A 144,179-nucleotide genomic window follows, 5' to 3' on the forward strand; every position below is an offset into this window, starting at 1 on the left:
CTGAATGTAGCCTTGTGAATGCCCTCAGACAAGGCCACGGGAAGCAGAGGCCCACTTGGCCGCGGCTGGCCCAAATTCATGACCCACACAACCATGCGGCATCATGAAAGTTTGTTGTCTTAAGCCACCACGTGCTGTGCTAGCTTGTTCTGCAACATTGAATTGTTTTGTGGTAATTGAAACAGCCGCATATATACTCGTTTATGTTGCTCTATACACACATCCATGAGCATTCATAGATAAACATACCCCCCCACTGGCGCAGGCACTTTTGTAGTAGACACAGTTGACATCATCCCCGTTTCCCTTTATGGCAGAACTCAGCCTGGTGACTGCCTTGTGTTCCGGGAGGCGGATCCCACCCCAGGTGGACGATTCTGATTGGTCCAAGCCCACTGCAGCAGGCCAAGTCCCTTGACAGAGATTGGGTTAGCTTGGGCCATGTGACCAAGTTCTAGCCAATGAGACATAGAGGACGTTGGCTTGGGTTTCTGGGAAAATGTCCTCATTCTCAAGGAAGTCACCCCAGTAGTGAAGACTTATTTATCTGTCAGTGGAGTCCGTAGTCTCCGAATACGGGATAGTCCAAGTACGTGGGATAACTTTATTTGGTGTTTGAGTTGGGATTTTTTTTTATTTTCAACCTAAGACATCAAACTGATTTTCTCTTACATAAACACACACTCCACATGCACACAGTCACAAACCAGTATACAACAGATCCAGAGCTGTACACAGAAAGTCACAGCTGAGCACACACGTATACTGCTTTGCAGGTACATACAGGCAGGTAATCCAACTTCCATATATGCACACAGTGGTACTTATGTACCTATATGCACAGATATAAGGACATGTCTACATGATTTCTCACACATGCACATGATTCCTATGTACAACAGCACAAGCACACATGCAGTGGTACACAGAGGCACACAGGTACACGCAGTGGTCACATCAATAGCTACATGAACTCACTCATTCCTGCCCACATCGGAACAGCTATAGTGTACTTACCCACCCCTCTGAGGGACCACTTGGCTGTGTGTAAGGTGGGAAGCCACTGTCAAGAGGCAAGCAGCCTCTCACCTGGGACTGACAGAGACTTTGGAAGAGAGTTAGGGAAGTGGAACCTGCAGACCAGAAAGACAGCCAAGGAGGCAGAGGGTTAATGCCAGAGTGGCTTGGACATGCAAGGCTGCCTGCTGGTTATGGTATTAAACACAGCACTGAGCTAGGCTTCCAAAAGCTTGCTTCCATTTTTAAAGAGGAGGGTAAAGTTTCTCCCCGACTTGCCCCAGAACCTCCTTCCATATTGACCCCAAACCCAGTTTGCCCTTCAAGGAGCTCTTTATGTTTTCCATGTAGGCAAACATCGAATTAGACATTACCCAAAAGTCAATTTTTACCGTTTATGTCCCTGGACATTCTATAGAGAGGGAAAAGCATGTGTAAAGGTGAGAGGTGCAAAAATGGCGCAGTGGGTCTGGAGGATTCCAGAGATGACGGAAGAGATGGCAGCAGAGAGTGAGGGCCTGTACAACAGAAGAGAGACTGGGGAGGTGGGCAAATGTCTTAGTTTCCTAGGCTGAAGTAACAAAGTACAACGCACTAGGAGGCTTAAAACAACGGAAATTGATTGCCTCACAGTTCTGGAGGTTAGACAGCTGAAATCTAGGTTTTGGCAGGGCCCTGCTCCCTCTGGAACCTGTAGGGAAGAATCCTCCCTTGCCTCTTCCTAGCTTCTGGTGGTTTGCTAACAGTCCTCAGCTTCCCTTGGCTGGCGGCTACAGCAGTTTGATCACTGCCTCTGCCATCACTCGGTCACCTCTCCTAGTGCTTGTTTCTGTGTCCAAAATTCCCTCTTCTAAGGACACAGTCGTATTGTCTGAGGGCCCATATAATCCTGTTTGTCCTCATCTTAACCAATTACATCTTCAAAGATTTTGTTTGCAAGTAAGTTCACACACAGAACTGGGGGTTCAGACTTGAACATTCCTTTCTGGGGGACTTAACAGCAAGGGCCAGAGCAAGGCCAGGAGGCCTACCTCTAAGTGCCTGTGGTGGGGTTCACTCACCATGGCCCTCAGCGCCATGTGACTTTGCCCCTCAGCGTTTAGCTTCCATCCACTGGTGTTTATCTTCCATCTCATGCCAAACTCCCAAATCAAACTGATAAGCAAGACATTTGGGGAAACAAAGGCGTGATAAGCAAATGCCCTTTCTGGCTTCTGTGTGAGATTTATTGGGCTTTATTCTGTAATTTACCCTACTTTTACTATTTTGTAACACAGAGGAGTTACTATGAATATTCTTATTAAATTAGTTTTTATTTATTATTTGACTATATAAATTCATCTTTCAGAAATTTTATGATTCCAAGTTAAAAAAAAAGCAATTTTCAAAATAGTACAGATGGTATGATCCCAATTCTGATAATCCATTTTTATATATTTCTATGTGCATATAATAAGGTCTGGAAGGATATACCTACACACCATTAAGCAATGGATCCATCTAAGTGATGGAATTACAGATTATATTTATCTTTAAATTTTCTGAAACTTTTTTTTTCTTGGAGCAGTTGTAGGTTTACAGAAAAAATCGTGCAGAAAGTACACAGTTCCCACACACCAAACCCCTCATGCACACAGTTTTCCCTGTTATTAACATTTTGCATTAGTGAGGTACCTTTGTTACAACAGATAAAATAATATTATTATAATTATACTATTGACTATGGTGCATAGTTTACATCTTGTGATGTGCAGTTTTATGTTTGTTTGTTTTTATATTGGTAACATACATACAGCCTTAAATTTCCCATTTTATTCACTCTCAAATATAGAATACAAAAAATATATCTATATCTATATATGTATAGAATGCAGTGGTGTTTGTTAAATTCACAATTCTGCACCATCATCCCTACCATTCATTACCAAAACTCCCAAACAGAAACTCCTTACCAATTAAGCATTAGTTCCCCATTCCTCACCCACACCCAGCCTCTGCTAACCTTTATTCTAGTTTCTGACTCTGTGAATTTGCATGTTCTAATTATTCCATATACATGAGATCATACATTTGTCCTTTTTTTGTCCTTAGATTTTTCTGTCTTTTTCATAATTTTATACAACTTAACATGTTAATTCATCATTGAGAGAAAATTATTTCAAAATTAAAAAGAAGCTCCACCTGCATTTTAACCAAAAGTGTGCAGTTGGTTATAAGAAAGTGGGAATAAGGAGAAAATTTCTGGGAGAAGTAGGAAAGGAGACATGCAATCAACCAGTGAATGATGTACTCTTTTGAATGTTTCAGAGGACTGATCTGACCTTGCCAAGAAAGCTTTAGGGGCCCATCTTCTGAAATGAGGCAAGTCAAATAGTTAAGAAGGGATGGAAGTTCAAGGAAGGCCTGATCTGGCAGTCACACATGAATGAAATGAATTCCAGGCAGTAAATGAGAGGTGATGTGGAAAGATGATTGACCTGAGGGTGGGTAGAGATGGGCTCAGTTCCCAGTTCTGGCTCCCAGTGACCTTGGACAAGTCACTTGACCTCCCTGAACCTCAACCTCCTTATCTGTCGGAGGGGTTTAATTACGATATCTGGGATGAAATGATGATCAGGTAAGATAACATATCTGTGAAGGCCTTGAGAACCTTGAGGTGAGGTATAGGTCAGCTTTCAACCCGAAACAGTGCCTCAAACCGAAAGGAATCCACCCCTATGGTGGAAATTCAGAGCCAGTAGCCAACAGCAGGCAAGTGGAACAGACTATTTGAGGGCAGGGTCACCTTTGAAAGGCCCTTAAAAATTCTCCCACATAGGCTGCAGCCATTACAGAATATGAGGTCTGGGAGGGCATTTTTGCCTCCTCTTAAAGACTGCGCAGCAGTTCACCACACTAGAGCAGTGCACCCCAAGGAGAAAAAAAATAGGAGCAGCAACCCCTTGGATTTCTCAGAATGACCAATCCTCTTCATAATTTAACAACCTGATCTGGATAATTACTTTTCTCCTGCTTATGAGCTTAAAGCAATAGTAGTTCCCGATAACTACGGACTTAATCAGGCTAAATTATAATGAGTGTCCTGTGGAATTACACACCGCATTAACACCAAATGAGTTCATTAGAAATTCATTAGGAATGATTCCTGTGGCTGCCACAGGAATTAATCACGGCTAGCCAGCAGCAGGAGAATTGCACGTGGGAGCTGGATAAAGACCTTTTGACATCTGACTTTGGCCTGAAGCATTATTTTTTGAGGCTTTTAGGCTACTTGGGTCATAACTTGGAGATTAGATTGCTTGGCTGTTGTTGGACCTGCCTCCTCCCCCTCCTTCCTGCTTTTCGGCATGGCTGGCCCCATTCAGAATTAGATCTGCAGACAAGGGGGTGGGCAATGTCCTTTCCCAGTCCTGGGGAAGCGAGAAATCATAGTGGGCCTTTTTAGTTCTTCCCCGTCCAGTATTCATTTCCCCTTCTTCTGTAAGGGTACTTCCGCATTCCCTGAAGAGCTGTCCCTCCCCTGCTGTACATGGGTCTTGGTGGGACTGTCCATCAAGACCCTCTGCCCACCTTGCTGGCCTCCAGGAATGGATATATGTCCTTAGTAGAATTCTTTCTTTTTTAGATAGTTAACGTTTATTAAGCATTTGCTGTATGCTAGCCCCCTTTCTAAGTGCTTTCCATGTATCAAGTGATCCAATCCTGCCTTGGCCCCGAGAAGGAAGGTTTGGTTATTAGCCCCATTCTGCCAAGAGGAAACCCAAGCACAGAGATTAAGTGACCCATTCAATGTGATCCAGTCAGCAGTTGGCTGAACTGGGACTTTGAGAGTTGAATGGAGTTCTGTAAGGATGGAGGATGGTTGGAGGTGATTCACTGGATAGCAGTGTTCCAAGGAAGTCATCCTTCCTGCTCCCTCTTGTTACTTTAGATTGGTGGTTCAGCTTTTCCATTCTTTCTGAGATACCTTATACCCTTCCACAAAATTGCTTTTTCTTCCCCCTTATCATCCAGAGTCAGTGTCTGTTATGTCTGAAAGAGCTCTACCAATGCCTAAGGCGACCAGCGGGTACCTGCACAGCCTGCACTGCGTGCCCTGGATCAGTGACTACACAGGTCACATGGATGCATAAGGGAAGCTTCTTGCTCTCCAGCTGCTAACAATTCAGATGGATTAAAGCATTTTAATCGTGTGCCCTGTTCACGTTCTAAGTGAAAGAGAGCTAGCTGGGTTAGATAGGCAAGAGAATAAGACTTCATGGAGGGGGTGGCACAGGAGCTGGGTAGATTTTTGGGGAAAGGTCAGTGTAAGTAGACCCTTTTGAATGTCTGCCCAACCCACAGTTCCTCCTTCAAAAACTGTCCCTCTCCACTCAGAGCAGTTGGCCCTGATGGCTAGGGCGTTTCCTCCAGACCCCAGTATTGGGCCCAGGATCTGCATCCCTTCCTGTGTTTGGAGAGTTCCCTACTGCATGAGACCTGGTGGGAGGTAGGGTCCACCTCTCAGTACAAAGCTGAAAAGGCCAGACCTTCATGTTCCCTCTTGGCAATGAGGGAACCTACCATGGTTTGGGATTAGCCTTTCAGATATTCCCATTGGTACATTTCCTCTGCAGCTCGGAATGCAAAGAAGCACGGACAAGAGAATCCAATCTGGCAGTGGCGGTGGTCATATCCAGTGTCCAGGAAACTGCAAAGCCAGCAGTGTCCAGTGCCACCAGACATAGAGGTGTCAACTGTGCAGCCCAGATTTTGGTGGTACTGGCAGTAGCGTTCTCACAAGTCCATTTCTGTGATGTGATTGTGGTTGTGGTTTTAGCTGCTTGTTCTCTTGCATTGTTGCTTGTTTTCTAAGACTGAAAATTCTGTGAGCTAATCAATATCCTCCAGATATATTTCTTTTTTGCTTTAATTAGTTTCTGTGCTTGCAACTAAAAACCCTGACATAGCTCTCCCTCCCTTCTCACAGCTGATTGGAGCAGAGGCAGACACTTGACCTACAATAGAGCGATCAGATTATTTCTCCTTAGAAATTTGACTCTGTTTCTGTTGGTTGCTGTGAAAGCACATGGGTAAGCAGAGAGAGGAGAACTGCATAGAATGAAGTCAACATACAGAGGGAAGCAGAACATGATATAAGGACAGAAAGAGAGAGATTGGTTGCTGACACTTTCCAGTTCCTGGTTCCAATTCCTTACAAAGTCTGAGTATGTTTTCTGCCCTTGGGCTCCCTGAGATTCCCTGAGAAGCCTACTGCATCCTTATGATATTCGTTGAACCATACAAAGTTGTTGTTTTTACAGGTCAAAAAGGTAAAATAGCAGCAATTTTATATGATTTGTAATGAAATGCATTCAATTTCCCTTCTGACCTAAACTAGCTCATGTGAGTTTCTTTACTAGAGAGAGCTTTGGCTAAACTGAGAGAAATTCCATGAATTCAAAAGTAGGAAGGCAGGGACACAGGTCAGAAGCAGGAACCAGGGGTTTCCCTGCCTGCTGCCCTGCAGACCCGTGGCTTCGGGACTTTGCATCTCCTCTCCAGTCATTGCCTTTGGCATTACCATCCCCTGCTAGTTTATGAGCCCTGAGCATCCACAGAGCTTCAACTCCATCTCAGAAGATGCTGTTCATATTAATATGTGGTCTTGAACAATGCTGTTTTTATTTTCTGCACCCTGTGGTATTTCTTATTCACTTGTGCATTTTTTCCCTTCCTAACCTAAGTGTCCAACAATAGGGGACTGGCTACATTAAGTTCTGGTATATCCATGCAGTGGATTATTATACAGCCATTAAAAGTGATGGCTGGGGGTGGGCCCTGGTGGCTCAATGGCACAGTGCTCGCCTGCCATGCAGGAGACCTGGGTTTGATTTCCGGTGCTTGTCCATGCAAAAAAAAAAAAAAAAAAAAAAGTGATGGCCAGGGCTGGGGTGTGTGATTAAGGTGGTAGGAATGATATCAGAGACTTGCTAAGAAGGTGAAACTTTTTTCAAGTCAGTTGCCATGGGGAATGGGAGCTGCCCGGCAATGAGGTGAAGGACTGCTGAGGGAGGATACTATATTTTCAGTAGTATTGGCTTCCCATTCAGTCTTAGAAAATGATTAGCAATGGAAGAGGGTAAGTAGTTAGAACCACAGCCACAATCACTTCACAGTCTCGAGATGGGAAACAGGAAGACAAATGCTTTTTTTTTTTTTCCAAGTGTGGGAGCCTGGGAAACCAATGTGGATGTTACAGGCCTTGTAGAGATGATGTATCCACAGCTGGATAAGAAAGGAAGTGAGGCCAACAGTAGGGATGAACTGGGGAAGGGGGATGAGCTGTGAGGCTGGGAGCTCCATTCAGTGGGGACTCTTCCCTTCTGTTGCCCTTCTCCATTCCCTAACGCACGAGATGCCGTATGCCAGGCGCTTAGCACTGTCCTGGCACTTTGGGATCGCTCACAAAGTACCGCGTGAATGATAATGGAATCTGAGAGCGCGATCTCCTCTGAAGGCTGCATCCAAATCAAATTGCTGCCTTTATTTAGAGAAATGAGTGCAGGAGCTGGATTCAGGCTGCCTGGGTCTGCATCCCAGCTCCTCCGCCTACCAGCTGCACGTGACATTTGGAAGCCTGTTCCATGATGGTAGAGGATTTGAGGCCAGAGCCATAGTCCAGTTTGGGAAGTTGGGATGGCCCGGGGGTATTAGCCTCGGGGCCCTTCTTTATCTCCACTGGGGCATAGTAACTACATTGCTCCAATTACCCCATAAAACCTCACTGTAATATAGAGGCAGTTTGAGTTCATTTACCTCCCAGGGAAGGCAGGTGAGTGTCTCAACAAATAGGTGGACCCTGGGGAAGAGTGAAGGAGGCAGGGCATGGGCAGGGGAGGGCTGGAGGCTGGATTCTCTAGAGTCTAGCGAAGGAGATGGGAGCACTGCTGAGTCAGGAGTCCCCGGTGCCAATGGCGTCATTTCCCACACCCCACCACTCCCATCCTGCTGTTGACACTGACCTTGGGTGGCAGCAACTAAGGAGAAAACAGTTCTGACAGGTGCAGTAGGGAGTCAATGGGGAAGGGAGTAAAGCAGGAGCCTGGAGAGACCATTTGGACCATTCTTCCAGCTTCTAGCCCACTTGCACAGGCCCGGAGCTTCTCAACATTCCTGTACATCACGATTGCTGGGTCCCTTGTAAAAATGCAGATCCGAGGGCCCCACCCCACACTTACTTACTAAGTCAGAAAATCTGGAGGTCAGAGCCCAGGGATTTTCCACACCCTCCTTCCTCACACCCAGGGGTGTATGATGAAAATGATATTTTAAAGAACACAGCCTCAGGGGTGCAAGGGTAGTTCAGTGGTGGAACTGCCATGTCGGAGACCCAGGTTTGATTTTCGGCCCATGCGTGAAAGCAAACAAACAAACAAAAATTCAGCAAATGGTGCTGCAGTGAGAATACTAACGAGGAAAAGGTATGAAATGTGACCTCTGCCATACAGCATACAAAAAGAAAAAGAACACGGCATCACAGCCTAAGACTGATCTGATCAAATAAAACCAAATCAACACTATCCTATCAGGTATAAATACATAAGGAAGTATAAAATGTACCCTCTAGGAGTGCATGGGTGGCTCAGTGGTAGAAAGTTTGCCTTCCATGCTGGAGACCCGGGTTGGATTCCCAGACCATGCACCCCCCACCCCTCCATCCCCAAAACATGCAGCCTCTATCCTTGAAGGGATTATCATCTAGTTGGGGGATAAAAGACACAATTTTGAAGATTTAAATTAATACCGTAATATGTAATAATAATTCAAAGCAATGGGCAGATAGGCTGGACAAATTGCCAATGAATGTGAATAATAGATAGCAATCAATGAGCACCTACAAAATGCTAGATCTTGTGCTAAGCACTTTAGTTATATTCTCTCAGTCCTCATAGTAACTCTTGAATTATAAATATGTTTATCCTCATTTGATATTGAGTATGATAAGGCTTGGGCTAAGATGTCAGTTCCTCTCAGAACAGCCTTCCCTGAAGCCTAGGGGGGGCGGGCGGATTGTGTCTCTCTGGTCCTAAAATATCCTCAGGCCATGGCCTTTATCTCATCTTCACCCCAGGTTGTAATGGCCTGCTTACTACTCTGGGTATCTCACAGACTTGATGACAGAAACTTGACATTTCCAGAGTTTAGTGCACAGTGGCTGCTGAGCTGTTTGTTGAATGAATGAACATGGCGGCTGTGAAGGCTCAGAGCTGGTATATGAAGAGGTTGTGGGATTTCAAAGCCCAAGTGTTTCGTCCTGAGTCACTACAAACAGATGCTGTACATTATGAGGGTTGCTGCAAGGCTAGTCCTGTAGGTTGGAGTCATCAGAGAAGGCTTCTTGGAGAAGGTGGAGTTGGAAGGACAGTTAGAATTTGGAAAGACAGTTGAAAGTTGAGTAGCATTCCAGGTAGGCCAAAGCAGGAAAGTGGATTCTATGAAGTGCACATTTCCTGGGAGAGTAGAGACCCCAGGGGACTAAAGGAGATTGTACCCCAGCTCTTAAGCCTTTCTGGCTTACCCTGTACCTTCCATCAGACTTGCATCCCAATTTACTGCAGATAAATTCTTTTCCTCCATGGTCTCCAAGGAGATGACAAATGCCTGATTGTTTTGCAAGCCTAGAGCAGGGCAATACAAAGCATTCAATTAGTGCATCTGTCCATTTGGAAAGTCCATTTTGGTAATAAATGGGATAGTCTTCATTTTCTGTGAAAAAATAAGATTTTTAATGTCCATAATATATTGCTAAGTCAAAAAAGTGAGACACAAAACAGAATCTCTGTTTTTTTTTTTTTTGTTGTTGTTAAAAAGAACAGGAAAAAAAAAGATAAGCACAAATTTGTTTGTGTGCATGTGGAAAATTCTAAAATTTAACATCAGCTGGCTCCTGGAAAGTGAGATGGTATGGGATGCAGGGCTTTCATCTTTTACTTTACACAGTTTTGGGCCTTTATATATTTTAAATGATGAGTTTGTATAACTCCTAAACTTGAAATATAAGACCCTATAGGATTAGAGGTATCTTTTAGTTTGTTTTTCTTCCTCCCTAATTTTCTACTATGAATGTCTTTTATAATCAGGAAAAAAAAAAACTTTCCACTGCAAAGGTTGTTAAAAAGAAATATTTTCTCATGGTGGCACAATATGTGGTGTTGAGTGCAGGATGTCTGGGAAAGTACCAAAGATGTTTTAAACTCTGAATTTTGAGAGATTCAAGCATGCAAGCAAGCTGGGTATAAACCAGTTCAGTTCCATCTTGGCAAAACATCTTAAGAGCTTTAAGAATGTCCCAGACCCCTAGACCTTGTAATCCCATCCAGGGGCTCTCACTTAAGAAAATACTTAAAAAACAAAACAAAAGAAAACAACTCTACGTACAAATACTCTTACTGTGGTATGTATTATATTTAATGCAGGAAGCTGGGATCCACCTAAAAGTCCAACAGCAAACAGTCCAGATGGTTAAGGCTCCCATTGGTGTGTTATTATGCAGCCATTTCTAACAATAAACATGACAGCTTTATAGAGACATGGGACTGTGTTTACAAACTAATGCTGTGTGTAGAAACATAGAAGGCACTATTGCATTTACATGATGATTATGACTGTTATACATCTGCTATAATTGGAGTTGATGAAAAAGAAACAGAGCAGGGGTAAAAGAGAAAGAGAAACCTGAAGGCAGGAGGAAAAAAATAGAAAAATTTAAAGTTAGTTTGTTGGCTCTGGCACTGTGGGATGAACAATGCATTCTTGACCAAAAAGAGGAAGAGAAGTGTAATAAAATAAGGCATGAGTGGCCAAGAAGAATCAAATGGAGTCGAGAGACTATTCTGAAGGCTACTCTACAAGTTTCAGTTAGGTAGTGATACTTGCCTTGGTTTGCTAATTCCCAACCAACATTACTCCTGTTAACTCTTAAGAATACTAGGGCTCAAACTGAGACTCTATGAAGGTTTCATGCACTAAGTTTGCTTTCCTGGAATTTATAATTTCCAGAGGGTTCTTAGGTCAGATAAATACTGAAACCCAGAGGGACCAGCCTCTCCAAGATTACACCCCCCTGTCCTTTGGTGTAGAAGCTCTTCTCGGCATGAGGGAGTTGGGTCGACCATTGCCTAGGGATCCCTGTGGATTGGTGGTGGTAGCTGGGGAAGGGCGAGGGAGGATGGGATTTGGTGAACAGCTGTGACTGCTGACTCGCTGTGTCGAAGTTTCTTTTGGCCTTTGGTGATTTGGAGCAGCTGGAGGGAGGAATCTGAGGTAGTGGTGTAGTGACCCGTGGCAGGCTTGGAAATCTGTTCTGTGGCTGCTTGTTGGGGTGTGCTTTGAAAATTGTTGCATTTTGTTTCTTTTCTTTGTGTGGGTATTGTATTTCACAATAAAAAAAGTTTTTAAAAAAAGTTATTGTGTTGGGTGACAGAGTTGTGGAGGGTTTTTGAAAACGTCCTTACAAGATATTGAGAGTTGCTCTGGTAGTTAAATGTGAAATATATACGGGGGTTCTTTGTGAGTTTGGGCAAGTTACTTAATCTCTTTGAAACTTTGTTTTCTCTCCTGCAAAATGGGGACAGTAATGGCACTTACTTCGAAGAGTTGTTGGGAGGATTAAATGAGATAGTCTGTGTAAAAACACCTAGTGGAGTGTCCAATGCATGATAAGTACCCAATAAATGTTGGGTATTGTTGTCATTATTATTTCTTCATTATCATCAATGAGAGGAAATTCTCATATGCTACATAGATGGGAGCATAAATCACTATAGTGTTTCTGAAAGACATAGAGTAATAGATAATAACATTTTAAAAAACAAAAACCCTTTGTTCTAGGAATTTCACATCTAGCAATTTATTGTTAACAAATAATCTGACATATAGACCATGAGCTCTGAGGTGTGAACAAGAATTAAGGTTATTCCTAATAGAAAATGATTGGAAACAACCTAAGGATCTGGCATAATTAGGTAAATTATGAAACATACATACAATGGAATATTCTGGAGCTATTAAAAAGGAAAGATATATCTTTAAATAATGATACAGACATGCATATACATGTTTTTAAAAGTCTGGAAGGATACCAAACTCTCATCAGGACTAGGAGTATCACTTGCTCGGAATTATTTGAAATTTTAATATTTATAATTTTTTATTAGAAAAATTCATGTATATATATATAAACACACACATAAACTATATGTGTACATAGACTATGTAAATTTTGTATTATAAACATAAACTAACATAAGAACCCTGATTGGGGTAAGGAATCCTGAGAATGGTAAACATTGGCAAAATGTGACAAAGTTGGTTTCATCAGTTCAGAAACCACTGAGTCTCAGAGGCAATCATGGTGAATCTGCTATGGATAGAAAGATGGGGATTCATGGAGTACAGACGCTGGCAAGGGAAAGACTGGCAGAGATTTCCTTAATGAACTAATGATAGTAATGAGAGCCTTCATAGAGTGCTTTATACTTAGCATAGCAAACTGGTTTGATCCAGAGAGCGATTCTGTAGGCAGGGCAAGTGGAGAGACTAAGTCCCGGAGTGTGAAGTGGTGCTGGGGCTCTGAACCCCTAGCCCCTCCCAGCTGTGAAGCTTGGACACATTAAAATTCACCTGCATGTGGAACGTTTTTTGTGCACCTGGCAACTTCTTCTCCAAGTTGGCTCCTTGGGTCCATGGGTGGCCACGTCATTATGATTGCTTCACCTGTAGCCTTCTTGTGTCTGTTATCCTTAAAGGGCTCCTTGCTGCAGCCTAACCCAGTTTCCATTCTCCTTGTGGCCCGCTCCACCTTCATCTCACTGTTCCCTCGTGCTAAAATGTCTTCTCCTATCTCCTGAGCCTTCCTGCCTGTCTACATATCCAGATCCTATTGTTCCTTCGAGATCTGTATCAGGCATGTCACCTCTCCAAAGATATCCCAGCTCTCTGGACTAGACTGTAAGCTCCCTTAGGGAAGGATGTATATACAGCTCATTCATCTTTGTTCCCTCAGTGATGGCTCTACTGCAGCAGGTGCTCAGTGCACTTTGTGAATGAGGGGGTGAATGAATAAACAAAGGGATGAGGAGAGCATGGATGATGATGGGCTTGAATGCATGGCAGGAGGGCTGGCCTGGGAGCTGGGTGACTCAAACCTTGAGACCTGTCTCAGCGCTGGTCTTGCTAGGAAGGACAATGGGATTCCAGTCAGTGCTTCCCCAGGGCGAACAACCTCAGGGCTCTGCCCCCGTCCAGGTCCTGCCCATATCATAAAACCACATGCCCTTTCTCTTCTTCCGCGGGCAGGAAAGGTGGGGTGATTTAGGGGTTATGCCTCAGCAGCCAGGAGAGTTTATAAGCTGGGGCACGAGATTCCCGAGCACAGACGTCTTCCTCATCTCCCTTCTCTCTGGTCTCCCGCCCTCCAGCAGCATGGCCTTCAACGGCAGGTATGAGGTGGAGAGCGAGAAGAATTATGACGAGTTCATGAAGTGCCTCGGTGAGTAGGGGCTGGTTTGTCACAGTTAACTCTGGGTCAGGAACTCGAATCCCTGGAGTAGAGCAGGGCGAGATTTCATTATTTATTCATTTACTCGTATTTGTTGAGCTGACCACCTACTCTGTGCCAGGCCCTGGGGATAGTAAGAATGCACAGTCCTTGTTTTCAAAAAACGTATGGAATATTAGCCATCCATTTTACTGCTGGAAAACCTGAAGCCCAGAGAAGCTGAGTTACTAGTCTAAGGTCACACAGTGAGTAATTGGTGAAGCAGAGGCTTGATTATCTACTCATTAAAGGTTTATTGAATCTTAGGCAAGAGCTATCCCAGTGTTATCAATGGGCACTTCAGTGTGACTTGCCCACATGTGAGTCAGTGGCAGAGGTCATAGCACGTGGGACGCTATGATAAGTAGTGTCACCACATCCCATCTGGTGTTAGTATACAGACCAGGTTTGCCAAGCCATTCACTTGACAAACAAGGGCCTCTTACTATCCCAGGCCCTGGGGGCAGAGAGATCAAAGATCCCACCCCTTCCCTTACTGCTTAACTTCCAACACTTGTTGTGAGGAACCAATGAGACTGTGGGTTTGATAATCCTGTGGAAACATCAACGCGCTGTCCAAGTCTGTGGCAGTGAGACTGTTAAGATTCAGAGGACAGTCCCAGAGGGCCTGTGCCCTCCCTCCAAGTGGCCATGTCTTGCCTACCAGTTGGACCAGAGAGGCCTTGAGAGCAGGAGCCCAGCACCCCAGGCACTGGGAGAAGCCAGAGTCCTTTTGAGTCCATTATTGGGAGAGGCCCTTCTGAGAACAGTGACTTGGCTTCATCCAAACAACCCAGACCTGTGGAAATGGACGTGAGCCAACCTCAGTGGTAAACCCTGCTCTGCTGCTACCTGTGCCAGGACCCTGGGAAGCCCTTTCCTGCTCTGGGTCTCTGTAAAATAAAAGCACCAGTCATGAAGGTCCCGTTGATTCTAGAACTCTATGAGCTTAGCAAGTTTCTGTTAAATTACGTGCTATTACCATCAGTAGACTAGCTATTATTTATTGAATGCCAACGCGATGCTATCCCAGACACAATCACATTTAATCTGACCCTTGCACCACCCTATGACTTAGGCTTTATCATCCCCGTTATGTGGAGGGGAACACGGAGGCCTGCAGAAGCAGTGACTTGCCCGAGCATCACTCCCCCGCCACCCCCATCCCCTTTCCCTGCTGCCAGCTCATTGTGGAGCTCAGAACTGCACAACACACTGCCTGTGTTGGGAACTGTGCGCTCCCTCCAGGCCAGCCTAGAGCAAAGAGGAAAGCTCTTTCTCAGCACTTACATGTCTCTGCTTGTCTCTGGGCCCAGGGCTCCCCAGCGAAGCCATTGAAAAAGGCCGCAACTTCAAGATCGTCACAGAGGTACAGCAGGATGGGCAGAACTTCACCTGGTCCCAGCACTACTCCGGGGGCCACTCCATGACCAACAAGTTCACCATTGACAAGGAGAGTGACATAGAGACCATGGGGGGCAAGAAGTTCAAGGTGAGAGGCCACTGGCTGCCCCTCCCTCCTTCCCCAGCATAGAGAGGAAGAGCCCAGGTCCTGAAGTCAGACTTACCTGGATTTGAAACCGTGATTTTTCCCCCCTGGCCTTGGCCAAGTTGTTTCACTTCCACAAACGTCAGATCTCTAATATGCAAGAGGGGACCCAGAGCTCAGTGGTGAGGATGACATAAGATAATGCACGGAAAGCATGGAGTACAGTGCCTGCCGCATAGTAATTGCTAGGAAAATAAGCGCAATTTTAAATATTTTTGGTGGGTGTTCCGGTTAATTTAATGTTTCTGTCGGTTTGACAGTATGTATCAAAATTTATAATGCTGATACCCATTATGAACTGGGGTTTTTTTTTTTTTTTTTTTTGCTTGGGCAGGCACTGGGAATCGAACCCAGGTCTCCGGCATGGCAGGCGAGAACTCTGCCTGCTGAGCCACCGTGGCCCACCCCATGCTCATACCCTTTAGCTCTGAAATTTCACTTCGAGGAATTAATCTGATAGATCAAATTAGACAAGTGTAAGTTGATGTAGGTACAGGATGTTGGTTGCATCCCTGTTTATAATAGCAAAAAAATGTTAGCCATTTGGTTGTGTTTTATAGGTAATGAAACTGAGGCTCAGAGAGGCAAAGTAGTGGCCTTAAAGTCTCATAGCCAATGAGTGGTGGGATGGAGATTTGATTTACCTGGAATGGTCAGGCTGTTTCCATAGAACAGACAGGTCACCGATTAATCAAGCTTGGTAGGTCTTTCCGAAAGAAGGTTCTAGATGCCTCGATGAATCCTTGCTAGACCTTCTATGTTCCACGCAGACCTACCTTACATCACACACAGACATTTCCTTTTTGCTCAGGACAGCAACTCTTGGGCAGCAGAGAAGTGAAAGGTGGCTTCCCCACGTCACCCAGGCAGGTCCTTTAGGTCTTCCACCCATTTTGGAGTCTCTAATTAATACCATGAGTGTCCTTTGCTCATTAGGCTGCCAAGGTGAAGAGCAAATAGTCATAATATTCATATTCTGTCAGTTTGCTTTCTTTTAAAGTGTAGCAATCTCCTACTAATGTTTTTCTGTAGTAGCATGTGTTGATTTGCCTTATTCTTTTTAAATGACTGCACAGTATCCTGTAGTATGGAAATGCCATAGTTTATTTAATTGCTCCCTTCATTGGTGAAGGCTTAGGCTAGTTACGTTTTTTTAAAAATTTTATTAATAAAGCCAATCAACATACAATATGAACATTCTTTTTAAATCACATAGTTGTATATTCATCATGATCATTTGCATCAATTCAGAAAAAGAAATAAAAAGAAAACAGAAAAATAATTCATACATACCATACCCCTTACCCCTCCCTTTCATTGATCCTAGCATTTCATTCTACTGAATTTATTTTAACATTTGTTCCCCTTATTATTTGTTTATTTTTAATCCTATGTTTTACTCATCTGTCCATGAGGTAGATAAAAGAAGCATCAGACACAAACTTTTCACAATCACACAGTCACATTGTAAAAGCTGTATCATTATACAATCATCTTCAAGAAACATGGCTACTGGAGCACATTTTCAGGCAGTTTCCTCCAGCCTCTCTGTTACACCTTAACTAAAAAGGGGATATCTGTTTAATGCATAAAAATAACCTCCAGGACAACCTCTCGACTCTGTTTGGAATCTCTCAGCCATTGACACTTTATTTTGTCTCATTTCGTTCTTCCCACTTTTGGTCGAGAAGGTTTTCTCATTCCCCTGGTGCTGAGTTTCAGCTCGTTCTAGGATTTCTGTCCCACGTTGCCAGGAAAGTCCACACCCCTGGGAGTCATGTCCCACGTAGAGAGGGGAGGGTGTGAGGGTTACCTTTGATGAGCCTGGCGGGATATTCGTGTTGTTCACTATTACAAACAATACAGCAGTCAGCCCCCTGAGACCCATCACCCTCACCCTCACCATCACAATACTGCTGATGCTCCCAAAGTAACTCCATATTGGGCACTGTGGAGGGTTTGGCCTGTGCCAGGCACTGTTCTAAGCACTTTGCAGGTATCATAGTAACTCATTCAGTCCCCACGACAGTTCCATGAGGTATAATTATTGCCATTTTAGAAATGAGGAAACGGAAGCTCTCAGAGGTTAGGTGACATGCCTGACTTGCTTTACGCCTCTGTGCCTGCAAGGTAAATCCGCAGAGAGGGACTGCTGGGGCTGCAGGCAAGCTCATCATCCTTGAGACTGACTCAGGCTCCCGCTGTGCTTCCCTTCCAGGCCACCGTGCGGATGGAGGGCGGGAAGGTGGTGGTGGACTTCCCCAACTATCACCAGACCTCGGAGATTGTGGACGGCAAGCTGGTGGAGGTGAGTGTCCTGCTGGCCCCTGGGACGATGGGAATGCTCTTCTGCTCAGGGCTGTGGGCCCTCAGGAGTGGCCTTCTGGGCAGCTGGCTTGGCATAAACACCTCCCAGGAGCCAGGCTCTGTGCTAAGCAATTGACACACATTATCTTATTTGAGCCTCACAGCCACCTTAATGGGGAGTGTCTTAGTTTGCCAGAGCTGCTGTGACACATACCACAGACTGGTTGGCTTAAACCACAGGAATGTATCATCCTCCTGTTCTGGAGGCTGAAAGTCCAAAACCAAGGTATTTGCAGGAGCAGGCTTGCTCTGAAGTCTGTAGTGTTCTGGTGATGGCTAGTCTGCAATCTATAAACTCCAGTCTCTGCTTCTGTCATATGGCTGGCTGGCTACGTCTCCTCCTGTGTCTGAACTTCCTCTGCTTTTAAGCACTCCAGTTTGGCCCCATTCAAGTAGGATTTTTTAAGGTCCCTGCCCTTTGTGGGGAATGGTTCTCAATCTACCAAGGATAGGAACTTTTTTTTTTGGCGTGGACAGACTCCAGGAATCGAACCTGGGTCTCCAGCATGGCAGGCAAGAATTGTGCCACTGAGCCACTGTTGCCCGCCTGGGTAGGAACTTTTAATCTATTTCACAGGGGAGAAGGCTGAGGCACGGGGAAGCCGAGTGATTAGCTGGAGGGCACAGAGCTTTTAGGGCAGAGCTGGGATTGGACACTCAGCTGTCTGACTGACTCCAGAGCCCACACTCAGCCACCACTGAGGCACAAGTCTAGAAGCCCAAGGGACTCTTCCAAAAGAGTAAATGAAGGAGGTGGCCCGGGGGTACCCTCCAAGGGGAAGCCGCCCCTCTCACTCCATTTTCACAAGGGACTTCAGGCTCTTTCTGCCCTATCTTCCGACTTTTAAGAGAAACCAGGAAATCTGCACTTCTATGTGGAATCTCCAGACTTTTATACATTGGCACCTAATTTAACATTTAAAAAAAAATTGCTGGCCAGTCACACAAACATACCACAAACGGACTCATCCCGTACTCTCTGCTCCATAAGCACCAGCTGGGGGTATTGTCTTGGGAGGCCCTTCATGTCACTTCCATTTCTTCCCATGGGTCGCTAGAGTTTTAATGTGAAGTTGAAAGGAAAAGGAGGGCATTTCCACATTCCCCCATTGTGAGCCTGGATCGTGGGCCAGAGTCCTTTGGGGTCCAGTGTAAGCTGAGAAAGAACCATTTCCCCTCCCCAAGGTTCCTTAGACCTGCCAGAAGGGAAGGCAGCAATGAAAAAGGCAGGGAGGCTCATTCCTTGCTTCCCCTTCCTTGCTCTCTCTCTCTCTCTGTCCCTTGCTTCTTCATCTCTCTCATCTCTACCTGGTGTAGAGAAAAGGAACACATGGCCCAAGACGCTTGGTGCTCTATCATCATTCCCATTTTCCAGAGAAGCCACATGAGGCTCAGAGACAGGGTGTGACCTTCCCAAAGCCACACAGCTCATAACTGGTGGGTGGACACAGATCCTGTCACTTGCTGGCTTTTGCTTGATCTCCCCAGGCCATTGGTTTCTCCCCCTGCCCCTTTTTTTATTACTAAAATAATTTAGTTGAGGTAAAATTCATGTAATATAAAATTAACCATTGTAAAATGGACAATTTAGTGGCATTTAGTAGATTCACAATTTTACATAACTACCACTTGTATCTAGTTCCAAAATATTTCCATTACTCCAAAGTAAAACCTTCTCTTCACTAAGTAGTTCTCCCCATTCACTCCTCTAGTGGGGACCTAGACACACCTCGTATGCTTTTTGTCCATGTATTTACCTACGCTAGATATTTCACATTAAATAGTTCAGTATGATCCTTTTGTGTCTTCCTTTTATCATGTAGCATAGTTTTTTAAGTTTCATCCATAGCAAAGCATGTGTCAGTACTTCAGTCTTTTCTATATGGCTGAATAATAGGCCATTCCATGGATATAGCACATTTTCTTAATCCATTTATGTTTTGATGGAACTTTTGCTCTTTTTCCACCTTTTGGCTATTATGAACAATACTGCTATCAATTTGTGTGCACAGGTACTACTTTGATTACTATTTTCAATTATTTGACTATACTCCTAACTTTTTGAGGAAACACCGAACTGTTTTCAACAGGGGTACAACACATTACATTCTCATCAGCAAGGCGCTTGGGTTACAATTTCTTCACATCCTCGCCAATACTTGCTATTATACATTAACAAAATTATTGCAGTTGTCTTGTTGGCTACAGTCACCTCATTGTGATTTTATGGCTTTGATTTTCACTTCCCCAAAGTCTAATTATGGTGAACATCCTTTCATATGTTTATTGGCCATTTATATATTGTCTTTGGAGTAATGTCTATTCAAATTATTTCTCATATTTTCATCTTTTTGTGTGTGTGTGTGTGGGGTTGCAAGACTTTTCATACATTTTTGAATACGCCTCTTTTCAGATATATAATTTGTGATACTTTCTCCCATTTTCTGGCTTGTTTCACTTTCTTCAAAGGTGTCTATTGAAACTCAAAAGATTAAAATTTTGATGAAGTCCAATTTAGCCTCTTTTTTTAACTTTTTTTTTACTGTATAGTATAACATATATACAAAGCAAAGAAAGCAAAAAGCAATAGTTTTCAAAGCACTCTTCAAAAAGTGGGTACAGGACAGATCCCAGAGTTTGTCATGGGCTACCATATGATCCTGTCATATTTTTCCTTCTAGCTGCTCCAGAATATAGGAGGCTTAAATACTTTTTATCATCACAATCAACTTTTTTCTTTCTTTTTTTGTGAACAATAACATATATACAAAAAAGCTATAAATTTCAAAACACAGCACCACAATTAGTTGTAGAACATATTTCAGACTTGGACATGGGTTACAGTTTCACAATTTTAGGTTTTTACTTCTAGCTGCTCTAAAACACTGGAGACTAAAAGAGATATCAGTTTAATGATTCAGCATTCATATTCATTTTCAAGTCCTGTCTTCTATGTATAATTCTACCATTCCCTTTGATCTTTCCATACCTCTCTTTGGGTTTGTTTGGGCAATGGTGATTCTAAATTTTTGTTTTTGGAGGGGTCTGTCACTAATATGGGGTAGGGAGATGGAACTATCTGATGTTCTGGAGAGGCTGGGCTAGGTTTCAGGACTTATCTGGACCAGGGACCCATCTGGAGGTTGTAGGTTTCTGGAAAGTTACTCTAGTGCCTGGATCCCTTGTGGAATCTTATATATTGCCCTAGGTGTCTCCCCCTCCCCTCCTTTTAAAAATTGTTTTACAGATTAAGAAATAAATAGATGTGCAGTATTTTAAAAAATAATATAATCAATTATCCCACTTCTGAATGGAAATTGACCTCTTTGAGAATCAGATGAACTCTTTGGACATATCCCCACACTACTCTGCCTGGTTATTGATTGATTGATTGATTTCATAGTCTTATTCCCACGCCATGCAATTCATCCAGTTTAGACAAGCAATTATAGAATTTTTTTTTTGCTCCAAAAGAGAAAAGCCCCATATCCTTTAAACCCTCCTATTACTGATACTTAGCATTGATGTGGTGCCTTTTGTGACAGTTATGGGAGAATATTATACTATTACTGTTAATTATGATCCATAGTTTGCTTTAGGTGCATTTTTCCCCATATGCCACCCTATTATTAACATCTTATAATAGTGCTGTATATTTGTTCTAGTTCATGGAAGAACATTCTTATATTTGTACTATTAACCACCTTCTTGTCCCTTGTTTCACCCTCTAGCTTTCCTTCTAGTGACATACACTACCTAAAACTATCCCTTTCAACCACAATCACACACACAATTCACAGGTGTTAATTACACTCACAATAAGGTGCTGCCATTACCTATATCCATTTCCATTTACAATCAACCTTATTAAAAATTCTGCACAAATTAAGCATCAGCTACCCATTCTGTATCCTCATTCTGTCTTCTGATAACATATATCCTACATATCAACTCCATGAGTTTACTCATTATGTCTACTTTATATTAGTGAGATCCTACAATATTTGTCCTTTTGTGTCTGGCTAATTTCACTCAACATGCTATCCTCAAGGTCCATGTGTGTCGTCACATGCATCAGGACTTCATTTCTTCTCACAACTGACAATATTCTATTGTATGTATATACCACATTTTGTTTATCTACTCATCAGTTGATGGACATTTGGGTTGTTTCCATCTTTTGGCAATTGTGAATAATGCCGCTATGAACATCGCTGTGCAAATGTCTGCTCACATCCCTGCTTTCAATTCTTCTGAGTAGATACTTAGTAGTGGGATTGCCAGATCATATGGCAGTTCTGTACTTAGCTTCCCGAGGAATCGCCAAACTGTCTTCCATAGCGGCTGTGCCATTCCACATTCACATCAGCAGTGAATTAGGGTTCCTATTTATCCACATCCTTTAAACACTTGGAATTTCCTTTCTGTGTTTTAGTGGCCATTCTAGTAGGTGTGTGATGAAATCTCATTGCGGTTTTAATTTGCATTTCCCTAATACCTAGTGACGTTGAGCATCTTTTCATGTGCGTTTTAGCCATTTGTATTTCCTCTTTGGAAAAACATCTGTTCATGCCTTTTGCCCATTTTAAAATTGGGTTGTCTTTTAATTGTTGAGCTGTTGGATTTCTTTGTATATCCTGGATATTAAACCCTTTTCAGATATGTGGTTTCTAAATATTTTTTCTCATTGAATAGGCTGCCTTTTTATCTTTTGACAGTCTTTTAAAAAAATATATATATATTTAAAACTTTTATTAGAGAAGCTGTGGATTTACAGAAAAATCATGGATAACATTTTCCCATATACCACTCTGTTATTAACACCTTGCATTGGTGTGGTATGTTTGTTACAATTGGTGAGAGCACATTTTTATAATTGTGCTATTAACTATAGTCCATGGTTTAACTTACGGTTCACTGTTTGAATAGTGCAGTGTCACGGATTTGAAAATTTTTTTTATCCGATTAACCATATGGTCAATATAATATTTTCCTTTTAACCACAATCAGATATATATTTTAGTGCTGTTAATTGTGTTCACAATGCCCTGCTACCATCACCACCATCCATTACCAAAACATTTCCAAATAGGAGCGCTGTACAGTTTTTTTTTGGCTTTTGGAAAGGGGAATTTTATTAAGTTGCAAGTTTAAAGTTCTAAGGCCATGAAAATGTCTAATTTAAGGCACCAATAAGAGGTTATCTTCACTCAAGAAAGGCCGATGCTTTCCAGAACCCCTCTGTCAGCTGGGAAGACATGTGGTTGTCATCTGCTGGCCTTTGGTTTTGGACACCTCTGTTAGCTGGAAGAGCAGATGGCGACATCTGCTAACTTTCTCTCCTCATTTCATAATGCTTCCTCAGGCGTGCTTTCCTTCTGCATCCCCAAAGATCTCTGGCTTTGTGGGCTCTGTCGGCACTAAAGATTCTTCCAAAATGGATCCCCCTTTTTTTTATTTTTAAATTTAAAAAAAAAAATATAACACCAAACCAACTCAAACATTCTTAACTTTTGATCATTCTGTTCTACATATATAATCAGTAATTCACAATATCATCATATAGTTGCATATTCATCATCATGATAACTTCTTAGAACATATTGCATCAATTCAGTAAAAGAAATAAAAAGACGACAAAAAAATTCATGCATACCATGCCCCTTACCTCTCCCTTTCATTGATCACTAGCATTTCAATCTAAATTTATTTTAACATTTGTTCCTGCTATTATTTATTTTTATTCCATATGTTTTACTTGTCTGTTGATAAGGTAGGTAAAAGGAGCATCAGACACAAGATTTTCACAATCACACAGTCACATTGTGAAAGCTATATCATTATACAATCATCTTCGAGAAACATGGCTACTGGAACACAGCTCTACATTTTCAAGCAGTTCCCTCCAGCCTCTCCATTGCATCTTGACTAACAAGGTGATATCTATTTAATGCGTAAGAATAACCTCCAGGATAACCTCTCGACTCTGTTTGGAATCTCTCAGCCACTGACACTTTATTTTGTCTCATTTCTCACTTCCCCTTTTTGGTCGAGAAGGTTTTCTCAATCCCTTGATGCTGAGTCTCAGCTCATTCTAGGATTTCTGTCCCACATTGCCAGGCAGGTCCACACCCCTGGGAGTCATGTCCCACGTAGACAGGGGGAGGGCAGTGAGTTTGCTTGTTGTGTTGGCTGGAGAGAGAGGCCACATCTGAGCAACAAAGAGGTTCTCTTGAGGGTGACTCTTAGGCCTAATTTTAAGTAGGATTGACCTATCGTTTGTGGGATTAAGTTTCATATGAACAAACCCCAAGTTTGGGGGCTCAACCTATAGCTTTGGTTGTCTGCACTGCTTCTGAGAGTATCAAGAATTCAACTTGGGGAAGTTGAATTTTCCCTCTTTCTCACCATTCCCCAAAGGGGACTTTGCAAATACTTTTTTATTCACTGTTCAAATCACTCTGGGATTTATCAGGGCATCACTCTGGGCAAACCAACAAAATCTCATGCCCTACTAAAGGTTCCATGTACTTAATGGTGTTCAATTAAGCTGTCTACATAAGTTATATTAGGAAATGCACTAGTCAAAATATAAATTTTGTACCAAACAAACATTTTTTGCTTTAGTCTCACACATAAGTTAAAATTTAAAAATGTTAATTACCATCTATTTTCAACACCTTGCAGTAATAACATTCCTTTGTTCTTCCTCATGAAAAAACATTTTTTAAAATTTGTTTTTTAATAGTACATTTAATAGTACATTTAATAGTACATTTAGTTACTATCATTATACACTCTAGGCATTCCTAGATTATACCATCTCAGTCTTTATCATCTATCTTTCTTTCTGATTTCATTTGTGCCCCAGCCCTCTTCCATCATTCTCACATTCAGCTTCATTCAGTGTTCTAACATAATTGTATTACAGTTAGATAGTATTGTGCTATCCATTTCTGAGTTTTTACAATCAGTCCTGTTGCACAGTTCCTTCAGCTCCAATTACCTAATATCTTACCGTATTTCTATACAGATGGTCTCTGTTACCAATGAAATTCTCCAAGTTTATTCACCAATGTCAGTTCATATCAGTGAGACCATACAGTATTTGTCCTTTTGTTTCTGGCTAATCTCACTCAGAATAATGTCTAAGGTCCATCCATGTTGTCACATATTTCATAAGTTTATTCTGTCTTATAGCTGCATAATATTCCATCATATGTATGTACTACAGTTTGTTTAGTCACTTGTCTGTTGATGGACATTTTGGCTGTTTTCATCTCTTCGCTCTGTACACTTTTTTTAAAAGAAAATAAAAATTAAAGTAAAAAGAACACCCAAAACATCCCATCCCCCCATCCCGCTATTGTTTATTTGTTGTCTTTTTTTTCTTATTCTTCTGAGTAAGAAAGTACTTTGTGACTTTGTTAAAGTCACAAAGGTTTCACAATCACATGGACAGACCTTAAAAGCTCTATAATTATTTAATCATCTTCAAGAATCAAGGCTATTGGATTACAGGTCAGCAATTTCAGGTATTTTTTCTAGCTACTCCAATGCAGCAAACACTGAAAAGGGATATCTATGTAATGCATAAGAATAACCGCCAGCATGACCTCCACATTCTATTTGAAATCTCTCAGCCACTGAAACTTTTTGCTTCGTTTCTCTTCCCCTTTTTTTGGTTAAGAAGGCATTCTCACTCCCATGTTGCCAGGGCCAAGCTCATCCCTGGGAGTCATGTCCCACGTTGCCAGGGAGATTTACACCCCTGGGAGTCATGCCCCATGTGGGGGGGAGGGGATTGAGCTCACCTGTGGAGTTGGCTTAGAGAGAGAGGCACAGTTGAGCAACAAAAGAGGTTCTCTAGGGGTGACTCTTAGGCAAAATCATAAGTAGGCTTAGCTTCTCCTCTGCAGGAATATGGTTCATAAGGGCAAGCCCCAAGATTGTGGGCGTGGCCCACAAAATTGGCATTGACATAGTCTTTTGAAGCACAAAAGTCCTCAGTTTGGAGGAGGTTCCAATTACCTGTTTTTTCTTTTGTTACTCGTGCTTTGGATGTCAAGTCTAAGAAACTTCTGCCTACCACAAAATCTTGAAGATGCTCCCTAAAATATTCTCTGAGGAATTTTATGATCCTGGCTCTTATATTTAGGTCTTTTATAAAGTTTGAGTTAATTTTTGTTTAAGGTGTGAGATAGGGGTCGTCTTTTATTTTTTTGGATATGGATATCCAGTTCTTCCATCACCACTTGTTGAAGAGATGTTCTGTAACAGTTGAGTGGACTTGGTAGCCTTGTTAAAAATCAACTGATTGTAAATGTGCTGGTCTATTTCTGAACTCTCAATTCAATTCCATTGATCAAGATGTCTGTCTTTATGCCAGTACCATGCTGTTTTGACCACTGTAGCTTTGTAATATTCTTTAAAGATAGGCAGTGTGATTCCTCCAACTTCGTTCTTTTTTTCAAGGTTTACTGGCTATTTGGGGCCCCTTACCTTTCCAAATAAATTTCTATTTCTTCAAAGTAAACCACTGGAATTTTTATCGGGATTGTATTGAAGCTATAAATCAGTTTGGGCAGAATTAACATCTTACTGATATTTAGTCTTCTAATCTGTGAACACAGGATGTCTTTCCACTTATTTAGGTATTCTTTGATTTCTTCTAGCAATATTTTGTATATTTCTGAATATAGTCCTTGACATCTTGGTTAAGTTTATTCCTAGATATTATATTCTGATTATATTGTGAATAGCATTTTTTCTTTAATTTCTCCTCAGATTGCTCATTACAGTGTTTAGAAACAATATTGATTTTTGCATGTTGATCTTGTATGCCGCCACTTTGCTGAACTTGTTTATTAGCTCTAGTAGCTTTGTTGTAGATTTTTCAGGACTTCCTAAATATAAGATCATGTCATCTGCAAACAGTGAATGTTTTACTGCTTCCTTTCTAATTTGGATGCCTTTTATTTCTTTTACTTTGTGACTTATTGCTCTAGCTAGAACTTCTAACACGATGTTGAATAACAGTGGGCATCCTCGTCTTGATTCTAATCTTAGAGGGAAAGTTTTCATTCAGCCTTTTTTACAAAATCCCTTTATCATGTTGAGGAAGTTTCCTTCTATTCTAATCTTTGGATGTTTTTTCATCAAGAAAGTATGCGAGGTTATGTCAAGTGTTTTTTTTGCATCAATTGAGATAATCATGTGGTTTCCCCTTTGATTTGTTAATATGATGTATTACATTTATTGATTTTCTTGTGTAAATCTTTGGATTTATTTTGACATTAACTGTGGGTCAGTGGGTTCTGACTCCCTGAAGCCAAAGCTCCCTGGCCTGTGAAGTGTGCAAGGGGAACACAGAGCCAGAGAGTCAGAAGCACGTTGTGCCAAACAAGAGAATTGATCCTCCCAAGCTGAACAGACTTGGTCCCTGGTTCCTAGAGGTACCTGAGCATGGAGTCTGTGTGCTGTGAGCAGTGTCCAGAGTTCATGGTTGTCAGACATGTACATACACACATGTACACACACGTGCATATGTGCACACACACAGACTATGGCACCAGAGAGAAACTGACTTGGTTGCAAACCTTCCATCTCTGGAGGTCCAGGGTCATCCTGAATGCTCCCTCTTTCTCCCGCTTCCCCTGCCAATACAGCGTACATTCCCTGAGCATCCTGTCCCCCTGTCCCTGGCCTACCCTCAGTACGCGGTGGCATCCCTGTTCCCATCACTGTCCTCTAGGCTGAACCCCAGCCTTGCTTTCTGCCTGCTGCCTCCACTCTGCCATACATCCCCAGTGCAAATCATGCATCACCTCCCACTGCTTCCCTTTGACAAAACTACTTCCACAAACCAGTGCATCAAACCGAAACTCCAGCCTGACCTTCACAGGTCTGTTCTGTCCCATCTCTCCAGGCGCCCTTGGCATAGACTCCCTGGACCAGCTACTCTTTCTGAGCTGGTCTCACCTTCTCCCACCTCACTTTATTTGCCCATCTGGTTTCCTCTGTTTTGAATTCTGTTTTCTCCTGTTTGCTTTTCCAAATCCCACTTATTCTTCCGGATCTTGTCCAAAAGCTGCTTCCCTCTCTCCTTCTCAGAATGGTTCCCTGCCTCCTCTGGGCTTGTCCACACCTTTGGGTATGACACCCACCCTCCGCCTGCTTCCTGTGAGAATGTTGCTTTCTTCTGCTGGGTCTTCATAACCACCCAATGACATGTGCACATCCAAGGACCGCATGTTTCTGTGGGGCTTGGGGCACTGCACATAGTGGGCCGTCAATAGCAAACATCATCTTGCCTGCATCTCCCCTAAACTTTAGGCTTCCTGAGGGCAGGGGCCATATCTTCCCATCCCCAAGCACATAACAGTGTCCCATATACACTGTTTGGTGCGGTGATTGAGTAGGAGGCTTACTTGACTTCTCTAAACTTCAGTTTTCTCATCAGTAAAACAGGGACAACCTCGTAGGGTTGTTGGGAAGATTAAATGATATCATGCAAAGGAAGTGCCTGGCCTGGGTGAGTTAAAATGGACAAACAGATGGAAGGTTATCCTACTGTTCTAGTTTGCTGGCTGCCAGAATGTAATGTCTGAAATGGAATGGCTTTTAAACAGGACACATCTCCATGGAAACATCTAATCCAGAGTTACCACCCACAATTGGGTGGGTCACATCTTCATGGAAATAATGAAAAAGCTCCCATCCAGCAGTATTGAATGCGGATTAAAGGACATGGCTTTTCTGGGGTACATTCAAACCAGCACACCTACCAGGAGCCACGTTATCCCCTATCGCTGTTGGGCCATTTTACCACATTGAGGCTGCACTGTGACTCCGGTAACAGGTCAGGAAACAGGCCTAGAGAAGTGGTGCAGCTGACTCAAGGCTACTCAGGGGAGGAAGTGGAGGCCGGTTTTCCTCCACCCATGCCCCTTGGTCAGTTTGCAGACCTTGCCTGGAGGTGGGGCGCTGACATCCTCTGTTCTGATTGGCTTTTTCAGATCTCCACCATCGGAGGCGTGACCTATGAGCGCGTGAGCAAGAGGCTGGCCTGAGCTACCAGCTGGGGCCTGAGAGACCTTCACAGCCACCAATAAAGCTGTATAAGAGCAGACACTCTCCTCGCTCCAGAGCCGCTTTGCTTTTGTTTACTGGTGTCTTGGAGCAGCTTCCGACTGGGGTAGTTGGAGGTGGGAGAGGCCCGCAGGGTTATCATGGGGGCCAAACCTTGGGTCTGAGCTCCCCGTGGGCTTGTGCCTCGGAAGGGGGGGGAGGGTATGGGTGTAAGCTGTGAAAGTCCTGATCCCTGGGGCGAGGCCAAAGGTGGCGCCGGAGATGCAGGATGGGCACCCTTCTGCAGATCCCTTGCCCCACCTCGTCGCCCACTGCTGTGGGTGGAGACACTATGTTGCTTGAAGGCTCTTATAAAGAGACAGATGTCACCTGGGAGGAGTGACCCGTTGATTCTGAGATGGACCACTGGGCAGGCAGATCAGACCATGGAGGAATGGGGGTTGGGAGGCAACCCTAGGAAGGATGCCCAGGTGCCAGGCTCCAGAACTGGGCTGGCACTGGGATGGATGTACCAGGGCTTAGCCAGGGAAGACATTTCAGCTTGGCCACGGTTCTGCTAACTTGCTGTGGGATTTTAAGCAAGACTCATTTCTTTAGGCCTCAGTTAACCCACTGGTACAAAGAGGGGCTGGGAAGACCAGTGAGGGACTGAGGGGAAATGATAGTTTATAGATGGCAAAGGGACAGTGGGGGTGACAGGAGGTAAAGGGAGGGACGGGGATTAGTAGGGTCTGGGAGGAACTGAGAAAGGCTGCAGTGGCCTGGGGGTGGTGGTTGGCCACCATCAGAAAGGTCATTGGTAGCTGTCTGGAGCACTGGGTTAAGAAGGATTCTGAGGCAGCATTCGGGCTCAGCAGATGTCCTGTGACTAATGACCACGTCTGCACTGGGCATGGCAGAGGAGAAGAGTGGCAGCTTGCCCACAGGTAGATACTCCCTATTGCAAAGCACTGAGTGGAACTTTCTACTCCCCCCTCTCCTGAGGAGTTTTGCCACACACGTGTACCACCTTCACTTCTTTTTACCCAATAGTTTTCCATATGACATTTCACTTATTTTTACAATGAAAACTTTATATCATCACTCTACCTGGAAAGCCAATATCATCTTTCATAAATAGATAAAAACTAAAAATCCAAAGTTCAACGACGCTGATTTATAGCTAGATTCTGTTGGCTGCCTAAGGCCCTGGGCCTCCTTTGTGAAAGGGCAAGAGTGGTGTAAGAGACACAGTAATATCAATTAGAAACTTTCTCCTTGCCTAGTCAAAATTACTGGAAGACTACTGAAAAGAGAATGTAGTACTCAATATGAGGGTCAAATTATCCAAGGCAGGTGATATTTAAATTATATCAAAATATACATCCCATATATTAGGCATTAGAAACCAAGTTTGCCCAGCACCTTGCACAGTGTCTGGCACCCAGCAGGCAATTAATAAGTGCTACTTGACCTAAGGTCCCTCCAGCTTTGTGCAGTCTATGGCTTCTCATTCTCATGGGCTAGCCTTGGCATGGACAGATGGTCCAGCCCAGCTCCCTGGCAACTCGCTCCTTGCCTCCTCCCAAGTTCTGCCCTAAAACCTTGTTTATCTTTCCAAGAACAGCACTCAGCCTCCCCCCATCCACCCACCAAGCCAGGACCCCACAAGTTCCATCGTTTTGCCAAGACTTACTGCTAATTAAGTGAACTAGGTAAGCATTAAATTAAACTAGCAGTGCTGCTGTTTCTCCTCCAGACTGAATAATTACTCATAATGAGTTTGGATAAGTAGTCCCTAAATAACAGAGAATTAGCCATAATTAGGTTGAAAATTTAGAGAGCCAGAGTGAGAAAAACAGAGAGAGAGAGAGAAGAGGACAGAAGAGGAGAGAGGGAAGAAGAGGCAGAGATCGTTTTCACGCTTGTGATCGATTCAAAGACAAATTCAAATCGTTGGCAGGGAACAATTCTTAAGCCAAGTGTTGTTGTAGATTCATAGACTCATGAAATAGCAGGGCCTCAGAGCTCAGCTGGTTCAAACCCTGCGTTTCACAATATGGAAACTGATGATCAGAAAGGGAAGGAAATTCAGACAAGGTCACACAGTAGAGAATGAATTTCAGCTGAGAGTAACATGGGTTGGGTGTCACCAGCTGATGGCGGCCAGAGCTGCCGAGTCCAGCTTATGAGGGCAAATGGAGTAAGGTGAGCTGGGGTAAAGCTTCTATCTTGCTAGCATCTTGGCAGGGAGGCTTCCTTAACCAGTAGACAAGATAATGGTTAAGAAGTTGGACTCAATTCAACCAGGGTTCAGATACCTCTTCTACCACTCAGTAGCAGTGTCATGTTGGGGTGAGTTCATCTGCTTCTCTGAGCCTCAGATTCTTCACCTGTAAATGGATAACACCCATACTCACCTATAGAGATGTCACAGTACAAACTCACTAAATATTAGCTGCTGCTGCCACCACCATCACCTCCATAATGACCATCATTCTTGAGTTGATGTGTTTAATGGGGTAGGAGTGCCTCACTCACCGACTTGTAAGGTTCTTGGGCAAGTCACTGGACTTCTCTGAGCCTCATCTTACTCTTTTGTAAAATAGGCTAAGAAGATCTTCTCTTCCTTAGTCACAGGGGAGTTGCAAGGATAAAGAGTGAAAATCCACATTAATGGCTTCCAAAAAGAGAAGCTTCATCACTTTGCATCCTGTCCAAGATGCTGCAGGGACTCTCCACTCCATAGACTTCAATCCAGGCATCCTTTTACCCCAGGCTCTTCGTGACCTTCACCCTGACCTTTGAGAGTCATCTCGCCCCTTCTGCAGCCTCCTCATCCCTGCCACCCTCTCATCTGGTGTGGGGGACAGCTGGCCAACGTATCTTTAAAGACCACCACTAGGTGGCATCCCACCACCCCACCTGCTTCCCAGTATTGCAATGGAGATGGGAGTAGAGGTGGGGGTAGTGAAATCCTGAGTTACTGGGCCCTGGTGTGGGTGTGTGGGTGTTACCTGGGGGTGATGTGGTGTGGAAGGCCACATGGACTCCTTAGTGGGGCATGTCTAAATCCAAAACCCAGTCCCACCACCCACCTATGTTGAGACCCTGAGCTTCCATGAGCCTCAGTGTACTTATCTGAAAGATGGCTATAATACTAGTTAATGATATTGATATGTGAACAAAAGAAGAGGAAGGGAATAAAAAAACATAAGGAAAAGGGTCAATTACAGGGCCTGGAACATAGTCAGTGCCCACTACAGGGGGCTATCATTTATAAGGTCTTTCTTGGTGGTTCCACCGGTGAAAATGCGCACATACAGGCTCAGAGCCTTCAGCATAGGGAGAAGTTTCCAAATCTAGCAGTGTGCCAGCCTCTCCTGGGGTTCCCTTTCAAAGAACGGCACAGGCCCCTACCCTAGACTTGCTGAACCAGCCTCTTTAGGGAGGAAGATCTGGGAGCTGTCATTGTGCCATGCTCCTCAGTTAGGTGTGACTTTGGGAAACCATTCCATTCCTAACTCTCCCATTTTCTAAAAAAACTGAGATCTAGAGAAGGGAAGTGACCTGACCAAGTTCACACAGCTAAAGAGCAGGAGAGGACTTGAACTCTTGTAGATCTTGCCTGTTGCGTCTCTGGTAAAGGCAGGGGCCTGAAATACTGGTATAGCTGGAGCAGTAGACGCCTGATTACTTGGGTTCTTCTTCCTGTAAAGCTGGAGCTGGGCTGGAGGGAGGTGAAGTTCAGAGGCTCATCTGAGCCCCTAAGGGAAGGGCCCAATTATTGACAATATTCCTTGTAGAACTCACTGCCAAATAATAAACCATATATTCCATGCTGTCTTACCATAAATCTTAAGTGTAGCCCATCCTGATAACCTTCCCACCACAGATGAGGAGACAGAGGGTCAGAGTAGAGGTGGCTTTTCCCAGGGTCATCCAGGTAAAAGCAGATAAGCTCAGAGCCTCTCAGGCCCAATGCTCTTGTCCATGCAAGATGCTAACCCAGTCTTACAGATGTGTTTACTGGCTTTATACAATTTTTCAAATTTAATTTTTAAAATCACTAAAAATTAGTTGACTTTAAAGGAAATGCAGACTTCCAGCTTCCCTTGAAAAAAACCTGCAAGGTTTGGAGAGATGGAGCTTAAATCCCTGCAAGGTAATAATTGACTGAAACTTAGCAGAAAGCATGTCCTGTTTGGGACACGGGCTCTTCAGTTCAGCAATCCCCACCACTCACTGTCTTGGTGGCCCTGTTGGATCCATCACTCATGTTACCTGCCTGGTCCCAGTGGGCATTTAGACTGGGGACTCCTGCCACATGCTCTGTTGCCTTTTTCTTGAAACTCAAGTTAAAGGGTCTTTCTGAGGAATAAGCTTTGGTTAGTGAGGGCTGGCAATATTCTTTTCTAGGCACTGGCCCAGAAACCTGGGGTGCTGGCTACTAGCAAGGAGGAGGGCAGCTTCCAGGCTGTTTGACCAGCTGGATGGTGCCCAGAGCCTGAACTCCCCAGATGATCTGGGGAGGCCCCAAATATTCACCTTCATCAATGGGGCTGGGGGCTCGGGGAACCCCTCTCAGATCAAAGTCCACCGGGGACAGACATACAGGGCCGCCTGGCCCACAGATGGCGTGGTAAATCACGTTAGTCCGTGACAGATGAACAAGGAGCTCTGCATGTCTGCTGGTGAGCAGGCTCTGAGAGAACCCACCGCCACGTGGCAAATCAGGAGCGTGAAAGCCAGGCAATTCTTCTCTTTTATGACCCCAAGTCCATTATTCTGTCATGGTGACATCTTCCCCACCCACGTGAGTGCGACAGCCAGCTCGCACAGCCACAGGAGCCTTTCACCCATTCATTCAAAAACCCCTATTCAGGCAGCAAAGGGCCATGGTAAAGGTTCCAGCTGCTTTGAATGGTTTGAATCAAGGCTCCTTCCTTTACTACTGTTGTCCTCAGGCAGACAAAAGCTCCATGCCTGTCTTCTGATCTGTAGAACACAGCTAATAAGGTACCTACCTTGTAGGGCTCTTGGGATGATAGTAAGAAGCATATTGACAAAGTTCTTGGCATGACGCCTGATACCCAGTAAATGCTCAATAAACGCCAGCCGCAATTTTTACCACCACCACCTCCAGGAGTCATGCTCTAGTGGGGAGAGGAGGGACTTCAGGGGACAGCCATTTAAGCAAGCACAAGTAAAGAAAGTAACCAGATCATTTCAGATGGTTTTAATAGCTATGAAGAAAATAAAACGGGGTAAAGAGAGAGTGACACGGTTATCAAAGAAGCCTCTTTGAGCGATGACATGAGCTAAGGCAGAAGGTAGGATTTCTCAGTGACAAAACTACTGACATTTTGGGGTAGATAATTCTTTGCTACGGGGGACTGTCCTATGTCCTGTGGGATGTTTAGCAGCGTCCCTTGCCTTTACTCACTAGATACCGGTAGCCACACCCCACTATTAGTTTTGACCACAAGAAATGTCTTCAGACGTTGTCAGATGTTTCCTGGGGAGCAAAGCTGACCTAAAGGGTGAGGAGCAAGCCAGGCAAGAGTTAAGGGAGAAGAACATTCCAGAGTGGGAGCAAAGAGCTGTGGGCAGATGGACTTTGAACCTGAGTATGCATGGAGGAATGGGGAACCCTGGCCCTGACTCTAAACCGGATAGTCACAACAGGAAGTCTGGAAGGGAGCAGGCTCTCCTTGGGAAATGGGTCTAAGTGTTCCAACATACCACACAGCTGGGAAAAGAAATACTATTAGAACAAAGACATACTAAGTACAGAATACTAAGACCTAGAATTCAGAGAGGTCAGAAATTTGGATCGGGATGCTGTTTCCCTACTCTTTCCCTTGGAAACCAGGCCATGTACTAGATTCAATCCTTCACTGAATCATCAGAGAAACTGGGCATCTGAACCACTGCGGAGCTGGTTAAAAATGCAGATTCCTGGGCCCCACCCTTTGTGGGAAAGGCCCCAGGTCATTCTGCAGTTCACTAAGGTATGAGAATCTCTGGGTTGTGTCGGGGGATGTCAGCCTTGGAAGGGCCTTTACGGCCATCCCTGTGGTTTTTCAAACTTTCCTAATCCACTGGCCACTCTGCCCCAACCTGGGCATGGGAACTAATAAACTCCTGCAGAGAACTCCCCTATGGGCAAGAAATACAAGTGGCTCCCTCTGGTTGAAGGAAGGCAGGGGCCCAGGACTTCTGTGGTTTAGTTTCTCACTAGAGTTCAAAACTGTCAACTCAAAATCTCCAGGATAAGGGACTGGGAAACTGAGGCCCGAAGAGGGAGGGATTTACCCAATGTGAAGTGAATAATCTTGGCAAATCCAAGACTTGTCTTTGAACCCTAAAAACCCAAGAGCCTCCGGCCTAGCCTGGCCTTGCACACAGATTTGTGTCTTCAGTCCCTGGCTGTCAACACACATGGTTCCCAGACACTCATCCCATCTGGACTACAGCTTCATGCCTTGAGCACACATCTCCATCCCTCCCCACCCTAACAGAAGGCACCTGAGCTTGGTAAATGCGCTCAGCTCCGTAACGCCAGCTACCTGTGGGCGATTCTGCAGCAGGAACCTGAGTGAGTGGAGGGCAGGGTTTTCCCAGTGGGACCTCCCTTCAGGGGAGAATAAGAATTTGGCACCTTTCATAATAGCTAATGCTATAGTCTATCAATGTCAAGACACACACACGCCCACATTTTGGCATTTCTGAAATAAGAACGTGATTTATAATCAATGGTATCTTAAGTACTGTGTCACGGATTAATTGGCAGCTAATTTTTCTTATCAGTACATAAAATAATGGTGTACTTTATAGTAGACCTTGTTTGAAGGAATACAGCAATTATCTTTTTTTTCAGTCCCCATGAGAAACTCCTAAGGCAGATGTTATCACCACCCCCATTTTAACAGGTGAGAAAAGGAGGGCTTCTCTGAGCCTCTCTGGGTTTCTGGGTTGGGTCAATGCCTCCCCATGGCTAGTAAGTGGTGGAGCTGGGACGTCAAGCCTTGCCCACTCCTGTTGCCCACCTTTATCTCCAAGGAGGACCAGCTCCAACTCAGAGGGTAGGACCCCACTTTAAAAGGAGCCAGCCTTGCTGCTATCATCCCCGCCCCTATCAGCATGAGAGGAGACACCCACTGTAGCTGATGTGGGAGAGGGAGGGAGGGGCAGGCCTGAAAGGAGAAGCCCAGGAAGACAACTGAGAGATGCAAGGAACAGGTGATGTGTTTATTATGGACACAGTTCTCTGGGGCTGGGCTCGCTGGAGGCTCTTATGGGGGCTGAGGGATGGGGTTGTCCCCAGCCACCGGCCCCAGAGTATACAGATACAATAACTCAGAATCCAAACGAGCTGCACATAAATAGAATGGGGTTGGCAAAAGAAAAAGAGGAAAAACAAAACAAAACCGAACTGCAGTTTCCTATGCTAGTTCGATAGATTGACAGCACCTTATCCATGCACGGTCTCGTTTCTTGTTCGTTTCCATGTTCAGGCTTTCATCTGCTCTGAAAAACTTTATCAGGAGGCAGAGGGGACCCGTCCCACCTTTGGATCCAACTCAGCAGCACGTGCCCGCCTTCCTGATGGCCCCCTAACCACAGTCTCCTGGACAGCAAAAGAGTCAGGAAAACCAAGGCAGGTTCTTCTTTAAACAAAACAAAACAAACAAACAAAAAACACAACAAAAATGCTTTCACGGTCCTTTGCACCTCCCAGTTCTGACAGGTGAACAGTGTGTCCCCCTGATGTCCAACCAACCAAAAGAACATACAGAGCACAAGCCGCGAGTCAGAATAAAAACATATTGCACACGGTTACAAGAGTCTTCCTGAGAGCCCTCGCGCTGCAGACACCCAAATACTGGCTTTGATACAACCAATCTCTTGCATATCAAAGGTTGCGGCAGGAACCCAGGTATGCCTCCTCCCCCTAAATTCAGTTGGCATTAGGCAAATATTCCACATTATTATCTTTCACTCTTAGTCAAACTCAAAATGCAGGCTGGGCTTTAACGTCATACACCAAAGCATGTGACAAAGGCAAGGTAAGGTTTCCTGTTTTAAATCTTTGCCTATCTCCCAACAACCTTCTTCCTCTGGGTAGTAACTGAAATTCTACCGGTGAACACAGCATCCAAGACTTGATGGAACCACCTGGAACTGAGAGTCTGGAAAGTGGTCCTCCCTGACCCCCAGCTCTTCACCACAGATCGGCCACCAGACAGTTTAAAACCTCCGGCCCTTGCCTGGGACAGGCAGCGTGGTGATTGAAAACATTTTTTTTCTCCTAAGGAATTTTCAAGTATCATAAAATCCCTGATACAGATTGTAAACAAGACGTCTTACTGAACGAAAGGTTAGGTCACTTCTGGAAGAAGCAGCACGTGAAATATCTAAAAAGCTGAATAAGGTTTTTAGGTTCAGTAACAAAGGCAAGACCCCATGGAAGGCAGATGCAAGAGGATAAACACACATACACACACACACACACACACACGCAGGCCCCTCTAGAGGGAGCCAGGGAAAGAAAAGCACCCAATATGGCATTTTTTCCGGGGTCCTGAGAACCTCTGCAGCAGCCCCTGCTTTTTTCAGTGGTGTAGCTGCCATCAGCCAAGAGGGAAGAAGTCTTTGATGCTAAAAACTGGACATGCTTGTGGGCCAGGGGTATCTGCCCAGCTCCCAGTCTCCTGGCTTTGCACCAGTTCTTTCTTGACCAGCTGGGGTCCCCTGCGTGAGGGCGGATGGTCAGCAAGCCATCCCCCGCCCCCCCAGCTGCCTGCATGCAGAAGCCGTTTTTTCAGAGGAAGCCTCTTGGGTGAGGTATCCATCTCGTGTTTCACTCTTGGTCGGTTTTATTTAAAAAGAGCACAAACCCTTGTTCAAGGTCAGTGAGGCTCGGAGCAAACGGTCTGCCAGCCACCTCACTTGGATGAGCTCCGTCCCCGATGTCCTACTCCTCTGTCCGGGTCTCCAAGGCCGGCACGTGCGGCCCGGACCTGCTCTATCTGTCAAAACAGCCCGCAGGGAACGCATGGCTCCCACTGAAGTAGCTGCTTCCATAGGTGGTGGCCAGGCAGTGCCTGGGCTCGGCGGCGAGGGCCATGTGCATGCTGATGGATGCTGGCAGGGCCACGGGACACACGTCCAGGGGCTGGAGGGCAGGGTACGTGGCGTGGAGGGCTGGGCCGGTGACCCCCGAGAGTAGGGTCCCCGAACGGTGGGGCTGCAGCGAGTCCCGGGAGACCAGGCACAGGCCCTGCACGGGGCTCTGGAAGGGCGCCGGGGCGGGCAGCTGGCTGAGGGCAGGGTAGGTGGGCGGCTGGAACAGCACTTGGGTGGGGGGTGGGGGCGTGCCGGGCACCATCGCCAAGGCCTGGCTCTTGACGGCGACGGCATCCTTGAGGACGTTGTCATAGGCTCTGAAAGGAAAGGACCAGGATGAGAGGTGCAACCCACGGCCATGACATCAGGCTCCCTGGTGAGCCGCCTAGGTGCCTCGCTGGGTGGGGCGTTAGGAGGAGGTAATCGCGCATGCTCTGTAACCCGAGGACCTTGTACACTTGGTGCTTGCTGCCTGCAGTCAGAACTTCACAGCAGTGCCCTGGCTGCATGCATGCCACGGGTCTCAGCTTAGAGGCTGCCTCCTCCACCAAGTCTCTCCTGATCCCTTGAGACCAGGTAAGGCGTCCCCCCTGCTCCTGCACTTCCCATCTCAGCATTCAATGCCCCAGGTTGAGAATGTCCTGGTTGCTACCTGGGCCCCTGTGCCAGCTCTGTGAGGGAGGGAGCCTGTGCGCTGTGCTTTTGTCCACCAGCAGTGTGTCTGGCGCACAGTGGGTGCCCACAGTGCAGGAATGAGCACAAACCCAGCCTTCAAGGCGCTTCCAGGCTTGGCTCCATCCCTCACTGGGCCACTCCTTAGCTGCCAGATCCCAGGCAAGCTGGGATTTCTCCACAGAGGTTTTTTTTTCCATCACAGAAAAAGGCTTATGTAGGACACGAGGAAATGGAGGCTGTAGCAGATGTGCCAAAGGGGATATCAGAGAGTGGGACTATCTTGAGGAGTCCTGCCACAGGGAGGAGGCCAGGCTGCTGGCTTGGTTTCCTGGGCACTGGGAACCTAACTTGGGGAACCTCCTAAAAAGTTCAAATTTTAAATCAATGCTTAAGCTGCAGAGCTGGTTTTTGGTGGAACAAGACAAAAGCCATTAACAAAGGTTCCCACATAAGGAAACTGAGGGGGGGCTCTTTGGAGGGACTACAGACCTTTACTTCGACCAGCCTGAACCACTGGCCTGTCCAGCATCCAGGATATGCCACTATCTGCCGGGTGGGACAGAACAATTAGGAGCTATTCTGTCCTTTCTACACCCACCTCTGTGCAGTCACTGCTGAGCCCTGTGGCACCCAATATCAATCTCACGGTGCTAAGTCCACAATGCCTTGCAGCATCTTTCTGAAACACTTAATGTCCCTACCTGAAGATTCCCAGGGTCCCGTGCTAGGAGGCCATGGCTTCTTAAGTCAAGCCACTCCAGGCTTAGCTGGCTGAGAGATCGGCTAAGTGGCCATGTCTGAGAAAAGTAATTTAGCGTGAGAGTCCTTCAATGTGATTATAAGATTATGCTGGGACTCTCATCAAACAACCCAGACATTTAGAAGGACAGGCACACAGCCCTCTTCTCCCTGGCCCCCTGACCTTAAAAACTGAAGTCCAAAGCTATCCAGAATAGGAAGGATCCGACTCCCTATACCGTAATTAGATCAGGAGTCACCAGGGTCGATTTTACAACAGACCCTTGGGCTGGGGAACCACCATAAGTCCCAGACCTCAGGAGATCACCCATGGCCTGAGATGGAACCTCGATGCCAGGAGAGGGACTTACACCAGCAGGATTTCGATGCACGTGCTGAGATGTTCCAGCGAGTAGTTTGAGATTCTCTGCAGGTCTCTAGTCCAGTAGGGAGAAAGTTGCAGGCAAATCCTAGAGGCCCCAACACATGCTGCTGCAACCACCGAAGGCTGGAATTTGTAGAAAACATGATCTGAAAGAGGATCACAGAGGGATGTCAGCACCAAAAGCCTCCCTCAGAGACCCAGTGCCTCTCCTGTCTTGGGCCCCTCTGAGAACTGGTGGACAAACAGGCTCAAGGCTTTTCACTGCTACGCTACATATAAGACGAAAAATTAGGAACAGTGTCAAGTCTCACCTTTGACTATTAAACATCCTGACTTTTAATCTGGGATTTCTGATGTTGGCCAAGAACAGCAATTTTCAAAATATTGTTGAAGGCTCCCAGGGGGGCTGCAATGGGCCTGGTGATGGGCCATAAAATATTTGTCCTTTCTTTGGTTACTAGGGGCAGATGACATGCCATTTTAAAGGCTTCCATTTCCAAGTGTGACTACTGGTCACTTTTTACCAGTAACAAGTGCTGGGCCCACTACAGGCCAAATATATATATATATATATATCTGTCAAATGAAAGAATGAACGGCCACAAGAGTCTGATACTCCTAAACTAAAATTGGCACTTAACTGAGGTTTACTGGAGGTGCTTAATGTTCCAATAAGATGCGTGGCAACACAGCAACTGCTGGTTACCATGGACAGGCAATGGCAAACAGTTAAAATTTCCACAGTTGAAATTTGGTTATCAGAACATTGAAATATTGCCTTGTGTTACTTGGGATTTTCAATTACTTCAACTTACATCTCTTAAAGTATCAGTGGGGCAGTGTGACATAATGGTTACAGGGACAGCCAGAGTTACAGACTCCCCAGGTTCAAGTCCCTGCAAGGACCTCCCTGCCTAAGGCACTTCCCCCATTGCACATCAATTTCCTCAACTGTAAAACGGGAAAAATAGAACTAGCTTTCCTGTGGGGTTGTCATGAGGTTCAAATGAGATAATGTATGCAAGGCACTGAAGTAAAGTGCCAGTACGCAGTAAGTGCTCAGTTTATGCTCAGTGTCACCGTCATTGCTATTGGTACTCATGAAAGTTTTGCCCAATGGTGGGTTGTTGGGTGATTCTAGCCACAGTATTTCTGGCCCAGTATCTTACCTAGGAACTAAATAACTAAATTTTAAAACTTGGAGAGGATAAGATTTCAAAGAAGAGCCCCCAAACGGGTAACCTTTATTGCTAAAGCAGACACAAACACAATCCCCTTCCTCCTCTTCTCTGTAGGCTGACAGCTCTGCAGGAATCACCTGCCTGTCAATCTGTGCTACATGAATCACCTGCAACGTTCCCAGTTGCTGTAAGAAAAACTACCAGGTTATCTGTAAGCGTGTAGGGTCCTGGCGGCCTAAGGTGCATGGGGCACTGGTTCTCTTTTGTGCGTTATTGCCACTTCTTTGCTCACCTCCTCATTTTTTCTCTACTGTGAAGTGAGGGGCTGGATGGATAGGACTCAGAAATAACGCAGCCCGTCCCTGAATGGATGTGCTCCTGGATACCACCTGACCCTGGGGGTGAGGAAGGGGTGAGAGGTCCTGACCTGTGCCCCAGCCCTCCCCGCCGCCCTCACCTTGGAGGGTGACCTCTAGGAAGTAATGAGCGTATTCCTTGAGGCACTCTTTGGCTTTGCGGGGGCAGGTGGTGGGCCAGCTATGGCAGTGGTGGTCCTTCTGGCTGACGGAGGCCAAGAGGTAGTAGTCCAGGAAGTGGGCGGGCGTGGGGAGGCAGATGTTCCAGCCAAAGGCCTCCAGCAGCAGCAGCTCCGTGCTCAGCAGCTCCTTCTTGGTGAGCGTGACGTTTTGGCTACTCAGGATCCTCGTGCTGTTTATCTGCTCCAGCTTGGGCACATGATCTTCCCTGTCCTCGAACTTACCTGGGGGGACAAGCAGAAGTTACCAGAAGACACCACTTGCCTGTACCCAGGAAGCTAAAGTCCCACCATGCCTGGATGGGTACTGGCAGCGACAACCCAAAGCAGAAAGGCCAGGTGGCTGGGGGTTTCAGGACAGACAATCCACATCTGTCACCCCTGGGCCTGAAGCCCCATGCCATCACTTCCAGCTGTGTGAGCATGGCCATGTGTCTCACCCTCTCTGTGCCTCAGTTCCTTTAACTGCAAATGGATAGTAGTGGAGCCTGTACTTCAAAAGGCTTTTGTTAGATTCAGTGAAAAAACACACAGCCAATGCTCAGACCAGCACCCAGAACACAGGAGACACTCAATCACAGCATCAGCCGTGAGGGCCTGGGGAACTGGGGGGGAGGGGGGAGGAGGGGCCCTGCCTGGCCCTCACCAATTCAACCTCCAGGCCAGAGTCAGAATGACCTTGAAAATCTGAGCTTGTCCCTCTAGATGCATAAAAGCCCTTCAGTGGTTACCCATGCCTACCAGTACTGAGTTCAAACTGTGCAGATGGGGTCTTAGTGTGGATTCCCCCTGGAAGGTGAGTCCAGGAAACACCAGCAGGTCAGGGAAGTAGACAGGAAAGGGACAATAAGGGACAATAAGGGTGCCTCATCAAGCACATCACCATTATGGGCAACTGAAGTTTAATCCAACTGGGGAATTCTGAGAAACAACATAAACCTGGGGCCGTGGATTAACCCGCCCAAGGCCAAGGGAAAAGAGCTATTTATATACCAAGCCCTGGCAGTCGCCAACTGAGGACTGCTCCCAGGGGGCAATGTTTACCTGGCACTTCTGGCCTTTCCTGCAGGGGCAGAAGGGGCTCCAGGGGCCAGAGAAATGCCCTCAGTCAAAGAGACGCAGCTGACGCTGCTGGAAGTCTCGCCTGCATGCACCAAGGGTCATGGTCTAGGGCTGAGGGTGGGGTTGCTGGGGACCCCTCCAGCCTCAGTGCTCCTCACACCTGCAGTTCTCTGAAGGTACCACGTGCTCCTTATCCCAAACCTCTGTCCAGGAGGCCCCTCTGCCAGCAACTCCCTTCCCCAGCCCAGTTTCACTCAGCACACCGGCCTTGTCCTACAACTCTGAAGTCACTGCCTTGGGGAAGGCTCCCCTGAGCACAGTTTCTATGGCCTGTCTGACTCCCACTTCCGAGGCTGAGCCCCTTGAGGGCCTGGCCTTGGCCTGGTCCCCTCTGTCCTGCAAGCCTGACTTGGCTGGGGGCAGTGCAGGGGCTCAGAGGAGGCGGTGGGAAGTGAGCTCAAAGCACAGGACTGCAACGACCAAGGAACGACAAACAAAGCTTCCACACACCTGCTTGCAACTGTTAGTGCCTCCTGACCCAGTTCTCATTAGGGCCTGTGTTTTGTAGGACAGATAAGGAAGTAAACGCTACAGGCTGTCCCTACAGCAGATACAGCACATTCCTGATAAGGCCTCAGGGTATGTTGTGAAACGCGGGCTGTGTGAAGGCCAGGCCCCCCGTCTTCTCAGGCAGCCTGGCTGCAGTCCACCAAGTGGGTAAAAACAAAGTGAAACAAAGCTTTGGTTTCTGACGGTTAGGAGCTGAGTGAGAGGAAATGTACAAGACAGGAGACAGTGGGGCTACAGGCGCCCCAACCCCACCTCCCTCTGAGGCCCCATCCTGCAGGAACTCTCAGCCTGGCGTGGCATCACCTCCCAAGCACACACCTCTTTTCTTGCACACACACGTGGAACTTGGTAGGTGAACACAAGGCTAAAGCAGCGCAAGGGGAAGAGGCTCTTGCATGGCAGAAAATGCTGGGAGAGGCCTGGCTGACCAGGCCTCTGCAGCCTCAGGCCCCTGCTGTCCCCCACACAGGGCAGCACCAGCCCCCCTCCCCCCAGCTGGCCATGCTCTTCCTCTCACCCTCCTCATCTCATGTCCTTCTCAGGGCACTTTGCACACTTGGAGTATTTGTTTATTCTCCCTGGCCGGCACCTGCCTGTAAGCCCCATCAGGATGGGAACCGCGTCCACCCCACTCACTGCAGTGCCCCTGACTCCCAGCACAGGGCCTGGCACATGGTAGGTGCCTGAGAAATACTCACTGAATGCATGAACGATTATCTCTGAAGAATCATTTGAATGTTTCTTAGATGATCTCTGATAGCCTGCATTCCCTGCTTTTCCTCCGATTACCATACAATTGAAAAGGAAGACTATATATATATGTATGTATGTGTATGTATATATATCAAAATGGCCAATTGGGAGGATTTCCCTGACCCTCATGCTGAATTGAACTAAGCTTGTTTCCATGCACAAAACAGATACCAGCTCTCTTTTCTTCCTCAGAGCAGAAGGTAGCCCAGGGAAGGTCACAGTCCCAGCCGAACCGTGCCTTCCACGGCACTGCTGGCAGCCAGCAATCCATTGTGACCGACAGATGTGCTAAATCAGATTAGCTTCCTCCCTCCACTGGGTGCTTTTCAAACCTTTCAAAGCTCTGCTTTTCCCCCAGCTACAGGCCCAAGAGGATTATCCTCCAATGGAAGGGGCCAAGGATTACCGAGGAGCCTGAATTCACCTGCTCCTTGTACTCCCCAGGGACCCAACACGCTGCAGGCCGGAGCCAGGCGGTGCTGGGTCTGAATCCTCAACGCACTGGCTTTGGCCCTAACAGCACGCTCCCAGACTCCAGAGGCTGTGCGCTTGCTTACTATTTAGGAATATGCCCCATCTGGGGGATTAAAAGATCATGCAGAATGGAGAGTGTTCAGCAGGCGCCCAGCTCCTTATATTGGGCCAGGCACTGAGCTCTGTGCTGGACACGCATGGGGGCCTTGGGACCCCTTCAGGGAGGTTCCATTAGGATCCCCAGAGGCTCAGGACACAAGCTGATGACAGAACACGGCGTCCGCACGCAGGAGCTGACCTCGGAGCTCTTACTCATAACCACTGGTCAGGCCCAGCTCGGCTCAGAAGCTGAAGAAATTTTATGAGCCTCCTGGTGTTGTCCGGCTTTGGCAGACATTTCCTCCCCCTGCCTCCCGTGATGGTGAGCGGGGCAGCCCTTTGTCCCCGTGCCTCCACCAAACTGCTACTCAGCTGCCTCCAATTCAGCACGAAATTGCACAGACATCAGAGGCTGGGAAGTGCTCGGGCAGGTGCCTGGGAAGGGGCCAGCCACAGAGCGAGTCCTTCCAAGTCAGACAAGAGTCAGGCTCTCCTCGACTTTTTTCTTTCCCTTCCAACCTTTTATTTGGAAAACTTTCAAATGCACAGAAAAGATGAATGAACAGAACAAATGAACACATATGACCTTTCACCCAGATTCACCAACTGTTTCCCACACAGCCAGCTGCGCTCTGTGTGGGTGCGTGTTTATAAAGGTCTTTATTGAACCCTCTTGAATTAAGTTGCAGCCATGATACATTATCCTTAAATACTTGAGCATCCATCTCCTAAGAATAAGGACATTTTCCTACATAATCATAATTCTATTAACAATCCTAAGAACATTAAGGTAAATTCAAGAATATTTTCTAACACCCAGTCCATATCCAACTTTCCCCAATGCCATCTTGGGTTTTTTTTTTTTAAAGAATCCAAACAAGGTTCACTGTGTTTATGTCTCATGAGTCCCATTTTCCTTTGTTTTTGACACTTTGGAAGAATGTGGGCCAGCTGCCTTCTACAATGTCCCACCTTCTAGATTTGCCTGATTGTTTCCTCATGATTAGATACAGGTGAATTAGTTTAGATGAGAAAACAGGAGGTACTTCTTACCATATCACCTCAGGAGTGGCCAGGAGTGTATCCTAGTAATGGTGCTGATGGTAAGTCTGGTCCCTTGATTGAGGAGGTGACACGAGACCTTCTCTCCACTTCTTTTTTTAATGCAATTTTATTGAGGTACAATCACACAGCCCAGAAAGTTTATACAGTCACTGTCTCACAGTATCATCATATAGTTGTATATATTGCCCCATGACCAAATTCAGAACATTTTCATTACTCCAGAAAAGAAAGAAAACGAAAAAAGAAAACCCAGATCCTCCCATACTCCTTTTGCTCGCCCCCCTATTATTGATCCATATAGTACTGGTGTGGTACATCTGTTGCTATTGATGAAAGATTCAAATATTATTGTTAACTATTGTCCATAGGTTGCAATAGGAACATTTCCCCCCATATACCCCGCTATTATTAGTTCCTTGTAACAGTATGGCACATCTGCTCTAGTTGATGAAAGAACTTTTTTACATTTGTACATAATCACGGACATCGCAAGATTCACTGTATTATACTTTCCTTCTGGTGATATACATGATGCTAAACTTCCCCTTTCCACCACACTCACTCACTATTCAGCACTGTTAATTATTCTCACAAAAATGTGCTACCGTCCAAATGGTTAAGTTCACCCTAGTCAAGCATTCTGCACATATTAAGCAACCGCTCCCCCTTCTTTAGCCTCATTCTATATCCTGATAAACTATATTCTGCATTTTACGTCTCTAAGCTTACATATTATAATTAGTTCATGACAGTGAGGTCACAAAATATTTGTTCTTTTGTTTCAGACTTATTTCACTTAATATAATGTCCTGAAGGTTCATCCATGTTGTTGGATGCTTGGGGACTTCATTTCTCCTTACTCCTGATTAATATCCCACTGTATGTATATACTACATTCAGTTTATCCATTCATCAGTTGATGGATATTTGGGTTGTTTCCATCTTTTGGCAATTGTGTATAATGCTGCTGTCAACATCAGTGTGCAAATGTCTGCTCATGTCCCTGCTTTCAGATCATCTGAGCATATTTCGAGTAGAGGGATTGCCAGGTCCTCAGGCAACTCTAAGCTTTCTGGGGAACCACCAAACCATCTTCCTCAGAGGCTGCACCAGCAGCAGTGAATAACTGTTCCAATTTCTCTACATCCTCTCCAACACTTGTAGCTGTCTTTTGTTTAATAGCAGCTATTCTAGTAAGTGTGAGATGATATCTCATTGTGGCTTTCTTTTTTTAGGGGGTGCATGGGTCAGGAATCAAACCTGGATCTCACTGATGGCAGGCCAATGAGCCACCCATGCACCCTCTCACTGACGTTTTGAGTTGCATTTCCCTAACAGCTAGTGGAGTTGAGCATCTTTCCCTGTAGCCATCTGTATTTGCTCTTAGCTCTCCATTTCTCAGGTGCCATTTTCCCTTTGAAACCTGTAAGTAACTTTTGTCACGATACCTTGATACTGTGAATATTGTTTACCAACAGCCTTTAACTCAGTGGTTTGGCACCCACTGCCGATCCTTTCCTGAATAAGCTATTATACTGGGGGGGTTGAAGAAGGATTTTTAAAAAATCCTATCATTCCATCTTTGTTTTTCTTTTTTTTTTAAAGACAGAGAAGGAAGGAAGGATGGGAGGAAGAAAGGGAAACATTTTTAAACATTTTCTTGTTTTATTATATTTTGTTTGTTTGTTTGTTTGTTTTTTACATGGGCTGGGGCCGGGAATCGAACCGGGGTCCTCCGGCACGGCAGGCAAGCACTCTTGCCCGCTGAGCCACCGCGGCCCGCCCCATCTTTGTTTTTCTTTTTTGATATTTACATTGTCCCAAATTTAAGCAACAGGAGCCCCATCAACACACACACACACACACACACACACACACACACACACACACACACACACACACACACACACACACACACACACATATATATTTTAATTTTTTAATTTTTTCGCATGGGCAGACTCCGGGAACTGAACCTGGGTCTCCGCATGGCAGGCAAGAACTCTGCCACTGAGCCACGGTCACACCGCCCCCATCGACATATTTTTAAGATTAAAAAGCAATCCTAAGACAAAGTAAGCACTTCCTCTGTGGCTGGACACATGTGAGGATGGCCTTTGTGTGGCGGGTGGTGAAGAAATGTCCCCAGCTGACTCCCCCCACCCCAGGGGTTGGTGCACAGAGAAGCTGGGGGCTTCGGCCCCAGTCACAGGGCTAGTGGGTTGATGACCTTGAGTTCAGCCCAGTGGCCGAATGTTTTAACCAACGACTAAGCGTCGGTGGCAGGGCGCTGTTGACATTGTGTGACTCGGGAAGGCCACTGGCAGACTAGCGTTCCTTCTACCAATGTGAACACATCTCGGACCACCCACCATTCCAGCAAACCAGCCTTGAGGCAGCCCAAACAGAATTTCTGACTTTTCCAAATTAGTACCAAGAGAGCAATACTTTTACTTGCTTAAAAAAATTTTTTTAGAAATTTTTAAACATACAAAAAAAAATTAGACAAAACAGTATAACGAAGCACCATGAATGCATTACCCAGCTCCAACAAGCATCAACATGTACGCTGCCTTTTAAAAAATTCTTAAGTAAAAGAGAAAAAGACACAGACTGCATTCTGTAAAAAATGTTACTGCCCCCTGGGCTGGACTGGCTGCCTGCTGCCATCTCCCAGTTAATGCCCCAGTAGTCAGCATAAGGCCCATTTTATACACTCTTACGGTTTCCTGCTACCTATTAAGGTGCTAAACCGAGGCTCAGAGATAAGCCACAAAATCTCCTGGCCAAAGAGAACCAGGTTTTAAAGTCATTGCCATCCACTTTTCTTCCCTAAAGACATGCAATGCGTTGAAAAACAGGCAAAGCGACTTTTCCCTTGCCAACGGCCACGTTCAGATTCTATTTTAAAGTGTGTTTTCCTCTCTTTTCATCTGGGAAATCCAATTGGGAATTGAGACCCCTTGGCTGCCGTGCACCACCAGCGGCCCCCTGCCCTCTCTTGCTTGGTGCAGACATAAAGGAAAGGCAGGGAGGTGGGGGTCAGAGAAATAAAGAGCCTCTCGGATGTGTCCCAGCCCGGCCTTGCCCTCCAGGTGGGGCCTGACACCCTCCCAGGTGACTGTGGGAAATGCCAGCCAATAAAGGTGGTGGTGGTGGGGAGGGCAAGGGGAAGGGCGGAGCTCTGGTGGAGAGGGTTTTCCCCGAGTGCTGCAGCCCAGGCCTAGGAGAGGGGGGTGGCCTCCCAGGAGGGGAGGGACAGGCCCATTAGATGCCTGGCGAGCCAGGCTGATGGGAGACCTTTCAGATGCTAATTCCTTTTTCCTCTGAGGAGAGAGGAGGGCCACCAGAAGGGGAGGCTGGGGCCAGCTTTAGTCCCGGCCTTGTCCAGAGGATAAGTGCCCTGGAGCTTGTGAAGGGGAAATCCAGCTCCCCAGGGAGGTCCTGACCGGAAACGGGCAAGACTGCCCTCCCTGAGGGCCTTGAGTTCAGGCTCAGGTGCCAATTGCCCATCCCCTCTCCTCTGTTATAACTTGCACAACTTTGGGAAATCACTTCATAGGCCAGTGTGGAGGGCTGAGAGATACTGCAGATAATGTGGAAAGTGCCACCTAAACATCAAAGCTTCTGCTTTAACAGTTATTGAACACAGTATCCTTTGCACTCCAGATGGGGACCTTTTTTTGTTTAATTTATTTATTTATTAATTTAAAAAAATTTAACAAACGAACTAAAACATTAACATGTGATCATTCCATTCTACATATATAATCAGTAATTCACAATATCATCACTTAGTTGCACATTCATTGTTTCTTAGAACATTTGCATCAATTCAGAAAAAGAAATAAAAAGACAACAGAAAAAGAAATAAAATGAAAACAGAAAAAAAAGATTATACATACCATATCCCTTACCCCTTGCTTTCATTGATCACTAGCATTTCAAACTAAATTTATTTTAACATTTGTTTCTCCTATTATTTATTTTTATTCCATATGTTCTACTCGTCTGTTGACAAGGTAGATAAAAGGCGCATCAGACACAAGGTTTTCACTATCACATAGTCACATTGTGAAAGCTATATCATTATTCAATTATCATCAAGAAACATGGCTACTGGAACACAGCTGTACATTTTCAGGCAGTTCCCTCCAGCCTCTCCATTACATCTTGAATAACAAGGTGATGTCTACTCAATGCGTAAGAATAACCTCCAGGATAACCTCTCGACTCTGTTTGGAATCTCTCAGCCATTGACACTTTGTCTCATTTCACTCTTCCCCCTTTTGGTAGAGAAGGTTTTCTCAATCCCTTGATGCTGAGTCTCAGCTCATTCCAGGGTTTTTCTCAATCCCTTGATGCTGAGTCTCAACTCATTCTAGGATTTCTGTCCCACGTTGCCAGGAAGGTCCACACCCCTGGGAGTCATGTCCCACGTAGACAGGGGTGGTGAGATTGCTTGTTGTGTTGGCTGGAGAGAGAGGCCACATCTGAACAACAAAAGAGGCTCTCTGGGGGTGACTCTTAGGCCTAAATTTTAAGTAGGCTTGACCTATTCTTTGGGGGTAAGTTTCATATGAACAAACCCCAAGACTAGGGGCTCAGCCTATAGCTTTGGTTGTCCACACTGCTTGTGACAATATCAAGAATTCAACTTGGGGAAGTTGAATTTCTCCCCGTTCTCACCATTCCCTGAAGAAGACTTTGCAAATACTTTTCCAGTCACTCATCGAATCACTCTGGGATTTACTGGGGCATCACTCTGGACAAACCAACAAAATCTCATGTCCTACCTGAGATTCCAAGTACTTATGGTGTTCAATCAAACTATCTACATAAGTTATATTAGGAAATGCACTAGTCAAAATATAAATTTCATACCAATTAAACATTTTTTGCTTTAGTCTCACACATAAGGTGACATTTTAAAATATTAATTAGATGGGGACCTTTTTTGTAAAAGTCCTGTTATTTGGGCACAAGGGAATTGTTAAGAGTTGGTGGCTGATTCTACATTTTCTTATAAACTCTGAAAACCAGGTGGAAATAAGTCCAACAAGAGGCTCTCCCCTCCCCGCCCCAAGCCCACCGGCTGGGCACAGAGAGGAAGTGCCGAATGAAGACCCAGAATGGATACCTCAAATCTCTCCGGCCTCCTTCCCAGACTATGACCCTGAACTCTGAGCCTCCTGCTGGTGGTTTCAAGGCTCACAGCCAGGCCCAGACAGAGACCGGCCTTTCCCAGATCATCTGGCTGGTCAGGAAGAAGCAGAGAATCCCTGTGCCAGGGTGTGACGCCCAGGAGGGGGCTTCCACATTTTGTTCCCAGCTGCAGCCCTGGCCTGATGACGCACAGGAGGCCTCAAGAAACACCGCTGCCAGGGAGGGGAGAGCCTCCGCGGCTGTGTCTGCCGTCAACAAACGGTCTCCCAGTTAGGTCTAGTAACAACTCTGGGAGTTGGGGGCATTTCACACATGCAAACAGAACACAGAAAGGATAAGTGACTTGTCCTCATCACCCAGTTGGAAAGTGAAGAAGGAAAATTAAAAGGCAGCTGATCACTCCTTATGGGCAGGGATCACATTGGTTTTGTAGAATTCTGTAGATCCCTTTCACCTAGCACCACCTCTGGCATAATGTTAATACTCACTAATTGTTTTTTTAATGAATCAATTAATGCCTCCGAAGTCCTGAGCTTTCTATACCACAAGCAGGAAACCTTATAGTCACAGAGGCCCCTGCAACCCCACAAAGCCTTCACACTGAGCATATCTGTCTGGGTGCAGGAATCCCCATGGACGTGGGGGTGTGGACCACTTATAGCCCCTCCCCACCTAGCCACACTTTCTCTACATCCACACGCGGCCCAATACCCTGGTCTTTTCCCTCCCTTCTGCTTCTGCTTTATAGGAATTTAATCCCACAGCTTTTCTAATAAGGATTTGTATGATCAACAGAACTGAGCTTTTTCTTCCCAGTGACAGGATTCTAGTCAAAGGAGTAAATCTCTAACAGGATACTTTCTATAACAGAGGAGAAACACACACACACACACACACACCTCTAGCTTTTTGTAGTTATTGGAGGCAAGAAGCATGCTTCCTATTCTTCTCTGAAGTGAGCACTGTTCATGCGTCCAACAGACAGGTGTTTTTGCAAGGAACCCGGGGAGACAGATTTTGAGCAATCTGTCAGTGGGAAGCTGGGAAACTACTTCGAGGACAACACTCTCTGAGCAGGCTGTGCCACTAGGTGCTGCGGCAGGGCAGGGAAGAGCACATGCACGGGCAATGAATGATGACCTTCCGAGGTCCAATGGAGGCTGAACCATGTGCTGGCTGTGTGGTCTGGGACAGGACTCAACCTCCCAGGCCTGTGCTTCCCCATCTGCAAAATGGGAATAAGAGAAGGAGATAGGATTGTGGTGAGGATGACATGAGGGCATAAAACAATACCTGGAGCTCATTCAGCCCTGGAACTTTTCATCTTTTTAAGCCTGTGTATGATTCAGGATCAACCCCATGCCAGAGTCACAGAAATAATGAGTTTAGTTTGGGGATGGGATGTACATAACTTGGGGAAATAGCGAGTCAGGGACAGAGCAAGGAAACTCTCCAGCTATAAGACACTGTTTCTGGGGTCTTCGGCCAGTGTATGGAGTAGCTATGAAGATCCTTGGGGATCTTCAGCTGTTGTTTCTGCAGCTTAGGATCTCCAGCCTGTCTGGGGATCTGGGGGTTAGGAAATATCCAGGGGAGCGAAACCGCCAATATTAGCCACACCTGGGCTTCAGAGATGGGTTGGGATGACCTGACTTGACTGAGGAACTGGGAACCTTCCTTGATTGGACTCCAGAAGGGCCATGCTTTTTCTTAAAGGGAAGAATCTGTTCCTTGTCTTTGGTGGTGGCCAGGAATCCATGGTGTACCTTGGCTGGTGGCAGCATAACTCAATCTCTGCCTGTCACATGGCCATCTCTCTCTCTTTCTGTGTGTCCAAATTCCCTCTGTTTATAAGGACCCTAGTCATAATGGATGAAGGACCCACCCTAATCCTGTTTGGCCTCAAATCAGCTAATACGGTTTCCAAATGGGGTCACAGTCACAGGTCTGGAGGTTAAGACTTGAACATATATTTGGGGACGCAAGTCAATCCATAAACCTCTCTTAGGAAACAAAGGGGAGGTAAATCTCTTTCCAGTGCCTCACTTCTTTCTGTTCACAGCTGCATCTCCAGTCTCTAACATACAGAAGGTCTCTGTAAATACTGAATGAAAGAACGAAGCCAGCACATTTCCGACAGGTTGAATCAGTGCCTGCCTCGAACTCCGGTGAAGTTCATACTAGAGGTGAGGGTGGGAGCGGTTGTTTTCTTCGGGAGGAAATTGTAAAACTGCCTCCCGGGTGAGCCGTGGCATGCAGCCAGCTGGGTCACACGCAGCCTCTTTTCTGGCTGCAAGGACTTCCCCAGCACAGAGTGAAGCAATGGAGGCAATGACTTCCCATGGCGGCAAGTCCCTGGTTCCTCTGTGCTCTGCTTTACAAGGGAAAAAGATAATTCCACTGCCTGTGAAAGCAAGGGCTATGGGGTGGGACCATCTGTCACATACAGGGCTGGCAGGGCCGAGCCCCACAAAAGTGCTTTTTGTGGCAGAAAGAGTTCTCTCCCGAAAGGAAAGCTGGGGCATCGGGGCTCTGCAGAATGCTCCTTATGACCTCGCGAGGGGCTGCCTGAGGGCTGGGGCTGGACTGGGCTGCCGGCTGCAGCAGGAGGGGCCCCAGTCCTTCCGGGCTGATCCTCTGGGAAAGGGGAGGAAGGGAGGAGACAGAGGAAAGGTCAGGAAGGGACCCCCTCTCGACACAGACCCAGCCCTAAGGGTCCCTCTAGTTCAGAAAGCAGAGGACACCAGGATCTCTTGGCACCCTCTCTCCTCACCGGCGGGCGTGTCCCGGCACAGCCAAGGAAGGAAGCAGGACCAAGACCGCTGCAGTGTAGGGGTTGAGGGCCAGGGCTGGGCTGCAATCCGGCCACACTGCTAGGTAAGTCACCTCACTCGCCAGGCCTCAGTCCCCTGCCCCGCCAACTGGGGGATGGAATCTGCCGCCCTCACACTGTTGTTCTGTTGGTTAAATGAGTAAATCCACATAAACAGCTCAGAACGCTGCCTGGCCCGGAAGCACACAATAAGCGTTAGTTGTTCTATATCACGGAGGTTAGGATGTGTCCTCCCTCATGTGCTATGGTTTGAAATGGTGTCTCTCAAAAAGACATGGAGAAATCCTAAACCCCCGTACCTGCGCGTGTGACCTATTTGGAAACAGTGTTTGTAGATGTAATACAGTTAAGAAGAGGCCACCATGGATTTGGTAACTGGTGTCCTCATGAGAGGAAATGTGGACAGAGAAACACACACGTAGGGGAGGGGGCCGTGTGGAGACGGAGATGGAGATTGGAGCAATGGATGAGCCTACAAGCCAAGGGATGCCAAAGATTGCCTGCCGTCACCAGAAGCTCGAAGAGAAGCAGGGGACAGACCCTGCCCTGGAGCCTTCAGAGGGAGCACGGCCCTGCCGAGACTTTGACCTCAGACTCTGAGCCTCCAGAAGTGTAAGGAAATACATTTCTGTGGCTTTAAGCTATCCAACAAGTAGCACTGTGCTACAGCAGCCCTAGGAAACTTATGCAAGGCATCTATGAGTATAGAAAAGAAACTAAGGAAGATAGAGTGTGTTTTTTATTTTATTCTTTATATATTTTTTCTATTTTCTAATTCCCTACCAGGAACAGACGTGCTCTTATGTTGAGGAAAAACGTTTTAAACTCCTCCAGAAGGGAAAAATGCCACTATGGGAAGTGAGAGGCAGAACTGGCGGAGAAACTGGCAGAGAAGGTTCCAGGGTGCGGGTTCACCGCGGGTCCAAGAATATCCCAGCATTATTCATTGTAGCGCTATTTATAAGGAAAAACTGGTAGCAACACGAATATCTAGCAGGAGATGATCAGTTACATAGTCAAGGCAAAGAATATTATACCACCGTTTGAAGGTTTCCAAGCATATTAAATAACCCTGAAAGATGTTCATAATAAATTACTGAGTTTTGAAAAGCAATATCTATTCTTTACACTTTTCTGCTTTTTTCCATAGTTTTGACAATGAGGGTACATTAACAGTAAAACAAAAGTTTTATCAGATTATTTAAGTATATTACTTCCAAGTGTATCTTTTCTAACTTTTATATTTGTTTTTTTTTAAAGTGAGAACAGACTTTGAGCAAAGGAGCAATGTAGTTATATGTGTGTGCATATGTATTTTTCAATTATTTATTTTTAAAAAAATTTTAATTTTTTTTTTAAAATACCAAGAAACACCGAACAAATGCAAACATTCTTAACTTTTGATCATCCCGTTCTACATATATAATCAGTAATTCACGATATCATCACATAGTTGCATATTCATCATCATGATCATTTTTTGGAATATTTGCATCTATTCAGAGAAAAGAAATAAAAAGAAAACTGAAAAAAATTCATACATACCATACCCCTTATCCCTCCCTTTCACTGATCACTAGCATTTCCAACTAAATTTATTTTAACATTTGCTCCCCCTATTATTTATTTTTATTCCATATGTTCTATTTGTCCGTCGACAAGGTAGTTAAAAGGAACATCCGACACAAGGTTTTCACAATCACACAGTCACACTGTGAAAGCTATATCAAAAAAAATAATTTTTTTAATGATACATGCTCATAAAAAAAAAAAAAAAAGACAAGAAGAATCATCCAGATCCTACCACTTAGAAATAACGATTGTCAGTACCCACTGAACAACAACAACAGAAAGAATATTCCGGCGTGAACCTGTGCCACAGGTGTTCACAAGTCAGGCTTTCCTGGGGCCCCAGGAACCCCCACCGGCCAGCAACAAAAGAAGAGCGTTTTCCTGTCTAGACACTGACATGCCTGTCATTAAAACTAAGACTTGGGAGGTAGGGGAGGCAACCCACGGCCCTCGAGGACAGTCACGAAAACACAGGTAAGCGCACCCAAAATAAAATAATCTCTCATCTCATCACATGAGGGGTGTGGCAGGTTGGCCTATTTCCTTCACGTTTGAAACTGGTTTTAAAACCAACCAAAGCTGCCCTTGAAGTGTCCTTCAAAACTGATGAAGCGATAGGCACTCAGGGAAGGGCAGGCTGCTGAGTCCTGGGCCCAGCGCTGGCTGGACTCTCCCGTGTTCGGGCTGAGCCTCCTACGTGAGGCAAGGAGGAGCTACAGTGCAAAAAGGCCTCCGGGTTTCTTGGGGAAAGGAGGGGTCTAATGAGTACGGACGCCTCTTATCCAAAAAATGAACATAACATACTCCTGGTCTGCGTGGGTGAATAAGGTGAGATGAGGTGAGGAAGTCACTACAAAGACGGTTCAAGATGTAAATAAATAAAAGCGAAGGCCTCCCTCCCACGTGCCAGCCTTCCAGTAGTGTGCAGAGCCAGTGCTGTGTGAGCGACGCAGTCTCGGAACACTTCCCACCGTGCGGGCAGGGCTGTTCTCATGGACGGGCATTATGATTTCCTTACAAGGACAACTGCTAGTTCTTGGCAACAGCAGGCTTGCAGGCAGCTCCTTGAGGAGATGCCTCTGATGCACAGTAGGTATACATGGCGGAATGGAACAAATCTTCCATTCACTCCTGCGTTCCCCAGGTCCCACCACGGTGCCTGGCATACAGCAGAGGTCAAACGAAGGTTTTTCAAATGCTTTGATTGTGTGCAGGAACACTGCGTGTTAAACTAACGCAGGCAGTTGATGCACCTGCCCCTACCAATAAAACCGCCCACCTACCCAACCAAACGGAAAACCACCCCCTAGGGCCAAGAACTCCAGGCTCTGGGCAGACAGGACCTGGCACCAGCCTCACTAAGCCGAACTAAAGGATTTAGGAGTTTCCAGCACAGCAGGCAGTTCACACAGAATCTCTCCCCTGAAACAGCTCCAAGGCTGCAGATCTGCTGAGATCGGAATAGGAAATGGAGAATAACCATGTTCCCAGCTCACTCTGCTGTAACATTCGGATGGGCTCCGTATGGTACCCACGTGACAGACCGCCCTTTCCAGCCTGCCCCGGTGCTGCAGGACCACCCGAGACACCTTATCTTCTTGTGTCTAAAATATGGCTTTCTGGAGGAAACAATAAACACCGTCACATTACACGCATGCGTTCAAATGGCAAGACCTATCTGGACTGCTGCAAATCTTTAAATGCTGGGCATGGAAGGAAGGAAATATTTTCCTCCTGGCCACTCTAGCGTGAGGTGCAAGGAGCTGTTAAATTATCTTCTGCACAGGGGTAGCCACAAGGCCTTGCAGATTTGGGTTTAATCCTATAAATAAATCTCTCGCTTTGTCTGAAATACACCCTGAAAAAAGGCCACCTGGAAAAATCTCCCCTTTTGTATTCGCTGCCTGCAATTACAGCCCTGCAGGCAGCTCACAGGACTTCCAGCTTTGGGGAGAGCTGGTGTGCATGACTTCCTCAGGCAGGAAGAAGGCGGCTCATTAGTTCATCCCTGTCTACAAGAAGGGATTAAGAATGCTTTCAAGTTTGTGAAATGTCCAACGGGGGCCAACCCCATCCCGCCCCCTGCCCTCCTGTCAAAGAAGCTGCTTCTCAGAAGCAACAGTTGCCAAGCAATTTGAACACGGGTGTGTGTGTGGTGGGGGCAGGGCAATGGCAGTGGTTTGAGGGGGCAGTTTATTGGGAGAGAGACAGGCCTCCCCTGGAATTTCTTGAGGCACCACGTGCAAGCACCAGGCAGGCGACAGCTTTTATTGGAAACTGCCCTAAGAGATGAGGCTATTGATTTCAGCTTTAAGGAGATCTAAAAGCAATTGGTCTGGGAACTCTCACTCCTTGTCTGTGCATCCTGGATGAGCCAGATGGAAAGGCGGAATGCAAACGCACTCACTGCTGCAGGCACTGAAGAAAAGCCTCAGGTGGACACTGGTGAGGGACCAGGATGGAGAGGAGACTTGACTTTCCTTTTTCTCGTATGCTGTTTTGGTGGGGACACATTTCATTCTTTTTCCATGCATGTATTCCATTATTGCAGCACCATTTGTTGAATTTTTGTTTGTTGGTTCGTTGGTTTGTTTGGGAAGTGCATGAGCCGGGAATCGAACCCGGGTCTCCCACATGGCAGGCGAAAATTCTACCATTGAACTACCCTTGCACCCCCATAACTTCTCTTTTGACAGCTTGTTTGGGAGAAGAAGAGTGTTTCAAAAGGTTCCCACAAATTAAGTTCAACTTAAGAAAAAAAGGGATCTCATTAGCGATCACTGAATCAAACTACTACGATGCAATTTAGGGCAACCTATCAATATCTTAAATGCGATGTTGGAGTGAGATGCTTCAGGGTTCTGTTCCCCTCCGGAAGCTTTGAATAACCAGAGAGAACAGGCAGAAGCATCTTACTCAATGCCCCAGAAAAGAGTTAAAGGGCTGTAGTAACAGTGTGAGTGCCAGATCAAGAAAAAAGGGCTTCTTAAAAGTGGCAGGGTCTCATGGCACGCTGGTGGCCCCTTCCCCGCCCCTCACCAGCTGGGTGCAGTGCTGGGCCATGTTCCCAGTACAGATCCCTGGTCCTGGTTCTGGAGGAAGCAGAGAAACCCTCATGCATTTACTGAGAGCATGCATGTCTGGCCTACTCTCTCTGGTGGTGGCTCTGAGGGTCTCACCGTCCCAGCATTGGCCCTGCATTTAGAAGACCACTCCTGGAACTCTCGTACAGAATGCTGCGGGAGAAAAGCCAAGCGGTGTTGGCTGTAGGACACACAGGGCAGTGCCCAGAACCATAAGGAAACTGTTTCCTAGGGAAGTGGGAACATTTGGAACCCTCGGTGCCCGGAATCCCAAGGGCCATCCTAGGACCCCGGACAGACATGTGGGAGAGATAAGATGTAAAGAGGCAAACCGGAAAGCAGCAGGAAGGCCCCTTTCCTTTGGCCTTGAGCTATCCTCTAACTTCAGTGTATGGATAAGTTCTGAAGGAGAGAGCCTGCACAGGTCAATCTGCAAAGACTTTTCCTCCTTCTCTGTCCCCCCCCCCTTTATTTTTAGCTCCTGGCAATCAAGGAGAGCTCTGTCATAACACCCAGCGGGATACAAGCCTAAGGAACAGAGGCCTCAGAGTCTAAATTCCAGCAATATCCCATTAAAATATCAAAATGTCCATGTTTTGACAAAATGTCACAAAAGACATGAAGAAACAGGAAGTGTTGGCCTAGACAAAGGAGAAGTTTAAAGCATTAGAAACCATCAACAAAGAGACTAGACCTGGAACATACCTACAATGACTTAAAAAAAAAAAGGTACTAAATATGTTCAGAGAGCTAAAGGAAAATATGGATGAAGAATTAAAGGATATCAAGAAAACAGCATATAAACACAAAGAGGGTATCAATAGAGAGATGGAAACTATGAAAAGAAACCAAACAGAGCAGAAGATAACAGATATTAGAAATTCCCTAAAATAGTAGAATTAAAAAAAAGTGTTATCATCAATTGTAACAGATTTTCCACACCAAAGCAGGTGGTGGTGGTGGGTGGTGTCTGGGGATCCTGCATTTCATGCATGATTGGTCTGTAAACTCACAACTTCTCTAATTAAATAAATAAATAATAATAATTTTAAAAGTCAATAAAGAGCTGCCCATTTTGGAAAACAGAAAAGAAAAAGTTCCCCAGCGGGGTTGAACAGCAGATGGGAGTTGGCAGAAGAAAGAATCAGTGAACATGAAGATAAGACAATAGGGATCATTCAGTCTGAGGAGGAGAACAAAAAAGAATGAAGAAAAGTGAAGAGAGCCTGAGAAACCTGTGAGACATCAAGCATACTAATACACGCATTTTGTGAGTCCCAGAAGGAGAAGAAAGAGAGAAAGGGGCAGAGAGAATACTCAAAGAAGTAATTGCTGAAAACTTCCCTAATTTAATGAAAGACATGAATATACAGATCTAAGACACTCAACAAACTCCAAACAGGATAAAACCAAAGAGATTCACACCACAGTATATTATAATCAAACCGTCAGATGCCAAAGATAAACAATTCTGAAAGCCACACGAGAGAAACAATATGTCATATACAAGAGAACCTCAATAAGATTATGTGCCAATTTCTTATTGGAAACCACGAAGGCAAGAAGGCAGTGGGATGACATATGTAAGTGCTGAAAGCAAAAAACTGCCAACTAAGGGTTCCGTAGGTAGCAAAACTTTTCTGAAAATGAGGAAGAGATTCTGACATTCCCAGAAAAACAAAAGCTGAGACCGTTCGTCACCATTAGACCACCATTCCAAGGGTTCTGCATGTTGGAAAAAAAAGGACAATAGACAATAGATGGATGCCTCACGAAGAAAGAAAGACCTCTCATACCTGGCAGCATTAAGTATTCAAGGGGTATGATGTGTACAACCAACACAAGTTTTCAGAAAATGGATGGATAGATAGATTAGACAGATTTAAAAGATAGCTAGAATGGCAAATGTGGCAGAATGTTAAAACTGGTGGATCTGGGTATCTGGGGGGGGTGGTAGGGGTAAGCTGTAGTTCTCTGTATGGGGTTTGTGTTATTTTTGTAACTGTCCTGTAAATCTGAAAGTATGTCAAAATTAAAACAAAATAAAACAAACAATTCCACCTTGTGAATTGATCTTTCCACCATATTCCTGTAAACATACAAAGATACAGAGATAAGGATGGTTACTGTTATACTGTTTATAGCAGTGAGAAAAAACATCAGGACTTCCTGGAAGATGGCGGCTTAGTAAGATGCGCGGATCTTAGTTTCTTCTCCAGGACACCTACTAGGGGAGTAGAAACGATACAGAAAGCGCCCAAAGCCACAACAGAGATAAAAAAGACAGCGTACCCCATCCTGGAACGGCTGGCTGGCTGAGAGAAGCAGCTCGGGTGAGATCGCCGAGGCGCGCGGGCCTTACCGGGCGGGGTGGCAAGCGGCCGGAGTTACTCCCTTCCCCCTTCCCGGGCCGGCTGGGAGAATTGGAGAGGTGGTCCCCTGAAACCAAGGCGACTGGCGCCCACACCACGCGCAGCCCCCGGACCAACTGAGAGAATTGGATCGGAAACCCCCAGGCCGCGGAGAACGGTGACGGGTGGGGGAGGCCCCTTCCAAACCCGTGACTCCCGGGGAACGTGCACTCTCTCGGGCGGGCCGCTGCCGCTGGCGCCCTCCCGCCACGCTTGTTGCCCAGGGCCGACTAGGAAATTCGGACGGGCTCTTTCCCTGGCTGCAGCGACCAGCAACCCTCCCTGCGTTCGGACCGAGGGCCGGCTCAAGCCGCTTCGGCTAGCGAACCCCCAGGACGGCGAGAGTTTTCCAAAGTTTAAGGTCCCACAGCACCTTTTACTGGTGGGACCCGCAGACAAACGTGTGCCACGAGCGCCACCTACTGGGCAGGATAAGAAAAACAGAACCCAGAGATTTCACAGAAAAATATTACAACCTTGCTGGGTCCAACACCAAGAGAAATCTGAATAAATGCCCAGACACCAGCAGCAGAAGATAACTGTCCACGCTCAAAAGATTGAGAATATGGCTCAGTCAAAGGAACAAACCAATAGCTCAAATGAGACACAAGAGCTGAGACAACTAATGCTGAATATACGAACAGAAATGGAAAACCTCTTCAAAAATGAAATCGATAAATTGAGGGAGGACATGAAGAGGACATGGGCTGAACATAAAGAAGAAATAGAAAAACTGAAAAAACAAATCGCAGAACTTATGGAAGTGAAGGATAAAGTAGCAAACATAGAAAAAATAATGGATAGCTACAATGATAGATTTAAAGAGACAGAAGATAGAATTAGTGATTTGGAGGATGGAACATCTGAATTCCAAAAAGAAACAGAAACTATAGGGAAAAGAATGGAAAAATTTGAACAGGGTATCAGGGAACTCAAGGACAATATGAACCGCACAAATATACGTGTTGTGGGTGTCCCAGAAGGAGAAGAGAAGGGAAAAGGAGGAGAGAAAAAACATCATCTAAATGTCCATCGATGGAGAAACTGCTGAATAAATGACTGAGTGTCTACAAAATGGAGGGCCTGGCAGTCAATGAAAAGAATGAGGTAAATGCACATGGGCTGAGAAGGAACTTCCCTAATGTATAAGGATGAAAGCAAGCTTAGTATTAACCCATTTTGTAAATACCTATGTTTATGTATACACAGAAGATTTCTAGAAAAACACACTAGTTCTGTTGGAAGAAAACAAAAAAATCTGTTCCTAGCGGTTACCTCTAGAGGGCGGGATGGACAGCAGGAGGTTTTTATTTTATAGTCTTTTAATTAATCTTGGAATTCTTGGAATTATATTTTAAGTGAGGGTAACATTTCTAATTGAAAAAAATCTATAATAAAGAGGAGGGCCTCTGTCCAAGTAAGCACAGCCCAGCCTGACGGACTCACCTGGGTTAAGGGACACTGCCGTGTGGGAGGACGAGTCCCCAGAGAGGTCTCCTATCCTTTGCAGAAAGTCCATGTGGCCACCTGCTTCCTGGATATTTCCCTCTCCTGAGGAGGAGGAGGAGGCGCTAAGAGGAAGGCCAGTACAGGATTTGGCTTCACCTACAAAATCCGTAAGTGAGACATTTACCCCCCAAAACAGGAAGACTCGTCCTCTGGCTGTGTTTGAGGCACTGGTCCACTGCTTTTCTTTCTTTCCAAGTTTCATTTTTAATATTTTATTGTAGTAACAAGTATACAACCTAAAATTTCCCATTTTAATCACTTTCAAATACACAATTCAGGAGCATTAATTACACTCGCAGTGTTGTACCAGCACCACCATCATCCATTACTGAAACTTTTCCATCACTCCAAACAGAAACCGAACCAATTAATAAGTTTAGGGCCCCGTTCCCCACCCCCACTCCGGTAAATTACATTCTAATTTTTGATTCTATGAATTTACATATTCTAGTTATTTCATGTAAGTGAGATCATACATTGTTCATCCTTTTGTATCTGGCTTATTCCACTCACTATGTCTTCAAGGTTCATCGATGCTGTAATGTCATTCCTTTTCAGGCTGAACAGCATCCCAGTGCAGGGACATACCACATCGGCCACCCAGTCATCTCTGGATGGGGCCACTGCTTTCCACAAACCAGAAAGTCAGCAGGGCAGCGAGGTGCTCTCAGCACAGAGGAAGACAACTCAGCAATGAGCAACCTCAGCTTCCCCAGGGAGGGGAGTGGGGGGTATGGGAGCGGCAATTAATGTAAGCAGAAGTTTGCAAAAAGAAAGTATAATGGTACTGGGATCAGACAAAAAGGAGGGAAAAGGGGGGAATCGGGCCATTCTGTTTAGCAATGTAAATGATTCTATGATTCGTTTTCTCTCTCTTACTGAAAGTAGGTTTACTTTCCTAATTATGAAAATACCTAAATATGTCTAGGACAGGAAGGGTACATGCCAAACTGAGGGAAAGGGATGTGGGTTTAGAGGGAAAATGTTATCTTACACCAGGAATTCCTGTATTTTTAGATTAAAAAAAATGAAAATGTACCACATACTTCTTGTATCATATAATAAAATTTATATATTGATTGTAAAAAAATCCAAATAATACCCCCCCAAAAAGGAAAAAAAAACCACTTGAAATAACTCAAAGTAACTAATAATACACTTGGCTAAATGCTGCCCGAAGTGGGTGGATATGTCGATTTGAAAGTGTTAAGTACTCTAGAAAAGCCGTGTTTTAATCCTGATCCAATTATGTAGGTTGAAATCTTTGATTAGATTATATCCATGGAGATGCAACACACCCAATTGTGGGTATTAATTTTTTTTGTGTGTGGGTATTAACTTTTGATTAGATGGAGATGCAACGCTACTCATTCCAGATGGGTCTTGATTAGTTGGTTGGAATCCTTTAAAAGAGGAAACATTTTGGAGAAATCTCAGAAATGATGGCACTGACAGAAACAACAGAGCCCAGAGAAATGACAGAAGCCTCAGAGCCAAAAGAAACCTCAGAGCAGAGCCGACATAGATGTGGACACGTGAACGGAGACACGGCTGTTTGGAGATGCTTGGAGTCCAGCAGATGTTGCCATGAGATGTTAACCAAACCCGAACCTGGAGAGGCAGATGCCAGCCAAAGGTGTTTCTAACACATGAATTAAGGTAACCTCTTGTTGGTGCCTTAATTTGGGCATTTGCATTGCCTTAGAACTGTAAACTTGTAACATTAAACTACCCTTTTGTAAAAGCTGTTCCAGTTCTGGTACTCCACACTCTGGCAACTTGCAAACTAATTAGTTTAACAGTGGATAAGGGGAAAGAAGGGACGAGCAAAACACCAAGTCTCCAATCTCTTTTGTGCAACCCCAAACTCCAAATCTTCTTCACCAAGCCTTACAGTAGTCCATACTACCCTAGCAAAAAGGCCCATGGCTGCGGGTCACTCCCCTCTCCTTTCTACCTTCTTTCTCACCCTCCCTCTTTCATCAGGCTTTCCCAGGATTAAGAACTCAACAGCCCAGTCATCTCTGAGCAGCAATAGCTAGACAAAAATAAAAAAAGTTAATCATAGAACTACCATATGACCCCAAAATTCCATTCCTGAGTACAGACCCAAAGAAGTGAAAGCAGGGACTCAAACACACCTGCACACCAATATTCAAAGAAGCAATAATCACAATTGCCAAAAGGTAGAAGCTACCCAAGTGTCCACCCACAGGTGAATGGATAAACAAAATGTTGGAGAGGATTTGGAGACATAGAAACACTCATTCATCATTGGTGGGAATGTAAAATAGTGCAGCCACTATGAAAAACAGTTTGCCGGTTCCTCATAAAGTTTAGTGTAGAATTACCATATGACCTGGCAATCCCACTTCTAGATATATGCCCAAAAAACTGAAAGCAGGGGCTAAAACATACTTGCACACACATGTTTACAGCAGCATTGTTCACAATTGCCAAAGGATATAAGCAGCTCAAGTGCCAGTCAATAGTTGAATGGATAAATAAAATGTGGTATATCTGTCTGTACAATGAAATACTATTCAGCCATAAAAAGTGCTGAAGTACTGATACATGGATGAACCTGAAACATTACGCTAAGTGAAAGATGGCAGGCACAAAGTCAAATGCTGTATTAATCGATTTATAGGGAGTATCTAGAACAAGCAAATCTATACAGAAGAAAGCAGATTAATGGTTGCCAGGGGTTGGGGGCAGTGGCAATGGAGAATTGGTTGCTTCGTAGGTATGGGATCTCTTTTGGGGGGCAATGAAAATGTTCTGGAACTAAATGGAGGCGCTGTTTGCACAACATCATGAATGTACTCAATGCCACTGAATTTTACACTTTAAAATGGTGAATATTATATTATGAATTTCACCTACATTTTTTTAAAGACCTATACTCCAAACTTCCCGCCTTGGGGAAGTTACTCAGCTTCTCTGAACCCATGTATAAAGGGGGAGGACGACAGCACAACCAACAGGATGGTCACAGAATTTGGCGTGACGTGTGTAAAGTGCTTGGCACGGGGCTGGGCAAGGACACAGGGGGCAGAAAGGCACGAGGCTGCCACCACCATGATGACAATTATTACAGCTTACCCGGAAGCCATGGGGCTTCCAAGCAGTCAAATTATCCTTTTAACTTAATATCAACAAGACAGTTGGAGGGGTGTGTGTGATGTGTAAGATGAAAGCAGCGGGGGCTCTACTATGAGTTCATTTTAAGATTCTACCGTGTATTAAGGTAAGATAGGCAAACAATGAACTCTTTTTTTTTTTTAACAATGAACTCTTACGAGTCTACCCTGTAAGGGAGGATACGCAAGTAATTAACTCAGTAACAGAGAGGCAGAGAGGTGGCTTTCCCACACGTCCACAGTGGTATGACCTAAAAGCTTTTGCTTTTTCTGCCTCCTTCTGCAGGCCTACACACATGGGTCTTTGACTATCCTTTTTAATAGGAGTTAAAAGAGGGCTGTATATGGGGGAAAGATTTCATCCATGCCTTTTCTGGAAGCACTTCTAAAAACATGAGACCAACACATGGGGCAAGAAGAACCCACAGCTTTTTTTTATCTAGGAATAACCTGGCACCGAGTTAGAACTCGGAACTTCCCAAGGAGGCCTGGTGACCCCCGTGAGGCTGACAGTGAGCCTGGGGAACAGGCAGGGAGGGATGAATAGGATTTCAGGCTGTCATGGAAACTTTTCTTTTCTTGGGCCTCAGGAGCATATGGCAGGTGTCCTGAAAAGTCCACTCCTGCAGCCCCAGGCTGGCTGCTGCCCTCACACACGTGCGAGGGGGGGGTCTGCCTCTCCGGCTGAATGCCCCCCCATCCCGCTTCCACCATGGCGTCAGCACAAAGGAGTCTCTAGTGTGTGCCTCATGTCCCAGCTCCCCTGGGATGCTTGGGGAGAGCCTCCATGGCCCCATGGAAATATAACTCCCTGCCCCCAGCAGGCCTCGATGCAGCCCAGAGATCACAGACAGCAGCAGGCTAAAGGCCACGGAGCGGATCCCTCCTGGGCTGGCTGAAATGCGATGCCCATTTTTTCTTCAGCTGGCGGCATGTCTTGCAAGCCCTGCACCTCTTCCCAAGAGAAAAGGGAGCAAGATGTGGATTTGGGGCTTTGAAATAGCAAACAGCCTGGGCTCCTGACAAGACTGGCTTCTTTGTATAACATGTGAAACCAAGCTGGCCCATGGAAAAGAAAAATCACAAACTGGGAGGCTGTAAACTTCCCAGCCAAAGGGATTACAAACAATAGAGGGTGAAGGGGCTGATAACAAGGCAGAATTTTGAAAAAACCAAAGCTGCGTTTTCCAAGCTGGGTAATCACGACTCTGGGGGCTCATGGCAGGTGGCTGCAGGAGAGAGTGGGTACCATCTTCCCACAACATGAGCGGGTCTCAAGGGCCAGGGGGACACAAAATGAACCAGGACAAGAATGTGCTGTAGAGGAAAAGACAAAAGTTCTTCAAAGAGTTTTATTGTTTTAACTCTTATATTTAGGTCACTGATCCATTTTGAATCAATTTTTGTATAGAGTATGAAGTAGGGATCCAATTTTACTCCTTTGCTTGTGGAGTCCCAGTTTCCCCAGCACCATTTGTTGATGGAAAGTGTAAAACCTGATTAAATGTGAAGGCTAAAACTCTAGCTGTCAAAGAAATGTGATGGTAGCTAACGGCACACCTGTGAATGTAATTAATACCACTGAATTGTATAACTTAAAGTGGATAAAATGGGAAATTGCAGGTGGCATATATTTCCAGAATAAAAATTAAATTTAAAAAACCCATAGAACTATACAACACAGAGAGAACCCTAATATAACATAACACAATAAATATAATAATAATATAGGCCATAGTTAACAATATAATTATAATAACATTGTTTCATCAGTTGTAACAATGGTATCACACTACGGCAAACTGTTAATAATAGGGAAAACTGTGTGTGGTAGGAGTATATGAGATATACTATCTGCATGATGTTTCTGTAAACCTACAATTGCTATAAAAAAAATTTCCCCTAAGATCAAGAACTAGACAAAAATGCCCACTTTCACCACTGCTATTTAATACTGTACTAGAAGTTCCTGCCACAGCAACTAGGCAAGAAAAAGAAATAAAAGGCATCTAAACTGGGAGTGAAAAAGTAACACTAGCTCTACTGTGATCTTATTTATAGAAAATCCAAAGGAATTCACAAGAAAACTTTAGAGCTAATAAATGAATTCAGTAAAGTGGGAGGGTACAAATTCAACACACAAAATAATTGTGTTCCTATACACTAGTCATGAATAACCCAAAGAGGAAATTAATAAAACAGTCCCATTTACAATAGTGTCTAAAAGAATAAAACATCCAGGAATAAATTTAACCAAGGATACAAAAGGCTTATGTGTGGGTTTGAAACTTTCTACCCCAGAAAAGCCATGTTCTTTGATCCTCATTCAATATAGTTAGGTGGGATCTTTTCTGGTATTTCCATAGAAATGTGACCTACCCAATTATGGGTGGTAACTTTTTTTTTTTGAGTCAAATAATACATTTATTATTATTATTATTATTACTTTTTTAGAAATCATTCCATTCTACATATATAATCAGTAATTCTTAATATCATCACATAGTTGCATATTCATCATTTCTTAGTACATTTGCATCAATTTAGAAAAAGAAATAAAATGATAATAGAGAATAAAAAACAAACTATACGTACCATACCCCTTACCCCTCGCTTTCATTTACCACTATTACAAACTGAATTTATTTTAACATTTGTTCCCCCTAGTATTTCATTTTATTCCATATGTTTTATTCGTCTGTAGATAAGGTAGATGAAAAGAGAATCAGACACAAGGTTTTCACAATCACACAGTCACACTGTGAAAGCTCTATCATTATACAATCATCTTCAAGAAACATGGCTACTGGAACACAGCTCTAAATTTTTAGGCAGTTCCTTTCAGCCTCTCCATTACATCTTGACTAACAAGGTGATATCTATTTAATGCATAAGAATAACCTCCATGATAACCTCTCAACTTTGTTTGGAATCTCTCAGTCATTGACACTTTATTTTGTCTCAATTCACTCTTCCCCCTTTTGGACAAGAAAGTTTTCTCAATCCCTTGATGGTGAGTCTCAGCTCATTCTAGGATTTCTGTCCCAGGTTGCCAGGAAGGTTCACACCCCTGGGAGTCATGTCCCACGTAGACAGGGGGAGGGTGGTGAGTTTGCTTGCTGTGTTGGCTGGAGAGACAGGCCATATCTGAGCAACAAAATAGGTTCTCTTGGGGGTGACTCTTCGGCTTAATTTTAAGTAGGGTTGACCTATTCTTTGGGGGTTAACTTTCATATGAACAAACCCCAAGATTGAGGGCTCAGCATATAGCTTTGGTTGCCCACACTGCTTGTGAGAATATCAAGAATTCTACTTGGGGAAGTTGAATTTTCCCTCTTTCTCACCAGTCCCCAAAGGGGACTTCGCAAATACTTTTTTATTCGCTGTTCAAATCACTCTGGGATTTATCGGGGCATCACTCTGGACAAATCAACAAAATTTCATGCCCTATTCAACACTTACAGTGTTCAATTAAGCTGTCTACATAAATTATATTTGCACTAGTCAAAATATAAATTTTGTACCAAATAAACAGTTTTTGTTTTAGTCTCACACATAAGTTAAAATTTTAAAATATTAATTACCATCTATTTTCAACATCCTGCAGTAATGACATTTCTTTGTTCTTCCTTATGGAAAAATATTTTTTAAATTTGTTTTTTAATAGTACATTTAATAGCACATTTAGTCACTATCATTATACACTCTAAGTATTCCTAGATTATACCATCTCAGTCTTTATCATCTATCTTTCTTTCTGATTTCATTTGTGCCCCCAGCCCTCCTCCATCATTCTCACATTCAGTTTCATTCAGTGTTTTAACATAATTTTATTACAGTTAGGTAGTATCATGCTATCCATTTCTGAGTTTTTACATTCAGTCCTGTTGCACAATCTGTATCCCTTCAGCTCTAATTGTCCAATATCTTACCCTATTTCTATCTCCTGATGGTCTCTGTTACCAATGAAATTCTCCAAGTTTATTCACTAATGTCAGTTCATATCAGTGAGACTGTATAGTACTTGTCCTTTTGTTTCTGGCTAATCTCACTCAGCATAATGTCCTAAAGGTCCATCCATGTTATTATATACTTCATAACTTTATTCTGTCTTACAGTTGCATAATATTCCATCGTATGTATATACCACAGTTTGTTTAGCTACTCGTCTGTTGATGGACATTTTGGCTGTTTCCATCTCTTCCTAATTGAAAATAATGCTACTATAAACATTGGCATGCAAATGTCCGTTTGTGTCCTTGTCCTCATGTCCTCCGAGTAGATACTTAGCAATGGTATTGTCGGGTCATATGGCAATTCTATATTTAGCTTTTTGAGGAACTGCCAAACTGCTTTCCACAGTGGTTGTACCATTTGACATTCCCACCAACAGTGGATAAGTGTGCCTCTTTCTCCACATTCTCTCCAGCACTTGTCATTTTCTGTTTAATTGATAATGGTCATTCTGGTGGGTGTGAGATATTTCATTGTAGTTTTGATTTGCATTTCTCTAACGGCCAGGGAAGTTGAGCATCTTTTCATGTGCTTTTTGGTCATTTATATTTCCTCTTCTGAGAAGTGTCTATTCAAGTCTTTTGCCCATTTTGTAATTGGGTTGTCTATTTGTTGTTGAGTTGAACAATCTCTTTATAAATTCTGGATACTAGACCTTTATCTGATATATCGTTTCCAAATATTGTCTCCCATTGTGTAGGCTGTCTTTTTACTTTCTTGATGAAGTTCTTTGATGTGCAAAAGTGTTTAATTTTGAGTAGTTTCCATTTCTTTCTTTCTTTCTTCAATGCTCTTGCTTTGGGTGTAAGGTCTAGGAAACTGCCTCGTAGTATAAGATTTATAAGATATTTCCCTACATTTTCTTCTAACAGTAATAGTCTTAGATCTAATGTGTAGGTCTTTGATCCATTTTGAGTTAATTTTTTATAGGGTTTGAGATATGGATCCTCTTTCATTCTTTTGCATATAGATACTCAGTTCTCTAGGCACCATTTATTGAAGAGACTGTTCTGTCCCAGGTGAGTTGGCTTGACTGCCTTATCAAAGATCAATTGTCCATAGATGAGAAGGTCTATATCTGAACACTCTATTCTATTCCATTGGTCATTATATTTATCTTTATGCCAGTACCATGCTGTTTTGACCACTGTAGCTTCATAATATGCCTTAAAGTCAGGTAGCGTGAGACCTCCGATTTCATTTTTTTTCCTCAGGATACCTTTAGCTATTTGGGGCACCCTGCCCTTCCAGATAAATTTGGTCATTGGTTTTTCTATTTCTGAAAAGTAAGTTTTTGGTATTTTAATTGGTATTGCATTGAATCTATAAATCAATTTAGGTAGAACTGACATCCTAACTATATTTAGTCTTCCAATCCATGAACATAGTATGCTCTTCCATCTATTTAGGTCTTCTGTGATTTCTTTTAACAATTTCTTATAGTTTTCTTTGTATAGGTCTCTTGTCTCTTTAGTTAAATTTATTATTCCTAAATATATTATTCTTTTGGTTGCAATTGTAAATGGAATTCTTTTCTTGATTTTCTCCTCAGATTGTTCATTACTAGTGTATAGAAACATTACAGATTTTTGAGTTTTGACCTTGTAACCTGCCACTTTGCTGTACTCATTTATTAGCTCTAGTAGTGTTGCTGTGGATTTTTCAGGGTTTTTGACATACAATATCATATCATCTGCAAACAGTGAGAGTTTTACTTCTTCCTTTCCAATTCTGATGCCTTGTATTTCTTTTTCTTGTCTAATTGCTCTGGCTAGAACTTCCAACACAATGTTGAATAACAGTGGTGATAGTGGACATCCTTGTCTTGTTCCTGATCTTAGGGGGACAGTTTTCAGTTTTTCCCCACAGAGGATGAATTAGCTGTGGGTTTTCATAGATTCCCTTTATTATTTTGAGGAAGTTCCCTTCTATTCCTATCCTTTGAAGTGTTTTCAACAGGAAAGGATGTTGAATTTTGGCCAACTGATTTTTGATTACATTGATAAGTATATGCAGTGGGGAAAGCATTGTCTCTTTAACAAATAGTGTTGGGAAAACTGGAAATCCACACACAGAAGAATGAAGTTAGATCTCTACCTCATACCATACACAAAAATCAACTCAAAAATGGATCAAGGACCTAAATAAATATAAGAGCTAAAACTATAAAATTCTCAGAAGATAACAAGAGGCAAATCTTTATGATCTGGGACTTAGCAACAGATTCTTAGATATGATACCAAAGGCATGAGCAACAAAAGAAGCACTAGATAAAATTGATTTCATCCAAATTTAAAACTTGTTTATCTAAGGAGATTAACAAGAAAGTGAAAAGATAATCTACAGAATGGAAGAAAACAGTTTCAAACTGCATATGGGATAAGGGTATAATATCCAGAATTTATAAAGAACTTTTATAATGAAACAATAAAAAGATAAGCAACCCTATTAAAAAATTGGCAAAGGAGTTGAAAAGACGTTTTTCCAGAGAAGATACACAAATGGCCAATAACATGAAAAGATGCACAACTCATTAGCTATTCAGGAAATGCGTATTGAAACCACAATGAGATAACAGAAAATACTAAGTGTTGGAAAGGATATGGAGAAATTGCAACTCTAGTACATGATTAGTGTGGCCACTGTGGAAACCAGTTCCTCACAGAGTAAAATATACCATTACCCCATGACCCAGCAATCCCACATCTAGGTATATAACCAAAGAGAGTGAAAACAGGGTTGCAAACAGAAACTTGCTTCTGTTCATAGAAATGTGTATAGCTCCATTACTTACAACAGCTAAAAGCTGGAAACAAGCCAAGTGCCCATCAACAAATGAATGAATAAACAAAATGTGATATATACACACTATGGGATATTTATTTGGCCATAAGAAAAAAGAAAGTTATGAGACATGCTGCAATGTATCTTGAAAACATCAGTTAAGTGAAACTAGCAAGGCACATAAGGACAAAAATTGTATGATACCACTTATAAGAGATGGCATTCACAGAATCAGGAGCAGATCAGAGGTTACTGCAGAAGGAAGGATGGTGGAATGAGGGAGTGTCTAAAAATTTTAAAAAGAGAGAGCAAGAGATGGGATACAAGACAGGCTAATTTGGCTTTATCTAGTCTAGCTGTGTGATGACATCTGATGGTTTCAAGACCATTTTACTCATCAAGAATCAAACCTAGAGCCACATTCTTCCAATTTGGTATATATCATGGTATAAAATAATAAGACTAATGGAAAAAATGTTTGGAGAACTTTTGTTCACATCAGCGTGTTTCTTTTAAGTAGTGGGGAGGCAGGAAGGCTCGACAAGGGCATTAATTTAAACTTACTGTTTTTTTGAAAAAACTTCAAACTTACAGAAATGTTGCAAAAATAATACAAAAACAATACACAGAACTCCAAAATACCCCTCCCCCAGATATCCAGACTTAACAACGTTTAGCATTTTGTGACATTTATTATATCATTCTTTCTCTCTCTCTATTATCTAAGCATATGAGAGTAAGTGGTTCCTCTAACACAGAACTTTCAGGTACATTTCCGAAGAACAGTACAGCTATAAAGTTCAAGAAATTTATCTCTGATATAAAGCATTCAGTCAATATTCCCATATTTTTAGTTGTCTCAATAATGTCCTTTTTTTTCTGGTTTGGAAGATTTTTAAAACAATTTTAATAACATACGTACAACTAAAATTTCCCCCTTTAACCACATTCAGATATATAATTCAGTAGTTGATTACAGTCATAATATTGTGCTACCATCACCACCATCCACTGTCAAAACTTTTTCATTATCCCAAACAGACATTCTGTACCAACTAAGCTTTAAATCCCCATTTCTTATCCCCTCCCTTGACCCCTGCTAAACTGTATTCTAGTTTCTGACTCTATTTATTCTAATTATGTTGTATCAGTGAGATCATATAATATTCGTCCTTTTGTGTCTGGCTTATTTCACTCAGCCATGCCTTCAAGGTTCTTCCATATTGTCGCATGTATCCGAATTTTGTTCCAATTCACAGCTGAATAATATTCCATTGTGTATATATCTTTATCTATATCGATATAGATATACACACACCACATTCTATTTATCCATTCATTGCTTGACACTTGTGTTGCTTTCATCTTTTGGCAACTGTGAATGATGCTGCTATAACATCAGTGTGTAAATACCTTTTCGAGTCCCTGCTTTCAGTTCTTCTGAAATCCCAGCAGTGGGATTGCCAGGTCATATAATTCTACACTTAACTTTCCGAGGAACCATCAAACTGTCTTCCACAGCGGCTGCACCATTTTACATTCCTGCCAACAATCAATGGGTGGAATCAGTCTTCCTGTTTCTCCACATCCTCTCCAACACCTGTAATTTTCCTTTTTTTTTTTCTGGTGCTTGGTCTGGGAATCAACCTGGGTCTCCCTCATGGAACGCAAGCATTCTCCCACTGAACACCCATGCGTCCTCTATTTTTTTTTTTTTAATATCAGCTGTTCTAATGGGTATGAAATGGTATCTCATGGCTTTGATTTGTATTTCCCTCATGGCTAATGATGCTGAATTATCTTTACTAGCCCTTTCTGGCATCTGTCTTTTTTTTTTTTTTTTTAACATGGGCAGGCACACCAGGAATCAAACCCAGGTCTCAGGCTTGGCAGGCGAGAATTTTGCCACTGAGCTACCATCACACTGCCCAACATCTGTATATCTTATTTATTTTATTTATTTATTTATTTGTTTTTTTTTATTTTTTTACATGGGCAGGCACCGGGAATCAAACCCGGGTCCTCTGGCATTGCAGGCAAGCCTTCCTGCCTGCTGAGACACTGTGGCCCGCCCTGTATATCTTTTTTTTTTTTTTCAGAGAATTTTTGGCAAGACTTTGTCCTATTTTTTCATTTGGTTGCCTTTTTAATGAGTTGTAGGATTTCTTTATAAATTCTGGATATTGAATTCTATTCAGATGTGTGCTCTCCAAATATTTTCTCCCATTCCGTAGATTGTTTTAGTTTTATGATAAAGTCCGTTGAGGCAGAAAAGTTTTCAGTTTTGATGAGGTCCAATCTCTCTATTTTTTTTTTCATGTTGCTTGTGCAATTGGCCTCAAGTCTAAGAAACAATTGCCTCCCACAAGGTTTTGAAGATGCTTCCCGACATTTTCTTCTAGTAGTTTTATAGTCCTGATTCTTACTACTGTGATCCATTTTGAGTTCATTTTTGTACATGGTGTGAGATAGAGTCCTCTTTCATTCTTTTGTAGGTGGATATCCTGTTCTCCCAGCACCATCTGTTGAAGAGGTTATTCTGTCCCAAACTTGGCAGCCTTGTCAAAGACTCCTTTGGCAAGGAATCTCAATTTGGTTCCAACGGTCTTTACATCTGTCCTTTTGTCAGTGCTACCTGCTTAAACTTTCAAAACCACAGGTAGTCGGTATTGTAAAATTAACTATTTAAAAGTGTTCCCTCCCCAGTGGTGAGTGTCCCTTAAGATTTCCAGTCTTTCAGGAATTTCCCCACTAGGGTAAATAAAAAAAGCGCTACGGATTTTGTAAAAGGTACACATAACATCAAGACCAAAGACTTAACACAGCACAATAATAATAACATAACGTTAAATGCAAAAATTGAAAACAGCAGCCTAGAATTCTCTTTCTGGGATCAAAAATAAATAAATAAAGTTTTTAATGGTGAATGGTCTAGGTATTTGTTATGAGTAATTTACTTTTAAAGTTTTAAAAAAAGTTTCTGATGAATTATATTATAAAGTGTTTCAGTAAGTCACCAAACTGAACATGTTTATGAATTCTAACAAAAAGATTCTTTTGTTTGTTTGTTATTGTCTGCTTTTAAGTATTTTTATATACCTGTCTGGAGATCAGAAATTCTGTTATTAGAAAGAGCAATTAAACCCTGAATAGATAGCCAGGAAGATGCCTTTTTAAAAAGACCTGGAGTTACAGGCCCTAGAGAGTAAGTAGACAAGAAAAGACCGACCCCATCTCCCTGGGAGTAACTCTGGCATTGAATACTGGTTTGTCCTTTTTTAACTTTAGAAAAATTACTTATGGGAGTTCAGATATTTTTGAACTATAAAAAGTGGCTGCATTTTAAAAAATACTGTTTTAACAAATAGCATTCTAATATCAGCTTAAAAAGAAGGCAGAATAATCCTGATAGAAATAATAATACCTAATGCTTACAGGACAATACTTAGTATCTACCAGCACCGTTCTTAGTGTTTACCTACTTTAACTCATTTAACTAAATAGTTAATAGTCACAATAGACCTATGAGATAGATGCTATTATTACCCCATTTTACAGATGAGGAAACTGAGGTACAGAGCTGTTAAGGCACTGAGGCACAGAGAAGTTAAATAACTTTCTGCTTTGAAATGTATCTGTGCTGACTCACCCATAACCACCTTCTTACATGCTTCAGCCCCAAGAGGAGGGAACCTGCATTCCAGTACCCTGTTGACACAAGGCCACAGTAGGTGCCACTGTCACTGATTAGCTTTGCAGAAATTGTTTTAAACCCTGCTCCTGTCCAGTGATCTCTACTCTCAATTAAAAAAAAAAAAAAAAGAAAGAAAGAAAGAAAATAAATAGTTCAGTCTTTGTTCTAAAACCATTGGTAAACCATAGGGGGCAAATTGAAGCAGCAGATTGCATGACATCCTCTGTTTTAAGCAGATCACTCAAGTGGCTGTAATTGATACAGTCACCTGTACCGAGGCAGACAGACGACCAAAGCTGTGTGGTGTTTTCAGGAAGGTCTCTTTGCAGGATGCAAACCCTGAGAGGGCCAAGTCCAAAACGAGGAGTCCCATTTCTAAATGCTTATGACAAACGTGGTTGCTAGCTTCCCCTCTCAGCACATTTGGAGCCCCCATACCTGGCAGCCAGGTGGCATGGGGCTGAGACACAGGCTGGGGTATCAGAATGGCCTGGCTCAAATCTTGTCTGCCATTTATTAGCTGACGCCAAGCAAGTTTCTTAACCTCTCTGTGCCTCAGTAAACCAGGGATACTAAGAGCCTCTGTCTTGTAGGGTCAGTGTGTGGATTAATTAAGGTCAAGATGCTAAAAACTCAGCTCTGAGTCTGATACACTGTAGATGCTAAAAAAAAAGTTATTCAAGGTAGTTCACACTCAGCTAAGGATGAGCACAGAAGCTGTGCAAAGTCCACTAGTATGTAAAATGATGAGAGAACAAAGCTTGCTGTGGGCGAGGAGACACAGCACAGAGTAGGAACTGGGCGCCCACTTACTTGCGAGCAGGAGGCAGGAGACCGCCAGGGTGCAGAGCTGCTTGGAGGTGGTGATGTTGTAGCGATCCAGGAAGTGGTCCAGCAGGTAGACGGCCAGGTGCCGTGCCGCAGGGCAGAGCTGGCAGTGGCTGCTCAGCAGGGTCAAGATGTCGACAAAGAACCTGCGGCTCTTGAGGAGTGGGGAGTGGGCTCGGAAGGCAGGCAGCTTCAGTTCCTGGGGGACAGACAGGGCAGTAGGAGGGTCAGAGCTGCCATCCCAAAGCCTCAGATGCCTCTGGTGGTGAATTGTCGGGGCAACCAACAATTTGGTTGAGTACCGGGATGGCAGCGCCTTGTCTTCCGGAAAATCCCGGGCCATCTCTTGAAAGCCCTCTCTAAGCAAAGGCTCATAAAATGATCAGGAACCAACATGATTAGAGGCAGGGGAAGGAGAAAAGGGCCTTCAAAGGAACCAGGGACCCCCAGTGCCAGGTTTGCCATCTGAGATACCCAAGGCCCTAAAAAAACACAGGCCTTGAAGTCGGAGACCCGCATGCAAATTCTGGTCCTGTAACTCAACCGCTGCACTTCCTTCTCTACAGGTGAGGATTGAATGAAAAATGCATGCAACGCGCCTAGCACACCTCTCAAGGCTTAATTCTGTGTGCGTGGGATTGTGAGAGACAGGTTTTTGAAGAAATTCAACCAAAAGAGAATTGAAGTAATAATACAAGGACCTCCCCAATACCCTTCACCTGGACTCCTCATTGCCGACACCACCCTCTCTCTACATGTACACACTTTCCTTTGGAAGTAGGTTAGAGACATCATGATACCTCTTCCCATGAGAGTACTTTCACTTTCTAATTTATGCACAGCCATGTAATCCGAATGTATTTGTCTAACATGAGAAAAATCACCACCAAGAAAATTAAATAAAGATTTTTATGATGGGAAAAATTTTCTTAAATATCTATCATATTGACAACGTAATGAAAGTAGACCAGACACCATTTGTTTAGGAAAAGTCCTAGGCACATTTTGTCAAGTAGGGAAATGAAAAGAGAAGAAAATTGAGAGAAAAGGGGAAAGCAGAAGTTGGCAGAAAAGGAATTGTGAAGATGGCATGTTCCTTGGTGGATGAGATTGAAACAAATCAGAGCCCCTTCTCTTTATAATGCCTCTCTCTCTTAACCCAGGACTTTACTTCCCTAACAACACATCTGGGACTAGAAAAAGATGTCTGTTCATCCATCCATTCAAGACATATTCATGCAGTTCACTCCAGTTTCAAGGACATCCTATATGCGATGCATTGTTCTAGATGCTGGCAATACCACACTGAATAGGAGAGGCCCTCCTACACGTAGGAGTTAACAACTGCAAAACTCTTAGGAGAAAGAGGAGTAAATCTTTGTGACCTTGGGTGAAACAACAGTTTCTTAAATATGGACCAAATGTAGACATGACAAAAGAAAAAAACTAAACTCATCAAAATTTAAAACTTTTCTGCATCAGAGGGCATCATCAAGAAAGTGAAACAATAGTCCACAGCATGGGGGCAAATGCTGAGAAGTCACATGTCTGATAAGAGACTAGCATCCAGAGTAAATTAAATACTCTCACAACTCTGTAATAAAGAAAATAGCTAAGTTAAAAGCCGGACAAAGGACTGAATAGACATCTCTCAAAAAAAGGGTATGCAACTCCATAAGTGGCCAGCAAGCACATGAAAAGATGCTTAGAATCATGAGTCACGAGGGAAATGCAAATCAAAACCACAATGAGATACCACTTCAGACCCACCAGGATGGCCAAAATAAAAGAAAAAACAGACATTAACAATTGTTGGTGAGCATGTTTGCTGGTGGGAATGCAAAATGGCACAGATATTATGGAAAACGGTTTGGTAGTTTCTCAAAAAAATTACAGTTACCATATACCCCAGAGCAGTTTCACTCCTAGGTACATGCCCAAGAGAAATGAAAAAACATATCCAAATAAAACATGTCCAATGCAAAAACTCGTACATGAACATTTATGGCAGCATTATTCAGGAAAGACAAAAGGTGAAAACAACCCAAATGTCCCATCAACAGATGAGGGTAAACAAAATGTGGTATCTCCACACATGAGAATATTATTCAGCCATAAAAAAGGAATGAAGTACTGATACATGCTACCACATGGATAAACCCTGAAGACATGATGCTAAGTGTAAGAAGCCAGACACAAAAACCCACAAATCGTATGATTCCATTTACATGAAATGTTCAGAATAGGCAAATCTCTAAAAATAGAAAATAGACTCAAGGTGAGCAGGCGCTGTGGGAGGGGTGAATAGGGAGGATCTGCTAATGGTTATGGGGTTTCTTTTTGGGGTGACACCATGTTCTGAAATTAGAGTGGTGATGGTTACACAACTCTGTGAATAAACCAAAAAACACTGAATTATACACTGTAAAACAGTGACATTTATAAAATGTGAATTATATAGCTCAATAAAGCTATTATAAATCAAAAAGTAGACACATCCCTACCCTCATGGAATTAATTGCCCAGTAAGACAACAATGGCAATCAAATAAAACTGTGTCAAACAATGAAGGAAAGCTATGTGTCTTGTGAAAGACCCCATCTTGTCTGGGGGAAGGGAGACCTCTCCTGTGGAAGGAAACCTGAAGGGGAGATTCTGCTTGCGTGCTGGTTTGAAAGGATTTATGTACCCTAGAAAAGCCATGTTTTAACCCTAGTCAATCTTGTGAGAGCAACTGTTTCTTTTAATCCCTAGTCAATAATGTAGGTTGGAAACTTGATTAGATTATCTCCATAGAGATATGACTCACCCCTTTGTCAAGTAGGGAAATGAAAAGAGAAGAAAATTAAGAGAAAATGGGAAAGCAGAAGTTAGCAGAAAAGGAATTGTGAAGGCTCACTAATATGGCATGTTGTGGGTATTAACCTTTCATTAGAGGGAGATGTGACTCCACCCATTTCAGGGGGGTCTTGATTAGTTTACTGGAATCCTTTAAAAGAGGAAGCATTTTGGAAAGAACGTGAGAACAAGGAGAGAGCCACAGAACCACAGCGGAGCCATGAGGTCAAGAGTCCACCAGCCAGAAACCTTCAGAGACCAAGGAAAATGCCACCAGGGGAACCTCATGAAGCAAGAGGCCTGGTGAGAAGCTAGCAGACATCGCCATGTTTGCCACGTGCCTTTCCAGTTGAGAGAGACATTGAACCTCATCGGCCTTCCAGAACCAAGGTATCTTTCCCTGGATGCCTTAGCTTGGCCATTTCTATGGCCTTGCTTTAATTTTGACATTTTCACAGCTTTAGAACTGTAAATGTGCAATTCATTAAATTCCCCCTTTTAAAAGCCATTCCGTCTCTGGTTTATTGCATTCTGGCAGCTAGCAAACTAGAACAGCCTGGGAGATCCCTTTGCTCTGGTCTGTTTCCCGAGGGTCGCATGGGTGGCACTCAGTGATGTAGGCAGCCCCAGGGCCTTGCTCATGGAAGGTGCTCAAAGGATGAATAAATTATTTTATCTCCTTTAGGTTTACATATGAAGAGTGTGAGTCTGCATAAGTCCCCTCACCTCAGGGGCTTTACTTAACTAGCAACAGATCTGGGACTAGAAATGCTTTCAAGTATCTCTTTTGTCTACATTTTAAACTTAAATTATGGAGAAGATTTTTTATCCTCAGCTTAAATTCTTTAAGGAAACATCCAATTTCTTTGCATATTCTTCCTTTTCATTTGATGAATTTATGTGGCTACCACAGAACTTTAAATTCCTTGAGGGTAAGAGTCTGGATCTGATTTTGCTCATCACTCTTTCCCTGGCACCTGGTGTGACTAGAACTTAGCTGCCCAATAACTAGCTGTTGAAGGAATTAAGAAAGGGAGGGAAGGAGGGAAGAAGGAATGAATTGCAGGGTGGTTCCGGACTGCCTTGGACCACTGGAAGGTGTGACCAACTCTATATAATAGCAGGTCGGTGAGGACTTCAAAGAGAGGAGATAGGGGCCAAGTTTGAAAGACATATCTAGGAATGTACCTGATGGAAGATGCAGAAAGGGAAGAACACTCAGCAGGAGAAACAGCAAATGCACCCAGTGGTCCCATAAGGCAAACCTGGGGCACTATCAGGTTTAGGTAGGATGGACAAAGCAGGCTGGAGAAATGGGCAGGGTCCCAGCTGTGTGCCTTGTTAAGATGTCTGGCTTGGTCTGAGGGCAATGGGGAGCCAGGGAAGGGTTTAGAATAGAGCATGGCTTCAACTTGGTCAGAACAGCTGTCTATGAAGATCTCTAGGCCAGCTCTCTCCAGGTCTGTGGTCTGACAGCCAGCAGCAACAGCCAAACATCTGGCTGCAGATCTTCCATCAGTGTCCCTTTTCTCCTGACAGCATCACAAGCTTGCACGTTGCTTGAGTATTTCCTCTAAGCACAGAGCTCTAAGTTCAGGCTCTTGACAAGAGGATGACCACAACCACAGATCCTCGCTGTTCCGCAGCCAGGAGTTGCTGGAAATGAGCCATGCCCTCATGGATACAGCTCAAAGTCCCAAAATACAAGAGGTCAGATATGCGAAGTCCTGACTTCCCACCCCGCTCAACTCAGCCAAGCTCAACTCCTGGATTTTCCCTTGTGCCAAGTGGGAGAAAACACCTCGAAGCACCACACTGAACATCCGTCCTCAGTGCATTTTCCTGAGAAAAGACTCCATAGCCTTAAGCAGTCTCAAAGGAAGTCACAGTGCATAAAAGAAAAAAGTTCAGGCCATTAGAAGGGGCAGCGATACGTGTCAAGGAGTAATGCTTCCTGCAGAAGGCTTGTCCCAAGGGGGGTGGGGCAGGATTTTGAAAGCTAGAACAGTTGCCTGGAATTCTTCATTCCTATTTGTGTTTGTCCCTCAGCTATTGGCTTAAATGTCACTTCCTAAGGAAGGCCTTCCCTGACTCCCTCATTTCCTACCAGGTTCCCCTTGTTCTCTCTCCTAGCACACTCTATTCATGGCAAAATGTTTACTGATGTAGGCAACTCTTCCTACTAAACTCTAAGCTCTAGAGAGCAGGGGCTGTGGCTATTTTGTCCATACCATTTGTCCGGTGATCGGTATCACGCTTGACACAGAGGCAGGGGCTCAAAAAAATATGTGTATGAGTAAGAAAAACTCAATCCAAGGACAACACTTCCTGCCCAACATACCCTCCTCCCGCAAATGGGGGAGCAGCTTGGCATTGGGCGGTGAAGCCAGCAGTTCTGGGTTGGAATCTCGGCTCCACTGTTTATTAACACTGGGCATGTTAATTCTGAAACTCACTATTTCTCTTGAAAAATGAGTGTTATGTCATGTAAGTGTAAAGTACCTGGCATGTCAAAGGAGCGTAACATGTGTGGGGGGGTGCCTTTTCCCTCAAGCTGGTAACAAATCTCAGAGCTATGTTGGCTTTATGTGACTCTGACAAAGGCTCTGGGCTGCCCTGGACCTGTGTCGAGCACCAGGGAATAAAGCTTTCAGCTGACGGTTTACAACTGGGGCCCGGGTTCCTTTGCAGCAAAGGAAACCTGCCTATTGGTGCCCTCCACAGAGCACCCCAAACCAAACGGAATTAGTAGCCCTGAGCCTCAGTTTCTTCCCATCACTCACGGAAGGGCCAGTCTTTGGCAAACAGACAGCCATGTGGGGCTTAGGCATGCCTGTCCTGTCTAGCTTGAGAGCCCACTTAGGGGAGGAAAGGGACTCAATACAAGGACTTTGCTCTAAGGAGCCACATTCTTCCCCAGCTGGCAGGCCACCGTCGCCCGAGGAGTTGGAAGCCAGCCCTTCTGCTGAGCAGCCGGGATTCCAGAAACAAAAGAGCAGCCAGCATGAGCTGGCTTGTGAAATTCTCCTCAGACTGGGCAGGCACTCGGCAGACACTCAGCAGCCAGGGCAGGTGGGCAAGAGGCAGGTGACGGCCTGAGGGCTGGACAGCATCAGTGGGGCCAGCGGAAAGGCTGGGGGTGGTGGGGAGAGGCTTCCCGACAACTCTGCCTCTATCTTCTCACCCGAGCCAGAGAGGAAAGCACCTCTACCGCAGACACATCTAGAAGTGAGCTGATGAGCAGGTGTGGCACGGGAGCAGATGGCTGTGACGGAGTTTAGAAAAAAAAATCCATTTTACAAAAAACTGCCTTTGTTCTTACAGTCAGTTTATCTTTTAAAATAATAACTAGGAAAAAAACTAGGAGATATACACCAAAATGTTAACAGTGGTTACCTCAGAGGGTTGGGATCATGTGTGATTTTTTTTTTACTTTTGCTCTTTCTACAGTCTGGATTTTGTTTAAACGTTCAGTGTTACTGCTTCATTATTTCAATTATTGTATTTCCAGTTTGGGAAAAAAAAATAGAGAGGAGGTAGATACCCATGGGTGTCAGGGCCCAGCTCAATTTTTTTCCCTTGAGGAAAGTCTCACACCATCCCTTTCATAAAATTAGCCCAGTGGCAACAACATTAAGCCTGTCACTGCACTGAGTATTCCACTTTATCCTCACAACCCTGGAAGATGTCCCGCCACTAAGATGTAAGCCCCAAGGCCTCACCTAGAAGTCATTTTTCTTTTCCTTTTTTTTACTGCCTATAAATTATGCGTTGTCGGTGAATTTTAAAAAGTAGAAAAGAATAATAAATATCACTTATAATCCCTCCTTTAGAGATAAGTACTATTCAGCTTTACATGGATTCCCTGTGCAAACTTTCATAAAATGGACTTGCGATTTACAACAGCTCTCCACTCCTCCTGCGGTGACTGTCGTAACGCCATTTTTCATGGCTACACAGCGTTCCACTCTAAGGTTGTGCCATGCCCTCTCCAAGCCCCCAATGTGGATATCTGGGCTGCTTCTCTCCATTCAGGGCTCTGATGAGGCTACTCCTCAGGGAGGACTTCCCTGACCCCCATCCTACAGCACCCTATGCATTCCCTTCACTGGGCTTAGCACAATCCCAATTGCTGTTTATTGATGTGCACATTTGTTTATTAACTGTCCCCCCACCCCCACCCCAAAACACGCACAGAATGTGATCTCTACAAGAGAAGGAGCCCCATCTCTCTCCTGGTCTTATCTGTACCCCAATACCTGGCACAAGGTAAGGGTTGATGACTATCTGCTGAATGAATGAATGCAGTGTTTTGGTGTGATGAACACAGGGGTGATCAGAGCAAAGACCAGCTGGGGGACCCCTTTCCCCACCTGTGGTGTTCTATGCCCTTCTTTCTCCCAGGTCTCCTCTCCTACCCCTGCATCCTTCCATGGGGTTAGAAAAGGGTTAATTGCCCTTCTGTGTGGGAACCCCCACTGCGATGCCTCAGGGGGAGCCAGCATTTCTGAGCCTAGAGGAGTCATTCTGGGGGATGAGGTATCAAGACAGGATGGACCCCTTAGGAAAGTGAAACTGCTCTACTTGCTGTGCAACAAAACAGCTTTGGCTGGGGCTTCGAAAGTAGAAAACATGATCTGAAAGAGGGGGCACTCTAAGGAAGGTCATACAAAGCCGCTGCGCAGTGTGGACAGGTTTCCAGGTGGAGGGTGGGAGGGAGTGCGAATCACCACCAAACTCACACGGGTGCCAGCCTTGAGGCAGTTGGAGAGCACTTGCCACACTTGTGCTGGGAGCAGGGGTGAGGCGAGCCCGAAGTGCAGCTAAACAGACCCTGAGACCACAGGCAGAGGTGCTGGGCAATGACTGCCAGAGGGACCCCAACCCTCTGCCGCTGCAGGACAGGTGGGGAGAAACTGGGCTCTAATGGCATGTTTAGGATAACCTCAAAGGCATCTGAATGTCACATGTATTGTGAAAGTTCTAGCTTTTAGCGTGTTCTGAATGGCCGCTGCCACTGGTTTCTCACATTAAGGGAGAAAGAGTCCTTGTTTTTAACACTTGATGTCCTACACTGTGTCATTTTCTAATTGTCTCACTGTTTTGCTTCTATTGTTAACCCACTCTTCTTTCAGATCTCAACTTAAAAACTCATTTTCTGAGAAGACTAGTTCCTTGGTCATGCCCCTGTCAGATATTCCCCAAACACTCAAGACTTTTCATTCATTCATTCATTCATTCACTTTTATTGTCCTTTTCCTCCACTAGGCTGTAAATGTCATGAGACCAGGGACCGGATTTGTCTTGTTTAGTTCTGTGGCCCCATACCTGACATAAAAAGAACACTTAATAATTATCCAAGCCTCCAAATCGGGAGAACAGCAAATATCCGGATTGAAAAAGTGAGGAAAAAGTGGTTTGATCCTGATCTACAGTTGCATAGAACTACTCAACATAATGGGCAATTCCACATCATAAAGACGGAAATTCAGCATGGGAAAGTGAATTCCAGGGGAAAGGGAAAGCTCAGTTCTTGCCTTAGGTTGGCATGTGCCTCAGTCCACCCAACGATCAGAGGGTTTCTAAGGAGGAGCCTGGCCAGTGTTCATGGAGGGCTGGGAGCTACAAGAATTATACAATGCAACTGTCAGTCATTTTGAGGACAATGCTTCCCAAGGTGTGTTCCACGGCACACCAGTCCCAAGACATGGTCCCTGAAGAAAGGGTTCTGCGGGCCATTAGTTTGAGAAACACTGCATACCACAACTTCCCCTTCCTAAAAGGAACTAAATATTAACCTATGAGAGGCTCTGAAACATTTCGTTAGCAAAATGCGTATTAAGTTTGGGCAACTCTAGGTTAAATCTGTTTATCTACAGAACAGCCCCCGCTTTTGGGGGAAGGTAGGCAGAATAATAACATACCCCACAGCATACTCAGTGCAATGGCGCTTTAGGGTGCTGGCCCCTGGGCATGGGCACTTTGGGGAGAATTAACCTCCAGCACATCTGCAAGGAAGGCCCTAGTGAAAATCTCTGGCTCAACTCTGAATAATATGATGATTGTAACCCGAGAGATTTACTGAAAAGCTTGCTGAGGTTAAGACCCACAGCTTCCACCTGCAGATGTGCCCTGGTAAGAATTTCCACGTGGCCACAGCATTAGGAGGTTAAAGAAGCTGCCTGACGCCTGGCTCACAGAAGCTCCAGCCGCTGCGCTGGTGCCTTGATTTGGGAGGTGCAAGGACGGGGGCCCAGGGTAAAACCCCAATCCCTGGCCCAATTCTATAAAAAACAGAAACAAAAACAGCTCTCTCTCCCCATACATATATAGGAAACAATGTGAAATCTTATCATTTGCCAGACTCTATGCTGAACATTTTCCATGTGTTTCATCCTCTACTTCTCTTAATAGGGCCCCGAGCAAGTCTGATACAGCATCCCAGTATTCCAGACAAAGACAGCTCAGAGAGGCTAAGCAACATGCTTAAGGTCACACAGTCAATACGTGATAGATGTGAACCTGGGTTTTCTGACTTTAAACACAGGTAGGATAAGACATGAGGCCTCCGCAGTAGGTTTGGTTATTTTCCTCCCAAATTAATGCTTAGTTAGCTGATTATAAAATATCTGATCACTATTTTAGAAGCTACAAATGCATATAAAGAAGATTAAAATCCCCGGCAACCCCACCAGCACGAGTGAACTGTGGTTACGCCGGCGTGCGGGTGCCTGTTTCCAGCCTTGTTCCTGTACACACACCCATGTCCCCACTTCTGTCCCTCCTGAGGCTGTCTCCTCCTTAGAAATGTAACGCAATTCAGGTTCAATATGTGCATTAGCTCCACCCTGACACCCACCCTCTTGAGGTGGGTCCAAGCAGAGATCTAAAGAACCCAGGAACCAGGCCCATGGGTGCACCTGCACAAGGTCACACATTGCAGGCCAGTGGCGAGCCCTGACTCAGGCATCAACGGAACTGCCTGGGCCCCGGGGTGTGACACCACTCTGAGTGTGACAACCCTTCATCAAGGGCCCGCGTGCGGTGCAGGGGCAGACAGATGCTCTGAACCCCAGCTGCTGGGAGAAAACCACCCCGGGTGCCCAGCTCAGAGCTTCCCACAGCGCTCATCCCACTGCTGCCTCCCCAGAGGGTCTGCGCCAGCTGCTTGCGAAACAGCCAGAGGGGCCAGGTCTGCCTGAGCACAAAGACCAGCGAGAGCTGAAGAAACACCATGTGCAACTGAGGTGACCAACGGGAAGTGGAAACTTGCAACTTTAAAGGGAAAGAGAAAGGGGTGGGGGTGGGGTGTAGTTTGGTTCTTCAGAGGCCTCAGGAGTACACAGCACCAACCCAGGAGGCCCGACAAGGCCGAGAGGTCCCCTCCTTCCCCTCTCCGCCCTGACTGCTTCAGAAAGCTCAAGGAGGCACTTTCAGTGAAGAACTGACACCTCCATGGAGATTTCAAAACCACTGAGACAGTGGCCCCTGGCACTGCAAGAGAACAATGCGAGGCCCACTCCCTTGGCTGAGGCACGGCTGGAGCTTCCTCTCAGCAGGGGAAAGAGCAGGCTGGGCCACCTGCTGTTTCCCCACAACTGCTCCCACAACTCTGCACGGCACAGGGGCAGCTCTGGACACACCCCCTCACTCCCAGGCTTGCAGTGGCGGGCTCATCCAGCAGGGACAGGGACAACGCAAGCCACTGGGCCCTCCAAACCCCCCCAACATCACGCACAGCCTCTGTAAAATGCTCCTCAACTTCTTCACGTTACCTAGCTTTCTGATACCACCACATCCCTTACACTGTCTCAATTAGGGGGGTGCCCCGCATTCTCCTATGTCCTCCATTATCTAGGGGCATGCCCCCCACTCCTTAGTAGGCATCATGATGTGCCCTCAAACATTTTTTTTTTTAACAACTTAGGTCCACATATTTTTTTTCCCCCCGGAGGGCGGGGGGGGGGGGCAGTGCACGGGCTGGGAATTGAACCTGGATCTCCTGCATGGCAGGCACGTGAGCTATCACTGAGCCACCCGTGCCCACTCTCCACTCGCTCCCGCTTCACCGCCACTTCCAGTGGCCCACATCCCTCTGGTGGATGTTCCTGGGTACCTGAACCCTAAAGTGCAGCCCAAAGCAGGCTGGTAGGGTAACCACTCTCCTGCCCAGTCACATCCAGCAGGGAGCCCATACCCCCCCAGAGCCACAGATGAGCGTTTCTCAAACTGTAGTCAGTTGACCACATGCATCATAATTTCCTTTCCAGCCTTTTAAACTTGACTTACTGAATCAGAATCCCTGGCATTGGGGCGCAGGCACCTACCTATGTTTAACAACTGCTTCATTTGAATCCAATGATGAACTAGAAGCTCTGCTAAGGTAGAGAACTTTGTTTTTTCTACCAGTCAGATCCCAATGGCTAGGACAGTGTACGGCATGCCGTCAGCTGCCAAAAAATGTGTTGAAAGAGTGAATGCTCACGTGGTACGGGGTAGTCCTGGCACGGCCTGTGGCCTTTCCCTGGGACCCACAAATACATCCTGTGTTCAGGATGAGGTGAGATGGCTTGGTGGGATAAAAAACGATCCCCTAGATAAGGGGACTTCTGGAACATTCCTTCCTCCATTGTCCTGAGCATATGTACATATTCACTGGAGAAAGTCCGGTTTTGGGGGGCATATTTTATGACATCTGGGTGTATCTGTCCCTGGAAGGGAGGGAGCAGGGCTCCTCCGCCTGTGCGCACAAACATGAGAGGGGTGCTGCACGCAGGCCATCTCCTGGCACTGCCTACAGAATGAGATCCACTGGCTGTGGGAAGCAACTCCCACTAGCAAAGTGGCCTTGCTCTGTCTCTTCTCTAGGTGAGTAAATCCTCTTTGCACCACTGTCTGTGTGAATCGTGCTTTTGCTGGTGATCCTGACACCCGTATTGGATCAGGCTGCCATCTTTGTACTGGATTGGTTTTGTCGGTCCTGCTTGACACCCACCAATGTTCAAAAACTACCACCTTGGTGAGAACATTTAACTGGTCTTTTTTTTTTTTAAGCAAGCAACTTTAATAATCAAATAAGATAAAATATTTAACAGTGTTAGCACATTGTAGGTGCACAATAAACACCAACACCCTTCATTGAGTGGGCAGTGGGGAGCCCTTAAAGATTACACAGACACCAATCACTTCCAGAAGGAGCTCTCCCAGTCCAATGCTCACTGTGAAAAAGGCCGACTGGGCTCAGCAACGGGAAGCTGTTTTGTTCCACAAGTAAGAAGCTTGAAATCCTTCACTTCTTTTTTGCCTTATCATCTTCCTGTCCTGGTTCAAGCACCTCCTGCCTGGGTCACTTTTTTTTTTTTTTAAATGAAAAATACCATATATACCAAAAAGCAACAAATCTTAAAGCACATTGCAAATTAGCTATACAATGGATTTCAGAGCTTGGTATAAGTTACAGCTCCACAATTTTAGGTTTTTCCTTCTAGCTGCTCCAAGACACTGGAGACTAAAAGACATATCAATATAATGATTTGGCAATCATACTTATTTGTTAAACCCTACCTTCTCTGTATAACCCTTTCTCCTTTGATCTTTCTCCCAATCTTTAGGCATATTTGGGCTATGCCCATTCCAACTTTTTCATGTTGGAAAGCGTCATCGATAATATGGGATAGGGAAATGAAATTAGCTGATGTTCTGGAGAGATTGGCCCTCTGAGTTTCAGGACTTATCTGGCCTGGGAACCCATCTGCAGGTTGTAGGTTTATGGAAAGTGATCATAGTACAAGAAACTGTTGTAGAATCTCAGATAGAGCCCTAGGTGTTCTTTAGGGCTGGCAGGAATGTTTTTGGTTGGGGTTTGGCAAAGTGTGGTAATGAGCAATATGCAGCTGAAGCTTGCATAATAAGCGTAGCCTCCAGAATAGCATCTCGACTCTATCTGAACTCTCTCTCAGCCACTGATACCTTATTTGTTACACTTCTTTTTCCCCTTTTGGTCAGGAAGGCATAGTTGATCCCACGGTGCCAGGGCCAGGCTTGTTCCTGGGAGTCATGTCCCACATTGCCAGGGAGACTGGGCCACTCTTAACACCCATTACGAGTCTCCAAGGCCAGGCTCCAATTTCCACTGTGATACCTCACTCTCCTCCTTACAGCCTTCTTACAGCTAGCTCTCCAGGTGCTCTCGGGATGAAGCACAAACTTCTGGGGAGACCCCCATTCCCAATGTCGACATTCCTGCTCTCATGCCCCTCTTCCCCTGCTCACCAGATCACCATGCCCATGACAATCACACACTGGCCTGTGCCTAGGAGGTCAGCTTTCTTTGCACCTTTCTCTGCTTGCCAAATATCTACTCATCCTCGGTACCCAGCTCAATCAGCACCTCCTCTTGGAAGCTCTTCACAACCCAATGGTACATGGCTAAGGGGTGAGTCTGGCAGCCACTACTAGCTGTGTTGGGTAAGTTGCTTAACTTCTCTAAGCTTTAGGACATCTTAAGTGCACAGGGGTGCTGTGAGGAGTTAGATATGGAAAGTAGTGTCTGTAAAGCTCTTAGCATCTGTTAAGCACCCCTTAAATGTGGGCTACTTTACTAATAAACCCACTATTATGGTCCCTAGCACAGAGCTGTAATGGATTTTACAGGACTAGGTCCTCCTGGCTAAGACCTCCAGGGCCAGGGTTGGGTGGTGGCTGTGCTCCAAGCAGAGCCTCCCAAGGGGCCCCATAACACCTGGGAAAGTGGCCCTAGTGTTTTGACAAAATTCCCCCAGAAACCTCTTCATGGCCAATCTTAAAAAAAAAAAACACCAAAAAACAAAAAACAAACAAACAAAAAAGAAATAAATGCCTGGTTAAATCCCAGAATATATTAAAGAAATAATTAAAAAAAGTACTGGCAAAGTCCCTTAAGGAATGGGAGAAAAATTATGGAACTATTAAACTTTACCACCAGGGAAACCCCTCATACTGTGTCAAACACTAGGGACACACAAATCAATAGGCCAAGCCCTTGAACTTGAGGCTTACTCTTGTGAAGCTTATGCATGTAGCAGAGAAGCTTAGCCTACCTATAGGTATGCCTAAGAATTACTTCTGGAGGACCTCTTTTGTTGCTCAGATGTGGCCTCTCTCTCTCTAAGCCCAATTCTGCAAGTGAAATCATTGCCCTCCCCCCTATGTGGGACATGGCATCCAGGGGCGAAAGTCCCCCTGGTGGCATAGAAGATGATTCCCAGGGATGAGCCTGGCCCTGGCGCCATAGGATCAACAATGCCATCCTGACCAAAAGGGGGGAAAGAAGTGTAACAAATAAGGTATCAGTGGCTGAAAGAGTTCAAATAGAGCCGAGAGGCTACTCTGGAGGTCACTCTTCCACAAGCTTCAGTTAAACATTGCTACCTATCATAGTTTACCAAACTCCAACCAAAACCATTCCTGCCAATCCTAAAGAATACCTAGGGTATTATATAAGATTCTACAAAGGTTCCATGCACTGGGGTAACTTTCCAGAAACCTACAACCACCAGTTGGGTCCCTAGACCAGATAAGTCCTGAAATGCAGAGGGACCAGCCCTTCCAGAACATCAACTAGTTCCATCCCCCTAGCCCATATTTTTGACAGCCCCTTCCAATACGAGAAAGCTAGAATGGCCATAGCCAAATACCCCTCAAGAGTGGGAGAAAGCTCAAAGGTGATGGTGGAGTTATACAAAGAAGGTAGGGTTTAACATATGAATATGAATGCTGAATCATTAAATTGATATTTCTTTTAGTCTCCAGTATCTTAGAGCAGCTAGAAGTAAAAACCTAAAATTGTGGAATTGTACCCCTTACCAAACTCTGAAATCTGTTCTACAACTAATTGTTGCGATATGCTTTGACATTTATTGCTTTTCTATATATACGTTATTTCTCAGAAAAAAAGAAAAAGTCGATCATGATGATAAATGCACAGTTATACAATGATAACATGAACCGATTCTACACTTTGGATGATTACATGGCATGGGAAATATATAGTATATATTATTTAAAAGAAAGTAACATGAGATACAATACATAATTTTTGAAAGGTCATACAAAGTAAACAAACAAAAGTAACCATGAGAAATGAACCCTGAGATATTAGGAGATAAGAGAACATTATGCCTGCAACTTGGTTCAGAGAAAGATAAATATAAATATAGCAAAAGAGACTAAGGCACAAGTAGTAAAATGTTAATGACTATGTACTATACTTGCAACTTCTCTCTAAATTTGAAATAATTTCAGAACAGAAAGTTAGCACAAAAGGAGAAACTACAGAGAGATTTCAACAGAGCTAAATTGTATTTGCACCTCTTTGTGCCTCTAGTCCCGTGCTTTCCTGTGCACCCACCCTCCTCTCAACCTCACTCCTAGGCTGCCCAGGTGTCTACTTTGCTTGGTGGGTGGGTGGGTGGGGAGTTTATGTTACATCATCACCAACTTCAAGGCTGCATGGAAATTCCTCTGCTTTTTGGGTGTGTCTTGTCTTAGGTAAGATTCTGCAAAGAAGGTTGCAAGGTTTTAAGGCCCCAATTCTCCCACTTAAGAGGGGAATCCTGGACAAGCTGCTCAGGCTCTAGGAGGCCATTTCTCTACCAGTGCGATGGAATTATTGGCAGCTATGTCACCCACCCCACAGTCAAGTCCAGGAAGGACAATTTGTGGGCTGTAGGGTACCAACCTCAGATCAGGGGGCAGCAATGAGTGCTTCTTAGGCAACAGCTACTCTGCTCAGAACTGGGGAGACACAGCCCCTGCCCTCATGGGCCTATCATCTAGTGAGGGAGGCAGCTCTAAATCAAACAGTGGCATAAATAAATGAATAGTTGGAAATTGTGCAGTCACGGGTGGTCTGAGAACATATAATAAGGGATCCAGTCTTGCTTTGCCTAGGAGTCAGAGGAGACTTCTCTGAGGATTGACGTTTGAGCTGAAAGCCAGAGAACAAGTAGGTTGTAGCATATTATAATCCTACAACAGTAGGGAAGTACATGAATCAAATTGTTAATAGTGGTTAGCTCAAGTTCAACGTCACCATGAGGAAGCAATCAGCCAGATGAAGAATACGGGATGTTCATCAGGACAAACCTGGTTTTCCAACAAATCAATGGCATGGAAAAAAAAAAAAGTAAAGGGGATGGGGGAAAGGAGAGCTTTAAAAAATTAAAGACTTAAGACTTTCATTAAACAAAATGTTAATGGCTGGACGTTCTCTGGATGATGATTTGAACAAACCAACTCTAAAAAGCCATTTTTGAGACAACTGGGGAAAACTGAATATGGACTGGGCAAAAGAAGATACTGGGGAATTATTGTTTATTTCGTTAGGTGTGCTAATGGCATAGTTAAGTTTGTTTTTTAAAAGCCATTATCTGTTAATGGATATTTATGGGTGAAATAACATGACACTGGAAGCAGATGAAACACAAAACTGAAGCTGGGTGGTGGTACATGGGTTTCATTCTATCCTTCTCTCTACTTTTGTGCATCTTTTTTTTAGTATTGTTGTTTTTTGTAGAAAACGCAAACACCACCTTTATTGTTAGTATTTACATTCAGTTTTGTAAACAAAGTTGGCAAAAACTTCTAAGAATTTGCATACATATTTATAAAAATTTCAAGAATATGATCCTTATCACTTCCGAAAAGTATAAAGTGTTTAAAGACTAAAAGTCAGTAAATGTAGAAATGGAAGGGGAAGAGAAAAACATTGCCAACAGCTCATTTGAATTTTCTTCTCCCCAAATATCTCTAACATTGCACGTGCCACTGTTTTCAGTATAGCTTGTAAAGCCCCCAAATTCTGATTTTTCTTCACTAGTCTGAAATACGTTCAGTAAAGATTGCACTGGTGAGCTATAAATTCTGTTTTCTTCTTGTGGAGTAAGAAACTCCTTTTTTCTTAACTGATTCTACATTTAGTTCCAGATTTTCTCTTTTATTTCTTCCTAATAATATTTTCACTTTCCGATGGATTTTACCAGAAGGTAAACAATCTATATTCTTTTTTTTTTTTTTCGGGTCCTCTGGCATGGCAGGCAAGCATCCTTGCCTGCTGAGCCACCGTGGCCCACTCACAATCCATACTGATGGCATCACAATCATTTGGTTCCATGAGAGGGTTATGGGATGGGGTATTTGCCTGAACTGTTAGGTGTCTGTGCATCTTTAAACATTTCTATAATAAAGTTAAGAAAAATGCAGAGGTTAGCTCGGAAGTCAGAAGTTCTCAGAATCTTTTTTTTTTACAATGATCAGAAACATCAATTGACATTAAGCACACAGCCACCTATCACATCACATCTCACACTCCAGGGCACTGTAGGGTACAGATCAATCACAAGGTGGCCCACTCCTCACCGATCGGTACATGTAATGTACCCAACATTTCCTTACCATCACTGAATCCACTGAATTCCCAACTCTTCTCTTCTGTGCAACATTCTCCCTTCTCTACTCATCTCCTCTTAACTCACCCGCCCAAGTCGTGGGATAACTGCTGCAGGTCTAAGGAGCTGGTGATGAGGACATGACGTGTCTTTAGCAAAGAATGTTCAGGTTCTGGCACCACGTGCTCCAGCAAACTGCCAGAGACCCAGGGCATTCACATTTGGCCTTGGAAGGATTCATCTACCAACTAACTGCAGAGATGGGCTAAGAGAACATGGAGCATTTTCTACCCAGGGCCTAGGGTCACCCAAGCATACACACAGCCTTAACGTAATCTCAGGCTGGGACTGTCTATGGGGCTCCACCCAGCCTGGAAAGCACTGAGAGAGTTCCCTACTCCTTCCATCTTCTAGTGGTTTTCCCTATCTGGTTCCTGCTCCTTTGAAACACAGCCACATTTAAAACAAGACATCATTTTGCCCTATCCAATTGGCACTGCTTTTTTCCTGAAGGATAATATCCAAAGTCAGTAAAGCTGCTGGGAAGCAGGCAGTCTCCCTCACCATGGGTGGAAGTGTAAATCGGTGTAACCTTTTCGGAATCTATTAACTGGCAATATGCAAAATTCTTAAAATCATATCCTTTAATCAGCAGTTCTACTTGAGGACTTTATCATCACGAGGACACACACAGACATTAGACAAGGATCATCAATAGGAGCTACGTAAAACTAAACAGGGCCCCAGAACCAAACCCAAAGACCATCAATAGGGGATGGATGACCAAACGGTGTCACATGCGCACAACGGAACACTACTGTTGGGGGTTGAATCACATCCCCCACAGAAGGCACGTTCAGGCCTCCTGGTCCTGTGGACATGAACCCATCTGTAAATGGAACCTTTGAGGATATTAATTAGGTTGGGTTCAAACTGACTGATCCAAAATGGCTGAAGTTCCTATCAGCAAAAGAAATTGGACACAGAAGAGAAGCCCAGGGAACAGCCAGAAGCTGGAATTTAACGGAACCTAGAAGAGAAAGGAGAAGATGCCACCATTTGCCTTGATATGTGATGGAAAAGCTAAAGAATCCCAAAGATTGCCAGCCAACCAGAAGATACCCCTCCCCAAAGGAAGCAAGCCTTCTAGCCTGAAAACCCTAGGCCAGTAAATTCCTATCATTAAGCTAATCCCTGGTGCAGAATTTGTTTTGGCAGCAGAGAAACTAAAACAACTAAAGCAATAAAAAGGAAAAACTCCTAACAGATGCAAAATGTGGATCTCAAAAGTGTTTTGTTAAATTAAAAGGCAGACACAAAAGAGTACATATTATTTAATTCCATTTATATGAAACTCCAGAAAAACAAATCTAATCTATAACTACCAAAAGCAGATCAGTGATTGCCTAAGGTGGAGGGTAGAAGACGGGTAGGTTAACTGAAAAGGGCAGAAAGGAACTTTCTAAGCAGATGGCAGTGCTCTATATTTTGATTATGGTGGTAGTTATTAATGTAGACACTTGTCAAAACTCACGGAACTATATATGCACTTAAGATCTATACACCATATTGTAGGTAAATTATGTGTAAAATTAAAAAAAAATGAATAGCCAGCACCACCTAAAGACCCAACAATAGGATCAGTTAGTCACATCATGGTTTTATCCACATGATAAAACGTTATGCATGATATTGTAGAAGAATGACACAGAAAATCACTTAGTATTTACAGTTGAGAAAAAAATCAAGTTTATGGAACTGTAATATACTGTGATCACATTTTAATAAAATAAAATGTATATAGTTGGATAGAAAATAACCCAAAGGAAACATTCCATTCCCTCATTCACACCTGTTTATTGAGAACTTAATATGTACCGTTATTGTTGCAATGAGAAAAAACTAAATCCTTTCTGTTATGGAGCTTCTGTTGGGTGGTTTTTTTTTTTTTTTTTTTTTTTGGTGCATGGTCAGGGAAGCGAACCCAGGTCTCCCACATGGAAGGCAGGCATTCTAACCACTGAACCACTCGTGCACCCCTGTTGGGTGGTCTTTTTTTTTTTTTTTTTTTTATGTGGGCAGGCACCGGGAATCGAACCCAGGTCCTCGGGCATGGCAGGCAAGCATTCTTACCTGCTGAGCCACCGTGGCCCGCCCTGTTGGGTGGTTTTTATTTAAAAAATTTTTAGCTATCAAAAAAACACACATTAAAAAATGAAATGGTACAGACAGTGGGTAAATTCTACTACCACTGGTGTTAAAACATACTCACATATATACTGATGTTTGTTTATGCACAGAATAACTCTAGAAAGAGTCATGAGAAATCGGGATCAGTGGTACCTTTTGGGGTCTAGGGGAGATGGTGAAAGGAAGCCTTCTCACTATCTACCCTTTCATACAGCTTGACTTTTCTTTTTTTAAACCATGTCCCTACATTATCTATTCTAAATAAATAAAAGAGCTTGTTTCTAATTGGGGGGTAATATCTACTAAGTAGGATTGGGTGGAGAAATGGGTGGAGAAGAATGATATGGAAAGATGCACATGGTATACTACAAAATGAACAAAGTGTTTGGAAATATTTCCTATTTTTTACTAAAATTTCAAAAATGTATTGTGATAAGCATACAAGAGAACAGAAGAACAAACACTAAAATGTCAACAGACATGATTTCCAAGTGGTGGGATCATGGCAGGGAAATGTACTTTCTTCTGCTTGCTTGCATTTATTTTTGCAGTTTCCTAAGCAAAAGAATAAAACTGTGTGCGTGCATGCGCGCGTGTGGACTAGCAGTTAAAAAGAAAGAAAACAGCAGACCCACATGTCACCTCTTTCTGTCAGAGGCTCAGACACACCAGAGAATCGCCGGCTGCACTCCCTTTACCCAAGAGGCTGTGGGATTTAAGAAGACAAAGAACAAGTAAAGGACAAGGGCACAGGGCCAGCTCAAAGCCTGAGATGTCACACCCTCACTCAGAGGCCCCGGTGTCCACAGTCAACCAGGACGCCAGCCAAGCCCCCTTCTTCACCCAACCCAGAGGCCCCAGAGGCTGACAGCGCACCCTCATACCCTCCTTCTCCCTGGAGCACCCAGGAGGCAGACGGGGCCGGGATCGCTGGCCCAATTAGCTTCTTCCACAGATGAGATGCCCCAAGACCATGTCAGGACCGTGCTGCAGGCACACTGAGCATTCTGATATTCTCAGACCTGAAGTACTCAAGGGAAAAGGCCAAGTTCTAAATCAGCCTTTTTTTTTGGCTTTTATAAAGGGAATTTGTTAAGTTACAAGTTACAATTCTAAGGCTGTGAAAATGTCCAAATTAAGGCACCAAGGAAAGGATAGCTTTAGTCTAGAAAGGCCGATCAAATGGGCTAAGTCCTTGATTTTGGGGTTTGCCCCTATGAAACTTATTCCTGCAAAGGATAGGTTAAACCTTTTTAATATCAGGCCTAAGAGTCATCCCCAGAGAACCTTTTTTGTTGCTCAGATGCGGCCTCTCTCTAAGCCAACACGGCAAGTGAACTCACTGCCCTCCCCACCACGTGGGACATGACTCAAAGGGGTGTAAATCTTCCCAGCAAGGTGGCACCTGACTCCTGGGGATGAGTCAGGACCTGGCATCAAAGGATTGAGAAAGCTTTCTTGACCAAAAGGGAGAAGACAGAAATGAGACAAAATAAAGTTTCAGTGACTGAGAGATTCCAAACAGAGTTGAGAGGTTATCCTGGAGGTTATTTTTATGCATTATATAGATATCCCTTTTTAGTTTATGGTATATTGGAGTGGGTGGAGGGAAGTACACCTACAACTGTTGAGCTGTGTTCCAGCAGCCTTGATTCTTGAACACAATTGTATAAAGATGTAACTTTTACAATGTGACTGTGTGATTGTGAAAACATTGTGCCTGATGCTTCTTTTATCCAAGGTATGGACAGAAGAGTAAAAAAACATGGATAAAAAATAAATAATAGGGGGTTAAGGGGTAAAATAAATTGGGTAGATGGAAATACTAGTGGTCAATGAGAGGGAAGGGTAAGGGATAAAAAACAAATATGAAAGGCTGATCAAGTCTGGGGTTTCTCTGTTACATGGGAAGGCACATGGTGACGTCTGCTGTCCTCTCCAGGCTTCTGGGTTCAAATGGCTCTCTCAGCATCTCCAAGCATCTGCGGGTCCTGTCTTAGCTTCTCCAGGGCAAACTCTGGATTTCATTTCCTAGCTTAGCATTTCCAGATGTCTGTGTCTGGTTTCATCTCTCTGCTCTCTGTGCTGGCTCTGTGCTCTCTTTATGTTCTCTGCTTTTTATTCTCTTCATGCAGGGCTCCAGTAAAAGGATTAAGACCCACCTTGAACAGGGCAGTCACATCTCCATCTAATCAAAAGGCCCCACCCACAGTTAGGTGGGTTGCACCTGATTCAGCTTTATCACCAGCTTTTCTACAGAATACAGGTGAGGCACCAGAGAGAATCTGGAAGATAGAAAAATCTTGAACATCATCTCCTCCAGCCTTAGCTCCATTTACTCTTTTTTTTTTTGAGTCCAAACCCTTTATTTATCATTACATTTTATGCATTTGCCTTTTGGATTCTGTAGGAAGTAAAAAGTGGAGTTATAAATTAAAAAAAAAATTCAATTCCATTTACTCTTATTAGTCCTTCTTAATTCACCTCCCACCTTCTGTCTGCATATATCTCTTGGGACAGCCCCAAATGTCTTTGCAGGTTGGAATGCAGAAAACTCTTCCTTATACTAGGAGCCTCAGTATCCTCACCACTGGGAAGGACCATCAGGACCAACTGCTCAGGGTCTCACTTGAAGACCACACTATAAAGCAGCCCTGTCAGTGGGTAAGTGCTTGTCAAAACCAGCATTTGGGTTTGAAAGACCTGAATCACACATTTCTGGAACTAAGCTGGGCAAGACATGTCCCACTGCCAGTGTCTGGAACACTTTATTATTGGTAAATCTGGATGAATCTTGTGATTTGGGGGGAGCCCTGTCCTCTGGAGGCGCAGAAACCCAAAAAGGATGGGAGGGGGATGGAAAAAGTCAGTTGGGAGATGGCCTGGTCAACTTGTCAAGCCATTCCCTGACCCTGGCCCTGAGTGACCACTTTCTATAAGAAGACATGTTTTCAGCCTCGCAGCAGGAAAATTCAAGGAATTTAGGGGGGAGGGGTCAGAAGTAAAAATATTGATGTTAGAAGAGAGAAATAACAGGACGTACATGCTTTAGCAGTTACTAGAAAGGTGATGAAGTTACTTTTTTTTCTGCATAGGCAGGCTCAGGGAAGTGAACCCGGGTCCCAGTACAGCAGGCGAGAATTCTACCTGCTGAGCCACCGTGGCCCGCCCAGTGATGCAATTTTAACATAAGGGTCCAGGGTGAAAATGGGATGAGATTCTGCCACCATCCAGCTATCAAAATTCAGGCCAGAATTTTGGACAGATGTCCCATGGTGTCTATCCATGGACAGGTCATGGAAGAGACCTAATCAACTCAAGGTGAGAAGCACCACACACAGGTGAGACCGCAGGCACAGCCAGCCACCAGGACCAAGTAAGGCAGATCCTGCCCTGCAATCAACCCATCCCAACGCCCAGAGCAAGGCTGTACCCTAGGCTTTTCAGGGGGGTTTAGGAAGAACCCAGCTCTTGGAGAATGAGTATAAAACAAACTAAAGCACAAGGGCCCACAATGTTACGTAGGGCGGAGCCTCTAGGTTTCCCTTCCTGGTTCTTCCATTCTTTGTTAAAATAGAGTCTTTTCAAATATACAGTGGCCACGGTTGCGCAAACTTTGAAATCTGATGGCCTTAATTTACAACCAAGCGCTGATAGACACAATCAACTGCTTGATCTCAAGACTCAACCTCTCTGACACTTGCAGCTCCCCCATCTGTAAAATGGGGTGAATCCCCGCATTAGGGCTGACGTGAGGATTCAATGAGAGAATACATAGGGCATACTCGGCACAGTGCCTGAGACACAGTTAAGTGCGCAAATAACGGTAGCCACTGACATTATTATAATTAAATAAATCTGTTGCTGCTGTGATTTTTTTGGAAGATCTATGTATACATTCAGTCACAAATCAGTACAAATGTCCTTTAGCATCCACTGGTACAAGAAACATGGTTTCCCACAGCTAAAGTCCCCTGAGTATGTCATGTGGCAGGCCTCTGCAAGGAGAAAAGGTGCATTAGGTGGCTGGTTGTTCTGAGGATCTCAAATCTGGGGCAAATACCCCGAAGGTACCACGTGACTCTGACGTGGGAGGAGGAGGAGGGAACCTCTGGCATGCAGGCTCCCCAGAGCCCAGGAAGATAAAGCTAGGGGTTCAAGCTCCAGCTCTTGTCAAGTAGGGACTGTCACGGTGGGGCTGGGAAGAAGGGATACTCTATTCGGACAACCCTCCATACACTCAACAGGTCCTAAAACACAGCAGTGAGGGCTCCTCACGTTTTCTTTGACTAACATAATCATTTCCTCCTAACTGGAGGGTGAAAATAAAACGGACAAAGGAGACAACACTGAGTTCAATTAACTTTACTGCTCATTAGGAGATAAAATTCAGGAAGAAAAATGGAACCTCCTGGCAGAAGTATGGGAGGGACTGTCAAGATTTCTGTTATCCGGGCTCAGCCTGTAGTTATTTCCCTAAAACCTTTAAGCGGCGCTTTGGCTCAGGCCAGTCAATCTGTTTTCTGGGTAATGATTATTTTTCTAATCCCACCCACCGGCCCGGAGCACTGTCAGAGAGAACGCACAAGTCTCAGGCAGCAGGGGGAGCATTCTCCAGGGGGTCCTGTGCCTGGCACGCAGGTGGCTTTGTGCCCGGCCCTGACAGATGCCAAGGACCTGACTTAGGTAAAAGCCACGAGGATCCCCGGGACGCGTTTCTGCACAACCGTCTGAGGCATCCTGGGGAGTCCGTCTGGGCCTGGCCTCCCCTCCTGTGCGCGCACACTGCCCGTGCCCACACCACGAGGTGGGGACGCCAGGAGGCCCTTCTCCACACCAGGCAGAGGTCTAGGATGCTGAGACACGAGGCACATCTCTTGCCTGCAAGGAGCTCACTGTCTAATGGTAGCACAAGGACACAGAGTCACCATGCAGGATGACAAGTACCGTGACAAGAGAAGTGACCACGAGGCCGGACCCACAACACATGGCAGAGGTGAAAGAAGCCTGCAGGACTAGGAAAGTGGTCCTCAGGCTCAGTCCCACTGCATGCCCTAATTCTATCAGGTGTCCCCCACAACCTGCCAAAACCTGTTAGTTGTTGGATTTTAAGGCCCCATTAATTTTAAACTTAGGGGGACACATCTGGCAGTTAAAAAAAAAACAACTCGGGCGGACCACGGTGGCTCAGCAGGTAAGAGTGCTTGCCTGCCATGCCTGAGGACCCGGGTTCACTTCCCGGTGCCTGCCCATGTTAAAAAAAAAAAAAAAAAAAAAAACAACTCTCAATCTAATTAATCTGAGTATTCTAATTAATCTGAACACTCATAGTGGCACAGAATCGGTCAACAGAAAAATATTCCTCTCAGCCTCACTGTCTCCACTGGCCTGGTGATGGGCCGTGTCTCCACCATGTTCAGTGAAGAGGTGTGAGGGGCACAAGTGTGGTATCAGGTAAGAACGTGGCTCCTTGCACTGCCTGGCACCACATGCCACCGGCAGAAAAGTCGAAAGGAGATGGCCAGAGCGAGGTTCTAGTTTGCTTGAGCAGAAGCAAGAGGGCCAGAAAGGACTTGTATCAAAGGAGGAATTTGAGGGCTGAGTCCAGGATAAAGGTGGTTGCCAGAGTAGAGAGGGATGAAAGGGAGAGAGCTTTCTCCAGAGCCTTTTGGGCAGGGGGGAGGCTGGCACTATACTGACTGGTTGGAAGTTCTTATAATGGGGTCTTGCTCCAAGGTCCTAAGCCTCAGCTGGAAATTTGGGCAAACTGCTGGCTCTCTCGGCCTCAACCCCATCACCCCTCCCATGGGATAACAATGCTTTTCTTGTAAGGTTGAGCTATTGTATTTGTGAACCCTTTGAAGGGTGGTCACACACCCCAGGCCTTGACCTGAGCACACACCGCATGCACGGACTGCTACTTTCAAGTTCAGCAGTCCTACAAGGGAGAAAACAACCCTCTCGCGTACTACCATGTGTCCCGCACAGTTCTCATAGTCTCTCCCTTAATCCGAATATTCATATAAAACATCTCCTCCCGGTTTACACAAGAGGAAGCTACCAAAGACTGATTTCTTCTTTCTTCTCCCTAATCCACACCTACCAGGGAAGCTCTGTTCTAGACAGCGAGACCTCAGTACTGAATAAGACAAACAGCTCTATTCTCATGGAACATACATTCTAGTGTGGGAGAAAGATTATAAATGAACCAAAAATAATTTCAGACACTGGTAAATGCTATAAAGCAAACAAAGCAGGGTGATTTAATAGTGACAACCACGGAGGGGCAATCATGCAAGAAACTGTGAAACGTAGATTTCAAATAGAGGGACCAGCCAATGCAAAGGCCGAGATACAAAGGGACTTGATGTGTTCAGGAACAGAAAGGAAGTTAGCGTGGTTTGAGAATAATGAGGGTCGCAGGAGGGGACAGGAGTCAAGGTCCGAGAGCAGGCAAGGGTCAGACTATATGGGGTATTCCACACAGAGCTAAGGAGTAGGATATTATTCTAAGCGCAAGAGGGTTTTAAGCAGGGAAGTGACAATCTAATTTCAGGCTGTTGTGGGAAGAATGGACAAGGGAGGCCAGCTTCAGAGGTCAAGGTCCTACCACCACCACTAGTTTGCAAACGGCACCCAGACTTGTTCTTTCTGCTGAGTCACATTTTATATATTGTAGTAGGATGCTTACTGGAATCTCAAATTTGACAAAATGGGGCTCTCATGATCTCTACAACATTAGCCAAACCTCAACTTCTCAGGCCCTCCCCTTCTGCACCAGTCAAATGAGGGTAACTGCTCAGGAGTCTATAATGACAATTAAATGAGAACACGTATATACACATACTTTGTGTTCTTCTGGCAACCGTCGATGAAGAGTGAGGGTCTGCTGTGTGCCAGGCACTCATAAAGTTGTCCTACAGTGTTAGGAATTTATGATTAGAGTAAACGTTTGATTAAAATTTACCCTGTTTGACAAAAACTAAGGGCCAGCCCTCATTCCTCATGGAAGGTGAGGGTAGAATGAACACTGGGTTCCTAGTCTTCAATCTTCACTGCTCCCTGCAAACTGTCCATGAGGCCAAATATTCTTGAGAAGCATCTTCTCTGAAGAGGGAGGGAACATAAAGGTAAGGAAAAAAAAAGAATGAACACTTTACTGGGGAGGTATGACATTGAGCCAAAGGATGTTGGGATTTGCCCTACTCAAAGAGCTTCAAGTCAAGAGCCCATCACCCCAGAGTCAGTTTTCTATCTACCTGTAAAACCAGGAAATACCTATCTTCCCTCAGAGGAGACACCCAACAGTCAACTAATGAGGCACGGGGAAAGCACAATTAATGGGAAGGTTTCTTCCCTGCTCCTTTGAGAGTGTGGAGGAGAGTTGAAAGTTCCTTGCCTATATGTAAAAGGTTGGGGATTCTCAACGAAAGTGGTTGAGTTTATACAGCTCTTGGAAATCCATCCCACTAGAAAGGGGCAAATCAGGCCAGTCATTCCTCCCAAGCTCTAAGCAGACATGACAACTGCTAGCACCTAAGATAAACAAGGAAGCCCAATTTCTAGTTTCCATGACAGCCCTCACTAACTCCTTTCAGCTACCACCCCCCGAAAAGGACCAAGACATGCCAGGTCTATCACACTGCCAGGCTATCACCCCCACAACCCCACTGTCCCCAATCTTTAACAGAACAACCAAGACCTGGGTTTCTGTTACAGATACCTAGAATGAGTGTGTTGCACCTGGGCCATTCTGCTTTGGGAGAAGAACAAAGGAAGCAGAGAGAAGCCACAGCCTGGATAGGCACCACTAGACAGGATAAGAGAAAAAAAGCACTGATTTGGTTGGAAGACAGTCAGTCTCTAATGAAGGAAAAATCTCTGAGTACCTGGTTGCTTTTTCAACAGAGCACCCATAAACAACTGGTACAAATGGGCTCGATGTGGGACCTGTGTAGGGACCGAGGCACGCCCATCCCCTACTTCACATCTGGTCCCCAAACCACCCTTCCCAGCCTCAGCCCAGGGGCAGGAAGGGCAATGCACAGGCGTGGCTTCCAACCCACCTGGACTTTTCCATATTGCCAATGCCCACCAGCACTTCTGTTTCCCAGGGGAGGGGGATGCAGGGATCACATTTCAGCTACCCCCACCTTCTGCCACAGGAGGCAAACTGGCAGGGGAATTTTTGTTTTCTCCATTCAGTCTCCCAATTTTGTAGCCTCTCTTTCAATTAGGCTGGTGTTTCTTAAACTACAATTATTCAGTCTCAACTTATATATATATATATTTAACACAATTGTATTCCCTGTGCTACTATTTACGTAATATTTCTTTATAATGAGTCATTAATTTTACTTACATTTATTTTAAAGGGAAACACTGTGGCATTAGGGTAAACGGAAAATCTGCATCACTATCCCACGCAGAACTTGCTAGATATATATACTCTAATTGTACATTAAAATACATAACTGTTTTGATTTTTTTTGGGGGGGGATGTGCATGGTCCGAGAATCGAATCTGGGTCTCCCGCACGGTGATCGTTTTTTTTAAAGTCCATTCATGTACCGTTTAAAATAATCTCGGGGGACAATACAATGGGAATTCCTGCCTTAGCGGTGCAGTGGCTTTCTCCCTTTAGCTGTCCGGGAGCTCTGGGCGCCTAAACAGAAAAACCAACTCCAAGCTCTCTGATCTCCAGTTTCTCCCCCAGGTTGGCAGCGTCCACACTGTCTCCTAGGTACTTCGAGAGAAGGCAAGGGCAGGAGAAAAGAAAGGCGCGCAGTTCCCAGTTCCCATGCGAGGCGACGTGAGGGCACAGAGTCGAGGGTGAAAGGAACTGTAAATACCCAGTCTAGTGAAAGACATGGGCGGGGAGGGACTGACCTTCTCGCGCAGGGTGCAGTGGACATCCGAGGCGACGCGTCCTTCCCACCACGGCTCATCCATCATCGCGGACGCAGCGCCGCGGTCCGGGGCTACCGGGATCTCAGGGTGCACCCTGCATAGACACCAGCAACTTCAGTGGCCCGAGCGCGACCCCCGGCTCCGACCCCCAGCATCCCCATCCTCGCTCGCCGGGTACCGGGGACCCGGACGGGCGCCCCCTCCTGCCTGGCTCGGAGGAGCTGGCGGTCGCCTCCCGTCCCGGGAAGGCTGAGGTGCCCCCTCCCTCTGCTCGCTGGACCCGAGGCGATCTGGACTTTTGCAACAACTTGCAGAATTTTGATTTTTCCCTTTTGCAAAAGTTGCAGGGAAAGTTGCCGACTCTGCCAGCTCGCCCTAGGCTAGGGCTCCTCCCCCGCCGCCTAGCCTTTGTCCTGCTCCCACATCCTGCCCTCGAGCGGGGGTCGAAACTCACACATCCCTCTCCCGGCGTGGGGGGCTGCGGGCGCCAGGGCCCTCCCAGGACTGAGCCGGCTGTGCTCCCGGGCGCCTGCACGCGGCTGGGCCCCCGACCCGGGCGCTCCACACTCTAGCTGCCGCCTCCGCAGCCCGGCTGGCCCCGGCAGACGCCGCGCCCCGGCGTGCGCTCGACTCCCGCCGCGGCTCGCAGCCTCCCGGCCGCCCGGGGCCTCCCTCCCGCGCTGGGGGAATTGGGGGCCGGGCTTCGCGCATGCGTCGCCGGTGCCCCGCGCCCCGAGGGGCGGGGGGCTGGGAATTAGAGTGTGTCTTTCGCCAGCGCTGGCTCGGCTTCCTGCCCGCCTCCCACCCTCGCCTGGGTGGAAAGCTTCCTCGCACCTTCACCCAGACGCCCGGTGGCCTCCTGGACAGCCCCACGCCGGGCTTCGCAAGGCGTCACCTGCGCGCACCACGCGAGAAACGCGCGAGCAGGTCCACCCAGAAAGTTCTGCCCCCGCGTGCAGCGCCCTAGCCAACCTTCCGTCGGCTTCACCTGTTTTTCTCTAACCGTTTTTTTAAGGAAAACACCCTGTCCCAAGAAAGGGAGATAGATTAACAAACGGACCATTCTCAAGAAAGTCCCAGAAAAGTCACTTTTGATTATCCACGAGTCCGTAATTCTAAGGGATGCCCACTACTAGTTAACTGGTATTTATTGTGCTCCTGTTCCACGCTAAAACTGGAGGAAGCCCACTTCTTTTTGGAGAATCCGGCGGATGGAAAGCATTGTCTTTTTTATTCAGTTTATTGATTTCGAAAAGGGACTCTCTTCTGGAGCCGATTTGATGGCACAGCATGGTCGGTCCTCTTGGCTGACTTGAGTGTGTGTGTGTGTGTGTGTGTGTGTGTGTGTGTGTGTGTGTGTGTGTGTGTGTGTGTGTTTGATACTTTTGGAAATTCACAGACTTGGGACCAAATCCAACTTTTCCCACCTACCAGTTGGGGAATTTTGACAAGTTCCTCAAATCTGAGCCTAGAATTGTTCATTTATAAAATGGGAATAAGAATTGCACCAACTTACTGGAGGTATTGTACTTTTGAGATAAATAGGTTTAAAGGGATTATCGTCATGCCAGGTTATGTAATGAGCACTCAGTGAAACAGCTGTTCACGAAAGAGTTTTTAGTTCTGACGCTTTCCTGCAAGGAAAGACCCAGCGGGGGGGCGGTGGGGATATTATATATTATATATATGTATATATATCAGCTGTGATGAAGTTCACCTGGAGCTTGAAAACAAGTCAGTGTAAAAAGGCATGGACGTTTGTAAAGTGTAACCTAGAAATGAACTTAATAAATTAGTACAGGCTCTAAATGAAGAAATTATCAAGTTTGAAATATAATAGACTTGAAGACCTGAAGAAATAGAAGAGGATAAACATACCAACTTTACCCAATTTATTCTATTTAATAAAATTCTAATGCTAAATGGAGGAAGGGACAGTTGACAATTTTTCTAACATTCATATGGAGAATAACTGTGAGAAGCTAAAAAATTTATATTTTAAAAATGTGATAGACCTATATTACCAAATCTTAAAACATTGCAAAGCTATGATAGTTAATACACTGTGGTGTTGACACAAGAATGATGGACAAGTATCAGTGGGATAGTTGAAAGTCTAGAAACATACACACATATTTAAAAATTGACCATATGATAAAGATGGCATTTCATTTTGGTGGGGAAAAGGATAAATCCTTCACTAAATTAGGCTGAGAAATTAGTTAATTTGGGGGGAAAACAGCAAAACTAGGGTTTATTTACAATCACAAAATAAATGTAAGAACCCAAAGAGCTACAAAATTGATCAGAAGAGAATTAGAAGAAAACTTAGGTGACTTATTTCAGAGGGAAAGGCCCAAGTACTAAGGCATTGGAGAAACCAAAGGCAAAGATTGGTAGATACATTTTAATAAGTATGTGAGATTCTGATATATCAAAAATCATCACCAAAATAGGCAGAAATGACAAATTGAAGAAAGCATTTACAACAAATATGACAAAAGATTGGTCTTACTATATAGACCTCTTGTAAGTCAATAAATAAAACACTAACACCCTAAATGCAGAAATGGATAGAGGACAAGAACAGGCATGGTGTGATAGAAGAAATTCAAATGTATAAATACAATTTTTAAAATGCTCACACTCATTAATAAAAACATTAAAAGTTTAAAAAACAGTGAAATGCATCTTTGTCAAAGATTCTTAAAAATATAGTATACAGGTAGGGTTGACAAATATACAGCGTCGTTTGGGCATATAAATTAATGTCATCTTTCTGAAAGGCAGTATGAATCCTAAAGTTTAAAACGTATCATGTGATCCAACTTTTCCATCTCTGGAAATTTATTCTATAAAATTAAGCAGATGAGCACAGGAATTTATTTATAGGGGGTTTCATCACAATGCTTCCTTAATTAGAGAGAACTATTAGAACAGGAAGCTGGTTAAATAACTATTTAGCACTTTAAAAAACTTTTTTAAAGAGTGTTTAATGACTTGGGAAAATACTTATGATATATTAAGTGAAAAAAGAGATTAAAGTATTATGCCGGTTATACTCACATTAATTCACACACATACGTACATAGGAAGGAAACTGAAAAATGTACATGAAAATATTAATTATATTATGGGAAATTTTCATTTTTTTAATTCTAGTATGTCTGTATTTTCTATAAAAAACATGCATTACTTTCATCTTGATGATGTCACTCCTCATGCATTATTTTCACAACCAGAAAATAAAAGGAGAGAATGTTATTTTAAAATAATCACATAATGTACTTAATAGGTGTGGTTTTCCATTGAACAACTCACAATGTTGTTGTATGCAGAGAACACTGGAAAAAGGAAGAGCTGCATTATTCTCTCATTTGGACTCCCCTTTACCTAAACTTCAGCTTTCAGTTATCAGGAGAAAGGGAAGCAGAAACTTTGGGCTTTCCTCCAGGGGCTACTTTAAGAGCATTCTAAACACATGCACACCTGCACTCCTCTGTATTTTATTCTCAGGAATCTGTTATTTTCGCAGGAGCTCTGAAGAGTAAGAATCTATTTCACCAATAAATTGATGGTTTTGGTCGTGAGTTTGTTTACAGGTAGAAATGGTGTCTGTGCCCTTAGGAGAGGGTGGCTCCTGGTGCTGGAGATCAGGGAACACTGCAACTAAAGTTACTGTTCCCACCCACTCCATCTTCAAGGAGCCAAGGAGCCAGCCAGCCTGCCTTCCTGCCTTCCTTCCTCCCTCCCTTCCTTCTTCCTTCTTTCCATTTTCCTTTCCACCCTCTTTATCAAGTACTTGCTATGAGCCAATTAACCCTTCTCCCTACTCTCACAACCTCTGAGGCACCCAGTTGGGAAACACAGACTCAGACCAAGCACGTCCTACTACCTGCAACTGTCCCTGAGAAAAACGAGGAAAAGAAATTCTCTGCCCTGTCTAATCTTCCTGAGTACAAATTGGCCAACTCTCTCCACCATCATATTATTTTATTGAGTTCTCACTTTGCACCCAACTTTCCTTGCTCTCTTTATCCCTTCATATGCCATAGACTCTCCCATTTCTGCACATATGCCCACGTTCTCAGGCCTCCTTCTCCCTACACTGTCTCTAGGCAGAGAGGTGATCTGCGCATTTACCACTATAGACAGTCATGCCTTTTTTTTTCTTTTACAGAAATGGTAGCATACTAGGCCCACTTTTCCACACCTTGTTTATTTGCAGTTGGGAGATTCTGCAGTTTGTTTAAGGTCAGGACAAACAGGGCTGGCTCACAATATACCGTAGTCCTGTGGTGTGGATCCATCATGATACATTAAAAGAATATTTAGGTGGTTTCCAGCCCTTTGCTGCCTAACCATGCTGCAGTGAATATCTTGCAGTTGTATCAGTGACATAAATTCCTTGATCTCTCAGCTTTCCAGGGGAAGTAAAGGTGTCTACTTAGAGTAGTTTCCTTAGGGTTGTGATGGTTTGTGATGGCTTGCTTTGTAGTTCATTTAGGAACCAAAGCAGGAAGACTGGCTAAGTTTAAAGGGACAGATGGGAGATATCTGGGCCACGAACTTAGAGCTATAAACCTTGCACTACTTTGGTATTTAACCAAAACCCACACCAGCCCCTTTAAACCTCTCTAAGAGCGCACTCTTCATAGTCCTGAGGAGTCACCAAATGCTTTATGATCCTTGACTAGAAATCCCTGTGATACAATTTCTATACACTAGGTCTGAAATTCAGGCAGGAAGAATGAAAGAGCAGCATTTCATACAGAACTCAAAACCTGGACATATTACTTTTTTATTAATTAAAAATGTATACAATTTTTTAAAAATGCAAAAGGAATAAGTGAAAAAAATAAATTTTCCTCCCACCCAAGACTTGCTCCAAGGAATGTGTGATCCATGTAGTCACACAGGTCCCCGTATTCAGGAGAGCTCGGTGCTTGGTTTAAGGCTCTGCTTTTGCCATCTTGACATTCTTAATGATTTTTGTCTTTGATTTTGTGTTTTGTAAGTGAAGTCTGATGGACAGTGGAACATGCACATGCACAGAGGAGATAACCACGATACATGTCCACCATTCCTTGTTGTTAAGCCAACCTATTGTATGGTGTGATAGTTAGGTTCATTGTCTCAATTTGGCCAAGTGATGGTGCCCAGTTGTCTGGTCAAGCAAGCACTGATCTAACCATTACTGTAAGGACATTTTGTGGCTGGTTAATGAACCAGTAGGCTAGTTTATTAAATCATCAGCATGTTGACTGCATCCGTGGTTAACTACATCTGCAGTTGGCCAAGGGGAGTGTCTTCTGCAATTAGTGATGCTTGATCTAACCAGTTGAAGGCCTTAAAGGAGAATGCAGAAGAGAGAATCTTTCTCTTAGCTTCAGCCTGCCAGCCTCTCCCTAGGCATTCACTGAAGCCCTTCAATCAGAGCTGTTAGCTTGTAGCCTGCCCTATGGAATTTGGACTTGTGCCTCGCTACAGTTGCATGAGACACTTTTATAAAGTCTCATATTTGCAGATATCTCTTGTTGGTTCTGTTTTCCTAGAACCCTGACTAACATAGCCTGTTACATTAACAACTTAGGGGTGTTGACCTTGAGAGGCCATGCTTTCCATTTAAACCAGAACTTGCTCTGAATGCAGAAAAAAGGCAACAGCATTTTAAGAAACACAACGACCAATTAATTCTTATCATATCTTCTCTTACTGGTGTTATTTCCCTGTATTAACCAACCACGTATTATGGCACAGAAGGAAAGGGAAAGATGGAGCAATCCGTAGTTCCTTTTCCCTTCAGCCCTTCTTTCCTTGTATCAAGAGGTGAAATAAAAACAGTTGAGTCTGTATGCAGGTTCAATCTATTGGTTTGATTTTCACATGTCTATGCTAGAATCTGTATTTCATATAATTTATTTATTTTGAATTTGTGTGGTAAATTTGCAACTCTGAATTTTTATTTTGCAATAAATAAACCACTAGGCTTTGGAAAAAAAACAGTTTGAGTCTGTTTGGTGCATTTCCACTGTTATGATAAGAAATAAATAGAGTTGATTCTTGGTATTTGTGGTACATATATTCTATTACGTCACCACGAACACTGAATTAGTAAATACAGAACCACTGCTCTGAGACGAAATGTAGGGTAGGTCCTCGTGAGCCTTTGGTCACAACATTTTTGTCAACTGATCAATACATAACCTTTTTAAACATGGATTTCTGTTGAAAGACACCTTAATAGATATCATTGTTTCATTTAACTCTTGCTTAAATGGAGATTCTCTAACTCATGTATTTTCTGCCTAAGTCATGTCACAGCCTTCAGTACTATGCTTGGGGCCCATTTTAAGTAGTGAAATCACCAACAAAAAGCACAAAAATGTGAAAAATGTGTCACTGAATATACTGCGAAAAGAACACGTGTTTACAGTAGGAGAAGTGAAGCAAGAAGGCAGAGAGTTGCCTCTTTAGACTTCAGCTGGGAATGTTTGTATTGCATGACTCAATTTTTTGCTACTCTGTGCATGCCCATGAATGACTGTGAATGAGCCACAAGGATTGCTTTTCTTCTTGAATATGTAATCCATTTGTGGGTATAGAAGGAACAACAAAGATGAGAATTTCATAATATACATTAGACATTTATGCAAAAGCTGTTTTATTTTTCAAAGAAGTTTCTCCTATTTCCCCATCTTTTCTATCTTCCTCAGAGCAAGAAATAGTAATTACTATTCTCATAAACAAACTGCTCCGTTGTGTTGGAAAGTAATTATAATCTTTGTGTTTACAGTCATTATCATCTCCAAAAACTCTACTTTTCATTTCACTGCACAGTCTCACTGCACTGTTTCACAGTAACGTTGTAACCCTCAAAGTAGAAGCGCCCAAAGAAATTAGAGCAAATAGCAGTTGTATCAGTGTGAAAGAATGTTAGAGGCCCAAGGATTTCTAAGCACTGATTTAATAATAATAATAGAGATTGCTACTGGCACAGACCTATTTACTCCTATTATTCAGATTGCAATAATAGAAGTGCAAGGAAGAAAAGAAAGTCAGGAATGAAGTCAGTAAATATTACTAAAGACATTTTAAATATAAACACCATGTATTTCTTGATTAATACCAGGTAGATATCTAAACTATCTATCCCAAATTCTGGCCTCAGAGAAAAAGATTAGAGACAGTTAATAAGAAGAGACTTCATATTATCAGGTCCATTTTTAAAACAACGAGATCATTTAGGATAATCACTTTAGGCTTTTTTTTTTTTTTTAACTTTTTTATGTATAATATAAAATATATGCAAAGCAAAGAAAGAAAAAAGCAATAGTTTTCAAAGCACTCTTCAACAAGTAGGTACAGGACAGATCCCAGAGTTTGTCATGGGCTACCATACCATCATCTCAGATTTCTCCTTCTAGCTGATTCAGAATATAGGAGGCGAGAAGGAATAAATACTTTTTTATCATCACAGTTGACTTTTTTTTCACAATTGACTTTTTCTTTTTTGTGTGAAATATATATATATATATATATATATATATATATATAAAGCAATAAATTTCAAAGCACTAGTTGTAGAACAGATTTCAAAGTTTGGTATGGGTTACAATTCCACAATTTTAGGATTTTATTTCTAGCTACTCTAAGATACTGAAAACTAAAACGAATAACAGTTTAATGATTCAGCAATCATATTTGTTTGTTAAACCCTACCTTCTCTGTGTAACTCCACCATCACCTTTGATCTTTCTATCCCACTCTTTAGGGGTATTTGGGCTATGGCCATTCTAATTTTTTCATGTTGGAAGCGGGTGTCAATAATATGGGGTAGGGAGATGAAACTATCTGATGTTCTGGAGAGGCTGGGCCCTCTAGGTTTCAGGACTTGTCTGATCCAGGGATTCATCTGGAGGTTGTAGATTTCTGGAAAGTTACCCTAGTGCATGGAACTAGTCTTTCTTTTTATTTTAATATTTTTATTGAAATATCTTCATGCACATACAGTCCGTTCAAAGTATACAATCAATGGCTCACAATATCATCACACAGTTGTGTATTCATCACCGTGGTCATTTTTAGAACATTTGCATTACTCCAGAAAAAGTAAAAAAAAAAAAAGACAAAAGAAAAAATTCATGTATCTCATACCCTTACCCCTCCCTCTTATTAACCACTAGATTTCAATCTATCCGATTTTATTTAGGCTTTCTTTTCATCAGCGATTTTCATTGGTCCTTTTATTGGTAATTCATTTATGTCTGTTCTCTTATATTCTACTTTCCTTTTATTTTCTGGGCCATATATGACCAAAGGGGAGATGAGAGGGTAAATGGATGACTCCAGGAATTTCTTTAAATTCAGAGCAGACGTGGAATGACAATATAAGAATGCACAATGCTGTACCTAAATGTGAGAGCACAGGCAGCCCACAGGTACAGAAGTGGACAGAAATGAGGACAGCACACCAGGCACTAGAGGCGCACCTGGAAAGTGCCAGAAGGAGTGCCAGTCTGAGCCCCTCTCCACACAGAGACTTGGTCAGAAAACTAGGCGTTCTGGTTTTGGGGTTACCAAATAAATTTTAGTAAGCGGGTGAATTCACAAATATGGAATTTTTTCATATGAATTTCATATGTGGAAAATATGGAATTTTCATCAACAGGACATGTGAATGAGTTGCAAATTGGGTAATTTCAGTGATTCTGCATTTGAGTTAAGTGCTCTTATTTTTGCCTTTAAAACTGGTATTGTACAATATAAAGATGAATGGTAAAACTCATGCTGGTACTTTAAAATCTTAATTTTTCTTTACCTAGAGCGTCATTAAATAGCAAATTAAAAACACCGTGATGGGTGGTAGAACAGTGGCTCAGTGGCAGAATTCTCGCTTGCCTCACTTGAGACCCGGGTTCGATTCCTGGAGCCTGCCCATGCAAAACAAACAAACAAACAAACAAAAACACCATGACAAGCTGAAAGAGAGATAGAAGAAGAAAGGAAAAAGCTTTGTATTTTAGAACCTTAAAGGACACTTTTCGCTGCTTCTTGGAACAAGGTGTCCCACGTTTTCATTTTGCTCAGGGCCTGCAAATTATGTAGCTGACGTCGTGCCTACCACTGTCCCCTATGAACTTCACCCCAGAGCAAACCCATTTGTTTCCTTCCAAAAATATTCTATGCCACGTATTTTGGTTTGCTAAATCTGTTGGAATGCAATATATCAGAAATAGATTGGTTTTTACAAAGGAGATTTCTTAAGTTATAAGTTACAATTCTAAGACCATGGAGATGTCCAAATTAAGACAACAAGAGAATACCTTCACCCGAGACAGGCCGATGGTATCCTGCTTCCTCTGTCACGTGGAAAGGCACATGGCAAAGTCTGCTGGCCCTTCTCCCCTAGGTTGGTTCCAAAAATGCCTCTCAGCTCCTGTGTGTCATTGTTCTGGTTTGTTAGCTGCTGGAATGCAACATACCAGAAATGGAATGGCTTTTAAAAAGGGGAATTTAAGAAGTTGCTAGTTTATAGTTCTAAGGCTGAGAAAATGTCCCAATTAAAACAAGTCTATGGAAATGTCCAATCAAATTTATCCAGGGAAAGATACCTTGGTTCAAGTAAGCTGATGAAGTTCAGGGTTTCTCTCTCAAATGAGAAGGTACATGATGTACATGGTCAGGGTTTATCTCTCATCTGGAGAGGCATGTGGCAAACATGGCATCATCTGCTAGCTTTCCCTCCTGGCTTCCTGGATCATGAAGCTCCCCAGGAGGCGTTTTCCTTCTTCATCTCCAAAGGTTGCTGGCTGGTGGACTCTCCTTCTCATGGCTCTGTCGTTCTTCTTTGCTCTCTCAGAATCTCTCCTCTGAAATGTTTCCTCTTTTGTAGGATTTCTGTAAACTAATCAAGACCCACCTGGAATAGGTGGAGACGCATCTTCACCTAATCCAGTATAACAACCACTCTTGATTGAGTCACATCTCCAGGGAGATAATCTAATTAAAGTTTCAAACATACAGTACTGAATAGGGATTAGAAGAAATGGCTGCCTTTACAAAATAGGATTAGGATTAAAACATGAATTTTTAGGGTACATTCATCCTTTAAACAAGCACAGTCCTTTTGGCTTCTATTGGGGCATTTTCTTTCTCAGCTCCAAAGGACTCCAGTAAGCAGATCAAGACCCACCTTCAGTTGGCGGGAGGTGTCCCATCTCCATGGAAACAACCTAATCAAAAAGTCCCTCCAAAAAATAGGTCTGCCCCCAAGATTGAGTTAAAAGAACATGGCTTTTCTGGGTTACATAACAGTTTCAAACCAGCACACCATGTCACTCCTAACCTGAACTCTCCGTCTTCCCTACATGGACAATCCTTGAAGCACACTTTTCCCCATTGCTACTGCTGATTTTTTTTTTTTTTTTGCATGGGCAGGCACCAGGAATTGAACACGGGTCTCCAGTGTGGCAGGCGAGAACTCTGCCTGCTGAGACCCCATGGCCCACCCTGATGATGTATTTTTCTTATTAAATATGAGAAAATCTACCATTTGTTGAGTACTTAGCATATGACAGGCCCGGTGCCAGCTGCCCAGGCAGTCACTGAAAATAGGCTTCCCGACCTGCAAATTATTATCCGTCTTCTCTCTTTTCGTGCCTTCTACCCATGTCTAATTACCCTCATGCAGTTTAGGCTTTTTAAAACAAACTCTGCATCTTCATATCTTAGAACAGTATCTGAGATACAAGAGGTGGTCAATGCATGTTTATTGAATTAATAATGTGGTAGATTAAATTATATACTCCAATTTAGATGTGATCTTCATCTGCATTCCTGTGGGTATGAGCTTACCGTAAGTAGGACCCCTTGAAGATGTTGTTTTAGTTAAGGTGTGGCCCAACTGAACCAGGGTAGGCCTTAATCTGGATTGCTGGAGTCCTTTAGAAGCAGAAGAAATTCTGCTTACAGTCACAGACATAGTCAGTGAAAAAGCTATAGTGAAGAGCCAGAAGCAGAAGTCAAGAGAAATGAGAAGTGAAGTGCATATGATACAAGGCAGGGATACAAGCTAGAAGACCCCAAGGATCACAAGCAGTCAACACCAGAATGTCATAGACTTTTGGGGAAAAGCATCACATTGCTATCACCTAGATGTTGTACCTCTCCTAGCCTCAAAACGGTTAGCTAATAAATTCCCATTGTTTAAGCCAACTTATGTGGTATTTGTACAGCAGCTGAGAAACTGAGTCAAACAAATAAAAGATGGACATCTGGATGAGGGGATTAATGGGGGTGAAAGGAATCACCTGGCCCATACGGCAGGCTGATAAGGAGTTATTGTCCCCATTTTTAAAATGGGACCCAGAAAGTCATGTGACCCTGAGTAAGATAGGTTCTGGTGTCAACTTGACCAGGTGAAGGCATCTAGTTCTCTTGGTGTGGACATGAGCCAATGGCATGAGAACCTCATCTGTTGCTGATTACACCTGCAGTCAGCTAGGAGGCGCGCCTGCTGTAATGAATGATGTTTGACTTAATTGGTTGGCCCTTAAGTGACAGAGCTCAACGTAGCACAGCCCAGGCAGCTCAGCATTCCTCATCTCAGCACTCGCAGCTCAGCTCAGGCCTTTGGAGTTGCAGAAAGGAATCACCCTGGGGAAAGTTGTTGGAACCCAGAGGCCTGGAGAGAAGGCCGGCAGAGATCGCCCTGTGCCTTCCCACATAAGAAAGAACCTCAATTGAAAGTTAGCTGCTTTTTCTCTGAAGAATTATGCATTAACTAAATAAATCCCCTTTTATTGAAAGCCAGTCCATCTCTGGTGTGTTCCATTCTGGCAGCTAGCAAACTAGAACACACTCTTTAGGCCTCCTTGTTCATATTAGTAAAATGGAGGAACTACTCTTTCTTTAAAGGGTTGTTGGGACTATGAAAAGAAGAAACATAAGTAGAAACATAAACTACTTCATAAGACTAACAAAACAGGCTAGAGTTGTTCTATGACATTGTTATTTAGAAACCTGCAGCAGAGCTCTGGCTCTGTGCAGACTCACTATGGGGAACTGGAAAGCAGCCTTTTTTCTGTGGGTCTCAGTTGCTCCCTCTGTGAAAGGAGAGAGTGGGATCAGATCCCAGGGGACACAAACCAGAGGCTAAGGATCAGGGAGAGAATGTGAATGAGAGATGCTCGCTGGGTGTAAGAAAAGTCTCAGAGCCCTCCCATCCTGGTTTCCTCCCACCTTTTGAAAGATACACAGGGATAGAGATTTCGTCTGTGAGAAAAATGACAGCGTGAGTTGATGGTAGATGGCGACACTAGCCTCCGTGCTGGGGAAACGATAGGGAGTGGTGAGGTCTGTGGTGAACCAGAAAACCCTTGCTGCATCCGCAACAGGGAGCCCTTTCTCACACCCCCTGCTAGTTCCCGCTGGGGAATTTGGGCCCACTATTGCCAGATTGTTAGATTTTTCCAAAAAAAAGGAAGAAATCGAGGTAGCTCCTGGTTTTCCAATATTGACCTCTTTCCTTTTTTTTTTTAATGCTGTGTGGACCAACCACAGTGTCACCCAGGCTTGTGAACTCTGGAATGGGTGTGCAGTAAGGAGCCCTCCGCCTACTGAGGATCATGTGGGAGCCAAGCACCAAGAGCTAAGGCTCCCCAGACTCCAGGAGGAGGACATAAAAGGAGCCATTAACTTCAAAGTCTCACCGTCAGGCAGACCCCCCTCCTCGCACAAACAATCAACAGGAAGGAGACTGGAGACTGGATAGTAAAAAGTACCAGACAAGCCCATGGGAGCTGCCTGGGGGACCCCCAAGCCGGAGGAAGTCCTAACAGCCATCAGCAGGATGCTGCTTTCCTGGGGCCACCACAAGGTCACCTCCCAGGAGGGGCTTCCAGGGACTGGGGAGTAGGGCGGCAGCTGCTCGGTAAGGGGTCTGGGTGTGGCGTGGGGGGGGGAGGGCAGGAAGGAGGTTGCCACAAGATCTATTTTTAATTTTTCTGATTGCACGAGTATCACTCTCTTTGTACCACTATTAAAGTGTGAGTAAAGTCCTAGGAGGCTCTTGAACTTACCCCACCCTCCTTCCACCCACAGGTAACCACTGTCACATCAATCTAATGCTGTCATTGGCTGGTCACTGAGACGGCGAGGGCAGGGGAGATGAGCTGGGCGGCGATGGGAAGAATCCAGCAAAGCCAGTGCGGTATTGGCACCAGGGTGAAAGCAGCAGAGGGGGTGAGAAGGGACCTGATTCTGGCTGTGTTTTTTTTTTTTTTTTTTTTTTTTTTACATGGGCAGGCACCGGGAATCGAACCCGGGTCCTCGGGCATGGCAGGCAAGAATTCTTACCTGCTGAGCCACCGTGGGGCCCGCCCTCTGGCTGTATTTTAAGGTAGAGCTGATGCGATCTGTTAGATCAGATGTGAAGTGTGACAGACGGACCAGGATCCCTTGACTGCAAGGTTTTAGTTCTAAGCACCTGGAAGGATGGAGCTCCATGTACTGAGAAGGGGCACTAATGCCCGTGACCCAGGACTATTATTTTTCGGTGTTAAATGCTTTAGGTCTAACATAGGTCGTTTGCATAAAACAACACAAATATCACATTTAAAAATTAATGATAAGGCCCTATTATCTAGTCTATATTCAAATTCCTCCAGATATCCCAGAAATGTCTTCTGTAACTGGTTTATTTCAACAAGGATACACTACTAAAACATCAAATGAATTTCGTGGTTCCATCTCCTAAATCTCTTTTAACCTAGGATGGTCCCTACTCTTTTTTTTTTCCACGTTATTGACATGAAACAATTGGGCCAGCTGTCTTGGAGAATGCTCTGTTCTGGGATTTGCATTCAGGACATTTTTGATGCATTGCCCTTCCCGCAGCCCCTCTCCTCATCTGGGCCTGCCCCATCCTGTCCTCCTGCCTCCTGCCTGCTCAGGGCTAGAGCTCTGGAGTAAGACGCCTCACATTTCACTCTTGGCCTTGCTTCTCTCTAGCTGACGATTTCAGCAAGTTACTTAACCCCGGATTCCTTATTTGCAGAATGTCCCTTCTTTATAGGGTTGTGTGAGGGTCATGTAATATATGCCTCATACATAGAGGGCTCTGAATAAGTGGGAGCCAAAATTACTATATAGTTATTAAGTTGTTATCATTTGTACACACAGTTTTGTACCCTGCTATTTCCAAGCCTTAGCTCAAAATGATCTATCTCATGAGCATTTTCCCAGGATCTGAAATATCCTTCCAAAATAGTTTTAATGGCTGCATAATATTCTATCATAGAGATAAAGAAATCATTATCTAGCAGTTTTTAATGTTTATAATCCTATGTTATTTATATTAACCTGATTTTGTGACTACAATCTATTGGTAGTTCTTACATTGTTCCATTTTTCTCTACTGCAAACAACACTGGGATGAGAATCCTTAAAACATACTTTATGCTTCTCCAATTATATCCTGAGGAGCAGTCCTAGAAGGGAAATTGCTGTGATAAAAGGTATGAATTGACTTCTTGGAAAGCTGTCCCTTTCACCCCACCCCCACTGACAACAATGGTAGAAAGCACCCGCTTCTCTCGACCCCACCAAGACTAAGTCGTCATGAAAAAAAAAATGTGTATCCAGTAACTGTGCATAGAATTCCATTTTTTCCAAATTGACTATGAAATTGAATACGCTGTTGGTTCACATTTGTTTGCAAGACCAGGGTTTAAAAAATGTGGTTATCTGTTGTTCATATTTCTTCTTCCACGAACTGTTCTTTACCCATATCTTTTCCTGCTATGTCTCTGTAGACCTTTGAGCTTCCTTCCAGCTCTGGCATTCTAGGATTCTAGTTCTAGAAATTGAGCATTTTGGCTCCGAGCTCATTTCAAAACACTGTTTCTGCCTGTTCCAACAATTGTTCTTTTTTTTTTTGAAGCATGGGCCAGGAACCGAAACCAGGTCTCTCATGCCGCAGGCAAGCATCCTACCCACCTCTGACAGTCCTTAATTGACCTTGGTCCCCCCATGCTCCAGGCCTTAATGGGCAGAGCTCATATCAGCGTCTGCGTCTGCTCGGACCTGTACAGCTGCCCACAGCTGCAGACCACGCTCCAATCCCCTCGGCCACCTCACCGTCCTCCCTCCCTGCTCCTCTAGCCTCATTGCCTGCTGCTCCCTGTCAAAATAAACACCTTGTGATTCCCCAAATATTTTCACTCGTACCATTGCCTTTGTTGGAAAAGCCCCCACACCCTAAATTTTACATGGGAAAACCTTACCTAATGTTTAAATCTCAGCTAAGCACCATTTCCTTTATAAAGCCTTTAGTAAGTACTTCCCAATCCAGGGGAATTTCTCTCTCTTCTGGACTGCAGTCTTAATCACGTCATGTGCTATTTGTGTCTTATTTCAGGAACAGAAGTAGACAAACTTCTGGCGCGATATGGAGAGCTACTTAGGGAGTGCAAACTAGCAGCCTGTGAACCCAACATCCTGTATTTTTAGAATTGGGAAATTTCATGTTAAAATCCTGATTTTCATTTTCTCTTGACACATCAGATGATCTGGTCCATATTCCTATATGACAAGGCTCAACAAACTGCAGCCCGTGGGCCAAATCTTGCTGTGAGCCAAACCTGGCCCATCTTGTTTTCATGAATACAGTTTTACTGGAAAACAGCTACACCCCTTTGTTTATGTATTCTCTGTGGTTGTTTTCATGCTACAATGACAGGGATAAATAGTTGCAATAGAGGCACCAGCCCACAAAGCGTATTCATTATCTGCCCCTTTACGAAAAAGGTTTGTTGACCCCCCGGCTGTAAGAGACAAACTGTGGAACACAGTAGAGGCTCCCTTTAGATGGAGCATTGCTCCAGGTCATACACCACACCTGTCCCTGTCATATCAAACCTGGCCTGTTACATGCACTTATCTTGACCTCCAAGCCTTCTGAGCCATTTGAGTTTTTGATTATATTCTAATACAACATGCAAATCATGAAGCCATATAAGACAATCTTTAAAAATTATGTCTAAAGACATTGTGCAACCAATACTAAATTTGACGATGAATTCTAATAGCATTCTGCAGTAACTACAGCAAATGATGAAGTGGATTCTTGTAGTTAAAAGCTTGGAGTCTAAAGACAGATGGTCTGGGTTCATACTTCAGCTGTTCCATGGGTATGAGCTGGGTGACTCAGTAAGCAAAGAATTTGAGCCTTAATTTCCCCATCTAAAAACCAGTGTAAGAATAAGACCTACCCCACTGCATTGATGAAAGGATAAAGTTCATTCAACTGGCATTTATTGATGCCTTTCTTGTTGCAGGTGCTGGGGATACATCAGTCAACAGAAAAGACTAAGTCTGCATTTTCAAGGGTCTATGCTCTAGTGGGGGAAATGGATCAGACAAGGAGAGGTAGTAGGATCAAGGACTTGGGGTCTGGGACCTCGATGGAGTGAGCTGGAAGGATGAGAATTGGTGGCTGGAGAGTGAACGACTGGAAATTAAGATTATGGATGGGAAGACACCATAGCAAGGAGAGGCCAAGGTTAGGGTAGAAGATAAGATCAGTTGGAGGCCAGGAGGTCAAGGGTTTAGAGGGCAGACGGTCTTGGGAGGTACCCCTGTCTGTGTGGATACTGAAATCATCAAGAATTAGAACAAGAGAAGTGTTAGAGAGAGGGACAGTGAGCCAGGATCTAACATCCTCAAGAGAAGAGGGGGTGACCTGGTGATTGGAGGTGCTTGCCACAAGAAGGGGTGGTAGGAGGTGTGTGCTGATGACATAAGGTTCAAAGCCAGAAGGTTTTACAGAAGGAGGGAGGAGAAAGGTCTGGCAGTGAAGGAAGGAGCAAGGAGGAGAGCAGAGGATGCCACCCCACCTCCAGGCTTGTGGTGCAGAGAGATGGCCACAGCAGCTTGGGGAAGCTGCCAGGGAAGCCTGGATCTCAGGGAGAGCCTGAGGTCTGTTCAGTCTGTGATTCTCAACCCTGGCTGTTAATTAGAAACACGTGGGGGAATTTCCAAACCATCTCACTGCCTGGATCCCACCACCAGAGATTTTTATTAAATTAGTCTAGTGAGGAGCCTGGGCTTCCATCTATTTTTATACTCTCCAGGTGATATTAGCATGCAGCCAGGGAGTGCCAGCTAGAAGGTGAAGGGGACCCTCAGAAGACCAGAGAACACAGTGGCAGGTTTCAGGTGATGGGATCAGGATAGGGGAGTGTAAATTATGTACCCCGGGACGGTGGGGGGGAGGGGAGTGGGAATCCACAATCTTAACCTTTGTAAATAGGACCTTTAGAAGATATCTTTAGTTAAGGTGTGACTCAACTGAATTAGGTTGGGCTTTAATCCAGATTACTGGAGTTCTTTATAAGCAGAAAGAAATTCAGATGTGAGAAGCCAGGTGGAGGAACAGAAGCTGGAAGTCAAAGGAAGCCAGAAAAAAAGGAGAAGAAGCTGCCACATGCATTGCCATGTGCCAGAAAAGCGAGTACCCAAAGATCGCTGGCAGCCACCCCAGAATGCCACAGTCTTTGGGGGGAAAGCATCGTCTTGCTGATATCTTGATTTTGGACTTCTTCCAGCTTGAAAATTGTGAGCCAATAAATCCCCATTTGAGCTAACTTACTGTTCAGGAGTTGTTTTAGGAGCCAGGAAAGACAGGGGTTATGAGGGCATGGGGATTTGGGTCTGGGGGAGGGAAGGGAAGCTTGGGTGGACTGAGCTTCTTAAGGTAACAGACACAAGAGGGTTTGTGTGGTCTCATCTCCTCCCTTCTCACCTCATCCAGATTAAACTCCAAAGTCAATCAGTTGAATCACTCCACTGGATCTACCCTTAACCCTCTTGTCTTTCTCTTGATTTGCAATATTCGCTTGGCTATGAGATGACCACCAGCAAAACTGTGAATTAAGCACACTTTCCCTTTGGCTTCCCCCCTCCCCGCCATGCTCTCACACATCTGCTCCCAACACCTCTCCCCCATTTCCTATCAGCAGTGACTTTCTCTCATCTCTACAAACTGTTAAGTATATTTATCTGAGATGCTCTCAAGTGCCAAGGCATTAAACAGATGGGATTTGAGATGGAGAACAATTTAGTACAGATTGGGGTATGTATTTGGGTACGGAGGATTCCTTAATATTGCATCACATAAGCAGCTGCCTCCACCTGCTCCTAAGATCACCCCAGAACGTGGACGGTGCCAAGAGGGACTTTACACCAGTTACCCTGGATTCCCAAAGCTGGGCCATGGCCAGTCAGAACCTTGGCCTTTAAAGGCGGGACCAGGAGCCACGTTACAACTCAGCTAAATTGTAGTCTACTCCCTGCACCAGTCTCAATGCTCAGCCCATCACCTCCTACTTCATACCTGTTACTGAATGGCTGCAGGATCCACAACAAGATCTGCGGCTTATAGTGGACGTGTATGAGGCCGCTTTGATTGAAACCAAGGATTCAATGGAGAATGGCTGCAACATAGCTGTGATACCCAATTAGCTGGGAGCTCAGTTAGCAAACACAATTTCTTTTGTTTGATGTACTTTCAAGTGTTGCTTATGAGCTATTTCTGCTTGGGAATATGAACTCTCTAATTATTTGCCTTGCATTATGATTTATCTAGTCAATCAGATATTCTATCCTTCAGTGTCTTAATACCTCAATGAACCATTATGAGTTATTTGTATAGCAGAAAACTGCTTTCCAAATTATTACTTATTGGTCATAATCAATTAGGGAAATTTTTAGACTCTAGCTATCATACATAAATACGCTGGTTAAGTTCAGCTCCTATGATTTCTGACAATTAAATTGTTCTGTCACATGGAGACTCTCATTAATCTCAAAAAGAAAAAAAATCGCTTGGCTAAACTTCAACCCAGATTAAACCCACCTACCTGCTCTGTACCAGCAACTGGTACCTGAGGGCCTTCCAGGAAATTCACCATCAATGAAGCGCAAGTGGGCTTTCAATTCTGCTTGGCAAACCTGTAGTATTTCTCTTGTCTGGTGGTCCTCAAAGGTAATCCCTGGACCAGCAGTGTCAGCATCACCAAAGAATGATTAGAAATTCAAATTTTCAGGTCCCTCCCCACACCTATTGAATCAGAAACTCTGGAAGGAGCCCAGCAATCTTTGCTTTAACAAGTCTTTGATGGATTTTCAAATGTTGAACCACTCTTGCACTCCTGGGATGAATCCCATTTGGTCATGGATTATAACCTCTTAAATATTTTCATAAAAATATTGCTCTGTTGGAGAACCATTGCCCTACAACATTCATTCTTCCACTATCCTAGGTGACAATTTCATAATTTCTCCTCCCCCTGCAAATATCCACTTCCTCTCCCCACTGCCTCACATTCAGCTTGTTTCCTTCTTCACTAGGGAAATAGAAGAAATCAGAGGAACTCACACAAGTTCCCACACCACATTGATTCATCACCCCCTCCTTACTGCTCCTGTGCCTAGGCATTTGCCTATATACCCTGCTCTCTGGTTATTAAGGATGCACCATCCACCTGGGCACCTTAGTCATGCCCTCCTCTACTGCCTGTTGAAGCCTCCAACTCTTGGCTTATGGCCAAAGCTTCCTAACTAGTCTACCTACATCAGCACCTGCGACTTTAATCTTGCAGCCAGAATTATCCTATTGAAATGCAATTCACATTCTTTCACTGCTCAAAACCCTTTAATGGCTCCCCTATCTCTCTAAAAGGAAAGGTCAAGTCCTTCCTATGAACTACTTGGCCTTGCATGGTCTGCACACCCCTCTGTTTCCTTCCTGACCTCCTCTCCTCTCATGCTCCGTCTCTGTCTACTGCTCTTGCCACTCAAGCCTCCCTGCTTCCCCGCAGATTCTCTGGTACATTGCCACCATAGAGACTTTGCACCTGCTATTTCTTCTCACTCTCCCCAGACAGCTGCAGGGCCAGCTGTCCAGCATCCTCCAGGTCTTCACACAGTTGCCACCTTCTCAGGGAGGCCTCCCCAGCCACCTATTATAATTTCAATCCCCAACTACTGACCCTTCAATCTGTCTTCACTGCTTTCTTTTTTTCTCTAGTACTTAGCACTATCAAATAGACTATATATTTGATTTTTTTTTTAACCTTCTTTACTGTCTCCCTAACTGAAATGTAAGATCCACAAGGGCAGGAAATTTAGTTTGACTGTCTCAGTACTCTGCTGAGTGCAAAGAAAAGAATTAGATGAGTGAATTAATACTATCAATCTCTTTGAATTTTCCCTTCCTATTCTCCCTTAACTGAAACCTAGCTTTCCACTGAGAAGATGCTTCCACTGTAACCCCCTAAAGTTGGTGTTGTTTTCTGTCCACCCCCTGAACCAATGGGAGGCGGGTGACCCCCTTGCTCCTCCTCACCACACCCAGACATTTCCCCACCCTCCTCCATAACTAGCCCCCTCACCCCAGTTTAGAAACTCACATCAGACCTGACCATTTTATTATAGCCTTCTATGGGCCCCGAGTTGACTTGCTCTTATTTCTTGAAGCTGAGCCTATGACTCACTATTACTATCTGCAACTTCACCACATCAGAATTGTTGGTGATTTCATTATCTTGGCAGATGATCCAGCCAAGACGTAGGTCTTTCAGTCCTCTGGTTGAGGTTTTCTCCGACGAGCTTGTCCTCCAGGCTTCCTCAGCCACTCCATCCATGGCCAAAACTTGGACTCTCTTATTGCTAATCCATTTCAAGCATTGCATGCTCTGATCACGACCCCTGCCTTTCCAGCTCTCTCCTTCTAGCCCCCCAATTCCAGCAACCATTTTATTTATTGGGTCCCCAATTCTTTGATCCTTCCACCTTTTCACTCTCCCACCTACCTCCTGCCATGCCCATACTTGCTTCTTTACATAGCTCAGATTCCATGGCTCATCATTATGATCCTTTCCCTGCACATACCCTCAACTCTGTTGCCCTCTCTCCCTTTAAGGCAAATCCCAATCCTTGTTAAATGCAACTCTCCATCTATACTGCCCCTTTGCAACTACATATGGCAATAAAAAATTACACAACCATGCCGGTGGGCTTGCTTTAAATGAATAAAAACAGGGCGAGCCACGGTGGCACGGTGGCAGAGTTTTCACCTGTCATGCCAGAGACCTGGGTTCGATTCCTGGTACCTGCCCATGTCAAAATAAACAACCCCCAAAACCGAGAAATTAATAATAACAGCCACAAACACACAGTCCCCTCTATGGACAAGGTACTGTTATAAGTGCTTTCCATGCAATAAGTAATTTCATCCTCACAACAACACCATGAGATACTATTATCATGTTCATTTTCAAGATGAGGCACAGAAAGGTAAAGGTTAAACTGAGGCACAGAAAGGTGAAGGGTCTTGCCCCCAAATCATACAATTAGTGAGTGGAGGAACTAAATGGAACCTGGAAGTTCTGCTCCAGAATCCATATTCAGAACCACTATGCCAGCCTCTCAGGATCCACTAACATACTGCATTTCCCTAGGCTGGTGGTTCTCAGAGCAGACATCAGAGTCACCTGGAGGCTTGTTAAACCTAGATCGCTGGGTCCCACTCCCTGGGTTCTGAATCAGTGGGCCTGGGGTGGGGCCTGATAATTTGCATTTCTAATGAGTACTCAGGTGATGCTGTTGGCCTGGGGGCCTCACCTTAAGAACCGTGGTCATAGTACATTTGCCCCTTCCTCTCACAGTCATTGGTTCTCACGCCTCTTTTTTCAACCTCCAACACCTTATCTTCATTCCTCACTGCCAACTGATGATGATGTGACTTCTGACCTCACTGAGAAAACAGGGGCAATCAGAAAAGAAACTCCACACCTCACCATCACATTTCCTCCCCTCCCTCCCCTTTGTTTATGCAGCTCCCTTCCTTCTAGTATTACAGATGAAATTTCTTTCTACAGATCATTCCCATCAGTATAAAAACATGCTATGAATTCTCCCATCTTAAAAAAAAACACTACTTCAAATCTCTCTCTAGTTACCTCACTGTGCTTTACAACAAAACTTCTCAAAAACAGTTGTCTGTACTCACTGTCTTCAATTATTCACTTATTATCTCTTGAATCTTCTCCAATCGTGTTTCACTCCAATTCCTCCATCCAAACTCCTCTCCAAAATCACCTCTGGGCTCCATCTTGCTAAGGTCAATGTCAGCTCTGAGACATCATCTTACTTTCCCACCTGGGTCATCTGGTATGGTTGATTGCTCCTTCCTTTCTGTAACATCTTCTGTAACTGCTTTTGCGGCACCAAGTCTTTTGATTCCTCTTCTACCTCTGTAACTATTATTTACTTCTCAAAGTCCTTTTCTGGTTCCTCCTTCTCATCCAGCCTCTAAATAATAGGGTATCACAGAGATCAGTGCTCGGACTCTACCTGCATTTGGTTACCCAGTGATCTCATTCAGAATCACGGCTTTGAACACTACCTAGAGACTGAGAACTTCCAAGTTTATATCGTCAGTCAACACCTCTCCTCTGACCCCAGACTCATCTACAGTTATGCATTTGATATCTCAAGCTGATGCTGTCATGGGTAGAGTGAGGCCCCCTGAAAAGATGTGCCCAATGAAATGCCTGGAAACTTTGAATATCACCTTATTTGCAAAAAGGGTAGATATAATTAAGTGAAGGATCTTGATATGAGGAGACTATCCTGGATCATCCAGGTGGGCCCTACATCCAATGCAGGTGTCCTTTTAGGATTCACACAGACAAAAGAGGAGGAGGCAATGTGTCTACAGAAGGCAGAAATTGGAGTGGTGGGGCTACAAGTGAAGAAGTGCTGACAACCACCAAAACCTGGAGTAGGCAAAGAATAGGTTCTTCCCTTAAATTTTTGGCCTCTAGAGCTGTGCAAGAATCAATTTATGTTGTTTTTCTTTTTTTTTTTTTTTTCGCATGGGCAAGCACTGGGAATCGAACCCAGGTCTTCAGCATGGCAGGCGAGAACTTTGCCTGCTGAGCTGCCATGGCCCACCCCAATTTATGTTGTTTTAAGCCACTAAATTTGTGGTAATATGTTACTGGAGCCCTAGGAAATAAATGCAGATGCCTAAAAGACATCTTCAGTGCAAATTACCCAAAAGTAAGCTTTTCATTCACTCACCTCCTGCTCTTATCTGTTGAACCTTCTCCTCCCTCAGCCTTTCCCATTTCAGTAAAGGGCAGTTTCAGCCTTAACATTGTTCAGGCCCAAAACCTTGGGGGTCATATTGGTGACCCTTCACTAACCACCACACCCCACATCCAAACCATCAGAAATCCTATTGGCCCTAAATTCAAAGATAACCAGAATCAGATTACTTCTCACCTCCTTCCTGCAAACACCTGGGTCCAAGTCGCCATCACCTTTTGCTTGACTTGCGGCAATAATCTCCCATCTCTTTGTTTTTGGCCTTGTCCTCTGTGGTCTATTCTCAAAATGATAGAGTGATGCTGTTAAAATCTAAGTCAGACTTTGGGACTTATCTGCTCAAACCCTAATGATTCCTCACCTCTGTTGAAAGTCAAAGTTCTTATAATATCTTACAATGCCCTATGTTATTAGGGCATCTGCAACTTCTCTAATCACATTTCTTGCTACTGTTCCCCTTACTCACTCGGCTCCTTAAAGTAGGCAGACGTGTTCCCACTGCGGACTTCTCCTTGATAACGCCGGGATGCGGGAACTGATAAGATCGGCCAGGCTGCATTTTGTGCCATTTGTAGACATGGATTTAGAGTGTGACCAATCAAAATAGTTGTGTGTTTTCTTTAACATTTAGCTGGAAATGGTAGAATGGAGAAAGGGAGGGTAGGTTTTGGCCAAAGTGAGGTTTTGCTAGGGAATAATGATTGAGGGGAGAGAAGGGCAAGGATGTTATGGTTATTTGTGTAAGGGAATGAATATGAAGCCTAAGCTGGGAAAGAAGAAATTCAGTTGGCTGATGCAAATAAAGCACTTACTTTACAGGGCTTGGCACATTGTAAAGATTCAACATACATGAGGTATAGCATCCATCATTAGTCTACTAATGCAACATTAATTGCAGGGCCATACTATGCCCCAGCATTTGTGATTAAACCTTAATTCCTATAAACAAGGCTTGGAAGATGGAGCAATACAATCTAAGACAAAGATAATATATAACAAATGTACATGTTATCAGGTATAAATAAAGATAATAGTTAACAAATAGACATGTAGTCAGGTATATATAAATAAAAAGCTCTATTTTGGACTTCACCATTGCTAGAGTGAAAAGTCACTATTGCTTTTCAACTGTAAGGATTTATAATGACCAACATGCAAAAACCACAACCAAATGCACCTTTTGATTTAAATAAATTATTGTAGACTTGCCCTCCAAATGTTTCAGCCTGACAACATTGTGGTTTTCTTTTAGATGTGTACCCCATCTTGTAAATCATCACTGGCTTGTTTGCAGTTATACATTAATGCTGACACAGAGAGTGCTTTTCATCTGTCACCAATATCTGCCAAGAGGCAAGCTGTGGTTGACTAATTGGAAACATGCAACCAAATGGATCAACTACCAATATGTTCCCAGGTACCTAAGACAATGGCCTATTTTCCCTCAAGCTCCAATTTTATTCAGTGATTTGGCTGAGAAAATCATCACTTTATCTGTGTATTCATTCAAATAGAAATGTTGATGGGTAGAATGTCAAATGCACATATATTTTAAAGATGAAAACAAATCAGCAAAATTCAGGACCTGGGCCATGGAACAGAAAGTCAACAGATGGGAGTCAGGTAGGAGGCTCCATCTGCCAATTCAGGGTTTTGCTAATTTGGATTTAAACCAACCCTCTGTGGCAACACTGTTGAAGAGGGACTGACCTCTACATTTTTGAGCTCGCGACTGGGTGGATAGTGTTGCCAGTTACTAAAAGAAGGGGTCTGGGGCTAGAACTCAGAATTGTGGGTTCAAGTACCTGACTTTATACCTCTAACTGCAGAAGCCTCAATTTCACTATCTGTGAAATGGATGCGATAACTTTGAATTTCCTCAATTTCTATGCTGCACTAAAAAAACCCCAACACATTTCTGTTATTAAGAATGTACCTTTATTATTTTTTTATTATGGCTATACATATACATATATATTTTTATTTTTATGTTTTATTATGGCTATATATATATATGTATACATAAAACCTAGGGAATTAGCTTAAAATGAGCACATTTGAAGAGATAGCATAGATTTTTTAATGGAAGAGTTTACACTGAAGGCATTTATTTTATCGGATGATGACAAAATGTAAGAAAGCACATAGGACCCAGCTCATAAGGTTGTTGTGAGATGAAAGTAGCTTAAATGAGATGCTATATGTAAAGCGTTTAGGAGAGTGTCTGGATGGGGGTGAGTGAGGAGGGGCAGCCTAGGGGTGTCCCACGCCCAGTTCAACCTGATAAGATTTCCGTCTCTACCACATCAGAGCTAAGTCCTGGCAGGGCACTGCAGAAAGAGAAGGAAAACATGCCTACCTTCCTCTGGGCGTTGATTTCTTATCTAAATTTTTTCATAACTAAGTTCAAGGCAGTACAATTCTCTGGAGCTATTTCCTACACCACCCTCCCTAATTCTGCTAACTGTGACACCTACTCCAGGAGGCTGTCAGATTCTGGCCCACCCAGTCAGTAGGGGGAAGTGCTGCCTGCTTTTTTTTTCTTTTTTAAATATAAGTCATTTACTTACCCTTAACAGTACTTAAGCTTGTTTTTCAAAGCCACCCACTGGTTCTCCATCTCAGCGTAGAAGCCAAGTCATGTCGGCGGTCTCTAACGCTGTCCACAATCTCCCTGCAATGATCTCTCTGACCTGTTTCCTCTCCCCTCCCTCCATCCACCCGGGGCGCTGTGCTTTCTGGGCTGTTCCTTCAATGCCAGAGGCAGCCTCCTTTCTCAGGCCTTTGCCTTGTGTGTTCCCTCTGTCTCAGATATTCTTAAGTCTCCTTCTACAAGGTCTTTATTCAAATGCCACCTTCTCAGGAATACCTTCTCTGACCACCCCCTGAAAACTCTCATACACTCCACCCAGTCTCCATTTTCTTCCTCATTCTAATTGCTCTCCATAGCACCTACAGCCATCTAATATACAATTTCATCCATTTGCCTGGTTTATTGTTTATCTATTTATCCAAATGTCAGTTCCATGAAGAATGTCTCTGTGTCTTGATCACTGTTTTATTCCCAGTGCCTAGGACAGAGTGTGGCATTTATTTATTTTTTGTTTTGCATGGGCAGGCACTGGGAATCGAACCTGAGTCTCTCTCTGACATGGCAGGCAGTAGGTATTTATTTAAATCACTAACCTTTATGTATTTAATGTTTCCCTTCCTCAAGTTGGGACTAGTGGGCCAAAGTGATGAATATTTTAAAAATCTTTTGCCAAAGTATTCTTTTCTTTTCTGACTTCTTATTTGTACCAAGTAATGTTTTTTCACATGGTTTAAAAGTTGAAAAGGTACAAATGGTTTGTGTTAACTTTTCCTCCCATCCCTGTACTCAACTAGCCATTCCTCTCTTCAAACGCAACTAGCTTTGTCATTTTCTTGATGCTCCTTTCAAAGATATTCCCATGCGGCTCTCTAAAAAGTTGATGCCAAGTAACTCTCTAGGAGAGAATTTTTTACAGTGTTGCCCTGTCCAGAACAATTCCGATTTCCCTTTCTATGTATTGCTCAACCCTCCTCAGTGCCAGTGTCAACCAATTCGTTGTGAAGGTCATCATCACATTGGTTACAGAGGAGGGTGATGTAACGGGATATAATTTGGCCCACCCATGCCCTTGAAGTTCAGAATCTAGTGAGTTGGGAAGGTAAAATAATACAGGGCTTACAAAGAAAGTCAAGATGATGCATAGGAAATGTCACAAAACACTGAGTGATTGTTAGATGAAGTGAAGATAGCAAATACTATGGAAATGAGTTCATCCAAGGGGAGTGCCTGTTCTCCCAGAAAGTTTCATGGAGAGGAAGAACATACTGGCTTTGGATAGTTTGAGAAGAGTGGAGGAGGAGAGGGATATAGTATACCTTCTGTGTTTGCACTAAGGTGATCTTTTCTGGTGTGGGGTGAGGGAATTTGTTGGGTTTTTTGTTGTTGTTGTTTTTTAACATTAAAAAATATTTTTATTTTGAAATATTTTCAAACCCACAGGACAGTTGCATAAATAATACAAACCCTATACAGAACTCCAACATACTCTCACCCACCCCCAGATGCCCTGATCCACCAACTTCAACATTTTGCCACCCTTGCTGCACCATAATCGATCCATTATCCATCAGTCCATCCACCCACCCATCCACCTTCCAAACACTGGAAAGCAGGTTATGTACATCCTGCTCCTTGAGCATACAATATCCACGCTCGTTATCTATGAATAAGGATACCCACCTCTGTAGTCACCTTTATTGCAGGCATCAAGTTCAAGGAATTTAACATTGATGTTAAGCTTATATTCTATATTCCATTTTTTCATATGTATCATTTGTTCATATATATCCTTTTGGGCATGTTCTCCTCCATCTTAGATCCTATCCAGGATCATGTACTGCATTCAATTGTCATTTTCTCTGCCTTTTTTATTTTAAGATGGTGGAAACATATATACACCATAAATCTTTCCATCCCAGCTCTTCCCAAGCACACCATTCAGTGGGATCAGTCACATTCATTCATAACATTGTGGTACCCTCACCACCATCCATTACTAGAACTTCCCCTTCACCCCAAACAGGAACCCCACACTCATCTTACATTAACTCCCCACTGCCCTGGTCCCCACTCCTGGTAACCTATACTCTACTTTCTGTATCTATGAGTTTACACATTCTGTAATATTTTCTTTGTGGTTATCCTGGGGCTTAAATTTAACAACCTAAATCTATAACAATCTTGTCTGTTATGACACCAACTTAGCTTCAAACATACATAACCTATTTTCTATACCCCAAAGTCTCCCATCTTTGTGTAATTGGCACAAAATGCATATTTGTACATTATGAGTCTGAAGCCATTGATTCTCTAGGAGAGAGTTTTTTACAGTGTTGTCCTGTCTAGAACAATTCCTATTTCCATTTCTATGCACTGCTCAACTCTCCTCATTGCCAGTGTCAACAAATCTGTAGTGAAGGTTCCATCACATTGGCTGCAGAGGAGGGTGATGTAACGGGATATAATTTGGCCCACCCATACCCTTGAAGTTCAGAATCTAGTGAGTTGGGAAGGTAAAATAATACAGGGCTTACAAAGAAGGTCAAGATGATGCATAGGAAATGTCACAAAACACTGAGTGACTGTTAGATGAAGTGAAGATAGCAAATTCTATGGAAATGAGTTCATCCAAGGGGAGTGCCTGTTCTCCCAGAAAGTTTCATGGAGAGGAAGAACATATTGGCTTTGGGTAGTCTGAGAAGAGTAGAGGAGGAGAGGGATATAGTATATCTTCTTTGTCTAGGCTAAGGTGATATTTTTGTGTGTGTGTGAGAGTTTGTTGGTTTTTATTTTTTAATTAAAAGTTTTATTTCAAGATGATTGTAGATTCACATGCAGTTGTAAAAAATAATACAGAGAAATCCGGTCTATCCTTTAAGCAGTTTCTTGCAAATATAATACCATACAAAACTACAGTATAATATCACAACCAGGACATTGACAGGATATAGAACATTTCCCCTCACCACAAGGACTCCTCTCTTCTATAGCCACACCCACATCTCTTCTGCTCTCATCCCTTCTTGGCCAAACATGAATCTGTTCTCCATTTCTAAATTTTGTTATTTCAAGAATGCTATATAAGTGGAACTATACAGTATGTAACCTTTGGGGTTGTTTTTTTTTTCCATTCACCATAATTCTATGGAGATTCATCTAGGTTGTTGCATGTATCAATAGTTCATTTTATTCCTGAGCACTATTTCATAGTAGGGATGCACCTCAGTTAGTTAAATCACTTACCCATTAAAGGACATCTGGATTGTTCTTAGGCTATTAGAAATAGAGCTGCTATAAACAATTGCATACAGGCTTTTTGGTAAGTCTTCATTTTTCCAGAATATATGCCCAGGAGTGTATTGCTGGGTTAATTCGTAGTTGTATATTTAGGTTTTTAAGAAACTGCCACATGAAAAGATGCTCAACTTCACTGGCTTTTAGGGAAATGCAAATCAAAACCACAATGAGATCTCATCTGACACCCACTAGAATGTCCATTATGAAAAATAAAGAAAAAAAAAAAGAAAATGACAAGTGCTGGAGAGAATGTGGAGAAAGAGGCACAATCATCCACTATTTGTGGGAACGTAAAATGGTACAACTGCTCTGGAGGGCAGTTTGGCGGCTTCTTAGGAAGCTAAGTATAGGATTGCCATGTGATCCAGCAATACCATTATTAGATTATATCCAGAGGACCTGATGGCAAGGACACAAAAGGACATTTGCACACCGATGTTTATAGTAGCATTATTTACGACTGCCAAAAGATGGAAATAGCCAAATGTTCATCAGTGGATGAGTGCCTAAACAAGCTGTGGTATATACATAACATTGGAATATTATGCAACTGTAAGGAAGATTAAAGTCATGAAGCATGTAATAATGTGATGAACTAATATTAATGAGTGAACTTTGAAAGTTGAAGTTAAGAGCACAGGTTATCAGGAGATAGAAGAAGAGTAGAGATTGGGCATTTGGTGTTGAAGGAATACAAAGTATGCAACAGGACTGATTGTAAAAATTCAGAGATGGATAGCACAATACCACCTGATTGTAGCACAATAATATAAGTACACTGAATGAAGCTGAATGTGAGTATGATTGAAGGAGAAAGGCTGAGGGAACATATGAAATCAGAAGGAAAGATAGAGGATAAAAGTCTGAGTTGGTATAATTTAGGGGGGAATGCCTACAGTGGACCATGATGGTGATTAAATGTGCAAATTAAAAAAACATTTTTGCATGAGGAAGAACAAATGAATGTCAACACTGCAAGGTGTTGAAAATGGATAGTATACAGGAAAAAGTACAACCAATGCAAGCTAGGGTCTATAGTCAACAGTAATATTGTAATACACTTTCACTGAATGTAACAAAGGCATTACGCTAAAACTAAATGTCAGCAGGCAGAGGCATGGGGGAGGGGTATGGATTCTTTGTGGAAGAAAAGGAAATGTCTTCATATAGATTATGGTGATGAAGATATGTCTATTTACTTAGGTTGGATTGTAGGATGTGTGAATAAAACTATTTAAAAACTAACAGAGAGAAACAAATGCTAGAGAAAATGTGGAGAAAGAGACGTACCTATTCACTGTCAGTGAAACGTACCTTTATTCACTGCCCAGATTACTCTGGGATATTTCAGGGCATCACACTAATTTGGACAAACCAACAAGATCTCATACCCTATTCAAGATTCCATGTACTTGTGGTGTTCAACTAAACTGACCACACAAGTGAGATTACCCAAGATATAAATTTTACACCAAATAAACATCTCTCCCTTTGGTCTCACACAGAAGTTGAAGTTTTAAAATGTGGACAATATCCTCATTTACCCTGTATTCTGATCTACCTTAGTGCTATCCAGATCAGTTTCATTCATATCTCTAGTAGAAGTTTGATCCCTTTTCCAACTTTTTAAATAGTTCCTTTATAGGGTAATACTGACTTTCATAGCTTCAGAGCTTTACTCTGAGTCTCAGGTGTCATATAAATACCTAAAGTTCCTGGGAATGACCAGATTATATACAAACAGCTTAGTGTCTCAGAATTTAGAAATAACAGTTACAACTCCAGAATAGATGGGACTGCTGTAAGAGCTTACAGTCTAGGACTCCTTACAATAGGCCCCAATTGTAAGGAGGGGGCCTGGGAAGAAGGGAGAAATATTCAACTTCCCCATTGGAGATTCCTGATATTCTCACAAGCAGTGGGGACAACCAACTTAATAGGCCAAGTCCTCCATCTTGGGGTTTGCCCCTATGAAACTTATTCCTGCAAAGGATAGGCTAAGCCTACTTATAAATATACCCAGAAATCACCCCCAGAGAACTTCTTTTGTTGCTCTGATGTGGCCTCTCTAAGTCAACCTGACATGTGAACTCACAACCTCCTTCCTATATGGGACATGACTTCCAGGGGTATAAATCTTCCTGACAACGTGGGACAGAAATCCTGGGACAAGCCTGGACCCAGACAGAGCCAGGACTCAGCATCAAGGGATTGAGAAAACCTTCTTGACCCAAAGGGGGAAGAGAGAAATGAGACAAAATAAAGTGTCAATGGCCAAGAGATTTCAAACAGAGTTGAGAGAATACCCTGGAGGTTATTCTTATGCATTATATGGATATCCCTTTTTAGTTTATTGTATATTGGAGTAGGTGGAGGAAAGTACCTGAAACTGTAGAGCTGTGCTCCAGTAGCCTTGACTCTTGAAGACGATGGTGTAATGATACAGCTTTTACAATGTGACTGTGTGATTGTGCAAACCTTGTGTCTGATGCTCCTTTTATCCAGGGTATGGACAGATAAGTAAAAAAATATATATATGGATAAAAAATAAATAATAAGGTGGATAAGGGGTAAAATAAATTGGGTAGTTGGAAATACTAGTGGTCAATAAGAGGGGGGGTTAAGATGTATGGAATGTATGAGTTTTTCTTTTTTTAAAAAATTTCTTTTTCTGGAGTGATGCAAATGTTCTAAAAATGAGCATGGTGATGAATATACAACTATGTGATGCTAAGTGAACCATTGGTTGTACACCATGTATGGATTTTATGTGTATGAAGATTTGTCAATAAAAATATTTAAAAAGAAAAAAAGAAACAGCCAGACTGTTTTCCAGAAGGTCTGTACCATTTTCCATCTCTAGCAACGTGTATGAGTTACCCTGTTTCTCTGAATCCTTGGCAGCATTTGGTGTTGTCTCTATTTTTTATATTAGTCATTTGGATGGAAGTTTAGGGATCTCATGGCTTTAATTTGCATTATTCTAATGGCTAATGATCTTGAGCATCTTTGTACCTACTTATCTGCATCTGTATATGTTCTGTGATAAAATGTCTCTTCATGTCTCTTGCCTATGTTCTCATTTGATTATGTCATTGTTTACACTGACTTTTATTTTTACATATTTATTTATTTTTTTGGTTTTATTTCATTTAACTTTTAACTATTGCTATATATATATATATATATATATATATATATATATATATATGATTTCTTTTTACTTTTTTGCATGCACAGGCACTGGGAATCAAACCTGGGTCTCTGGCACGGCAGGTGAGAACTCTGCCTGCTGAGCCACCGTGGCCGGCCCCTACATTGGCTTTTGATAATCCTTTCTATAGTCTAGATACTAGTCCTTTGTCAGATTTGTAGCTTGCAAATATTTCCTCCCACTCTGTAGCTTGTCTTTTCATCCTCTAAACAAGGTCTTGCGCAGAGCAAAAGTTTTTCAGTTTTCCTTTTACAGATCATAGTGTGGTGTCAAAACCGAGAACTCTTTGCTTAGCCTTAGGTCCCCAATTTTTCTTTCACTAAAAGTTGTATAGTTTTATGTTTTACAATTAAGTCTGCGATCCATTTTGATTTAATTTTTGTATAACATGCTAGGTTTGGGTTGTGGTTCATTTGCTTGGTCCATCGATGCCCAATTTGGTGACTGCATTTTAATAACCTCTTTAGGGACACTGAAGTCTGAGAACTGTTGGAGAGGGTTCTGTGGATTTAGAAAGTGGTATGGCAGTAAATGTTTAACACCTAGCAATCAGGGTGGGGATGGGGAGCAATTTCTGTGGTGTAAATAGTAACCCCGTGGTTAACTTCAAGCTACCAATATCATGTCAGTAAATGCACAGAAGCACACAATATTTTCACCACACTGTTACAATAGATGTAAATAATCTCAAAAACACAGAAAATAGTAAAATGTGTAGGAAGTGAAGAGTTTTGAGTGTTTGTTATCTTTATTTTGAACGTAGTTTAAGTTTATGTGAGGAACTTTGAAGATTCTGAGAGTTTATCCTACTTGCAAGCTAACAAATTAGCCTGCCAGTTTCACGGATGCTAGCAGAAGACGTGAGACTCCTGGGTCAGAGACAAAGGACTTTATTACTTATAGCAATAGCAGTAATCAGAGTATCAGCATTACTTTGCACTGCTTCTCTGAGCCCCAGTTCCCACAGGGTAATGTTCAGTGGGACAGTTGGCACCTGCACATGTAATGGGTTGTGTTATAAGAAAGAAATCTGAGTTTAGAGACCTGAATCTTTCATAATGATGAATTATAATTTTTAGTGGTAGACATTATCTTTATTATACTGTTCAATAAACAAGTCTGCCCTTTTCTCTGGAGGGAAATACTATTCAAACCAGTTTGAAAAGATAGCCTGTGGTGCCAAAGGCTGGTAAAGATATCACAAGAAAGGAACATTATAGACCAATTCCCCTTATGAATGTAGATGCAAAAGTCCTTAATAAAATACTAGCAAACTGATTCTAATGGCATATTGAAAAATTATACACCATGACTGTACTAGTTTGCCAGCTGCTGGAATGCGATATATTAGAAATGGAATGGCTTTCAAAAGAGGGAATTTATTAAGTTACAAGTTTACAATTCTAAGGTCATGAAATTGTCCAAATTAAAGCAAGTCTGTAGAAATGCCTAAATTAAGGCATCAACAAGAGGTTACTTCACTCAAGAAAAGATGATGAAGTTCAGGGTTTCTCTCTCAACTGGAAAGGCACATGGCAAACATAGTGACGTCTGCTGGCTTTCTCTCCGGGTTTCATGTTTCATGAAGCTTTCCCAGGAGAATTTTCCTTCTTCATCTCCAAAGTCTCTGGCTGTGCAGGTTCTGTTGTGGTTCTAAAAGGGGACTCACTCCAAAATGTTTCCTTTCTTAAAGGATTCCAGTCAAGGCCCACCTGGAATGGGTGGAGTCACAACTCCATGGAAGCTGTCTAATCAAAAGTTACCACCCACAACTGGGTGGGTCACATCTCCATGGGAACAATCAAAAATCTCCCAGCCAGTGATATTGAATGAGGATTAAAGGACATGGCTTTTCTGGGCTCCACCACAGATTCAAACTAGCATAATGACAAACTGGGCTTCATCCCAGGAGTATAAGAGTGTTTAAACATATAAAAATCAATGTAGTACTCTACATAAATAGAAGGAAAGAAAATCCACAAGATTATCCAATAGGTGCAGAAAAAGAATTTTAAAAAATCCAGTACCATTTCTTGATAAAGACACTAATAAAAGTAGTAATAGAAAGGAGCTTTCTTACTTGATAAAGGCCTATAATGAAAAATCTACAGCTAATGTAATACTCAGTGCTGAATGACTTCAAGTTTTTCCTGTAAGATCAGGAATGGGATAAAGATGCCCACTTTCACCATTGCTGGAAATCTTTGCCAGAGGCAATGAGGCAAGAAAAAGAAATTCAAGATATCAAAAATTGGAAAGGAAGAAATATGTCATCTCTCTTTGCAGATGACATGATGTTATATACATAAACCCCATAAGAATCCACAAGAAAACTATTACAGATAATAAAATAATTCAGCAAAGTGGCAGAGTAAAAGATCAACACAAAAATAACCAAGTTCCTGTACACTAGCAATGAGAATTCCAAAGAGAAAATTAAGAAAACAATGCCATTTACAACAGCATCTAAAAGAATAAAATACCTAGGAATAAGTTTAAATAAGGACGTAAAGAATGTGTATACTGAAAACTACAAAACACTGCTGGAAGAAATTAAACAAGACCTATGATCAGGGATTGGAAGAGTTAACAATGTTAACATGTCAAAATTAACCAAAGATATATATAAATTCAATGCTATCCCTATCAAAATTCTAGCAGCTGGAATGGAAATGGAAAGTGGGCTTGGTGTAGTAGAGGAAATGGAAACTGTATGATATCATTTATAAGAGATTAGTAGAAATAGCAAATTCAGTGATAGCAGATTAGAGGTTATGGGGGTGGAGAGGACAGAGTGTCTATAAAAATTTAAAAAAGGAAAAAGAAAAACAACTAAAATAAAAAATAGGTAATAGGAAAAAAACTAACAGTCTAAATTTCTGTCAGTAAATGAATGGTTGTCTAAACTATGGAACATTCATACAACGGAATGCTTGGTTGCTATTAGAAAGAAAGAGGTAGAGGTATATATATTACTATAGAAAAGTGTTTAAGATACGGATTAGACATAAAAGCGAGGTCTGGAATGATTTGAGTGATATCATCCCATTTCCTTAAAAACAAAACAAAGAAGCATAAATATTTGTTAAAATATGCAAGAAAAAATTCCAAAAGAATTTAATAGTAATTGCTTCTGGAAAGTGGAAACAGGAGATCAGGAGACAAGTCGGAGGCCACTTCTATTCCACTTTATTCCCTTCCACATGTTTACATATTTTGCATCTATTTGTACCGACATAAAAAGATTTCTAAGATATCTTCTTTGGTGAAAAATACAAGTTGCAGTGTAATAGCTAAACTATCAGTCCACTTATGAAAACAAATAATATGTATGTGTATATTATGTATATGAAAAAAAAGAGAAAGAAAAGATAGGCTGGAACCAAGCAGCCAAATTCCTCTGCTTGTGAGGCCAGCCGACACGGGAGAGGCCCATGGAAAGCCTCCCAGCAGTTTACATAATTTGATTTTTAATAATGGCCATGTTTAACGGCCAGTTCACAAAATTTCTAAAAATTTAACAATGGGTTCTCACAAGCCAGTACAAACTGGCTCCAGCACATCAAGGGATTTAGAAGAAGGAAAAAGGAAGGACAAAAAAGAAGAGATTTCCTCTGGGTTGATTTCAAGGGGCTAGAAAAGAGGCCTGGCCCTTAGGGAGACTGTTTTTTTGGTTGGTTGTCTTCCATAATGATTAAGATCATAATGAAAATTATAATGATGACAATTAAAATAGCGTCTACTGTACTGCCTGCCAAGCCAGGAGCATGCATTTTTTTTTTTAGCTCATTATCTTATTTAATCTTCACAGTGATCCTATGAAGTAAGGACTATTACTATCCTCATTTGATAAATGAGGAAACAGAAATTCAGAGGTCAAGGAGAAAAGCTGGGCTGGATTGACTTTGACTGGCAAGTGTTAGTTCTGAGGCTTTGAGTATTCACGGTCCCACATGCCACTTTTTCAACAGAATTCACATTACCCGGCATTATTTGCACCTTACATGGCCTTGGTTAGAAGCAGGCTGCTGTGGTGTAATGGGGGAAAAGGTCTGTTTGCCATTTCGATCAAATCATCCAGTGTGATCTTGGGTAGATTGAGTCATCCCTTCACCTCAATTTCCTCATCTGTAAAATGGCTGACAGAACTGCCCTGCCAGTCCTAAGTTGTCATCCTGAGAATCAAAAGTGCATCCAAAGCACCTGTGGTTATAGTTTGGGACTTTCACTAACAGCCTGCTGACTTAGTATGAGCCATAATATCTCTGGTGTCCCAAGTTTCTTATTTATATTTTGAGGTAGGCTAGATGACACCATGAGGCCAGCAGATTCTGCAAGTCAATAGCTGCAAAAGAACCTGGAAAAGGCAGGAAGCAGTCCACGGACATGAGATATCGTTTTTCACTCTCTCCTGCTCCATCTCTTTCCAGCTTCTCATGATCGCTCTATTGGTCTCCAAGAGCATCAGTAAGTACTTATGATGTGAGTCTGACTTGCAGTAGGGATGGTGGTACAGGTAGAGACAATCTCTCTGGGGGGTGGATAAGGCCTCCCCCAGAAGCCAGGGAGGAGACCTCTGGGTGGGGCAGGGGCTCCGGCACGGCCTGCCTTCAGGGGCTCCTCCACTTAGCCTCTTTGCCGACCTCTGTCTGGGCCTTGCCTGACAAATGGTCAAGCCTGGGTTCCAGGCCCAGGATTGCCCTTCATCCAGCTGGGTGACCACCCGCAGGCTGCAGCTCCTTCTTTTTATTTCTTTTAAAATATTTTTATTGAGAAATCTTAACACACAAATATTCCATACATGGTGTACAGCCAATGGCTCACAATAGCAACACATATTTGTATATTCATCACCATGATCAATTTTTTAGAACATTTACATCACTCTAGAAAAAGAAATAAAAAGAAAAAACTCATACATACCAAACCCCTTACCACTGCCTCTCATTGACCGTTAGTATTTCCATCTACCAAGTTTATTTTAACCTTTGTCCCCCCTATTATTTGTTCATTCCCCATCCATATTTTTTACTCATCTGTCCATACCCTAGACAAAAAGAGCATCAGACACAAGGTTTTCACAATCACACAGTCACATTGTAAAAGCTACATCATTACACCATTGTCTTCAAGAGTCAAGGCTACTGGAGCACAGCTCTACAGTTTCAGGTACTTTCCTCCACCTACTCCAATATACAATAAACTAAAAAAGAATATCTATATAATACATAAGAATAACCTCCAGGATAACCTTTCTACTCTGTTTGAAATCTCTCAGTCACTGACACTATTTTACCTCATTTCTCTCCTCCCCCTTTTGGTCAAGAGGGCTTTCTCAATCCCTTGATGCCAGGTTCCGGCTCATCCCAGGAATCCTGTCCCACGTTGCCAGGGAGATTTACATCCCTGGGAGTCATGTCTCACATAGGGAGGAAGGACAGTGAGTTCACCTGCCAAGTTGACTTAGAAAGAGAGGTCACATCTGGCTGCTGTTACTTCTTGAGCATCAGTCTTCTCCTTCATGAAGCCAAGATGGAAACATCCCTCTTTATAAAGTCTGCAAGAAGCTTGGATCCTGGTACCAATTCAGTGCCTGATAATTTTAGCTACTGTGATTAGTAATGGCAAAAGAGCTATGAAGATTATAAGACAAGTTATGTGCTAGAGATGAAGGCAGGAGAGGGGATGCAGGTCTTCTGGGCAAGAGAAGGCCACCTCAGGAAGTGGCCTCTGAGCTGAGACCTGCAGGAGGAGGAGGAGGCAGCACGCACAAGGCCTGGTGGGGGGAGTGAGGGTCACTCCAAGCCCAGGCACCAATAAGTGCAAAGGCCTGGAGGGGAATGAGCTTGGCAGGTCCAAGAACTGAGGCCAGCATGGCTGAGCAGAGGGAGTGAGGCGGAGAAAGGCAGTGGAAGAGATTACCCATCACAACATACTCTAAGCAGCAGAACCTTTAAGAAGCCGAAGAGCTGCAAGGAGGGAGATGAGAAGAGCTCGGGTTATTCTCATGGCCCAGACCTCAGGCAGGATCATCCCTGGCCCTCGGGGACTTGGCCTTGGGGGGGGGAGTCCCACCCCAACTTTAAAGTTCCAGAGTGGGACAGCCACCAGTAAGGGGGCTGACAGCCAGCAGCACCGAGCCCTGGTATTGCCTCTGGTCTCTGCTGGCTTCATTTCTCCTCCTCCCAGCTTGTCTGCTGGCTGGGCTGGGCCAGATGGAAGGCAGCTGGCAGGGCTCCAGGATGTAGCCACCAGCACTTGGCTCTCCCTGCCCAGCCATTAGAGCCCACGTGGTATTATCAAGGTCCCTCCAGCCATCTGTCAGCTCCCCAAATCCAGTCACCTTGGGTAAAAGGCTTCTGGCAGCAGAAAATACAGAATACCTGAGCTAGAAGGGAACTTGGAGGTCCAGCCTGTGCTTTTAGGCCAGTGGCTCTCCACCTGACTGCATAATAGACTATTTTCAGCACTCAGGCTGGGTTCCAGGCAGGCTGCATCAGCGTTTTGGGGGAGGAACCCAGGCATCAGAATGTTAAAGACTCCCTTGGTGATTCCAACATACAAGCAAGGCTGGGAGGACCCAGGCTGTGGCCACGGGCAGCTTGTAGATGTCTGGGTGCTCAGCCACCACCCATGGGGCCTCTGGGTCAGATTTCTTTTTAATGTTTTTTGTTGTGAAATATAACATATATACACAAAAAGCAATACATTTCAAAGTACTTTGGAGAACAAGTAGTTATGGTATAGATTTCAGAGTTTGGTATGGGGTTACAGTTCTACAATTTTAGGTTTTTCCAAGAGACTGGAGGCTGAAAGAAATATCAACATAATGATTCAGCAGTCATACTCATTTGTTAAATCCTGTATTCTCTGTTACAACTCCTCCTTCTCCTTTGATCCTTCTCCCAATCTGTAGGAGTATTTGGACTATGCCCATTCTAACTTTTTTTTTGGAAAGGGCTGTACATAATACAGGATAAGGGGATGGAGCTAGTTGATGGTCAGACAGATTTTGATGTAAGCTTCAGCTCTGCAATTTCTCCCACTAGGTGACTTTAAGCAGCTTTGTGAACCTCTCAGAGACTATTTCCTCATCTATAAAAAAGTGTAACATGTGAAGCCACTGTGGAAAACAGTTTGGCTGTTTCTCAGAAAACTAAATTTTGAGTTGCCCTGTGACCTGGCAGCACCAATACTCGATATATACCCAGAAGAGCTGAAAGCAGTGACACAAACAGACATGT

The 144,179-nt window shown here is 43.8% G+C and overlaps 2 protein-coding genes and 1 long non-coding RNA gene across 4 annotated transcripts; 1 reads left to right on the plus strand and 2 right to left on the minus strand.

Annotated features, from left to right (window-relative positions):
• Positions 1 to 504: 504 nt before the first annotated feature.
• Positions 505 to 28,650, plus strand: FABP6 (fatty acid binding protein 6). Its single transcript, XM_077137569.1, has 5 exons — positions 505 to 589; positions 13,479 to 13,549; positions 14,914 to 15,089; positions 17,365 to 17,454; positions 28,532 to 28,650. Exons 2-5 carry the CDS (start codon positions 13,483 to 13,485, stop codon positions 28,583 to 28,585), a joined length of 387 nt encoding a protein of 128 aa, XP_076993684.1. The 5' UTR covers positions 505 to 589; positions 13,479 to 13,482; the 3' UTR covers positions 28,586 to 28,650.
• A 1,894-nt stretch (positions 28,651 to 30,544) lies between these two features.
• On the minus strand, positions 30,545 to 33,319 carry LOC143664060 (uncharacterized). Of its 2 annotated transcripts, none has more exons than XR_013166286.1 (3): positions 33,132 to 33,319; positions 31,125 to 31,208; positions 30,545 to 30,976 (listed from the first exon to the last, which is right to left on the minus strand). It is a non-coding gene; the product is annotated as an uncharacterized LOC143664060 (long non-coding RNA). The 2 variants fall into 2 exon arrangements; XR_013166285.1 differs by having other exon boundaries at positions 31,125 to 31,212.
• Positions 33,320 to 35,572: 2,253 nt separating this feature from the next.
• Positions 35,573 to 104,800, minus strand: CCNJL (cyclin J like). The gene is made up of 5 exons (XM_077137570.1): positions 104,633 to 104,800; positions 76,275 to 76,488; positions 41,152 to 41,454; positions 39,500 to 39,659; positions 35,573 to 38,032 (listed from the first exon to the last, which is right to left on the minus strand). The coding sequence occupies exons 1-5, from the start codon at positions 104,696 to 104,698 to the stop codon at positions 37,615 to 37,617; spliced, it is 1,161 nt and encodes a 386-aa protein (XP_076993685.1). The 5' UTR covers positions 104,699 to 104,800; the 3' UTR covers positions 35,573 to 37,614.
• Positions 104,801 to 144,179: the final 39,379 nt, after the last annotated feature.

The sequence above is a fragment of the Tamandua tetradactyla genome, chromosome 20 (assembly GCF_023851605.1).
Source record: "Tamandua tetradactyla isolate mTamTet1 chromosome 20, mTamTet1.pri, whole genome shotgun sequence".
In the NCBI taxonomy this organism is placed as follows: Eukaryota; Metazoa; Chordata; class Mammalia; order Pilosa; family Myrmecophagidae; genus Tamandua; species Tamandua tetradactyla.

Bases quoted from the DNA above. Each gene is read 5' to 3' on its own strand.
- CCNJL (XM_077137570.1), bottom strand. From the start codon at position 104,698: ATGATGGATGAGCCGTGGTGGGAAGGACGCGTCGCCTCGGATGTCCAC. The intron at 41,455-76,274 runs GTAAGTGGGCGC...TTGTCCCCCCAG, and splicing joins CTCCTGCCTCCTGCTCGCAA to GTAAGTTCGAGGACAGGGAA. The intron at 39,660-41,151 runs GTGAGGGCGGCG...ATCCTCTTTCAG, and splicing joins CCTAGAGGTCACCCTCCAAG to ATCATGTTTTCTACAAATTC.
- FABP6 (XM_077137569.1), top strand. From the start codon at position 13,483: ATGGCCTTCAACGGCAGGTATGAGGTGGAGAGCGAGAAGAATTATGAC. The intron at 15,090-17,364 runs GTGAGAGGCCAC...CTTCCCTTCCAG, and splicing joins TGGGGGGCAAGAAGTTCAAG to GCCACCGTGCGGATGGAGGG. The intron at 17,455-28,531 runs GTGAGTGTCCTG...TGGCTTTTTCAG, and splicing joins TGGACGGCAAGCTGGTGGAG to ATCTCCACCATCGGAGGCGT.